The following is a 118,396-nucleotide window of genomic DNA, read 5'->3' as shown; positions in this document are numbered from 1 at the left end:
TCTCTCTCTCTCTCTCTCTCCTACTTTCTCTCCCTCCTTTCTTTTCTCTCTTAATCTCATGCTATCTCTCTCACACTCTCTCTGTCTCTCCTCTCTCTCTCTAGCTCTCTCTATCTCTCTTTTCAAATTTAGAACACAAATTTCAATAAGAAATTAATTGAAATAGAACTCAAAAACTTTAAAAAGAAACTAATTGAAAAAGAATTGTAAGTAAAGAAAAAGAATTACAAGACGAATTTTAAGAAATAGAACTCAAAAACTTTAACAAGAAACTAATTGAAAAAGAATTACAAGATGAATGAAAAAGAATGCAAGTACCTGGAAAAAGTGAAAAAAGTAAGGCTCCGCTTATCCTTTCTCTTCCGCTCTTGGTTGCTTCAATGAAATGAGGAGAGAATGAGAATGAATGAATGGAAAGAAGAGTATATATAAGAAAAACTAGCCCACTCCTCCCACGCATAAATTTGAATTTTTAAAAAAGAGAGGGAAATTTGTGTTCAACATTCTTCTTGATACTTTCTTCTCGTACGTTCCTTTTGAATTCAAATTTGTGTTCAACATTCTTCCTGATACTTTCTTCTCGTAAGTCCCTTTCATTCTTCTCGTAAGTCAAATCTTATTTGTCGCTCTTGCTCATGATAGTTCTACTCTTAGTTGTAAGAATTCAAATTTGTGTTCAACATTCTTCTTGATACTTTCTTCTCATAAGTCCCTTTCATTCTTTTCCTAAGTCAAATCTTATTTGTCGCTCTTGTAATAATTCGACCTCTCTCTCTACTCCTCTCCTCTTCTCTATGTAGTGGGCTCTCTCTCTCTCTAATGGAGCTCCCTCTCTAGTCGTATATCTCTCTCTCGCTAGTCCCATACCTTCCCAACCTTCCTCTAGTCGCATACCTTCCTCTCTCCCTCAAGTCTTCTCATCTCTCCTCTCTCTCTCACCCTCCCCTCCCTCCCCTCACTCCTCTCTCTCTCTCCCCTCCCTTTTCCTCCCTCTCTCTCTCTCTCCCTCCCCTTCCTCTCCTCACTCCTCTCACCCCCTCTCTCTCTCTCTCTCCCTCCCCTCCCTCTCACCCTGGCGGCCATGGCCGCCAAGACTCCCCCTCTCTCTCTCTCTCTCTCCCTCCCCTCCCTCTCACCTGGTGGCTGTGGCCGCCAGAACCCCCCCCTCTCTCTCCCTCCCCTCCCTCCTCTCCCCTCTCTCTCCCTCCCCTCCCTCCTCTCCCCTCCCTCTCACCCTAGCAGCCGCTGCCGCCAGGACCCCCCCCCTCACTCTCACTCTCGCTTTCTCTCTCCCTCCCCTCCCTCCTCTCTCTCTCCCCCCCTCTCTCTCTCTCTCCCTCCCCTCCCTCTCACCTCCCCTCCCTCTCATCCGGTGGCTGTGGCCGCCAGGAACCCCCCCTCTCTCTCTCTCTCTCCCTCCCCTCCCTCCTCTCCCCTCTCTCTCCCTCCCCTCCCTCCTCTCCCCTCCCTCTCACCCTGGCCGCCACGGCTGCCAGGACCCCCCCTCCCTCCCCTCTCTCTCTCCCTCCCTCCCGCCTCCCTCCCGTCCTTGTGCCTGCGGCTGCCAGGATCCCCCCTCCTCTCGCCCCGTCGCCCCCCCTCCTTCCCCCCTCCCTCCAGTCCTGGCGGCCGTGGCTGCCAGGACCCCCCCTCTCCCTCCCTCCCGTGCCTCCCCGCCGCCCCCTCTCGACCCCGCTACCCCCCCCTCTTGACCCTGCCCCCTCCTCTTGATGCCGCCCCCCCTCGCTGCCCCTGCCTCTCAACCCCCCCTCCTCTCGACGCCACCCCCCTCCCTCTAGTCCTAGCGACCGCGGCCGCCAGGACCCCCCCCCGCCCCCCCTCTCGATGCTGCCCTCCCTCTCGACCCTGCCCCCCCTCCTCTCGATGCCGCCCCCCCTCGACGCCCCCGCCTCTCGACCCTGCCCCCTCCTCTCGACGCCCCCCCTCCCTCCAGTCCTGGCGACCGTGGCCGCCAGGACCCCCCCTCCCTCCCGTCCTGGCGGTCGCGGCTGCCAGGACCCCCCCTTCCCTCCCTCCCATCCCTCCCCGCCGCCCCCCGCTCTCGACCCTGCCACCCCCCCTCTCAACCCCGCCCCCCCTCCTCTCGATGCCGCTCCCCTCACCGCCCTCGCCTCTTGATGCCGCCCCCCTCCTCTCGATGCCACCCCCCCTCTCGACGCCGCCCCCCTCCCTCCCATCCTGGCGGCCGCGGTTGCTAGGACCCCCCCTCCCTCCCTCCCGTCCCTCCCCGCCGCCCCCCCTCTCGACGCCGCCCCCCTCCTCTTGACCCCGCCGCCCTGCCTCTCGACGCCGCCCCCTCCTCTCGACGCCGCCCCCCCTCCCTCTAGTCCCCCGCTCCTCCCTCCCTCTTCCTCCCTCCTCCTACCTCCCTCCCTCTCTCCCCCTACCTTCGCTCCTCCTTCCCTCTCTCCCTCTTCCTCCCTCCCCTCTTCTCGCTCCTCCCTCCCTCCTTGGCTCCTCCCTCCCTCCTTTCCTCCCTCTCATCCCCCTCCACTTCCCTCTTCCTCCTGGAGGCCGCGGCCTCCAAGGCTTCTCTCCTTCTCTCTAAACTTTCTCTCTCTCTCTAGTTCCTCTCTCTCTTTCTTTCTTTCTCTCTCTTCAAATTTAAAAAAAAAATCTAGATAAAGAATTAATCAAAAAATTTTACAAGTACCTGGAAAAAGTTTGTAAGTTTGCTCTTTCTTGCTTTCTTGCTCTTCCTTCCTTGCTTTCTTGCTTTCTTGCTTCAATGAATGAAATGAGGGGAGAATGAATGAAGAAGGAAGACTATATATAAGAAAAATTAGGTTTTCCTCCTCCTCTCCTATTGGCTTTCCATTCCTCCCCTCTCTCCTATTGGCTTTTCATTTCTCCCCTCTCCCATTGGCTCCCATTACTCCCCCATCCCTCATCCCAATCTTCCATTGGCCCTCCCCCCATCCATTTCTTCTTCCTCCCCCATTGCCACCACTCCCATCCCACATTTCCACCACGTCCCATACTCCTCCCATTTCCCAAAATCCCATATTTCCCCATCTCACCCTCCTCTTTTTCATCCCCTATTAACTCCCCTCACTCATTTCACTCCCTTATTATCCTACTCCCCTATTACCTCCCCCTCTCCCATTCCATTCTTCCCTCCCCACTCTCACTTCCACTTCCCATTACTCACTTGCCATTTGAAAACTTTTAATATATCATTATACTATTTTTTATACTTATTATCATACACCCCTATTACTTCCCCTCTCCCATTCCACTCCTCCCTCCTCACTCCCACTTCCACTTCCCATTACTCACTTGCTATACACATTTGCAAACTATTAATATATTATTATATGATTTTTTATACTATTTGCAAACTTACATGTGGGCAAAATTACAGGTGTCAAAGCGATCCTATTGTGGTCATACAACAACTGTGCTTTTATTCAAGGGCGTATTTACAAGGGCGTATTTATCCTCATCAACAAGCTTATTTCAGCTTTTATTTTGACACAATACTCAAGGTATGAAGTGCATAATTTGTGCACTAGGTGTTTACTTTGTTGTATCAAAATTGTTTGCCACACACACACACATATACACATACCGAGAATTTTCTAATATTATCGCATCTACATTTCTCCGATGGGCACAAAACTTTGTACACGCCTCAACCTAGGTCGTATTGAATTGCATACAAAGTGGTGCACCCATCCCATAAGTACTTGTTCGGATAACACACCTACAAACGTATTTTATGACGATTGTGCATAACACTAGGAACAAAATGGTGTATAATGTGCGATCGACTATGCAAAGCATATCCAATGGACACAAGACTTTGCACATTCCTCAACCTAGGCAGTATTGACTTGTGTGCAAAGAGGCATCCCCATCCGATAAGTACTTGTTTGAAAAATACACCTAGGATCGTGTTTTTTGATGGTTCTACATGACACCAAGGCAAAAATGGTATTTAATACTCAATCTACCATGTAATGTAAATCATATTTGATGGGCACAATACTTTGCACGTGCCTCAAAAGCGGTGGTATGGTGTTCCATGCAAAGTGGAATTCCCATTCAATAAGTACTTGGTATGATAATACACCTAAGAGCGTGTTCTTTGACGGATGTGCATAACACTAGGGGAAAAACGGTGTATAATGTGTGATCTCCCATGCAAAGCATAACCGATAGACACAATACTATGCACGCACATCAACCTAGTTGAAATTGACTTTCTTGCAAAGTGGCTCCCCCATCTGACAAGTACTTTTTAGAATATCACATCTAGGACCATGTTTTTTATTGGTTGTTGTCCATGACACTAAGGCAAAAACGTTGTTTTATGCTTAATCGACAATGCAACGCACATCTGATCATCACAATACTTTGCACACATCTCAACCTAGGTATTATTGACTTACATGCAAAGCGGCGTGCCCATCCCATAAGTACTTAGTCAAATAACACATCTAGGACCGCGTTTTTTGACGGTTGTGCATGACACTAAGGCCAAAACAGTGTTTAATGCTTGTTCAACAATGCAAAGCATATCCGATGGGCACAATACTCTACATGAGTCTCAAAAATTGTGGTATTGCATTGCATGCCAAGTGGTACACCCATCTGATAAGCAGTTGGTCGGATAACACACCGAAAAGTGTGTTTTTTTATGATTGTGCATGACATTGAGGCACAAACGGAGTTTAATACATGATATACCATGAAAAGTACATCCGATGGGCACAATACTTTGCACACAGCTCAACCTAGGTGTTATTCAGTTGCATAAAAAGTGGCATGTCTATTAGATAAGTACTTGATCCGATAACACACCTAGGACCGTGTTTTTTTACAAATGTGCTTGACACAAAGGCAAAAACAGTGTTTTGTGCTTGATCGACAATGCAAAGCATATCAGATGGGCACAATAATTTGCACACACCTTCAACTAGGTGAAATTGACTTACATGCAAAGTGGCACGCCCATCCCATAAGTGCTTGATCGGATAACATACCTAGCAGCGTGTTTTTTTACGGATGTGCATGACACTGGAGCAAAAATAGTATTTAATGCTCGATCGACCATGCAAAGGATATCCGATGGACACAACACTTTTCCTACACCTTAACCTAGGTGGTATTGAAATGTTCTCAAAGAGGCACACCCATCCGATAAGTACGTGGTCAGATAATACTCCTAAGGGCGTGTTTTTTTGCGGATGTGCATATCACTACGAAAAAAACGGTGTATAATGCATGAGTGACCATGCAAAGCATATCCGATGGTGACCATACTTTGCACACACCTCAATGTAGTTGAAACAAACTTGTGTGCAAAGTGGAGCTCCCATTTGATAAGTACTTGATGGAATAACACACCTAGGGCCGTGTTTTTATATGGTTGTGCATGAAACTAAGGCAAAAACGGTGTTTTATGCTTGATCAACAATGCAAAGCATATCCGATGGGCACAATACTTTGCACACACCTTCAACTAGGTGGAATTGACTTACATGCAAAGTGGCATTCCCATCTCATAAGTACTTGATCGGATAACACACCTAGTAGCGTGTTTTTTTAAGGATGTGCATGACACTAAGGCAAAAATGGTATTTAATGCCTGATCGACCATGCAAAACATATCCGATGGGCACAATACTTTTCCTACACCTTAACCTAGCTGATATTGAAATGTTCTCAAAGAGGCACACCCATCCGATAAGTACTTGGTCAGATAACATACCTAAGGGTGTGTTCTTTTGCCGATGTGCATATCACTACCAGAAAAATGTTGTATACTACGTAATCGACCATGCAGAGCATATCCGATGGTGACAATACTTTGCACGCATCTCAACCTAGTTGAAACGGAATTTTGTACAAACTGGAGCCCCCATCCGCCGATAAGTACTTGTTTGATTAACACACCTAGGACCATGTTTTTTCATGGTTGTGCATGACACTAAGGCAAAAACGGTGTTTTATGCTTGATCGACAATGCAAAGCATATCCAATGGGCACAATACTTCGCACACACCTTCAACTAGGAGGAATTGACTTACATGCAAAGTGGCACGCCCATCCCATAAGTGTTTAATCAGATAACATACCGAGCAACGTGTTTTTTGACGGATGTGCATGACACGAGTAAAAATAGTATTTAATGCTCGATCGACCAAGCAAAGGATATCCGATGGGCACAACACTTTTCCTATGCCTCAACCTAGGTGGTATTGAAATGTTTTCAAAGAGGCACACCCATCCGATAAGTACTTGAGTCAGATAACACACCTAGGGGCATGTTTTTTTGCGGATGTGCATATCACTAGGGGGAAAACGATGTATAATGCGTGATCGGCCATGCAAAGCATATTTGATGGTCACAATACTTTGCACGCACCTCAACCTAGTTGAAAGATACTTGCGTGCAAAGTGGGGCCCCCATCTGATAAGTACTTATTTGATTAACACACATAGGACCGTGTTTTTTTATGGTTGTGCATGACACTAAGGCAAAAACGGTGTTTTATGCTTGATCGACAATGCAAAGCATATCCGATGGGCACAATACTTTGCACACACCTTCAACTAGGTGGAATTAACTTACATGCAAAGTGGCACGCCCATCCCATAAGTGCTTGATCAGATAACATACCTAGAAGCGTGTTTTTTTCGGATATGCATGACACTAGAGCAAAAATAGTATTTAATGCTCGATCGACCATGCAAAGGATATCCGATGGGCATAACACTTTTCCTACGCCTCAACCTAGGTGGTATTGAAATGTTCTAAAATAATCACACCCATTCGATAAGTACTTGGTCAGATAACACACCTAAGGGCGTGTTTTTTTGCAGATGTGCATATCACTAGGGGAAAAATGGTGTATAATGCATGATCGGCCATGCAAAGCATATTTGATGGTGACAATACTTTGCATGCATCTCAACCTAGTTGAAACAGACTTGCGTGCAAAGTGGAGCTCCCATCCGATTAGGAGTTGTTTGATTAACACACCTAGGACCGTGTTTTTTAATGGTTGTGCATGACACTAAGGCAAAAACGGTGTTTTATGCTTGATCGACAATGCAAAGCATATCCAATGGGCACAATACTTTGCACACACCTTCAACTAGGTGGAATTTAATTACATGCAAAGTGGCATTCCCATCGCATTAGTACTTGTTCGGATAACACACCTAGCATTGTGTTTATTTACGGATGTGCATGACACTAAGGCAAAAATGGTGTTTAATGCTCGATCGACCATGCAAAGCATATCCGATGGGCACAATACTTTTCCTACACCTTAACCTAGGTGGTATTGAAATGTTCTCAAAGGGGCACACCCATGCGATAAGTACTTGGTCAAAGAACATACCTAAGGGTGTCTTTTTTTGCGGATGTGCATATCACTACGGGAAAAACGTTGTATAATGCATGATCGACCATGCAAAGCATATTCGATGGTGAAAATACTTTGCAAGCATCTCAACCTAGTTGAAAAGGACTTGCATACAAAGTGGAGCCCCCATCCGATAAGTACTTGTTTGAATAACACACCTAGGACCGTGTTTTTTTATGGTTGTGCATGACACAAAGGGCAAAACGGTGTTTTATGCTGATCGACAATGCAAGCATATCTGATGGGCACAATACTTTGCACACACTTTAAACTAGGAGGAATTTACTTACATGCAAAGTGGCATTCCCATCGCATAAGTACTTGATCGGATAACATACCTAGCAGCGTGTTTTTTTACGGATGTGCATGACACTAAGGCAAAAATGGTAATTAACACTCGATCGACCATGCAAAGCATATCCGATGGGCATAATACTTTTCCTACACCTTAACCTAGGTGGTATTGAAATGTTCCAAAAGAGGCACACCCATCCAATAAGTACTTGATCAGATAACATACGTAAGGTCGTGTTTTTTTACGGATGTGCATATCACTATCGGAAAAACGTTGTATAATGTGTGATCGACAATGCAAGGCATATCCGATGGTGACAATACTTTGCACGCATCTCAACCTAGTTGAATTGGACTTGCGTGCAAAGTGGAGCCCCCATCCGATAAGTACTTGTTTGAATAACACACCGAGGACCATGTTTTTTTATGGTTGTGCATGACACTAAGGCAAAAACAGTGTTTTATGCTTAATCGACAATGCAAGCATATCTGATGGGCACAATACTTTGCACACACCTTCAACTAGGTGGAATTGACTTACATGCAAAGTGGCATTCCCATCGCATAAGTACCTGATCGGATAACACACCTAGCAGCGTGTTTTTTTATGGATGTGCAAGACACTAAGGCAAAAATGGTATTTAATGCTCAATCGACCATGCAAAGGATATCCGATGGGCAAAAAAATTTTCCTATGCCTCAGCCTAGGTGGTATTGAAATTTTTTCAAAGAGGCACACCCATCCGATAAGTACTTGGTCAGATAACACACCTAAGGGTGTGTTTTTTTGCGAATGTGCATATCACTAGGGGAAAAACGGTGTATAATGCATGATCGGCCATGCAAAGCATATCCGATGGTCATAATACTTTGCATGCACCTCAACCTAGTTGAACGATACTTGCGTGCAAAGTGGAGCCCCTATCTGATAAGTACTTGTTTGAATAACACACCTAGGACTGTGTTTTTTTCTGGTTGTGCATTACACTAAGGTAAAAACGGTGTTTTATGCTTGATCCACAATGCAAATCATATCCGATGGGCACAATACTTTGCACACACCTTCAACTAGGTGGAATTTCCTTACATGCAAAGTGGCATTCCCATCGCATAAGTACTTGATCGGATAACACACCTAGTAGCGTGTTTTTTTACAGATGTGCATGACACTAAGGCAAAAATGGTATTTAATGCTCGATCGACCATGCAAAGCATATCCGATGGGTATAATACTTTGCCAACGCCTTAACCTAGGTGGTATTGAAATGTTCTCAAAGAGGCACACCTATGCGATAAGTACATGGACAGATAACATACCTAAGGACATGTTTTTTTGCCGATGTGCATATCACTACCATAAAAACGTTGTATAATGCGTAATCGACCATGCAGAGCATATCCGATGGTGACAATACTTTGCACCCATCTCAACCTAGTTGAAATGCACTTGGTTGTAAACTGGAGCCCCCATCCGATAAGTACTTGTTTGATTAACACACCTAGGACCGTGTTTTTTTATGGTTGTGCATGACACTAAGGGAAAAACGGTGTTTTATGCTTGATCCACAATGCAAAGCATATCCGATTGGCACAACACTTTGCACACACCTTCAACTAGGTGAAATTTACTTACATGCAAAGTGGCATGCCCATCCCATAAGTGCTTCATCGGATATTATACCTAGCAACGTGTTTTTTTACGGATGTGCATTACACAGGCAAAAATGGTATTTAATGCTCGATCGACCATGCAAAGGATATCCGATGGGCACAACAATATACCTATGCCTCAACCTAGGTGGTATTGAAATTTTCTCAAAGAGGCACACCTATCCGATAAGTACCTTGTCAGATAACACACCTAAGGGCGTGTTTTTTTGCGGATGTACATATCACTAGGGGGAAAACGGTGTATAATGCATGATCGGCCATGCAGAGCATATCCGATGGTCACAATACTTTGCACGCATCTCAACCTGGTTGAAAGATACTTGCGTGCAAAGTGGAGCCCCCATCCGATAAGTACTTGTTTGAATAACACACCTAGGATCGTGTTTTTTTATGGTTGTGCATGACACAAAGGCAAAAATGGTGTTTTATGCTTGATCGACAATGCAAGCATATCGTATGGGCACAATACTTTGCACACACCTTCAACTAGGTGGAATTGCCTCACATGCAAAGTGGCATTCCCATCGCATAAGTACTTGATCGGATAACATACCTAGCAGTGTGCTTTTTTACGGATGTGCATGACACTAAGGCAAAAATGGTATTTAATGCTCGATCGACCATGCAAAGCATATACGATGGGCACAATACTTTTCCTGTGCCTTAACCTAGGTGGTATTGAAATGTTCCAAAAGAGGCACACCCATCCGATAAGTACTTGGTCAGATAACATATGTAAAGGCGTGTTTTTTTTGTGGATGTGGATATCACTACCGAAAAAACATTGTATAATGTGTGATCGACCATGCAAAGCATATCCTATGGTGAAAATACTTTGCACTCATCTCAAAATAGTTTAAAAGGACTTACGTGCAAAGTGAAGCCCCCATCCAATAAGTACTTGTTTGAATAACTTACCTAGGACCGTGTTTTTTTATGGTTGTGCATGACACTAAGGAAAAAACGGTGTTTTATGCTTGATCAACAATGCAAAGCATATACGATAGGCACTATACTTTGCACACACCTTCAACTAGGTAGAATTGACTTACATGCAAAGTGGCACACCCATCGCATAAGTCCTTGATCGGATAACATACCTAGCAGCGTGTTTCTTTACGGATGTGCATGACACTAAGGCAAAAATGGTATAAAGCATATCCGATGGGCACAATACTTTTCCTACGCCTTAAACTAGGTGGTATTAAAATTTTATCAAAGAGGCACACCCGTCCGATAAGTACTTGGTAAGATAACATACCTAAGGGCGTGTTTTTTTGCAGATGTGCATATCACTACAGGAAAAATGTTGTATAATGCGTAATCGACCATGCAGAGCATATTCGATGGTGAAAATACTTTGCACGCATCTCAACATAGTGTAAATGGACTTGGGTGCAAACTAGAGCCCCCATCTTATAAGTACTTGTTTGATTAACACACCTAGGACTGTGTATTTTTATGGTTGTGCATGACACTAAGGCAAAAACGGTGTTTTATGCTTGATCCACAATGCAAAGCATATCTGATGGGCACAATACTTTGCACACACCTTGAACTAGGTGGAATTGACTTACATGCAAAGTGGCACACCCATCCCATAAGTGCTTGATCGGATAACATACCTAGCAGCGTGGTTTTTTACGGATGTGCATGACACTAAGGCAAAAATGGTATTTAATGCTTGATCGACCATGCAAAGGATATCTGATGGGCACAAAAATTTTCCTACGCTTCAACCTAGGTGGTATTAAAATTTTCTCAAAGAGGCACACCCATCCGATAAGTACTTGGTCAGATAACACACCTAAGGGCGTGTTTTTTTGCGGATGTGCATATCACTAGGGGAAAAACGGTGTATAATGCGTGATCGGCCATGCATAGCATATCCGATGGTCACAATACTTTGCGCGCACCTCAACCTGGTTGAAAGATACTTGCGTGCAAAGTGGATCCCCCATCTGATAAGTACTTGTTTGAATAACACACCTAGGACCGTGTTTTTTTATGGTTGTGCATTACACTAAGGCAAAAATGGTGTTTTATGCTTGATCCACAATGCAAAGGATATCCAATGGGCACAATACTTTGCACACACCTTCAACTAGGTGGAATTGAATTACATGCAAAGTGGCATTCCCATCGCATAAGTACTTGATCGGATAACACACCTAGCAGTGTGTTTTTTTACGGATGTGCATGACACTAAGGCAAAAATGGTATTTAATGCTTGGTCGACCATGCAAAGCATATCTGATGGGCAAAATACTTTTCCTGCACCTTCACCTAGGTGGTATTGAAATGTTCTCAAAGAGGCACACCCATTCGATAAGTACTTGGTCAGATATATACCTAAGGGCGTGTTTTTTTGCAGATGTGCATATCACTACGGGAAAAACGTTGTATAATGCGTAATCGACCATGCAAAGCATATCTGATGGTGAAAATACTTTGCACGCATGTCAACCTAGTTGAAACTTGCATGCAAAGTGGAGCCCCCATCCAATAAGTACTTGTTTGATTAACACACCTAGGACCGTGTTTTTTTATGGTTGTGCATGACACTAAAGCAAAAACGGTGTTTTATGCTTGATAGACAATGCAAAGCATATCCCATAGGCAATACTTTGCACACACCTTAAACTAGGTGGAATTAACTTACATGCAAAGTTTCATTCCCATTGCATAAGTACTTGATCGGATAACACACCTAGCAGCGTGTTTTTTTACGGATGTGCATGACACTAAGGCAAAAATGGTATTTAATGCTCGATCGACCATGCAAGGCATATCCGATGGGCACAATACTTTTCCTATGCCTTAACCTAGGTTGTATTGAAATGTTCTCAAAGAGGCACACCCATGCGATAAGTACTTGGTCAGATAACATACCTAAGGGCATGCTTTTTTGCGGATGTGCATATCACTACCGCAAAAACGTTGTATAATGTGTAATTGACCATGCAGAGCATATCCGATGGTGACAATACTTTGCAGATATTTCAAACTAGTTGAAGGATACTTGCATGAAAAATGGAGCCCCCATCTGATAAGTACTTGTTTGAATAACACACTTAGGATCGTGTTTTTTTATGGTTGTGCATTACACTAGAGCAAAAATGGTGTTTTATGCTTCATCGACAATGCAAAGCATATCCGATGCGCATAATACTTTGCACACACCTTAAACGCGGTGTAAGTGACTTACATGCAAAGTGGCATGCCCGTCCGATAAGTACCTGATCAGAGAACATACCTAGCAGCGTGTTTTTTCACGGATGTACATGACACCAAGGCAAAAATGGTATTTAATGCTCGATCAACCATGCAAAGCATATCCGATGGGCATAATACTTTTCCTACACCTCAACCTAGGTGGCATTGACATTTTTTCTAATAGGCACACCCATCCGATAAGTACTTGGTCAGATAACACACCTAAGGCCGTGTTTTTTTGCGGATGTGCATATCACTAGGGAAAAAACGGTGTATAATGCGTGATCGACCATGCAAAGCATATCCGATGGTCACAATACTTTGAACTAACCTCAACCTAGTTGAAACTGACTTGTGTGCAAAGTTGAGCCCCCATCTGAGAAGTACTTGTTTAAATAACACACCTAGGACGTGTTTTTTTATGGTTGTGCATGACACTAAAGCAAAAACGGTGTTTTATGCTTGATCGACAATGCAAAGCATATCCGATGGGCACAATACTTTGCACACACCTTCAAATAGGTGGAATTGAATTACATGCAAATTGGTGCACCCATCCCATAAGTACTTGATCGGATAACATACCTAGCATCGTGTTTTTTTATGGATGTGCATGACACTAAGGCAAAAATGGTATTTAATGCCGGATCGACCATGCAAAGCATATCCGATGGGCACAATACTTTTCCTATGCCTTAACCTAGGTGGTTTTGAAATGTTCTCAAAGAGGCACACCCATCCGATAAGTACTTGGTCAGATAACATACCTAAAGGCGTGTTTTTTTGCGGATGTGCATATCACTACTGAGAAAACGTTGTATAATGCGTTATCGACCTTGCAAAGCGTATCCGATGGTGACAATACTTTGCACGCACCTCTACCTAGTTGAAACGGACTTGCGTGCAAAGTGGATCCCTTGTACTATAAGTACTTGTTTGAATAACACACCTAGGACCGTGTTCTTTTATGATTGTGTGTGACACTAAGGCAAAAATGGTGTTTTATGCTTGATCGACAATTCAAAGCATATTTGATGGGCACAATACTTTGCACACACCTTCAACTAGGAGGAATTGACTTACATGCAAAGTGGCACACCCATCCCATAAGTGCTTGATCGGATAACATACCTAGCAGCGTGTTTTTTTACGGATGTGCATGACACTAGAGCAAAAAATAGTATTTAATGCTCGATCGACCATGCAAAGGATATCCGATGGGCACAAAACTTTTCCTATGCCTCAAACTAGGTGGTATTGAAATGTTCTCAAAGAGGCACACCCATCCGATAAGTACTTGGTCAGATAACACACCTAAGGGCGTGTTTTTTTGCAGATGTGCATATTAGTAGGGACAAAATGGTGTATAATGTGTGATCGACCATGCAAAGCATATCCGATGGTGACAATACTTTGCACGCACCTCAATGTAGTTGAAACAAACTTGCGTGCAAAGTGGAGCCCCCATCCGATAAGTACTTGTTTGAATAACACACCTAGGGCCGTGTTTTTATATGGTTGTGCATGACACTAAGGCAAAAACGGTGTTTTATGCTTGATCGACAATGCAAAGCATATCCGATGGACACAATACTTTGCACACACCTTCAACTAGGTGGAATTGACTTACATGAAACGTGGCCTTCCCATCGCATAAGTACTTGATCGGATTACATACCTAGCAGCGTGTTTTTTTACGGATGTACATGACACTAAGGCAAAAATGGTATTTAATGCCCGATCGACCATGCAAAGCATATCCGATGGGCAAAATACTTTTCCTACACCTTAACCTAGGTAATATTGAAATGTTCTAAAAGAGGCACACCCATCCGATAAGTACTTGGTCAGATAACATACCCAAGGGCGTGTTTTTTTTGCTGATGTGCATATCACTACCGGAAAAACGTTGTATAATGCGTAATCGACCTAGGTAATATTGAAATGTTCTCAAAGAGGGACACCCATCCGATAAGTGCTTGGTTAGATACCATACCTAAGGGCATGTTTTTTTGCCGATGTGCATAGCACTACTGGAAAAACATCGTATAATGCATAATCGACCATGCAGAGCATATCCAATGGTGACAATACTTTGAACGCATCTCAACATAGCTGAAACAGACTTGGGTGCAAACTGGAGCCCCCATCCGATAAGTACTTGTTTGATTAACACACCTAGGACCATGTTTTTTCATGGTTGTGCATGACACTAAGGCAGAAACGGTGTTTTATGCTTGATCGACAATGCAAAGCATATCTGATGGGCACAATACTTCGCACACACCTTTAACTAGGTGGAATTGACTTACATGCAAAGTGGAATGCCCATCCCATAAGTGCTTGATCGGATAACATACCTAGCAGCGTGTTTTTTTATGGATGTGCATGACACTAGAGCAAAAATAGTATTTAATGCTCGATCGACCAAGCAAAGGATATCCGATGGGCACAACACTTTTCCTACGCCTCAACCTAGGTGGTATTGAAATGTTCTCAAAGAGGTATTGAAACACACCTAGGGGCGAGTTTTTTTGCGGATGTGCATATCACTAGGGGAAAAACGATGTATAATGCGTGATCGGCCATGCAAAGCATATCGGATGGTCACAATACTTTGCACGCACCTCAACCTAGTTGAAAGATACTTGCGTGCAAAGTGAAGCCCCCATCTGATAAGTACTTGTTTGATTAACACACCTAGGACAGTGTTTTTTTATGGTTGTGCATGACACTAAGGCAAGAACGGTGCTTTATGCTTGATTGACAATGCAAAGCATATCCGATGGGCACAATACTTTGCACACACCTTCAACTAGGTGGAATTAACTTACATGCAAAGTGGCACGCCCATCCCATAAGTGCTTGATCAGATAACATACCTAGAAGCGTGTTTTTTCCGGATGTGCTTGACACTAGAGCAAAAATAGTATTTAATGCTCGATCGACCATGCAAAGGATATCTAATGGGCAAAACACTTCTCCTACGCCTCAACCTAGGTGGTATTGAAATGTTCTAAAAGATGCACACCCATCCGATAAGTACTTGGTCAGATAACACACCTAAGGGCGTGTTTTTTTATCGATGTGCATATCACTAGGGAAAAAACGGTGTATAATGTGTGATCGGCCATGCAAAGCATATCTGATGGTGACAATACTTCACACGCATCTCAACCTAGCTGAAACAGACTTGTGTGCGAAGTGGAGCCCCCATCCGATAAGTACTTGTTTGATTAACACACCTAGGACCGTGTTTTTTTATGGTTGTGCATGACACTAAGGCAAAAACGGTGTTTTATGCTTGATCGACAATGCAAAGCATTTCCTATAGGCACAATACTTTGCACACACCTTCAACTAGGTGGAATTGAATTACATGCGAAGTGGCATTCCCATCGCATTAGTACTTGTTCGGATAACACACCTAGCAGTGTGTTTTTTAATGGATGTGCATGACACTAAGGCAAAAATGGTGTGTTTAATGCTCGATCGACCATGCAAAGCATATCCGATGGTCACAATACTTTTCCTATGCCTTAATCTAGATGGTATTGAAATGTTCTCAAAGGGGCACACCCATCGGATAAGTACTTGGCCAAATAACATACCTAAGGGTGTGTTTTTTTGCGGATGTGCATATCACTACAGGAAAAAAGTTGTATAATGCCTGATGGACCATGCAAAGCGTATTCGATGGTGAAAATACTTTGCACGCACCTCAACCTAGTTGAAAAGGACTTACACTGAAAGTGTAGCCCCCATCCGATACGTACTTGTTTGAATAACACACCTAGGACTGTGTTTTTTTATGGTTGTGCATGACACAAAGGCAAAAACGGTGTTTTATGCTTGATCGACAATGCAAGCATATATGATGGGCGCAATACTTTGCACACACCTTTAACTAGGTGGAATTGACTTACATGCAAAGTGGCATTCCCATCGCATAAGTACTTGATCGGATAACACACCTAGCAGCGTGTTTTTTTACGGATGTGCATGACACTAAGGCAAAAATGGTATGTAATGCTCGATCGACCATGCAAGGCATATCTGATGGGCACAATACTTTTCCTCTGCCTTAACCTAGGTGGATTTCAAATGTTCCAAAAGAGGCACACCCATCCGATAAGTACTTGGTCAGATATCATACGTAAGGGCGTGTTTTTTTACGGATGTGCATATCACTACCAGAAAAATGTTGTATAATGCGTGATCGACCATGCAAAGCATATCCGATGGTGACAACACTTTGCACGCATCTCAACCTAGTTGAAACGGACTTGTGTGCAAAGTGGAGCCCCCATCCGATAAGTACTTGTTTGAATAACACACCTAGCACTGTGTTTTTATATGGTGTTTTTATATGGTTGTGCATGACACCAAGGCAAAAAAATTGTTTTATGCTTGATCGACAATGCAAAGCATATCCGATGGGCACAATAATTTGCACACACCTTCAACTAGGTGGAATTGACTTACATGCAAAGTGGCATTCCCATCGCATAAGTACCTGATCGGATAACACACCTAGCAGCGTGTTTTTTTACGGATGTGCATGACACTAAGGCAAAAATGGTATTTAATGCTCGATTGACCATGCAAAGGATATCCGATGGGCACAACAACTTTCCTACACTGCAACCGAGGTGGTATTGAAATTCTCTCAAAGAGGCACACCCATCCGATAAGTACTTGGTCAGATAACACACCTAAGGGCGTGTTTTTTTGCAGATGTGCATATCACTAGGGGAAAAATGATGTACAATGCGTGATCGGCCATGCAAAGCATATATGATGGTCACAATACTTTGCATGCACCTCAACCTAGTTGAAAGATACTTGGGTGCAAAGTGAAGCCCCCATCTGATAAGTACTTGTTTGAATAACACACCTAGGACCGTGTTTTTTTATGGTTGTGCATTACACTAAGGCAAAAACGGAGTTTTATGCTTGATCCACAATGCAAACCATATCCGATCGGCACAATACTTTGCACACACCTTCAAATAAGTGGAATTGAATTACAAGCAAAGTGGCATTCCCATCGCATAAGTACTTGATCAGATAACACACCTAGTATCGTGTTTTTTTTGGATGTGCATGACACTAAGGAAAAAAGGGAATTTAATGCTCAATCGACCATGCAAAGCATATCCGATGGGAAGAATACTTTTCCGACGCCTTAAACTAGGTGGTATTGATATGTTCTCAAAGAGGCGCACCCATCCGATAAGTACTTGGTCAGATAACAAACCTAAGGGCGTGTTTTTTGGTCGATGTGCATATCACTCCTCGAAAAACGTTGTATAATGCATAATCGACCATGCAGAGCATATCCGATGGTGACAATACTTTGCACGCATCTCAACCTAGTTGAATCGAACTTGGGTGCAAATTGGAGCCCCCATCCGATAAGTACTTGTTTGATTAACACATCTAGGACCGTGTTTTTTCATGGTTGTGCATGAGACTAAGGGAAAAACGGTGTTTTATGCTTGATCGACAATGCAAAGCATATTCGAATGGCACAATACTTTGCACACACCTTTAACTAGGTGGAATTGACTTACATGCAAAGTGGCACGCCCATCCCATAAGTGCTTGATTGGATAACATACCTAGCAGCATGTTTTTTGACGGATGTGCATGACACTAGAGCAAAAATAGTATTTAATGCTCGATCGACCATGCAAAGGATATCTGATGGGCACAACACTTTTCCTATGCCTCAACCTAGGTGGTATTGAAATGTTCTCAAAGAGGCACACCCATCGGATAAGTACTTGGTCAGATAACACCTCTAAGGGCGTGTTTTTTTGCGGATGTGCATATCACTAGGGGAAAAACGGTGTATAATGCGTGATCGGCCATTCAAAGCATATCCGATGATGACACTACTTTGCATGCATGTCAACCTAGTTGAAACGGATTTGCGTGAAAAGTGGAGCCCCCATCCGATAAGTACTTGTTTGAATAACACACCTAGGACTGTGTTTTTATATGGTTGTGCATGACACAAGGAAAAAATGGTGTTTTATGCTTGATCGACAATGCAAGCATATCTGATGGGCACAATACTTTGCACACACGTTCAACTAGGTGGAATTGCCTTACATGCAAAGTGGCATTCCCATCGCATAAATACTTGATTGGATAACATACCTAGCAGTGTGTTTTTTTATGGATGTGCATGACACTAAGGCAAAAATGGTATTTAATGCTCGATCGACCATGCAAAGCATATCCGAAGGGCACAATCCTATGCCTTAACCTAGGTGTTATTGAAATGTTCCAAAAGAGGCACACCTATCCGATAACTACTTGGTCAGATAACATACGTAATGGCGTGTTTTTTTGCGAATGTGGATATCACTACCGAAAAAACATTGTATAATGCGTGATCGACCATGCAAAGCATATCCTATGGTGACAATACTTTGCACGCATCTCAAAATAGTTGAAAAGGACTTGCGTGCAAAGTGGAGCCCCCATCCGATAAGTACTTGTTTGAATAACACACCTAGGACCGTGTTTTTTTATGGTTGTGCATGACACTAAGGAAAAAATGGTGTTTTATGCTTGATCAACAATGCAAAGCATATCCGATGGGCACTATACTTTGCACACACCTTCAACTAGGTGGAATTGACTTACATGCAAAGTGGTATGCCCATCCCATAAGGGCTTGATCGGATAACATACCTAGCAGCGTGTTTTTTTACAAATGTGCATGACACTAAGGCAAAAATGGTATTTAATGCTCGATCGACCATGCAAAGGGTATCCGATGGGCACAACAATTTTATTATGCCTCAACCTAGGTGGTATTGAAATTTTCTCAAAGAGGCACACCCATCCGATAAGTACTTGGTCAGATAACACACCTAAGGGCGTGTTTTTTTGCGGATGTGCATATCACTAGGGGAAAAATGGTGTATAATGCGTGATCGGCCATGCAAAGCATATCCAATGGTCACAATACTTTGCACGCACCTCAACCTGGTTGAAAGATACTTGCATGCAAAGTGGAGCCCCCATCTGATAAGTACTTGTTTGAATAACACACCTAGGACCGTGTTTTTTTATGGTTGTGCATTACACTAAGGCAAAAACGGTGTTTTATGCTTGATCCACAATGCAAAGCATATCCGATGGGCACAATACTTTGCACACACCTTCAACTAGGTGGAATTGAATTACATGCAAAGTGGCATTCCCATCGCATAAGTACTTGATCGGATAACACACCTAGCAGTGTGTTTTTTTACGAATGTGCATGACACTAAGGAAAAAATGGTATTTAATGCTCGATGGACCATGCAAAGCATATCCGATGGGCACAATACTTTTCCTACACCTTAACCTAGGTGGTATTGAAATGTTCTCAAAGAGGCACACCCATCCGATAAGTACTTGGTAAGATAACATAACTAAGGGCGTGTTTTTTTTCGGATGTGCATATCACTACAGGAAAAACGTTGTATAATGCGTAATCGACCAGGCAGAGCATATTCGATGGTGACAATACTTTGCACACATCTCAACCTAGTTGAAACTTGTGTGCAAAGTGGAGCCCCATCCGATAAGTACTTGTTTGATTAACACACCTAGGACCGTGTTTTTTTATGGTTGTGCATGACACTGAAGCAAAAACGGTGTTTTATGCTTGATCCACAATGCAAAGCATATCTGATGGGCACAATACTTTGCACACACCTTCAACTAGGTGGAATTAACTTACATGCAAAGTGGCATTCCCATGGCATAAGTACTTGGTCGGATAACACACGTAGCAACGTGTTTTTTTACGGATGTGCAACATTTTTCAAAGACATTAAACTTTGGCAATCATAGTGCTTTTATTCAACAACGTCTTCATTTCCTCAATAGGTCACATTGCCACGTCCTCATTTACATTGAAACTATGCAGTTTTGTTAAAATTGCTCCCATGGAAGGTCGCTCCTTTGGATCAATATTGCAAAGCACGTTCCCACAATCATGTGTTTGCAACGTCGCCCTTCACAGAAGTGTCATTGACAACATCTGTAGAATCTATGTTGGCAATTTGCTGAAATAGCCATCCAACGGCAAAGCAATCTGACTCCGATGCCCATGCACCCTTTGAATTTTCCTAGGTAGTAGTATTGGCATATAATTCTAGTGCTAACCATGGAAATGCCCTAGGAGGAGCAAAAGCTGGGTCTTGTGGATATCGACTTTTAGTCCAGTGGAGGCTTCTTCCCCAATCAATAATCCCCACTCAGACAGACCTGTTATTCATCGTGAAGTCCAGCATGTAGTTGGTTGCTTGCAGATCAGTGTGTGCATATCTTTGTTCATGAACTATTTTCAAACCACTAGCAATAATAGCACAAATGGGCAATGCATGACAACAAAATAGCCTTGCTTGCAACCTGGTGAGTGGAGATTTCGAGCCAAAGTGAGGTTCTTCTCTAGGATGTGTGGTCTTAACCCATTGCACATATGTCCCACATCGTTGTGGGAGACACATCAGCATGTCGTGCACACTTCCACCATTAAAAAAGGGAGTGAAGACCCATAACTCTTGGGTGTGTGAGTACCCCAATACTCAACAGATAGCTCTATGGACAACTGTCATCGCTTGCTCATTCTTTAGTGCTAGATGAGCATGGGCATTGTCTTTATTGCTCCTCTTGCCATCATACCACTCTGTTGGCCTAAGACCTGGGACACCGTGCACCTATATCCTAAATACCTTCCCTTCTCCTCCCTTGCCCACCGACTTGTGCATGATCAATGCTTCCAATGGAAAGTGTATTGTGTGGGAGCACATGTCAGGCAAATGCAGTACAAAGTTCTATCTGTGCTCTCCCTTCAACTTGGCCTAGGTCAGCATTTGCTTCTAGACCACTAGTCATCTTAGTCATATGGACCAGGGCACTGGCTACTGCCTTTCCGATGTTTGGACCCTTTCTCCTTCTGGTTTTTACTAAATTTAGATATCTGCGATGCCTTCCATTCAATTGTCCAAAGTGCAAGCTTCACCTCTCCATTGTCGGGCAAGGCTACATTGCTCCCCTTCTTGTATAATATCCATTGTCCTACTGGATCTCCAAATACTCGAGGGATAAATTGTTCAAGTATCTGCCTCACCTCCGACTGTGTCATTCGATCGTGACCGGGCTAGCTCGCATAAATAAGGTCAAGTATTCGGGATATCATTTGATTGTGAAGAAATTTAGAGCTTGCATGGGCTTGAATTTCTTCGTCACTGATTCCTATCAAGTGCTCGATCATTGTCTTATGGGCAAGCATCTAAATCTAAGTCTTTAACTGCTCTTGCATTGCCATCAGAGATGGGTGTGTAGATAATGGACTGATCTAGTGCATGCAACAATTGTTTTGTAAGTGCTCAAACTTAAAAATAAAGAGCATTCAGAATACACTTGCAAAATAAAGAACATTCAAAATACACAATGCGGGTGTCGACTAAATTTCACTCAAAAGCAACATGCAACATCATGAACGTTTCTTGCAGCATGATCTACTACTATAGCAATCACTATGAGCAAATTCTGTAAAGTCACTATCAAAAGTCACTATCAAGTGTCAATCTATCAACTAGTGGATGTAAGAACAAAAAACATATAACAACATCACATAATCTATATGATCTAGATCAGCTTTGACAATCACACATCCGGTTGGGAAGAGTTTTATCGGGAGGAACCGGCTGGCTGGTGAAAGCGGGCCATCATCGAGATAAAACTCGTCTCTACTGACACCTATGTACATAAATAGATATGATATACAAGAAGATCGAAGCGGGGGGAAAATAGTTGGCAAATGCGAGACATCATCTACCGGCTTCGATCTTTACTATTATTATACACATTAGTCGAGGCAAGGAGAGTACGATCGGCCGAAACGGATCATATCTTGGCCTGGACTGAGACATAAACAAACATCTCTTCCTCTCTCTCTTTTGCTCTCCCTCTCTCTATTTTTCTCTCTCCCTTTGCTCTCCCTCTCTTTTCTCTCTCTCTTTTACTCTCCCTCCCTCTCTTTCCTCTCTCTCTTTTACTCTCCCTCCCTCTCTTTCCTCTCTCTCTCTCTCTTTCAATCGCTCTCTTTCCCTCTCTCAAATAGCCTACTCATAGTCAGCTAGGTGAGGTGAGTTCAACCGACCGAGGTAGGTCATCACTTGGCCCGACTGATTGACTCTAAACGCTCTAGCAGCTCACCGAAAGCTGAAGGTGGGAGTTGCGGTGGGAAAGCGACAGGTTTGCAGGGCGGTAGTGGCGGGAGTGGGGTCCTTTTATAGATTTTGTCATAGACACCACTAGTACCCTTCCTGTACTATGCGGTGTCTCAACGTACATGATTTCATATCCTTCCCAATCAAATGATCCAGGATATCACACATGCCGATTGGACATGTATCGCACGGTACAGGAAATTTGTTACCAGTGGTGTTTACTGATGCCCTAATAATTACCGTTGGTATAGACCATAGACTGTGCAGGGCAACTGATACCACTTGGTATGGCTAGACACCGCATGGTATTTTTCATAACAGTACCATGCGGTAAGAGCGTGTACCACGCAGTGGTCTTCTAGTGTAAAGAACTACATTTTTTTGCATTTAGGGCATTAGGACGCAATTTTTAGTCTAAAAGCACGCATTTTTATATTAAAAAGCGTACTTTTTAAATCCCTGGGCATGGGTGGTAAGTATATATTTATCTTCTACTGAATTTCTAACATGTTCAATCGTTCAAATGCCTTTTCATTCATATCTAACTAATTGAATTTGGATCCATAGGAATCTGTGATTGGAAGGCCTCCAGACAATGAGGAGTATAGAAGGGCATTAAGGATTGGAGCCAAAGAATGGTTTAAGGAGAAGGAGAGAGGAGGAGGCCACTTCAACTGGGAAAAATTGGTGGTGCATCATGTGAGTATACCCTATTCCTCTTCGTTAGCATTTGACACCAACCCCCCTGTCGAACCCCTCCTACAGTGCCACCCCGCCGCTCGTGCTCGCAGCCGTTGCCCGTCGCCCTGCCCTGCCCCATCAGCCACGCCTGCACTCTCCCGCCACCCCCTTCCCCTCCACCCTCCCCACTCACTCCCGCTCCTCTCCCCATGCACCCCCTATGCCCGCGTCGCCCCCATCCCCTCTCCCCTCCCCTCCCCTGCACCCCTCCTGCGCCCCCATCCCCTCTCCCCTCTTCTAGCAGAAGAGGAGGGCAAGACATCGGGCATGCATAGAGAGACCCAGGGCGAGGAGGGCAAGGAGGGCAAGGAGGATGAGGAGGAGCAATAGTAGGATAGGACATTTAGTCGTTCAATATTTCGACACTTCTGGCCTTTTGTAGTGGATTACCTCGATGGATTTGCCATTTTGGAGTTCAGCACTTTTGCCATTTTGTAACACATTAGCACATTACTTCGATGGATTTTCCATTTTGTAGCACATTGCTTCAGCACATTTGCCATTACTTTGTAGACTTTCTTTGCAAATTTGTAATGTACACCTTCGCATTTGTAACATTTAATCGTGATTTTAATGGAAAAATATTGGGTAGGATGGGACTGAAAGAAGTCCCATCCTGCCCCATAAAACTTCTTTTATTTTTTGTAAAAACGACGGTATATACCAATGCCTGTACCGACACTATAGTGTCCATACCAAAGCCTACACTATTGCCCATACCGACACTCTCGGACATATTTTACCAATGGTGATACGGACTCCCGCACCGATGGTTTCTTTGCAACGTCCCAACCGATGGAATTTCCAACACTTTTCCCTTGTTTGAAAAAACAAAATCCTTTGTACTTAGCAACGGTATCCATGTTGTAAAGTAGGCTATGTCTTGTAGTGCTCTACTAACCTCGAGGGGGTCACCTCCAAAAAATGTTAGTATACCATGTGCATTTAAAAGGAGGGATATTTTAAACCCACTTTTGGAAAAAAATTAACAAGATTACAATAACAGAAGGGGATTTTTAATTCAATATTTTTTAAAAATGCGTTAGTCCATAGGTAAAGTCCATAGGTAAAGAGGGGTACTTTTACTGGGGGAAATTTTAGTTGAGGGGTTTTTTAAATACCCCTTAAATGCAGGTGATATGAAGGGTTTCTAATTAGTCGTGCATCCCTGGAGGCTCTAGCAACCATACTCTTTGCGCATTACCATTTTGTGCATCTACATCATCAATCACATTTACTGGTTTATACCAGCTGCTCATCTCATAAAAAACAACATCTTTGCTCACTGTAAACTTACGAGTAGAAGGGTTATAGCATCTATACCCGCTGCAGAGAATAACCAATAAAGATGCACTTCTTAGCTTTTGGATCCAACTTGGATCTCAACTCATCTGGCACATGAACATAGGCAATGCATTAAAAAACTTTCAAATGAGAAATATCTGGTTTCCTACCAGTATACCTCTCCTCTGGCATCATGCCATGTATTGCTGCAGTGGGAGTCCTATTCATTATGCTGCTTCATCCCAATAATAATTTGGTAGGTCTTTTTCGTTGAGCATAGCACGAGATACCTCTCCAATATGCCTATTTTTCGTTTCTGCAAGTCCTTTTTGCTATGGGGTATGACTGCATGAATATTGCTGCTTTATGTCATGCTCCTGCAAGAACCTTGCAAACTCATTTGAGAGGTACTCTCCCCCTCCATCTGACCTTAGACATTTTATTTACAGGCCTGTTTCTTTCTCAACCATAGCTTTAAAAGCTTTGAAATGTCCAAACACTTCACCTTTCTTTTTCATAAAATACACCCAAACTTTTCTATTGTAGTCATCAATAAAAGTGACAAAATAATGACAGCCTCCAATAGATGTAGCTTTAGTAGTCCACACATCAGAGTGGATTAATTCCAATGTTCTATTACTCTCTTGAACATGTCTAGAAAATGGTTTCCTTTCCTGTTTTCCAAATTGACAGGCTTCACATACCTGATGCATTTGTGCAACCTTGAACTTAGGCAATCCTGCAACAATATTTTGGCCCTGCATTAATTTAAGTTGCTGTACATTAACATGACCAATGCATTTATGCCAGATATCAATATCTGCAACTACACTGGTCCCATGTGCAACCATTGCTGCACTCAATTTAAGCATGTCCGCATCCAACGTAAACATCCTATCGTTCTTCTTCCCTTTTGCTATCAAGCGAGCGTTATTTTTCATAATCTCAACAAAGCATCCATGAGGATTAAATCTGACCTACAAGCCTTGTTCAACCATTTGACCAACAGAAACCAGGTTCTTGGTGATATTCGAGATATGAAATACATCAGACAGGTATTTCTTTTTCCCATCCTACATAGACAAAGGAATTTTACCAATCTGCACAATAGGATGTGCAGTATCATCACCAGTCTCCACAAATACTGGTCTTTCCATTTTCCTTGCATCCTACATCCATTCTGCATGACCTGTCATGTGGTTTGATGCACCTGAGTCAACATACCACACATCATTGCTTTCTTCTGCACTTGTCATAGAATTGGTCATGTCTACACCATCATGTCTGCACCATAAATAAATGCTCATTTATGTCATCACCCTGTCTACTAGAGGATGCATAATTGCCTTGCTGCAATTTTCCATTCATGATGTCATTCTACCTTTTATAGCAGCCTTTAGCCATATGACCCATTTTACCACAATAGTAGCATTCAACATTGCTGTTTGCATTTTGGCCTCTCTGCCATCCACCACGATCTCTTTGGATCCCCCTGCCTCTAAAGTTACCACGTCCTCCTCTATAGGACTGGTTTTCTTGAATTTGCTGCATATGAATTCTGATTTCTGCCACAGCCTACAGATCGACCTGCTCTACCTCTTCCAACATTTGAGTAGAAGACAGTTTCTTTTGGAGTTCCTCTTGAAGAAGATGCACCACCATTTCTCTGCTCTTCAAAAATTAGAAGAGCAATCAACTCCTCAAAATCAGAAAATTTTTCACAGACGGCAATGGATGTCCGGAATTGTGCATAATCCTTTCCTAGACCATTCAAGGTCACAGAAACTAAATCGTCATCTTCCACTAGTGACCCAATGGAAGCAAGTGCATCTGCAATCTTCTTCACCTTCATGTGGTAGTCATTGATGCTCATATTTTCTCTCTGCACATTATGCAACTCCTGCTTGAGTTGCATTTTCCTGGCTTGCATATTTATGCTGTACATTTTTGTCAAAGTATCCCATGCCTCCTTCGGCATGCTTGCATCTTGAATATGCACAATCATAGAATCTGAAATACTGATAGACAGCCAGTACATAACTTTTCTAGCTCTCTCATGCCATCCTTTAAATGCCTGCAACTCCTGTTGATTGGGAACATTAGGAATAACTAGTTCTTGTTCAACTCCAGTAATGAACTCCCAATAGCCTTTTCCCTTAAGGAAATTCGTCATTCTAAACTTCCATGCTTGGAAGTTGTTCTTGTCAAGCTTTTCAGTGACTATCTATGAAAGAGCATCAGATGCCATTATAGAACACTGCAAAAATATTCTGTCACTACAAAAAACACAACTTCTGCCTCACAAGGGCAAATCTGCAAAACTGACAAAAGTGGTATTTGACCACACAGTCACTAATTCCTAGTGATGATTTTGCATCAACAGGCAATAAAAATGATTCAGTCACTTCCAATATCTCTGCGCACAAGCATACGATGCAATTTCTATGGTAATTTTTCACTGACCTACGGAACAGTGGTCGCACAGCAAAAAACAGGGCACTTTTCTAAGTGTCTGCGAAAAACTTCCTCCCTTTGCACCATGCATGGTTTTTAATATTGGATCAAGCATTAGTTATGAAATTTTAATATAAATGACACCAAAAGCCCATATTGATTTAAAAAGGACTATAGAGCAATAAATTGTGCACAATATGATGTGAGATAAAATGAAATGTAAAAGCCAAAAGCATCTTGAAAGTTGTAAGGAGGGTTTTGCATGCGGAGGAAACTACTTTGAACAAAGTGGCTACATGATATCGTTGCATAAAGTGAATCGAGATGCAACCGTATAGAGCTTTTGTGTTGTGCAAGGTAAGAACATCAGAGTGATGGCCGAATCAGTTGAAAGACTCACATCCCATGCCATGCATGCTAGGCATTGGAAAATGCTACATTTCCATTCCTTCTTCTTATGCTGCTTGCACTTGTAACCCTTTGTGAACTGCATATCATTGCCTCAACCAGGGTGTTAAAAATCTGATCCACTCACCATACAACATTGAGAGGTATCGATTTTCGAAATCGATGGTTTTCTCTGCTGCTCGACCGTGCCGCAGTGGAACTCGTTGCAGTCATTGCAATAACGATGCACGAGCTGAGATTGCCTAAGGGAACTGTATTGAATTGGAAGATATTGATAATTGATATATCTGAGCGGCAACGAGCTAGTTGTTTCGATAAATGCAACCATCATCTTAAGACTGCACGTGTCGCTGCTAGATAACCACGACTAGCAGGGACCGTCGTTGCCATGGATACTGAGAAGTGCCTTTCGGCTGCTGGAACTCGAACGATCGCTGAGCATGTTTGTTTCAAGGGAAGGCAGGTAAAGTAATGTACACCATAGATGCTGACTGTTTGATGAGGCATGTTGCTTCAATAATTACTAGAGAAGAAGAAGGCAATAGCTGAACGAGGACAAGAGACCAATTTCCATGCGCCATGGGTGATGACGAATATCTGATATCGTCTCGATGAGGAGGGAATATGGGAGATCTAAGGTCGCCACGGATCCTGGCCGGAAGCGCCGCTTGTGATTCCGGCTTTACTTGCTGCTAAATTCCTCCCAGTTGAAACCAGTGAGCTTCTGTTAAAGGGCATGCAGGCAGATATAATCAGGTACGTCTTGTTTATATGAAGCAACAAATACAACAGACATCATAGATGTTGCCATACAAGGATGACGAAGATAAAGCTCTGAATATGCTTACAAAGACAAAGGAACATCACCACCATGGACGCTGGCCGGAAGGGCAAGCGATTCCTGCTTCGGTTTCTGCTGCTGAATTCGTCGCACTTGAAACCTGCACCGCCTCCGTACATACTCCACCCCGAACCTCGAATTGTCCTCGCGCCTCAGCACCCCCACTCTCACCCTCAGTCTGCCTCCCACCCGCTGCACTATCGCCACCCGTATCCTAAACTTTTCCCCGTGCTCATTCGCTACCACCCTCACCCGGAACTCGCGCTTCCTGTCGTGGGTCACGCCCACTTTCAGCTGCGACGCGCCTTCCTTGCAGAGGAGTCCCACCCTCACTTGGATCTTCCTCGCCTGCCTTATGATCATTACCCTGACTCGGAGACTTCTGCGTAGCGGCCCATGTTGCCCTGTTGGTAAAACCTTATCATGTTAGATTCAGCCCGTCCGAGGGAGGCTATTCCAAAATTTTTTCGGATTGTGAGTAAGTACTGAATACTAGAAACTGCAAGTCTTTCGACTTTATTCAGTATCGTTGCAGTGTGACTGCATATACACAGATTTGCGACTACAGTAAGGTGCAACACGCAAATTTCCATCACCGAATATTCTTTTTGCGGCACTCGCTGCATCCCAAACCAATCAAAATCCCCTTCTTGACTCTTACAACGGACGAGGAATGGAAATTTTCAACAATGTAGCAGATTAATTCGTTCAACTCTTCTTACCGTACTTCTCGGGAGCGAAAAGCTGCATTCTTTACATCTGTAACTCGACACCATCGAAGCACGAGGCTCCAGTGTCCAGCCAAACCTTGGAACGAGCACCTCGAAGGAAATAAAAACTTATGAAAGGCCTAGTACGAATGATAATATTTCGAGTTGCCTCCGGTGAGTTTGGGAACGAATTAACGAAACTAGCGCGCCTGTGATGGACATCTGTGGCGATGCATCATAGATAAGACAGAGAAAAGGAAAGTCTCACAGCTGAAGAGTAAGAGAGGATCAGGCGGGAAGGACGAATTGAGAGGCTCCATTGATACTCGTAGGAAAGGGAGCAGATGATCGCGCGGCATGACAGGTCCGCCGGCGGTTTCGGCTGGTGGTTGACCGTTGGTGGTTGCCCGTCACGTGAACCGGACTTTCTTGTTGGCTTTCACGAGAACCCCAATTCCTCCTTTCACATGAAAGGCATTGCCTCTCTAAATTTTGTGTTCAAAATGCTCACATTAAGAGAGCATTCCCACGATGCTTGAAAGCTTTGTGGAGAGTTTCATAGCTAGAAAACACGAGCATGCCTTGTGGCAACAAGATCCTCCTTGAGCTCTCGCCATCTCACGTGGTAGCCTTGACTGCATAGTCCACGTGTCCCAGGTGCAGATGATGCGAAAATCCTGCAACTCGTATTATCACAGCTAACATTTCCAAATGCTTGATGTTAGCCTTGAAGATGGGGAATCCTTCAATCATTATGCCGATTGGTGTGGAGTCCTTATAGAAAGGTAAACAAATCTCCTATTTGAGAGAGAAGGATTATAGCTGCACAGGAATGCTCTCTAGTAAGTTCAATCTTGAGTCCAAATTATGAAAGCATATGCCAATGCGAAAATATTTTCCCATGTAGAGCTATGAGTATCAACCCTCTACCATTTTAGGACGAATTTATATTAATTGAATCTCTATAAATTAGCCTGTATATTTTTGGGTGAATTTATTAAATTTGGAGCTCTAAGAGATTCGCCCAAACAACCTCTAAAAGCCTCTTAATTCTCCCATGGGCTGAAATTCGTCCCACATCTTGGTCCTCAAACAACCTTTGATGGCCCCATGTCTCATGCCATGCGCAAAACAACCCCTCTTGGCCCCAAGTCGCATGCCATGCAAAAAACATCGACCTCATAAATCACACTAGTGCAATTCAATGGCTAATCACAACTCACTCATTCCTAGCCATAGGGATGATATCCTGGCATATTTTCTTAACCCACCTTCTAATCTTTACATCATTTGAATAATGGCATAACTTTCCCTCTAGTCAAGGACGTATGAGGGTGAGTAACTCTTAGATTTGAGGGTCGAATCATCCTCACGATTCTTTTGTGGATTGTCCACTTGTAACTTTTGTACTCTGAGCATATTGGTATACATCTCTCAGCAAGTTGGGGACACAATCGAGTTGCTCCTCTATAGGTCAATGATGAATAGATCACTACACATGCACATCTTCCCAATCAGCATAGACCTAGCTCACTCGACTAAACCCCAATTTGCTATTTTTCTAGAGTTTATTTTGGCATATGAATTGTTTTATGATGCCATGCATGTCCTTCCTGCAACATAGGATCATGATGAACCACTTCCTTGTCTCAAACTATCCCTATGCATCCGAGTCCTTTGGGTGAATGAGAAATCTCTCCTTGTGGCATAGGACGCAATGAACCTCTTTTGATTATTGCATTGTTGGAATTTGAAAGGCAAAAAGTGATGGTTCATCACATGTACACGACTCATGAGATGAGATTGGATCCCACAAATCAAGCAAGTCCTTTTCTTCAACATCATAACACTATATTGTTCTTTACGTTATATTATCATTTTTGCATTTTCACACTTTAGTTGTCCATTCTTCCAAGCTAGTAAACTTGTGTGTGTGTGTCTATGTGTGTGTGTGTGTGTGCGCACGCACGCATGCACGTGTGTGTGTGTACATGCATGCATGCGTGTGTGTGGAAATGATTTCCTTTGTGGTGATTTATTAATATTCCAAATTTCAAAGATAACATAACACATCAATCTAGGATGCCCACCATCGAATGCACCTCCTGGGCTGCTATGATTTCTGAATTACATGCAAGTCTGATATTTGGGTTTTGTCAAATCTTTGTCAAAAAGAATTTATGTTTAATCATAATGCATGCTCACAATATTGGGCACTCAATAGATGGTATTTGATTCATGTAGACTTAAATAATGATTTCTCATGTGACATGTGGGTGGACCACTCGCTTGTGCTCTTTGATCACTCATCACTTTGGATGGGTCTCTATTTTGGTATGCATACTCCTACTCCTGTGCTGCGCTTGCAAAGATTTATCATTGTAAATAAAAGTTATCTGGAGCATTGAAAGTGTATAGAAATGGTGAAACATGTAGTTCAACCTTTACTCATGCAAGCAAGTGAAGATATCAATGTAACTTGGCAATTGTTTTCCACAATGATACATTATGTCATCATGTAGCATGACTGCTAATATTTAGGTGATCAAAGACTAAATGTCACAATTTCAAAACATAAAATACAAGAATATGTGCCGAAATTGTTTCACATATTACAGCCATTGGAAAATGTTGAGATAGTTGATTTTCTTGGAGTGAGGAATTATATCAAACAAAATGCTCGGTGCAAGGTTCAAAAATTTTGTACTATCAACAAATTAGAAAGTACAAGAAGGGGGATCCTACTCCTTTACAAGAGATAATTAGCTTCTTTTCTTTAAAAGGAGGAACAAGGGTGGCATCGCACCCTTATTACTAGAACATATTTTAAATTAAAAAGAAAAATTGATTGAATCAAAGAATATTTTGCCAACAGGAAGAACATATATCTCATGTAGGAACACAAAATAGTTTAAGCAAAGAAATGATTGAATCGGAAGTTGGTAGTAGTGTTAAGATACTAGGCAAATTGAATAAATTTCATATGGTACCTATAAAAAAGACCCTACATAGGCACCTAAAATGAATTAAATTGAAAAGAGGAAACTACCAAGCAAATAATTAAGTAACATAAACTGAGCTATAGTCCATGAAGCCACGGTAATCAATGCTATTTTATTCAAATAAGCCATGGGGTGTATTCCAAGGCCACCATGTTAAAAAAAAATTGCTATAGAAAAGAGGTAAAGAACAAGGCCTAACCATGATATTCTTAGAAATTAAACCATTAGCTAAGGCACATGCTTTAATTTAAAATATTTCAATGTAAGAAGAATTTAAGTAACTAATTAAGAAATAGTTATTAATTTAAAAGAAAATAGACAAAAGAAAAGAAAAAAAGGGGGTAAAAAAGGACTAATTAAGGGAAAAAAGGGGGGTTTTTTCTTTAAAAGAACAAGGTAGATAGAAAAAGAGGGAGGAATTTTAGTAATTAAGGAATAAAGAAAGGGATAGATGGGCCAGGAGCCATGGGCCAAGAGCCGCCAGGGACTAGGGAGGGTGTGTAAGTAGAGGGTGGAAGAGGAGAGGGGATATGGGGGTGACATGTATGTTAGTTAAAATGAATAAGAAAGGGGGTTTGAAATTTGGATAAAGCTTAAAACCTGAGCATCCATGTAGGCCGAAAGTAGAAGCGACTTGGAGTCTTAGCGCAGTCATGAGCGGCAGTACTACAACGAGGTCATGTCAGATACTGAAGCGAGAGGTCACGAAGTTCAAAGTACGGGAGGGAGGCGATATGATCTGGGACGAGAGGTCACACAGGAGCAAGGAGTTGGGAGCATGGTTACGGGAGCATAGAGCATAGAACAGTGGGTAGAAATTTGTAGGCTTAGTCAATGCAGAGAGTTGGGAGTACGATCGTAGGAGCGTAGCGCAACGGGTAGTGAGTAACTAAAGGCTTAGTCAGTGGAGTGAGAGGAGGGTAGCATAGGTACTTTATAGGCTGAGTAGTCAGGTAGTCAGGCATGTAGTTAGGCTCTAGGGTAGTTAGGTGTGAAATCAATGTTTTAGGGAGGCGGGTAGGTAGGCGGCTCTAGGGAAGATATTAACGTGCGTGTGAAGTCGAGAAAAAAATGCGGTGGGTGGGGGGAATTTAATAAATGTTCTTGAGAGGCGGGTAGTTCAGGCGGCTCTAGGGAAAGCATTAATTTGAGTGCACTTGCAGCGTAAAGTTTTGAAGCATCTTTGATAAGTTTCACATATGAAGTTAAAACCTAGAGATCAAGTAGTCAAAAATAATCAGAAAGGACATTCTATGAACGTCTATGTCATCAGATTGGCAAAAATCATGTCGACTATTTCTCACAAACTAGCTAGAGCATAGCCAGAATCTTATACCACTGTAAACGAAAATTGAAATTAGACATGCTCACAAATTCATTATTTACCAAAACTATAGAAACAAAGAACGAGGAAAACGAGGATGATAGAAAAGAGACGATGCCTCATGAGATCCAATCTGCCGCTGTAGATGGTGGCTCTTGCTTCCCATCTAGAATATTTATAATTGCATATTCCAAAACACAAAGAGCCAAAAATAGTACATCCAAAAGCATCCCTTGTCCATAATTGGAGGGATTGCTCAACATAGCTTCACTAGATCAAGCTTAATATGCCATCATGGATCACAATTAATAACCCACAATTTAGTATACATTATTTTTACAACATTGGCCCATGGCCATATAGCATGCACCATACGACACCTCAATCAATACCCTTGCACTAACTCCAAGCCTCATAAGTAGTTCCATCACCTGTACTCAAGTGGTAGATTACATTAGTTATTAGCAATCAATTGAATGGATCATTGAATCAATCAATCCCAATATGATCATTGTTTGCTTGGGTGTAGCCAATTGTGAAACTTCATTCAGGGTCATTTTGGGGCCGTGACATGACGTGCTCTTGCTATAAAATTTCTAAGCATCATTGGCATAATAATGAGATGCAATCTATCATTCTAAACACTATAGAGCTCGACACACAGTAGCTCTACCACAAGTTGAGGGGGTCATAAATTTGTAATTACTTTGGAGACAACTGAAGGAAAAGGGACAAGTTTGCATAAAAGGTTCACCTCTCTACACAACAAACTTTGAGGGGGTGTATTCAATACTCTACAATTCAAAGCAACATTACCTTATATTGCATTAACAAAACATTCAAAATTTAACCATGACTGAATCAAAATTATTGCTTATGACATGGTATCTTGCAAGGAAGAGAATGTGATAAAATGAACATATTTGTATTAAATAGTCTCTCCATTCCAATACAAAGACTCTTCATAGCCCGTACCTCCTCTTTGCTCCCTCTAATACATAGAAAAAAGAGGCTTTTGAAATCCCCAAGTAAGATCTTAATACAAATACCATTAAGGCTCTTCTCTCAGGGTAGCCAAGCACAAAGTTTTAACACCATTACCAATTGGTGGATACAATGAAATAGGGGAAGCCATGTGATGTGGATAAAAATGATCAAGCTATCAATACTTTGATGCACTTCAGTAGTTAAGTAGGCCATCCTAAAAATTGGATGTGGAAGACCACAATGTATTGTGACATGAAGTTGGGGGTAATAAAATTCACGCACCTCCTCACTTCCTGCTGCTTTTGAACTCAATGACAAAGATATTTATCATTGAGAAAGGGACATTAAAAAGAAGCTTTTATGTTAAGATATCACACCATACTTTCCTCCCTTAGATGAGAATGAAGATGGTAACATCCCAAGTGATGTTGTACTCAAGCATAGGGAGAAGGAAAGTATTAGCGAAGGCCATAATCTCAGCAAGCTGATAGAGATGCTCCTTGAGATGGGCTTCACACTGATATACATTTTGTTAACAAACAGAGAAGCCGCCAGAAAGTTATGGCCGGTTTCCTAGATGGGGGTAAAAACTATCATGAAAACAGACTATCAAATACAAAGACTCATAACTTTTTACAGTAGTGTCTGATTCAAGGTCTAATCACATAGAGACATGCATCTTGAAGAGATCTTCATGCTGATATAAGTTTCGTAAGAAACAAATAAGCGGCTAGAAAGTTACGAGTGGTTTTTTAGACGGGGGTCAAAACTGTCATGAAAACAGACTATCAAACAGAGAGACTCATAACTTTTTGTAGAAGTATTTGATTCCAAATTGAATCACATAAAGACACATGTGCATCTTGAAGAGAGCTTCGCGCTGATATAAGTTTCATCAAAATCAGACTAACGAGTGAAAAGTTATGAGCAAAACACTAACAAGGGGTCAAACTGTCCTCCACCCATGCTAATTTCGCCTGAGCAAGATGCTCCCTCAAGACGCCACTTTCATCAACGATCCACCACTCATAGATTTTGCCTAAAAGAGAGTAAGTAACTCCCTTGGTGGCTCGAGAAATGGATGGACCATGTGTGTGCAATGAGCGGCCGAATAGAAAGAACTTTTAAGGCTTTGAAAGAAAGAAAAGGGAAGAGAGACTCAAGAGAGGGAATATGAAGTGATCTTCATTGTCAATAGAGTGAGACTCCACTCCAATGCAACTCAAAATACTATAAACACAAGGGAGAAGAAGAGGTTTCATACATACAAGAGGGAGCGGAAGCTCCAAGACTACTCATAGAGAGAGAATGAACTAGAGAAAGATGGACTCAAGAGTCTACATAAGAGAATGTCTACAAGAGGGAGAGAAAGCTCATGGAAGAGGCTTGAGGAGACTAGAGCTACAGCAACATGAGGCCTAATGGTAGAGAGATTATGAACAAGGGAGAGGAGGGCTCCTTTTATAGAGATTTTATCACACTCCTTCACCCATTTACAATTGCTGCCTGTAGATTCTTTTCCCCATCAATCACATAAGCCCGTATGTCACCATCCATGTCCTTTTTGGCTACTCTTGCCATGTATCCCATCAAAAGATTCTCAAGACTCTTAAAGTATTGAGAAAGTCAAGAGTCTCACCACATGGAGCCCATAGGGATCCTCTCTTTTCCATGTGTCCACATTCTCCTTATTCCACATAGGAATTCTAGAAGTATTCCTCTTGACTCCACACTCCTCCACATGCCTTCCACACGCTTGGCATGTGATCTCTCTTATATTATCGGAACAGATGGACATGAGCCCACCTCTTTATATGACTCACTCTTCCTATTTTCTAAAAACCCCATAATATCCCATACACAAATAACTCTCACCCCATACCAAGGTATTTATAATTCATACCTATGGTATTTACAATGATCCATTCCACTCATCCTCTCAATCCCATACAATATCTTAGAAAATAGAAATAAGTGAGAGCTGCTAGGCTATCACTTGATACTCAAACTCTTATCAAACATAGAAGAAAACAATACCAATGCCGAATCAAAAATATCAATTTTTGGCATCACAGCTTTCCCCCCCCAGTAGATCCTCTCTAGTGATGACAGAGAGGGTCTGCTAGCCCTCAAGGTGGTCGAGCATAGAAGAATTTAAGGTGATACTCATTGGTGCATCTGGGTATCACCATGCCATCAACAACCTCAAGCTGATAGGTTCCATTGGTGACATTCATATACATCCTTATGGAGGCATGGCCAAAAGTAACCAATCTATGCTTTTGTTGTGGAGTTAACCCTTGAGGAAACATGCCTTCTTCCACATATTGCTGAACATCTTGTAGTTCTGGCCATCCAGTGTCTACCAAAGAAACCACCCCCCGGTCTTGTACTACAATGGCTTGAGTAGCTAACTCATCTGCCCTTTGATTTTCTTTTTTATTTATATGAACAAACTTGCAAAAATCAAATTGACTACATAGTGCCATAGCCTTTTGATTAAGCTCCTTCAAATGAGGACTTCTTGTCTTGTAATGCCCTTGCATTTGCTTTATAATAAGTTGAGAATCTCCTCTTACTTCCAATTCTTTAACTTGACTTTGAAGACAACCCTCCAAACCACAAATCAAAGCATTATACTCAGCTGCATTGTTAGTTGTGATACTTGGAAGCTCTTGTCCTCTTGCCCACACCTCTTGACCTTCAGAATTCATCAAGACTATCCCCTCGGCTCCTTGTTGGCATGAAGGACTAAAAGCCCCATAAAAATACAAGACAAAAGCTATTGGTGGTGTCTCCCTTTCATCATTAATGTCCTCTTTATATTTCTTTTCTTCTCTTAGATCCTGCCATCCTGTGAGCAAATTTGCCATAGTGGACCTAGTGGTATTTTCAGTAACAAAAGAGAAAGAGAACTCTTGAAGATCTGACAAAACCATTTTGCAAATCTTCCCCCAAGATTAGGCTTGCGAACTAGATATGCTAATACAGACTGCAAGGTAAGGAAGAAAAATGGCCGAGGTAATAAATAGGAGCGAAACTTTTGACTAAAAACACCAAAGAGAGGGCTTGCTGCTCCATTTCTTCATACCTTGTTTCCACCTCTGTAAGCTGTCAGCTGGCATAATAGATGGGTTGCATTCTACCTGCCTCTTCCTTTTGTAGCAATACAACACCAACTAAATGCAAAGATACACTTGGATTTACATAAAAGTCTTGAGACCAATCAGGGGGCTTCAATATTGGGCCCTTACTTATGGCCTCCTTAAGTTGCTGAAAAGACTCTTGTTGCTCCACACCCCATTGGAAAGAAACTCCTTTTCTTGTCAAGAAGTTCATGGGATGCACTATCTCTGTGAAATCATCACAAAAGCATTGATAATTCTTACTTTTTCCTAGAATTCTGCGAACACCAGTGACACTCTTAGGACTTGGCAATGCCATGATTGCTCGAACCTTGTCAGGATCCATTTGCAGGCCTTCTTTAGACACAATATGCCCCAACAAGACTACTTTTGTTTGAGACAAATGACACTTGCTAGAATTTAGACACCCTTTTGCTTCATCAATCCTAGATAAGGCCATCTTTAACTTCTCCATGTGATCTATGCACTGATAATAAATGCAAAAATCATCCAAAAACACCCTTATGAACTTTCCCAAGTAAGGCTCGAGCACTTGACTCATGAACCTTTGAAATGTAGCTGGTGCATTGGTCAACCCAAAAGACATCACTCTGTAAGCAAAACTCCCCAAGGTGTGACAAATGATGTTTTATTTTGATCTTCCTCACGAATACGAATTTGAAAGTACCATGAATACCCATCACATATAAAATACATCTCATGCCATGCTACTTGGTCTAGTATTTCATCTTGGAATGGCAAAGGAAAATGATCCCTCTTAGTGGATGCATTCAAAGGATGAAAGTCCACACAAGCCCGCCACTTATTTCCTTTCTTTGGTGTGACAACTACAAGAGATATCCATTCTAAATCATCAATAGGAAAGATGAATCCCGCCTCAAGTAGTTGTGTTACCTCTTTCTTTAGTGCCTCAGCTTGGATCACCCCCAATCACCTTAACCATTGCACAACTGGTGGGAGGTAGCAAGCTAAGGGTATCCACTTCCGGACCACTTGCGAGGGAGTGTGACACCCCCTCGAGTGAAAATACAAAGATTTTGCTTCGGTGTGAAATACCTTGATCGAGGTATCATCTCCAATGAAATTGGCACACGAGGACAACCGAACCAAGCCAATACCTTGATCGAGGTCTTCCATTTTAATCCACCAAACCGAGCCTATACCTCGATCGAGGTATCATGGCAAGACACCTATACCTCAATCGAGGTATTGTGGCAAGTCTACATATCTTGATCGAGGTATCGTGGATAGATGACATGGGTCGTGTCAAATACCACGATCGAGGTATGTGGCATCCGACATGGCAGCTGACATACCTTGATCGAGGTACCATGGAAATTCCACATACCTCGATCGTGGTATGCTCGACCGATGACATGGTCGCATGTCAAATACCACGATCGAGGTATGTGTCATCCGACATGTACTGTGTTGGTAGCTGACATACCTCGATCAAGGTATCGTGGCATGTCCATACCTCGATCAAGGTATGCTGGACCGATGGGTATATGGCATGTCAAATACCACGATCGAGGTATGGCGCATTGCAAGTGGTATGCTAGACTGATGATGTATGTGGCACGTCAAATACCACGATCGAGATACGTGGCATCGGCATACCTCGATTGTGGTATTGAAACCCTAAATTTTTGTATATAAAGAGAGGGACCCCCTCATTCTTCAAACCTCGATCGAGCTCCTCCTCATCGAAATCGACGAAATTGCTAGAGCGATGGAGAAGGATCAACGAAGAACGATGGAGCGATGGAGATGGATGGAGCGGGAGATTCCAGGTAAGGTTATTTAAGTGTAGCATTTTTTTTTTGCAAAAATTTATTTAAATTTTAGTTTATAGGAATATCTAATTTAATTATAAAATATTTCAAAATTTAAAATGCATTTTAAAGTTTTTTAAAATTATTTTTTTAGTTACTTAAGTTTTTATTCAAATGTCAAAACGTATATATTTTGTTTTTTAAAATCATCTATTTAAAAAAAGAGAGATTAAAGTATTTTTTATGTTATTTTTTAAATTAGTGAAGTTTTTAATTAAATATAAAAACCTTTAAATTTTGTTTCTAGAAATCATCTATAAAAAAAAAGAAAACAAGATTTTAAAGTAGTTTTTATCTTATTTTTGCAGTTAGTGAAATTTTAAATTAAATGTCAAAACGTATATATTTTGTATTTTAAAATCATCTTTTTTTAATTAAAAAAGTAGATCTATGTATGGATATAGTTACATAGACAAATACAAAGACTTATGTGATTCCATGAAACCTTGTCATGAGTTTTTGCAAAAATTCAATCAAAATTGGCTAGCTAAAAGTTTTCATTACCCAAATAGATTATTAAGTCCCATTGAATAGAATATTAATTTTCATTACCTAAATAGAATATTAATTTCCATGTGTTTTTTTGTGCATGCGCCAGCCAATGTGCAAGTTCTGGCACCACTGTTCATATGCAAATAGCGATTTTGAGAGCTGAGATGAGGGCACTACAGGATGGTGGGGCACCCCCTCACTTAGTTGCGAGTCTCGATTCAATCATTGATGCTCTAGGTCGATTAGACGCAATTGAGGACATTTTGGATACCTTTCAGGCATAGGCTGAGGCAAAGATCGGTGGTATGGCTTGGATTGGAGAGCCATTCGAGAGTTGTTTGAGCATGAGTCGCCTCACAGGCAGGCCTTAGAGGATATGTTTTGGAGTGGTCACATTGAGGCGATGCGACCACGATTAGGACAGCCCTTTTATATTTTACGTTGTAGGCACCCCGTCATAGCAATACACATTTATCCGAGATATGTCACTGCGAATGGTGGTCGATTGCCTCACAACTGTCAGATAGCCAGGTCATTTGCCATGCAGCTATACGCCGAGTTTGTGCTTGGTCATCATCAGGTAGACTACATTAGTACCCGTCCAGGATCAGGAGCGGGACATGGTAGGATGGGGCATCAGGAGCATCAAATTGCAGGTGTTTGGCATCGACGCGAGGCACCAGAGCTGCACACTATCCCTACACCGGCATTGCGAGCTATTGGAGGACGGATTAGGGGGGATGTTAATTCAGTGGCGTCATCCTTGCACGACATGGTCTCTGCCCTATCAAGATCACTTTTGATTCCACCTCCCACATCTATGGAGCCTTCCACATCTACACCGCCTCAGCATGAGTTGGATACTCGAGACAGAGGATTGCAAAGTTGGAGGCATTGTTGGCTGAGCCTAGGGTCGAGGTTAGTTATTTTGATTATTTTAGTTTATTTTTTTGTTGCGTGTTTTGAACTGAAGATTTTTTGTTCATTCTCACCATGTACGCGACATGTTTGCTTGGCAGGCACATCTATTGTGATAGGATATAGAGTCTTGTCTACGACAGTTGGAGGTAGATTTGGAGGAGCAGAGGATTCGGACATGCATAGCCTACCATCGAGCGGAGCACTATATTTTGCAATTGAGACATATTAGTCGTGATCCATCTCGCCATAGGATCCACCCGAGTGTGGCCTTGTACCCTGCTCCTCCTATAGATGTGCCGACTAAGACACCCATAGATGCACCAATCATAGCTAGGCTTCCTACCATCACTTGCATCCTTTGCCACGAGGATTTTGACACTATAGGGTGGTTTGGACTAGGGTGTGGCCACATCGCACATCTCCATTGCATGACCCACCACATGGTGGCATGATCAGTGTGCCCTGTATGCTTTGCTGACATTGATGTGGCCACATACAGACGACTAGGCATGGATGATCTGTATCCTGGTCATCGTCAGGCCATTGATCCATTTTCCCGCGTGGTCTTGACAGAGCACTACAGGCAGGAGGCACAGAGAGCTTTGCTGCAGCAGGAGGGTGCTGATACTTCAGTGGTTGCAACGTGTGTTTTGCGACGCTTCTCATATGGTGATTTGATGCTAGGTGACAAGGCATGAGCAGAGGAGGCACGTCATATTGAGTGAGAGGCAGAGCTTCATATATCATTGCAGCAATGGGTGGAGCAATAGCTTGTTGGGCGGGGTGGAGACCAGCGTCTTCTACATGTAGAGACGATTACTTGAGCTAGATTTGCGGCATGAGTATTCATAGATGCATGACTTTGGGAGCTGAGATGTGCATACATAGAGGAGGCGAGGGAGGCAGAGATGGCAGCGGTGGCTTGTGCAGCATGCCCTCCTCTTCATCAGGATGAGGCTGGCCCATTTGACCCAAGAGATGACTAGGCTGGCCCATCTGATCCGGCCTTGCCCGAGGGCACACAGCGGAGAACTAGTTGGGCAGCGGGTCATACAAGAGCCACGTCAGAGGATGACTAGAGGATCATACGTGGAGTTATCAGATTCTGATTCAGGATGATTGTTTAGGCTTCACACATATCTTGTTTAGGAATGCACTTCTGCACGATGATGATGATGATGTACACATTCATTTTGGTACTTTCATGATGTTGTTCTTACTTTTACGATGTATGAGCATTTTGGTACTTTCATGATGTTGTTCTTACTTTGTTTATCTCAGTTTATAGTTTGTTCAAATCTAACATAAACATTTAAAATAAAGAGTATCATTTTGAATTTCAGATATCTCAATTCACTTATCTAATACATAAGGTATTTTAAAAATAATGCAGTGTGAAGTAATTGTAAACATTAAGCATTGAAAAGGTGTTCAAGTATAAGGTCTCTCTCTCTCTCTTGTGCTATGAACTTCATTATTTTGAATATCATATTGAATTTCTTTATATCAATGCTTGCAATTATTACGCTAATATTGTCACTAATTTTTGTAAATTGTAGATTAAGAAAAAAAATGTCAATGTTTAGCATGGAATGGTGCTCATTGGTAGTAACATGTGTCAAACATTAATACATGATTATGTACGATTGGTCCAAAATCATATAATACATATATAATTTTTCATAGGTAGTCACTAGTAGTGGGTGCATACAAAAATGTACGCATTATACCTTCTACCTAGCACATACTAAATTAGTTGGAGACCAAATCTTGCATGGATGTATGTCTAGGGTAGCCTAAGAGCTGTGCAAAGTTTCATGGACAACAGATAAGTCCACCGGCGTATTTGGTTAGTATGTTCGCCATTTTTCATACGTAGTCACTAGTAAGGAGTGAATGTAAAAAGGTATGCATTATACCTTCCACACGGCACATACGAAATCGATTGACAACCAAATCTTGCATGGATGTATGTCTAGGGTAGCCTAAGAGCCGTGCAAATTTTCATCCCCAACAGATAAGTCCACATGCATATTTGGTTAGTACGTGCACCATTTTAAATACGTAGTCATCACTAGTAGTGAGTGCATGCAAAAATGTACGCATTATACCTTCCACGTGGCACATACCAAATCATTTTGAGACCAAATCTTGCATGGATGTAGGTCTAGGGTAGCCTAAGAGCTTTACAAAGTTTCATTCCCAATAGATAAGTCCACATGCATATTTGGTTAGTACGTGTGCCATTTTTCATACGTAGTCACTAGTAGGGATTGTAAAAATGTATGCATTATACATTCCACATGGCACATACCAAATCAGTTGGAGACCAAATCTTGCATGGATGTAGATCTAGGGTAGCCTAAGAGCCGTGCAAAGTTTCATCCCCAACAAATAAGTCCACATGCGTATTTGGTTAGTACATGCACCATTTTTCATATGTAATCACTAGTAGGGAGTGCATGCAAAAATGTACGCATTATACCTTCCACGTGGCACATACCAAATCAGTTGGAGACCAAATCTTGCATGGATGTAGGTATAGGGTAGCCTAAGAGCTGTGCAAAGTTTCATCCCCAACAGATAAGTCCGCATGCATATTTGGTTAGTATGTGCGCCATTTTTCATACGTAGTCACTAGTAGGGATTGTAAAAATGTATGCATTATACCTTCCACGTGGCACATACCAAATCAATTGGAGACAAAATCTTGCATGGATGTAGGTCTAGGGTAGCCTAAGAGCCATGCAAAGTTTCATCCCCAACAGATTAGTCCACATGCGTATTTGGTTAGTACGTGCGCCATTTTTCATACGTAGTCACTAGTAGGGATTGTAAAAATGTACGCATTATACCTTCCACATGGCACATACCAAATCAAATGGAGACCAAATCTTGCATGGATGTAGTCTAGGGTAGCCTAAGAGCCATGCAAAGTTTCATCCCCAACAGACAAGTCCACATGCGTATTTGGTTAGTATGTGCGCCATTTTTCAAACGTAGTCACTAGTAGGGATTGTAAAAATGTACACATTATACCTTCCACATGGCACATACCAAATCAATTGGAGACCAAATCTTGCATGGATGTAGGTCTAGGGTAGCCTAAGAGCCGTGCAAAGTTTCATCCCCAACAGATAAGTCCACATGCGTATTTGGTTAGTACGTGCGCCATTTTTCATACGTAGTCACTAGTAGGGAGTGCATGCAAAAATGTACGCATTATACCTTCCACGTGGTACATACCAAATCATTTGGAGACCAAATCTTTCATGGATGTAGGTCTAGCACAGCCTTAGAGCTGTGCAAAGTTTCATCCCCAACAGATAAGTCCACATATGTATTTGGTTTATACGTGCGCCATTTTCCATACGTAGTCACTAGTAGGGAGTGCTTGCAAAAATGTACACATTATACCTTCCACTGGCACATATTGGAGACAAAATCTTGTATGGATGTAGGTCTAGGGTAGCCTAAGAACCGTGCAAAGTTTCATCCCCAATAGATAAGTCCACATGCGTATTTGGTTAGTATGTGCGCCATTTTTCATACATAGTAACTAGTAGGGATTGTAAAAATGTACGCATTATACCTTCCACATGGCACATACCAAGTCAATTGGAGACCAAATCTTGCGTGGATGTAGGGGTGTGCAAAGTTTCATCCCTAACAGATAAGCCCACATGCGTATTTGGTTAGTACATGCACCATTTTTAATACGTAGTCACTAGTAGGAATTGTAAAAATGTACGCATTATACCTTCCATGTGGCACATACCAAATCAGTTGGAGACCAAATCTTGAATGGATGTAGGTCTAAGGAGCCTAAGAGCAATGCAAAGTTTCATCCCCAACAGATAAGTCCACACGCATATTTGGTTAGTACGTGCGCCATTTTCCATACGTATTCACTAGTAGGGAGTGCATGCAAAAATGTATGCATTATACCTTCCACGTGGCACATACCAAATCAATTGGAGACCAAATCTTGCATGGATGTAGGTCTAAGGTAGCCTAAGATCGGTGCAAAGTTACATCCCCAACAGATAAGTCCACATGTGTATTTGGTTAGTACGTGTGCCATTTTCCATATGTAGTCACTAGTAGGGAGTGCATGCAAAAATGTACGCATTATACCTTGCACGTGGCAATACCAAATCAGTCGGAGACCAAATCTTGCATGGATGTAGGTCTATGGTAGCCCAAGAGCTGTGCAAAGTTTCATCCCCAACAGATAAGTCCACATGCATATTTGGTTAGTACTTGTGCCATTTTTTATACGGTCACTAGTAGGGAGTGCTTGCAAAAATGTATACATTATACCTTCCACATGGCACATACCAAATCAGTTGGAGACCAAATCTTGCATGGATGTATCTGCGTCTATCGAGCTGTCTCACACTGTGGTGGGGGATGCAGTCTCCTCGCTCTCTGGACTCTATGGCTTATAGGGTGCCGTCTCGTCTCTGTCAGTCTCCCCTGAGGAAAGCTATGATAGGTCGGACCTCAATAGAGTGTACTCTGGGAGCTCTCTGTTGCATGTAAGAGAGAGAGAGAGAGAGAGAGAGAGAGAGAGAGAGAGAGAGGGACAAGGTACACACAAAAAACGTTTCAAATACTTCCAAGTATCCAGAAAAAAGAAAGAAAGAAATTTTATCAAAGTCTTCGGAATACTGATGGGTCTATGAGACTATGAAAAACCAGATACAATGAGATGTGGTAGTGGAGCTACTAAATGAGCATCCACACCAATGCAAAATGCAAGAAAATGCAAAATGGCAGTACTAAGTCCTAAGTACAACATAGTCATATCCCAACTCAATCTCAACATCATCGTCGACATCATCATAACCATCATCATCATCATCATCATCATCATTGCCAGCAACAGGACATCAGGATGAATGGGGCTATGGAAGTGGAGGCATGAGGTCAGCAATAGAACGTTGTCGCCCCCTCAAGGGTGTAGTCCTGGTACGTGTCCTGGTCATAGCTCTGCGTCTAACCGAGGCCATTGTGACCCCTGTCGGTCGGGCTCTGACCTAAACAAGGAGGGGATGTCCCCAAGTATGATCTATGAGTCAACCCTCTATCTGAGCTGTCGGGTCACAAGCTCTGGGTCACGGTCATGTCAAGGTCTCACCTCGTGGGGGTCTATGTGATCTTACTGAAAGAACTCTTTGATAGAGCTCTGAAAGGTATTTGTCAAGGGAGAAGTCTGCTCTTGTCTCCATGCTCAGACTATCCTATCGTGGTGTTTGAGCACCTCATGAATGAAACCAGTCAAACATCGCTGGTCTAGGTAGGAGAGGAAATGGGCCAACATCCCATAACTATCTCTGAAGAGGTAGTAGAAATGCTCTCGGATCTCATAGTAAACAGGGCACCTGAAGTTGAAATTCTCCTCCGTCTCAACCTCCTGCATGTCACACAATGTGCATATGCACCTCTCCCTAGGTAACCGCTCTGCTCTGCCGCTCTCGATATGAAGTTTGTGTGAAGAGACTCGAAATTGCCCAAGGGAGATCCTCAGTGAGTGGGGTAGATGAATCTTTGTGTATCCTTGCGGATCAATGAAACTCTCCGCTGTGATATGTAAGAAGTGATCTCTGTAGAAGCCCAACTTCACTGGGAGATCACTTGGACCCCAACCAAGTTTGGAATGTGTGTAGCTGTAGTAGATCTTCACGGATAACCTGGTTGACCTCGTGTGATAGGAGAGAAGAGAAAGGAGCATCCATGCTGTATTGGAAAGGAGGTAGTCTGTCCATGTGGAGCCCTAGTCTTGCAAACCATCTCTCTGTTTGTGCATACCAGCACCTCTGATCTCCCCCTTCCATAAGTGCCATAGAAGAGGACAGTGCTAGCCATGGTATCCTGCTATGCCCAGATGTGTAATCCCCATACTCCCTAATTCGGTACAGATATGTAATGACCTCAAATACAGTATCTAGCTATAATGGGGTTGACCCAAACTCTACCTGAATGATCTGGTGAGGGACGGATGGCTTACCCTGGATCATCCGTGATAACATGAGAACCTGTAGCCGCTCCACCTTGGCCCACTCTGTATCCGACAAGTCTGGCCCCTAGCATGGACTACCATACATCCCTGTCGGGTGGAACAAGGAGTCAAAAGGCAACCCTTTGGTCCGTGGATCCTGAAAGTGAGAGTGGAAGCACTGTCTCTCTAGTCTAGCCAGAGACTTGAGAGAGTTGATAGAGTTGAGAGAAAGAAAGAAAGAAAGAAAGTTTATTAAAGTCTTCGAAAGACCGATGGGTCTATGAGACTGTGAAAAACCTGATACAATGAGCTGTGGTAGTGGAGCTACTAAACTAGCATCCACACCAATGTAGAATGCAAAAAAATGCAAAATGGCAGTACTAAGTCCTAAGTACAACATAGTCATATCTCAACTATATATATCAATCTCAGCATCATTGTCGGCATCATCATAACCATCATCAGTAGCAGGACATCAGGATGGATGAGGCTGTGGAAGTGAAGGCATGAGGTCAGCAATAGAGCGTTGTCGCCCCCTCAAGGGTGCAATCCTGGTACGTCTCTTGGTCGTAGCTCTGCATCTAACCAGGGCCACTGTGACCCCCATCGGTCGGGCTTCGACCCTAAACAAGGAGGGGATGTCCCCAAGTATGATCTGTGAGTCAACCCTTTGTTTGAGCTATCGGGTCATAGGCTCCGGGTCATGGTCATGTCGAGGTCTTGCCTTGTGGGGTCTATGTGATCTGGCTGAAAGAACTCCGTGATAGAGATCTGAGAGGTATCAGTCGAGGGAGAAGTTTGCTCTTGTCTCCGTGCTTGGAGTAGAGAGAAAGAGAGAAAGGGAGAGAGAGATGTAATAATGTCTGTGAGAGGCCTCGCGGGCCTCTTAGACAAATGCAAAGCCAAAAGGTAACTTATACAAGCCACTAACAGCTGAAGCAAAGGGCTCACTAAGGCCCTTGCTGGAAACTGAAAGCTAAAGTGCTAAGCTAGTGAACAAAGTAGTAGTAGTAGAGAGAGAGAGAGAGAGAGAGTTTTTTACTTCATAGGAACAATCCCAAGATGCACACAGTATGTGTATCCTTGTGGTCGAACACACACACACAACGACATGAACCAGAGCCTCAACCACCAAGACCCACGTGGGTTTTACAAAACTTGATGGGGAAGGATGGCTTATACACGATGAGAGAGAGAGAGTTTTTTACTTCGTAGGAACAATCCCAAGATGCACACAGTAGGCGTATCCGAAGTCGACCACAAGGATCAAACACACACACACAATGACATGAACCAGAGCCTCAACCACCAAGACCCACGTGGGTTTTACAAAACTTGATGGGGAAGAAGAGAGAGAGAGAGAGAGAGAGAGAGAGAGAGAGAAGCCTAAGAGTAGTGCAAAGTTTCATCCCCAATAGATAAGTCCACATGCGTATTTGGTTAGTACGTGTGCCATTTTCCATACGTAGTCACTAGTAGGGAGTGCTTGCAAAAATGTACGCATTATACCTTCCATGTGGCACATACCAAATCAGTTGGAGACCGAATCTTGCATGGATATAGGTCTAGGGTAGCCTAAGAGTCGTGCGAAGTTTCATCCCCAACAGATAAGTCCACATGCGTATTTGGTTAGTACATGCACCATTTTCCATACGTAGTCACTAGTAGGGAGTGCTTGCAAAAATGTACGCATTATACCTTTCACGTGGCACATACCAAATCATTTGGAGACCAAATCTTGCATGGATGTAGGTCTAGGGTAGCCTAAGAGCCGTGCAGAGTTTCATCCCCAATAGATAAGTCCACATGCATATTTGGTTAGTACATGCACTAATTTTCTTAGTCACATTTTTGAAATGTCCTAAATCACAAAACACAATTACAACATTACTACTAATAAACAATTTTTTGTTTTACAGAAACAACAAATCCCATTGAGAAGACAACGGACATCATGTATAAAATGATGTGCGTGAACGTGTATAAAACCATCATAGTGAAATACAAAATATGAGCATGAAAATTACAATGGTACGGTCACACATTGAGCCTATGCATATCGAATACAAAAATATGTAATCAACTGGTGATACCCAATAAAAATCTATCTGATCAACTGATGATCCCAAAACTATGATATGTAATGTGCTACTCCTCAGGATCGGCTCTCATGCCAATAGTTGCAAGTATGCTCTCGTGATCCTCCACTGCAAGGTGCCATCGTGGAGTGGACGTCGCCTTGCGAGTGCGAACATGACTCAAAGTAATCTTGATCGCAACAACAAGATGAGAATACATGTATGCCTCCTGATCCACCATGTACTCCTGGAACTCAATATAACGACCATGCCTCTGTATCTGCTAAAAATAGTGGCCACCTATGATTATGCTATGAGCATCAAAGTGCATCCCATGCCCATCCATTGTATCCTCATTTAGTACACTCTTTGCCATAGAGAATCGCAACAAGTAATAATCCACACCCTCCTCATTGCCCTCCGAAGCAATGACTGTGAAGATATTACCAATACGCAACATATCTGTAAGCTAGTCATAATCTCTAGAGGAACGAGAGAGGAACTGAGATCCGCATCCTGATCATCATGTACCTCCTCCCAAGGTTGGAAGGGAGAAAGCACTTGCCGTGCCCATGGATCGGCCCATGGTATCATGGAGCACCCTCCCCAATCATCATCAATGCATGCAGAGCAAAAACATGCAAACCATCAAGAAAAGATCACGGGGTGAGACTCACCTATGCTCCTGATGGAATGGAAATCAAGAGTGCCAAACACTAAACGACAATCAAAAGGCCTAGACCGATCAAGACTCCCAATGTCCATGCACCAAAAATACCGGCTCACCACCCTATCATCATGCGACTGAAACGAGGAGATAGCACAAGTGGATAAGTGTTGGCTGCACCATCGCACCACATCATGTGCATCCTTGAAGTGATCGGCACTATGACACAACTGGTATCGACGCAAAGCACGCTTCATGCAAGCACCTACACCATTGTGCTCTCCCTTACCGTGGCCTGTCTTGAAGTAGCTCTGTCTGATCAGAATGCCTGTCTCATGGTGCCATTTGTAGAACCACTAAAATTGTCTAGCAGATTTGAACTGACCAGCACAACTGTCGTCTGACCAGATCCAGCGCCACTGCCATGTGACACCATGATCCCTCAAGAAACTATCATGCAAAGTGAAGCAATGCTGCACAAAATGGGCATCATGCAATTGATCATCACTAATGTAGAAGTGATACTCTCGCATAATGACGCGTGAGTCCATGGTGCTATCAATGCCATCCACATGAGCCTGTGCATGATGATAGCTAATGTGCACAAATATAGCAACCTGCAATATGGCATTGAAAAAAAATATGACTATTGAAATAATTCAATATAATGAGGCCATAAAAAAACCAATAACTCAATCACACATCACATGTTCAGAAAAATAATACTCCGATTAGATCTCATGCTGTGGTGCAAAGGTATAATTCTCCGCAAAGTCCACCACTGAGACAACCACCCCTATAGGAAATGTCCTTAAACATGCACGAAACTGATGATCCTCCCACTTTGCACTGTGTGAGTGGTGTATGTAGTAGTACAACTTTCCTTAAAAACTATCAATGAATACAACACGTGGTGTCTCCTTCCCCACAAGCTGCAACCTCCTTGACTATGCACCACCATCTAATGTCAGGGTACTGTACTTAAAGTGCTGCCAACGAACCATCTTCATGTCACAAGTATCTAGTCCAACTCGTGGCACTCTAACAAAGTCACCACACAAAGTACACCTACCTTCCACACAATCAAGGGAGTGGAATAAAGCATCGCGATCTCGCGTACACAATATGGAATGAATGAAGTCACGAGGGCTAGTAGGAACCACTCCCCTATGACCATCAAGGGAACAGAATACGTCATACATCAATCCAAAATCCACATGGTATCAACAACAGCACGTGTCACGCTCCTGAGAGCATCGCACAAACCATGGCCTGCATCGCTCAAATGACCTCTGCCCAATCCTGAACTCCGGGTGTGCCTCTACAAACTAAGTATACAACTCACTCTGGGTACACTCCAAAAAACATGCACCATGCTCAATGTACACACCGCGTGACACCCTCTTCCGCAATGCCTTCTTGAACACCGAGGATGCTCTGCAATGCTCCTCCCAAAACTGTTGTATGAAGGACCTAGTGAAATCATCCAACAATTGATCGCTGCGAGGTGCACGGCCACTCGAAGCCCAAAGAGCATCAGTCTCATTATCCTCTAGACTCAGCTTCCTAATCATGCCTGCTTGCAATGTGCGTGGTGCAATCTGAAGAAGACGTGAAGCGGTATGCACATGGCCTATCATATGAGGTCTACTAATGGCAGCCACAATAGCATGACGTGCTACCAAGGCATCAATGGAGTTCCTATGCTTAATAGAAGCATAGGAACGTCGAACACTACTAAGGACCTCGCTACATACAACCCTATCTCTACGTGCACCAAGACCAGCAAGCCTCCTACACTCTACCAAGTCAAGGTGATCAATCAGGGACATGAGAAGAGTAGACTATGAAGCTGGCGTAAGGTCACTAAAAAAAGCTGGCGAATCAATGGAAGATGGTAGGGTGGAGGGGGGAAGGGAGGCGCCAAGGGGAAGGGGGGAAACGGGAGGGGGAGGGGGGAGGGTGGAGGGGGAAGAGGTAGAGGTGGAGGGCAAAATGTAGGTGGCTAGGGGAAGGGCGAAGGCTGGAGGTAGGGGAGCGGATGAGGATGTGGAGGGGGGGACAATGGAGGTGGGGGTGGGGGTGGGGGTGGGGGTGGAGGTGGAGGTGGGATGTAGAGGTGAGGTGGATCGGTGGTGGCAGTGTGAGCTCTAGCTCTAGAGGCTCTCTTGCGCTCGCGAGGCTTCTGCTTGCGCTCCTCGTTAATGAGATTTTGGGGGGGGTTCCTACATCTTTCACGTCTACTAGCTCTATGGCTTTGAGAACTTATTCTCAATGAAAGTAGGATGGAAGGTGTGACAAAGTGATGGGGAGGCAAGAATGGCTAAGAATGGGTGAAATGAACCAAAACGTGGTGTCTTATAGAGAGCCTGAACTCATCCACTAGATTGCTCTTGATTATTATTGGTGGAGAAGGTGCTAAGATTGAAAATAATTGGCTACTAAAATTCCGTTTGATTTTGTTTGAAACTAATTTTTGTGGTCTACTCAAATAAGTTGATTTTAATCATATTATATATACATGGAATCCAATGTTAATTTTGGATATTTACATCGTTTGATTTTATTTCAGTTTAATATTCACATAACATATGTGCATATCTTGATTAATATATTTTCGTTAATGCAATTTGAGAATAACCTATGTGATAAACCATGATAATTTGATTATTTTGCCACTTCCAAATATCTCCAAATACCTCGATCGTGGTCATAAACCATGACAATTTGATTATTTTGCCACTTTTGGATACCTCCAAATACCTCGATCGTGGTCATAAACCATGACAATTTGATTATTTTGCCACTTCCAAATACCTCGATCGTGGTATTCTATGCCTCATGCACTCAAATCACATGCATGTTTAACTTACATGCAGATCATGGTCATAAACCTCAATCGTGGTATTCTATGCCTCACGCACTCAAATCACATGCATGTATAACTTACCATGCATGTTGATGATGTGGCTCACCATCATCATGATGTGTATACATGTGGCTGATGTGGCACCATGCATGGTGATGATGTGGCAATATGGTGTGGAATATATGAGTCTCTTCCATGATGTGGAAATGTGATGTGGCATGATGAGTTGGCATTCATGAGGTGGTAGATTGACATTGCAAATTGAGGTGGAGGGATTGGTGGTGGCAATGTTGACGAGGTATGCCAAGGTGGCAAGGTGTGATGACATGGCTCCAAGAGTTCCTATGATGTGGAATGATGAGATGGCACATGTGGCTGATGTGGCAGCACGTGTGGCAATCTAAGGTGACATGGCAAGGAGTGATGTCACATCTCCTTGATGACATGGCACCATGCGGTCTAACAACGTGTCTAACAACGTGGCATGGTGGCAAGGCAAAAATAGATGACTCAGCCTTCCACATGGGCAGCATGCACACTCCAAAGGCTTGCCACTAGGGTCGGTGATGCTCCTAGCCTACCTCACCAAGCCTAATACCAAGCCTACCTTGTCTTTGTATTAGGCTTGTGTGGCCCTTTTTCCCCCACAAAAGGGAGATTTCACTCTTGGAGGCCATATTGTACGTTTCCCTACTCAAATTTAACCAAAATTTTTTCCTCTTATTCATCATGCAGAGAACTAAAAATATTGACATTTTTGAAACGTTTTGTCATGTTTGAGAATTACTAGATTTATTTTTAATATTATTTATTGATCCTCTAAGGAGTAAAAGTAAAAATTAAACTTCAATCTTCCTAAATCTAACCGTTGGATTTGGGATTTGATGATTGAACCACACACCCTTATGTGCTACTAACCTTCCACCGAATTGGATTTGCTTAATTATTCAAAATACTAAAAAAATGTGATGTGCTACTAAAATGCATGTATTTTATGACTTTATTTATTATAAATAATTATTTATAATTAGATAAGCCATTCAAATAATTACCAATAAATCAAGTTAAGCTCTACATAATGTAAAGAGACTACCTACAAAGTTTCAATAACATTTGATCTAAAATGAGTGAAAAATTTAGAATTTAATATGACACTCTCTGTTCGTGACAAAGGTGTGATCGCCCTGGAACCATGCCGTGTGACACAAAGAAATTTTTTGTGTGTGCATTGAATTTTCGATCAGACTATACCATTGTGTGCAGAATAGCATGTGTGATGTTGTTCTGAAGACTTCAAAGACTAGATCCATAGGGAAGTAGGTGAGATTTGCATTTTTGTGTGCTAAAAAGCTTGTTTTTCCACCTCCTAAGGATTGGGGAGTGAACAAAAAGTGGGCACCCTTAGCTTGCTACTTCCCTAGCTTGCTTTTTGCCTTCAACTCAATCTTGTGCTCCACAAGAGAGACTGGTCAAACCTGTGAATAGCTTGTTGCAAAGAGACATGGAAAATCATCTAACATATCCAAGTACTGGAGCTTCTCACTACCTAATAGAGAATCACCAAGAAGCTCTTCATTGTGTTGGCGTCGTTTAGTGTGCTCCACATCCTCCACATGAAGTGTCTCTACAGGATCTTCTTGCACCACCACCTTGTTCCTTCCTGACTCATCCCGATCAGCACCAAGACAAAGACCAAAGGCCACTCCTTCCACCTCACTCTCTGAGCTGGACTCCTCGGAGCTACACCCTATCTCTTCTTCTTCATCGATTAAGTCAAAGCTCTAACTGTGTGATGTTGAAGGCTCCTCCTTGACAACTTCCTTTTTGCACCTTTTGATGTTGTAGTGCACCCTTTTATCATTTCCCTGCAAAATCAATTCTCCAGTATCCCACTTTTGAATAGCCTTCACCTTGCGTAGCCAAGGCCTTCCCAAAATCAATGAATAGGCATGTGCATCTGGCTTAGTAGGGATCACCTGAAAAGTAGTCGGCACAGAAATTCCACATACATCCACTTCTAGATCTTCACAACTCCCAAGGTCTTTACCCTAGTGTTGTCATCAAATTTGATGCGATAAAGAGAGGTAGTACTAGAGTATTTTAAATCAGCATCTATCATGGTCTTCTCACTCATGACATTAATCGATGCACCTCCATCAATGTACACATTAGAAATCACTTGGCCATTAATGATCACATCAACCACAGGTACATCATCACCAACATCTATATCTACCTTTTGAACAATAGGAATGGCACTTTTCTTCTTTTTCTTCTTTGACACTCTTGTCCTTGTTGCTAGCTTTCCCCATTCTTTCCGTAGTTTTGGAGACAAAGCAAGTAATTGACCAAAGGTGATATGAGCTTCCTTTTCTTTAAGGTCAGACAACAAGTCATAGCTTCCAATGCCTTGTCCTAAAGGAAAGTCTGACTAACTAATTCTCCTTCTAGATGCCTTCTTTTTCTTACTACGGTGTTCCTCTTCCTGATGTTCCTCATCTACTTCTTCTTTTGCTTTACCATGCCAATCTAGGACACTCGAGACAATAGTGACCTTTTTCATTACATTCATAGCAAGTGACCCCACTCTTATCTCAAGGCCTATCCTCACTCTTTGGTGCTCTAGGTTGTCGTGAACTAACCAAATGCAATTTCAAATCAGCAAAGTCTTCCATAAATTGGGAGATATTATGATCTAACTCAAAGGAGTGCCCATTACCTCCACCTTAGGAGTTGAAGCTGTTGAAGACACAAAAGAGGATTCAATCTTTAGAGAAGCTTCTTTCTTGGTCGCAATGAGAAGTGCCTCCATGTATGTTATTGGATCTTTACTCATTACTTTTGAGCAAAGACAAGGCTCCAAAGCCATAACAAATTTGCTCATCTTTAAGTGCTCCATCCCTGAGAGACTTTGAGGGGCCGATGATGCAGATGCCACAGCTTGCAAAGCTGCCCTTTCATACTTTGTCTATAAAATTTCATATCGGATTGCCAATGCAAAGACCATCTCACCCTCTCCTTGATAGAACCGGTCCAACTACAACATCAAAGCATTTGGTGACTCCACTACCCCAAATCTCTACTTCATTGCTACCACCACTTGGTCCCAGTCCTCCTTGGTAGAGTCTGACAAGGCCTCATGCCAACTCAAGGCTACACCTTTAAGAAAATTAGGCAAAATCTCCGTCCGATCCTTCATGGACCATCCAGAAAGCCGGCATCCTCGAACAAAATCCCGAATATAAGACTCTGGGTCTTCCCCTTGGGTCCCTCAAAACACTGGAATCTTCACCATGATGAAACACAAAAAGGAAACACCAAGATCCAACTAATATCACAAATAAGATCCAAACAAGATCCCACAAAGCCTTAGTATACCAAGACCAACTTATTATGCATAACCACTTGTTGAAAACCCTCCACAATGTGATCCTCAACAAAATCTTCAAAAATAAGTGACCAACCAGCACCATGAAAACATTGTGTATACATGCATTCAAGAATCGCCCTTCTCACAATTGGAAGTGCACATAACAGCTTCAAGATATTGTACTCTTCATCATTTTCATAGCAAAAGAAGTTGAAAGCATTGAGAATCACCACTCCATTATTATAGTCAAAAACTACCCAAAGACTCAACTCTTCTTCACACCAAGCTACTAGTGCATGAAACAACCCCCAGTCTATCATTGTGCTTGCTGCTGGCATTCTCTATTCACCAACATATTCAAGAGTGCAAACATAAAGGATATGATCATAATGACCATGCGAATAGCTTGAGCATCACCTTCACAATCTTCTAGTTCTCTTAAACGGTCTGCAATCTCTTCTAATAGAGTTCTTCTAGGCATCACATCAGAAAACACTTGCCTATACTAGGCATAACATGCAATCAAGTACACCGGAGACCATTTAGTAAGGTGGGATGAATCCAATACCAAACGTACTCGATGTCTCCACCAAAAAGATATGACATGAAGTTGGGGGTAATAAACTTCACACACCTCTTCACTTCCTACTGCTTTTGAACTGAGTGACAAAGATATTTATCATTAAGAAAGGGACATTAAAAAGAAGCTTTTATGCCAAGATACCACACCATACTTTCCTCATATGAGAATGAAGATGGTAACATCCCAAGTGATGTTATACTCAAGCATAGGGAGAAGGAAAGGATCAGCAGAGGCCATAATCTTAGCAAGCCAATAGAGATGCGCCTTCAGATGGGCTTCGCACTGATATATGTTTTGTAAGAAATAGAGAAGTGGCCAGAAAGTTGTGGGTAGTTTCCTAGACGGGGGTAAAAACTATCATGAAAACAAACTGTCAGATACCGAGACTCATAACTTTTTACAATAGTGTTTGATTCAAGGTCTAATCACATAGAGACATGTCTTGAAGAGAGCTTCGCATGATATAAGTTTCATAAGAAAAAAATAAGCTGCTAGACAGCTACGGGCGGTTTCCTAGACGGGCGTAAAAACTGTCATAAAAACAGACTGTCAAACAAAGAGACTCATAACTTTTTGTAGTGATATTTGTGTGAAGATTGTGGGAGAGAGGGAAGGAGTCTCACTTGAGGCTTTCTCACAATCACAATGGGGGAATACACACAAAGGTGGAGGCTAAAAACAGTTTTCCTCTTCTTAGTTGTGAAAGCCAAAAGAACTCTAGTACAAAGAAATAGAAGAACCCTATATGTGGGTCTCAAACCAAACTCAACTAACTAAGGTGGCATACTAACTGAGCCACGAACTAGTGTAGATAAGGATAGCTGTCATCCAGCTATTATTCATGGGCAGTGTACCAACCGCATCTCCAGCTAACAAGTCGGTGACATAAATGCACAACAGTCACCCTGGCATATCGCGAGTGGAGCTCGATATCTCAACACTCCCCCTCGAGCTCAATCCCAATTCCTGCACACCAAGCAGGTCTCTGAACTTGCGCAGCTTCTCTGCGCCCAATGCTTTCGTGAATATGTCAGCTACCTGATCCTCTGTGCTGACATAAACTAGATCAATAAGACCTAGTAAAACCTTCTCCCGCACATAGTGATAATGCACCTCAATGTGCTTTGTTCTAGCATGAAAGACTGGGTTCTTTGCCAAATGTATACTGCTCATGTTGTCACAATAAATGACAACCGGCCCATCTGTAGACCGATGCATATCATAGAGTAGCTTATGCAACCAAGCTACCTCACATGCAGCCATTGCTGCACCCCTGTACTCAGCCTCTGTGCTCGACAAGGCAACTGTAGGCTGTTTCTTGCTGCTCCAAGTGACTGCAGCACTCCCAAAAGAGAACACATATCCACTGGTAGATCGTCTATCTGAAATGCTACCAGCCCAATCAGCATCAGTGTATCCATGCAACTGTATCTAAACCCCAGCCTCATAAAATAGTCCATACTGCAATGTGGACTTCACATACCTGAGTATGCGTCTAGCCGCATCCAAATGCGGTTTCCTTGGAGCCTGCATAAACTGACTTACCAACCCAACAGCATAGCTCAAATCTGGCCTGGTAATAGTCATGTAAATCAAACTTCCTACTATGCGTCTGTACATAGTAGGGTCCTCCAGAGGCTCACCTGCATCTGCGCTCAGCTTCACATTTTGCTCCAAAGGAACTGAAATAGGCTTACAGCCTGTCATCCCATATTTGGACAGCATGTCCAATCCATACTGCCTCTGCAAGAGCTGTATCCCACTTGGTGATCTAATCACCTCAATGCCCAAGAAATAACGTAGCTCTCCCAAATCCTTCATCTCAAACTTCTGCCTCAATAGCATTTTCACATGAAGGATATCTTCATCACTATCACCTGTGATGATCAAATCATCAACATAAATGACTAGCAGCATAATCCCTTTCTCTGTTTTTCTCACATAAAGTGAGAAATCTGCCTTGGAAATCTAAAAGCCAATAGTGACAAGATACTGTCCTATCTTGTCAGACCATGCTCTAGGTGCTTGCTTCAAGCCATACAAGGCTTTCTTCAACGTGCAAACAAACTCAGGATGAATAGCATGAACATAACCTACTGGCTACTCCATAAAGACCTCTTCTTGCAAATCACCATGCAAGAAGGCATTCTTTACATCCATCTGATGTAGAGACCATCCCTTTGATGCAGCCATAGCAATGGCTGCTCTTACGGTTGCCATCCTTGCAATCGGGCTAAAAGTTTCTTCATAATCAATGCCATATGTCTGTGCATACCCCTTGACAACTAATCTTGCCTTGTATCTATTCACAGAACCATCTGCATTGTGCTTGATCTTATAAACCCACTTACAACCAATTACATTCTTGCCTTTAGGCAAAGGCACCAATTCCCATGTAGCATTAGCATCCAAGGCATCCATTTCTTCATCCATGGCTTTCTCCCATTTTTCATTTCCCATGGCTTGCTCAAAAGAAGTGGGTTCTGGTTCCTGTATCACTTTGACCATATAGGCATAGTGGATGGCTGTAAATCCATCATATTTCAGCCTATCCATAGGATACCTAACCCTGGTAGACCTGCGCAAAATAGGCTCACTTCCAGGTGCTCTCAAAACATCCCTGGTCTTCCTTACTCCAGGTGTAACAACAAAAGGAATACCCAACTCATCATCAATGCTCTGTTCTGAGCCACTGGATTCACCATCCACACAAGAGTGACCTGCATTCACATCAAACATGGGCTGATCTACCTTCTCTTTTCCTTTTCGTGATACCTGCGTACCACTCTCTGCATTGCTTTGAGGGGATTCTCCTGATCTCAATCTGCCTGTCCATGGTGAAGTATGTGAACCACTGGTAGAGGACACTCCAGGTCCACTGATATTTTGTGATTGCTGCTGTGCATTCTGTGTAGCATTACCATTTTGTGCATCTACATCAATCATCAGATTTACTGGTTTATACCAGCTGCTCATCTCATCAAAAACAACATCTCTGCTCACTGTGAACTTACGTGTAGAAGGGTTATAGCATCTATACCCTTTCTGCTGCAGAGAATAACCAATAAAGATGCACTTCTCAGCTTTTGGATCCAACTTGGACCTCAACTCATCTAGCACATGGACATAGGCAATGCAACCAAAAATCTTCAGATGAGAAATATCTGGTTTCCTACCAGTATACATCTCCTCTGGCGTCATGCCATGTATTGCTGCAGTGGGAGTCCTGTTCATTATATAGACTGCTGTAGCAACTGCTTCAGCCCAATAATAATCTGGTAGATCTTTTTCATTTAGCATAGCCCGAGATACCTCTCCAATATGCCTGTTTTTTCTTTCTGCAATTCCATTTTGCTGTGGGGTATGGCTGCATGAATATTGCTCCTTTATACCATGCTCCTGCAAGAACCTTGCAAACTCATTTGAGAGGTACTCTCCCCCTCCATCTGACCTTAGGCATTTTATTTGCAGGGCTGTTTCTTTTTCAACCATAGCTTTGAAAGCTTTGAAGTGCCCAAACACTTCACTTTTCTTTTTCATAAAATACACCCACAGTTTTCTGCTAAAGTCATCAATAAATGTGACAAAATAGTGACAGCCTCCAATAGATGCAGCTTTTGTAGTCCACACATCAGAGTGGATTAATTCCAATGTCTTTTTACTCTCTTGAACATGCCTAGGAAAAGGTTTCCTTACCTGTTTCCCAAATTGACAGGCTTTACAAACCTTGTGCATTTCTGCAACCTTGAATTTAGGCAATCCTGCAACAATATTTTGGGCTTGCATTGATTTAAGTCGCTGTATATTAACATGACCAATGCGTTTGTGCCAGATATCAATATCTGCAACTACACCGGTCCCATGTGCAAACATTGCTGCACTCAATTCAGGCATGTCCGCATCCAACGTAAACATCCTGCCCTTCTTCTTTCCTTTTGCTATCAAGCGACCATTATTTTTCATATCCTCAACAAAGCATCCATGAGGATTAAATCTGACCTGCAAGCCCTGTCAACCATCTGACCAACAGAAACCAAGTTCTTGGTGATGTTCGGGACATGAAATACATCAGACAAGTATTTCTTTTTCCCATCCTGCATAGACAAAGGAATTTTGCCAATCTGCACAATAGGATGTGCAATATCATCACCAGTCTCCACAAATCCTGGCTTTTCCATTTTCCTTGCATCTTGCATCCATTCTGCATGACCTGTCATGTGGTTTGACGCACCTGAGTCAACATACCACACATCATTTTGTTCTTCTGCACTTGTCATAGAATTGGTCATATGCTGCACCATAAATAGATGCTCATTTCTGTCATCACCCTGCCTGCTAGAAGATGCATAATTGCCTTGCTGCAATTTTCCATTCATAATGTCATTCTGCTTTTTGTAGCAGTCCTTAGCCATATGACCCATTTTGCCACAATAGTAGCATTCAACATTGCTGTTTGCATTTTGGCTTCTCTGCCATCCACCACGGCCTCTTTGGCTCCCCCTGCCTCTAGAGTTACCACGTCCTCCTGCATAGGACTGGTTTTCTTGCGTTTGCTGCATATTCTAATTTCTACCACGGCCTGCAGATCGGCCTCCTCTACCTCTGCCTCTACCTCTGCCAGCATTTGAGTAGAAGACAGTTTCTTTTGAAGTTCCTGCTGAAGAAGATGCACCCCCATTTCTCTGCTCTTCAGAAATTAGAAGAGCAATCAGCTCCTCAAAATCAGGAAATTTTTCACGGACGGCAATGGATGTCCGGAACTGTGCATAATCCTTTCCTAGACCATTCAAGGTCACAGAAACCAAATCATCATCATCCACTGGCGACCCAATGGAAGCAAGTGCATCTGCAATTTTCTTCACTTTCATGTGGTAGTCATTTATGCTCAAATTTTCTCTCTGCACATTGTGCAATTCCTGTTTGAGTTGCATTTTCCTGGCTTGCATATTTGTGCTATACATTTTTGCCAAAGTATCCCATGCGTCCTTTGGCGTATTTGCATCCTGAATATGCACAATCATGGAGTCCGAAATACTGATAGACAGCCAGTACATAACTTTCCTGGCTCTCTCATGCCATCCTTTGAATGCCTGCATTTCCTGTTGACTGGGAACATTAGGAAGAACAAGTTCTTCTTCATTTCCTATAATGAACTCCCAATAGCCTTTTCCCATCAAGAAATTCGTCATTCTAAACTTCCATGCCTGGAAGTTGTTCTTGTCAAGCTTTTCAGTGACAATCTGTGAAAGAGAATCAGATGCCATTACAGAACACTGCAAAATATTCTGTCACTGCAAAAAACACAGCTTTTGCCTCACACGGGCAGAACTACAAAACTGACGAAAGTGGTATTTCACCACACAGTCACTTCCTAGTGACGATTTTGCATCAACAGGCAACAAGCATGAATCTGCAACTCCCAATATCTCTGCACACAGGCATACGATGCAATTTCTGCGGCACCTTTCCACCGACTAGCCGCGCAGTGGTCGCATAGCAAAAAACAGGGCCTTTTTCTGAGTGCCTGCGAAGAACTTCCGCCTTCAAAACGGGCCCCGAAACGGCCTCAAATCAGAAAAATAAAGTCACTGACCGCAGCATATACTGCGCTCTCGCCACACCGCGAAGGGCGTCTCAATCTGAAACAGTGCACTCCTGCACTTCTGGCTGTGCTACCTACAGAGATTTGCTCCCAAACTCGAAATAGGAAAGCAACACTGGTCCTCTTACCAGGACACCACGAACTTGGCTTGCTTTCTTGAGCTCCTTACCACGAACAAGGCTCTGATACCATGTGAAGATTGTGGGAGAGAGGGAAGGAGTCTCACTTGAGGCTTTCTCACAATCACAATGGGGGAATACACACAAAGGTGGAGGCTGAAAACAGTTTTCCTCTTCTTAGTTGTGAAAGCCAAAAGAACTCTAGTACAAAGAAATAGAAGAACCCTATATGTGGGTCTCAAACCAAACTCAACTAACTAAGGTGGCATACTAACTGAGCCACGAACTAGTGTAGATAAGGATAGCTTTCATCCAGCTATTATTCGTAACTACATCTCCAGCTAACAAGTCGGTGACATAAATGCACAACAGTCACCCTGGCATATCGCGAGTGGAGCTCGATATCTCGACAATTTGATCCAAATCTAATCACATATAGACATGCGTCTTGAAGAGAGCTTCGCACTGATATGAGTCTCATCGAAATCAAACTAACGAGTGGAAAGTTATGAGCAAAACACTAATAGGGGGTCAAACTATCATGAAAACTGCCCTCCACCATGCTAATTTTTCCTGAGCAAGATGCTCCCTCAAGAATCCACCTTCATCAACTATCCACCACTCATAGATTTTGCTAAAAGAAAGTAAGCAACTCCCTTGGTGGCTCGAGAAATGGATGGACCATGTGTGTGCAATGAGCGGCCAAATAGAAAGAACTTTTAAGGCTTTGAAAGAAAGAAAAGGGAAGAGAGACTCAAGAGAGGGAATACGAAGTGATCTTCATTGTCAATAGAGTGAGAATCCACTCCAATGCAACTCAAAATACTACAAACACAAGGGAGAAGAAGAGGTTTCATACATACAAGAGAGTGAAATCTCCAAGACTACTCATAGAGAGAGAATGAACTAGAGAGAGATGGACTCAAGTGTCTACATAAGAGAATATCTACAAGAGGGAGAGAAGGCTCATGGAAGAGTCTTGAGGAGACTAGAGCTACAGCAACATGAGGCCTAATGGTGGAGAGATGATGATCAAGGGAGAGGAGGGCTCCTTTTATAGAGATTTTGTCACCCTTCTTCACCCATTTACAATTGCTGCCTGTAAAATCTTTTCCCCATCAATCACATAAGCCCGTATGTCACCATCCATGTCCTTTTTGGCTACTCTTGCCATGTGAAGACTCTCAAGACTCTTAAAATATTGAGAAAGTCAAAGGTCTCCCCACATGGAGCCCATAGGGATTCTCTCTTTTCCATATGTCCACATCGTCCTTATTCCACATAGGAATTCTAAAAGTATTCCTCTTGACTCCACACTCCTCCACATGCCTTCCACATGCTTGGCATGTGATCGCTCTTATATTATTGGAACACATGGACATGAGTCCACCTCTTTATATGACTCACTCTTCCTTTTTCTAAAAACCCCATAATATCCCATACACAAATAACTCTCACCCCATACCAAGGTATTTATAATTCATACCTATGGTATTTTCAATGATCCATTCCACTCATCCTCTCAATCCCATACAATATATTAGAAAATAGAAATAAGTGAGAGCCGCTAGGCTATCACTTGATACTCAAACTCTTATCAAACATAGAAGAAAACAATACCAATGCCAAATAAAAAATATCAATTTTTGGCGTCACAGTATCCTCCTGCTCGACTAATATAGTGCACCAATGAGTGATTTCAACCAAATGTGCTATGAAAGTTGGCATGTCGAGGAGATAACTCCTTAATCTCAAATGCCTTCTGCATCAATTCAACAACCATTACATTAGCAGACCTAACAAAGCACATTATATTAAAAGACCATAAAATAGGAAGCAATACATGGGATTCTTACCATCATAGCATTGTCTCCTTGAATCATGATTATTCTCTAAAACTTTTCCTTTCTTCCAATGTTTATTGACCTTTGCATGATGCAAGCAAGGCAAATAGGTATAAACTATAAACTTTAGACATGAAAACTTTAGGCATGAAACTTTATACATTTTACTTGAAAACTTAAGACACTAAACCACACAGTAAAACCATCAAAATAAAATGCATTTATGTTTTTAATGTCCTCCAAGCCATGAAGAAAACTTATGCAAAGGCCAAAATGCCCGATCTACAATTTACGAACAGCTTGTACTCATCAAACACATTGTTTAATGTTGCATGAGGGATAAAATGGACGTTTTTCATGCAATTCTCTAGATTCTTGCCTACCATTTCACCATTTCATGTAAAGTTGAAGGACTATACATTCTTTTATCCATGACTAAAAGGTATTCTTGCAGATAACTTAAAGAGAGTCCATTGTCAGTTATATCAACAATTTCACTACTTCCCACTCCTATGTTAAAATAAGCTCTTGACACCCACACTTGTAAAGAAGATAGGCAAGGAAGGTACATAGAAATACATCCTTCCTCTTGAGAAGCTTATGTGGACCCTTGGCAAAACCTTTCATGACTATCTAGTTAGTCAAACTATAAGTTCAAGTCATCCAATGCATTTTTTGTGTTCTAAAACACAACACTCTAGAGCTCACAATATTGTCAACTTCTATCACTTTCTTCTTGACCATGCCTCTAGAACACACTAGAGCTCACAATATTGCCAGCTTTGGTCACTTTGGTCACTTTGTTCTTGACCATGCCTCTACAACACACTGGATCTCACAATATTGCTAACTTGTGTCACTTTCTTCATGACCATGCCTCCAGAACACACTAGAGCTCACAGCATTGCCATCTTGTGTCACTGTGATCCAAACCATGCATGTTCGGAAAAAAATAACTATAGGAGGGGAAAGAGCAATTGCATCCTATATGAGAGGAAAAAGCAAGAGGGAGAAAGTACCTATGGGAGGGCAAACAGTTGTTGTAGTAGAAGGAAAAAGTCCCTGTAGGAGAGAAAAGAGCACCTGTACCAGAAGGAAAAGCGGCTATAGAAGGGAAAGAGAACTTGTAGGAGAGAGCTGAGTAAGAGGCCATAGAGAAAGAGAGGGCAGATCAAAAGAGTGTTGAGAGTTCATGCTCAACATCATGTGTGCATAGCACTATCATGTGATCATATGTGCATAGCACTAACCCAATAGAGTGCTATAAAGGAAAGGGTTAGATGCCCTAACCCTAACCCTAAATGGGTTTGTATATATTCTACATTTTCAACTAAATCTAGTTTACAGTTAGTCATTTGTGTTGTGCTCTCTAACTATGCCCTCTCTCCTCATATCCACTCTTCTCCTCTCCCCTGTTCATATTTTGTCATGGTATCAAAGCATGGTTCTGCCTTCCACTGAGGCACCATCCTTCTTGCAAGAGAGATCGAGAGAGATCGAGTGTTTCCATCCTTTCAATTCTGTAGAGTGATAGAGAAAATTTCATCCATTTGAGAGATATTTCCATCCGTGTGAGATTGAAAGGTTTCCTTCTTTGAGAGACATATTGTGTGTGTGAGAGAGAGTATTTCTTCTTCACTTCTTGAGTGTTTGTGAGATATAACATTCTTCGAGCTTGAAAGATTCATGAGAGATCTATGCTCAGAGATTTGAGAGAGAGAGACAAAGAGAGAGAGAGAGAGAGAGAGTGGTTAATGCTCTTACATTAAGAAAGAGAGAGGTGTGAGAGTCTAGTTTCAAGAAGAGAACTTTAGCTTGTTGGCTACTTCTCCAACACAAGCTGCACTAGCACTTCTTCTTCTAGTATGGGTTGCTACATGACTCCAACAACTTCTGTATCCATCTACATGCTCCAATGACTTCAAGTTTCCTGGTTCTACCGTTTAGAGCTCTCCTTGACCGCCTTCATGCCAACGACGGACTTGTAGCAAATGGCCTCAACAACAACGAGCTCCAACCCTCTCTAAAGCCCTAGCCAATAACTCGGGCACTCCAAAGGTCCTCCTGATCTCCAAGCATAGCAAAGCCATAGCCTCCAGCATGGCTCCAAGCGACTGGTGGGTGCTCCAGCATAGCCGTGACTCACCTCTAGTTTGAGGTCTCCTTAGCCTCTCCAACAAAGCGCAACTATTAAGGTATAGCCTCTCCAGTGACATCCTTCCTTACACTTAGCTAGCAATGAAGCCTTCAAGCAAGGCTCCAAAGGTGCCAACACTCACCTCTCCAATGACTGATTGCTCCATATATGGTTTGTGAGCTCTAATTTAAAAGCTCCTTGCTCACGAGCACCTCTCCATATTCTGCTAAAGTCCAAGAGCCCGATCTGCAGCGTCTACCTATTGTTGCCATACCAACAAGCAAGGCTCCATCTCTTGCTCCTCTAGAGTTGCCTCTAGCACCACCTTGCTATTCCACGCCCTCGCAATGCGCAGTCTTCAAAGCCTCACCACCTGAAGCTTCAACGGCTGCTCCAACTCTCCTTGCAACCCATCCTTGCAACTCTCCATTCAATGCCATGGGCTACTCCATAGTGCCACTCCCAATGACTTCTACATAACTCTACAAGGGTAGACCTTGATGCCCTCCAAGCTCCCATGCACGGCTGCTCCACACGATGCCTCATAGATCGCCAAAACCCCTCTGATGGAATCGACATCTCCAAAAGATTTTGATAAAGCATCATCCCACACATGGTAGATAGCCACTCCACATGTGGCACCCCCCTTATCTAGAAACCTCACCTCTAGTGAAGTTAACCTGGGTACCATAATCCTGGTTAATCAAGGATAAGCTTGGGTCAAGTTAACTCAGGTCTCGTAACCTTGGTTACAAAGTGGATAAGGTTGGTTAGTTGAACCCTAGGTCATGTTAACCCATGGTTGGGTCACCACAGAGAAGTGTGGTTAAGAATTTGACATGTGGCACTCTTATCCTCACCTGCCCAATCATTTTAGCCACCTCATCAATCAATAATTGACCAGTCAACAATTGACCAATCAATAATTGACTAGTCAAAGCTGAGTCATCACTGCCACCTCATCACTGTGGGGGTTAAAGGTCACTGTGCCTTTACCCCGGTTATGTACAATACTCAAACACATATATAAATGAATGAAAAAGAAGATTAGGGTGTTCTGCACCCACCAAAAACTTGTCTGGCTCTGTGTTTGTCTCTCTCCCTCTTCTGTTCTGCTTCCGTTGAGAGAACTCTCAACTGGTATCAGAGCCTGAGTGATCTAGCTGAGCGTGCGTGAATGCCTGGAAGCTCAGCAGCTCTATGGGAGAAAGGAGAAGCTCTGTGGGAAGCTTTTTGGGTGATTTTACTTGCATTCAAGTGTGCAGAGACCTTGAAGGAACCTTTGAAAAAGTCACTTTGGTTTTGCAAAGTGGTTTTGAGAGCCTGTTAAGTGTTTTCAAAGAAAAAGTCATTTTTTTAGCTTTTCCCTATTTCGTTCGATGACAGAGACTCCATATTGACTTGTAGAGGAAACCATTTCCTGCTTTTGGTATCCATTTCACTTCACAAGCTTGGAAACACCTTCATTCTTGAATTTGGGATCATTTCGTTGGATTTCTGACTCACTATGTCAGTTTCAACGTTTTTCTGCCCAGGTGTTGGAACTCAAGTTTGGAGTAACCATTTGCAGATTTGTCAATTCCAGCGGACTCAAGAGGTCCTAAAACTTCTATGTTGCTCATCATTTGCACTCCAGTGGAGTTTACAAATAGTTCAGTTTCCACAAACATTTTTTAGTCCGCGTGTTGGACCCAGTGATTGGGACCACAGTTTCCAAAACCGTCTATCTCATTGCATTCCAGATGCCTAAAAACCCCTACCTATCAGTTCTTGCATGATTCGGTGGAGTATTTTTAGAGTTATAGATCTCTGTGTATTTGATTTCGTCTCTCTGTTATGCATTTTTCATTCTAAGGTTTTGAAACCTTAGATTTATGCCACATGGCAGTGGATAAGTGTTGATTCCCATTTCTCACTCATCGGTTGGGATTTTGGAGTTCCAACAAAAGAGAGATATTTGCAAATTGTCTTTCTGAGTCCAATTATGCAATGGCACCCATGTTTTGAGGCATCTCAGGTTCTATTTTCAGTAGTGGTCATTACTGTGGGACCATGATTTCTTGAGCATACCTTATGCAGATCACTCTGGTTTTTTAGTTTGAGCCATGTGCGCTCATTCATGGTGTGCATTGGGTTGTAGTGGATGATTTATAGGCCATTTGGATGCATTGTGATCCTTATTGGATGCGCTGATAGGCCCAGATTGCCTTGTGGGATGCTATTTTTTATGGATGCTATTTTATGCTAAGGGACAGCTTTGACACATTGTAGTTGATGCACTGATAGTGTTATGCTCTCTTGGATGATATATTGTTGATGCATATGCCCATGGATGGTGTTTATGCTTGAGCCATTTGGCACTTATTGCCATTTTGGATTGCCATTGTAGTTGGCATTTTCTTTTGGGCGAGATTTGCTCATATGGATGCATAGTACATGCACATGAGTCAGCTATATCTCTTGATTCTTTGAGCTTTGAGTTTTGGTGATATTTCACTCTATTGTGGCATACACATTTGGGTGCACCTAGTATTTGGTGTGATTCTCTCTTGCAGGCACTAGCATTTGGGATTTTGCTTTATTTGCATCATGGCATCCTCTTCCGTGCCTGAAAAGGAGTTTTTTAGCATTAAAAAGTTGATGGGACAAACTTTCCTTTGTGGAAAGAACAGATAAGGGATGTGCTTATACAAAAGAAGCAGATAAAACCCTTGCAAGGGATTGTAGCTAAGCTTGCAACTATGTCCACAGATGAATGGAATGAGTTGGATGCATTGGCAAAGTCTACCATTAGACTTCATCTTGAGGAGATAGTTTATTTCATAGTAGTCACTAAAAAGACTATGGAAGCTTTATGGAAAAAGCTGTGTGCTACATATGAGAAAGATACTACCTCAAACAAAGTCTATCTCATGAAGAGATTGTTTGAGTTTCACATGAAGGAGGGAGTATCCATAGCTTTGCACTTGAATGAATTTAATATCATTTTCAGTTAGCTTCAAGCTCAAAAGCTGAATTTTAATGCGGAAATGAGGGCAATATTTCTCTTATGCTCATTACCATCCTCATGGGATACTTTCCATACTGCTATCAGTAACTTTGCACCTGGTGGAGTATTGAACTTTGATGATGTGGTTGGTAGCTTGTTGGCCGAGGAGATTAGATGGAAGTCAATGGAAGGCAACAAGCAGGATGCAGCCTTAAATGTGCAAAGGGGTAGATCGCAGTCCAGGGGGAAGTTTCAAGAAAGAGGGAAGTCTCGTAGCAAGTCTAGGGCACAGAACATTGAGTGTCACTATTGTGGCAAGAAGGGCCACATGAAAAAGGATTGCTACAATCTTAAAAGAGAGCAAAAGGATAAGAAAAAGAATGCAAATTGGGGTGCAAATCAAAAGGAAGAGAGTCCAAGGGAGGACAAAGGAAAAGTGAAGATCGAGGAGATCAATGCAGTCACACATGATAGTGACAATGACACTCTCTTCATGTCTAGTTTATCTGCAGAGTTGCTTACCACTTCAAATGATGCGTATTCTCAGGATTGGATTTTGGATTCTGGTGCTTCATTCCATGTTACTCCCCATAGGGAATGGTTCTCCACTTATGACAGTGGAAAGACAGGTTGTGTACATCTTGGAAATGACTATGCATGTGACATAGTGGGAGTAGGTGACATCAAGTTTTCTTTTGCAAATGGGTCTGCATTTATTTTGAAAAATGTGAGACATGTGCCTAAGCTAACCAGGAGTCTCATTTCAACGGGTTAGCTAGATGATGCTAGTTTTCAGACCATCTTTGGTTCAGGGAGTTGGAAAATACATAAGGGCTCTATACTTTTGGCCAGGGGTGCCAAGTGTGGGACTTTGTATCCCTTACATGTATTAGGGGTGTTTGATCATGTTGTTGCAATAATCGAGTAGCCAAGCACTTCTTTATGGCATTGCCAGTTGGGCCATATGAGCCAAAATGGGATGAAACTCTTATGTCGTTTGGGTTATGTACCGCATTTAAGTTTCTCTGAATTTGAATTTTGTGAGCACTGTCTCTATGGGAAGCAGACTAAATCAGCCCATAAAAGAAGGGGAAAGAAATAGTTTGAAAACCTTGATTTAGTGCATTCAAACGTATGTGGTCCCATGCCTACACGGTCATTAGGCAGGCATGAATACTATGTGACATCCATTGATGATGCAACTAGGAAAGTGTGGGCTTATGCTATAGCTCGAAAGAGTGATGTGTTCCAGGTATTTCAAAAATCACTGGCCTTGGTTGAGAATCAGTCAAGTAGAATGCTTTAATGCTCCAGAGCAATATCTAGTTGCAGAAAAGATGAACCATATCATTCAAGAAAGGTTGCAATGCATGCTTTCCAATGCAAGACTTTTTGGTGGTTTTTGGGCTGAGGCAATGAAGACTGCAATGCACATGATCAATAGATCACCTAGTAAGAGTTTGGATGGTGGTATTCCTAAAGAGGTATGGAGTGGCAAGAAGCCCTCTTACTCTCATTTGCGTATATTTGGGTGTGAGGCATATGCACATGTGCCAAAAGAGCTTCGAAAGAAGCTAGATCCCAAGTCTAGGAAATGCATCTTTCTGGGTTATGGTGAAAGTGGAGAGATGGGCTATTGTCTCTGGGATCCAAAAGCAAAGAAGATCATACGCACCCATGATGTAGCCTTCTATGAGAAGAAGATGCATAAGGCACCCATGAGGGATGTGGAAATGAGGAGAATCACTTTCCAAGACATGAATCCACTTGCATATGTTGATAGACAGCAAGCTGTGCATGCATGAAATGTGCAAGAAATGGTACCATCAAGTACTCCCACAGGTATACAATCAAGGGTAGATGATGGATCATCTATTGCCAAATGTGGCTGATATGTAGGTGGGACAACAAGCTGAAATGCCCTTGAGAAGATCATCTAGAGTGTTTAGACCGCTTGATAGGTTTGTTCCAGGGGTAGACTATGTGATGCTTACTGATTGCGGGGAGACTCCTTGCTACAGAAAGGCTATGATGCACGAGGATCAATGCAAGTGGGAGTATGCTATGCAATCAGAGATGTGTTCACTTATGAAGAATAAGATTTGGGACTTGGTTTCTTTGCCACATGGAAAGAAAGCATTGCCATGTAAATGGGTCTACAAGATGGTCACAGGTGATGATGTGCCTAGGTACAAGGCCCATTTGGTTGCTAAAGGGTTCAAGCAAGAGAAGGGTGTGGACTTTGATGAGATATTCTCTCTGGTTTTGAAGATGACCACACTTAGATGCATGCTTGGACTAGTGGTAGCAGAGGATATGGAGCTTATGCGGATGGATGTCAAGACAGCTTTCTTGCATGGGGATCTACATGAGGAAATTTACATGGTGCAGCCAGAAGGCTTTGAAGAAAAGGGCAAAGAGCATTTAGTGTGCAAGCTGAAGAAGAGTCTCTATGGTCTTAAGCAAGCGCCTAGAGAATGGTATCAGAAGTTTGATGCTTTCATTCGGTTCTAGGTTTTAGGAGTGAAATTGATCACTGCCTCTACACTAAAAGGGCTAAGGATAATAGCCTGATACTCCTAGCACTATATGTGGATGATATGATATTGGCTAACAAGAATACTTATGAGCTAGATGCATTAAAGGCCAAGTTGCATGAGGCCTTTGATATGAAGGATTTGGGACTTGCAGGTCATATTCTTGGTATCACATCATGCATGATTGGAGTAGGAAAATCCTTTGGCTTTCACAGAAGGAGTATGTTATAAAAGTATTGCAACATTTCAATATGGAGGGGGGGAAGGCAGTGAGTACTCCATTGCCTCCGTATGTGAAACTGAGTCACAATAGTCCCAAATCAGATGAGGAGAGGGCCATGATGGCCAAAGTTCCTTATGCATTAGCAGTTGGGAGTCTTATGTATGTTATGATACCTACTATTTAGGGTACCAAGGAGATGTGCATCTACTTTGGTAGAGGAGACATGCATGTACTTGGGTACACAGATTCAGACTTTGCAAGGCATGTGGATAGTAGAAGATCCACTTCTGGTTATGTGTTCACCTTTGCAGGTGGTGCAGTGTCGTGGATGTCTTGTGCACAGAAGTGTGTTGCTTTGTCTACCACAGAGGCTGAGTATGTTGCAGTCACAGAGGGTTGCAAGGAGGCTATATGGCTTGATCAGCTATTGGGAGATTTGGGGATTCATACAGGTGTACCGACATTGCGTAGTGATTCCATGAGAGCTATTCAGCTAGCACAAAATTCGATCTTTCATGCAAAGACCAAACACATTGAGGTCAGGTACCATTTCATCAGGGAGGTACTTAAGGACAAGCGCATAGAGCTTGTCAAGGTTCATATAGATGATAACCCTACAGATATGCTGACGAAGAGTCTACCTAGTCAGCGGTTTGAGTATTGTCATGTATTGATGGACATTGGATAGTATGCTCAGTATCGTTCTCCCTTAAAGGCACATTGTCCTTTAAGTGGGAGGTTGTTGGTCATCTGATTAAGCAAAATGTGCAAGATGTCATGCTAGGACAGCTCAACACAGTCAAGACATCGAAAGAAGCATGGGATATGCTCGTAGCTCTCTACGAGTCCAAGAACACATCTAGGATTCTCACACTGAGAAACCAGATCAACCAGAGTTTCCACAATAGCAGCGAAACCGGTCATGCTTATGTACTCCGGTTAAAAGACTACAATAATCAACTTGAAGTAGCAGGAGAGACCATGAACCAGCAGAAATGGTTCAAGTCATCCTGAATGGACTAAGAGAGGGATATGAGAATATAGTCTAGAGTATTGCCATCCAATGGCAAATTCCAACACTAGAAGAGCTCCAGTCAATCCTACTTGGTAAAGAACTCTAGACACAAGCCATTCAAGCACGAAAAGTTCATTCTAATGATCAGGCATTCACAGCTTTTGACAGAAGTAGAGGCAGAAGTAGATCATATCAAAAAATGGTCATCATCAGCAAAGTCAAAATCAGCATTAGCATCATCCTCAGCAACAATAGAATCAGCAAAGAGAAAATCATTCCAACCGCGAAAGATTCCAAGGATGAGGGAATGCTTCCACCAACATGTCAAACATCTAGTGCAACTACTGTCATAAGTTTGGACACTATGAAAGAGATCTCTACAAGAAGCAGTACGACCAAGGTGGTCAATCCCCAGCAGTAATTAAGGGAATTTCCGTGGTAGAGGAAATCATCATGGTGGACATTCTAGTTACAGTCATTTTGCAAATGAACATGGGAATATATTTCTTGCAAATGAGGAAATTCAATAGACTGATACAGTGTACCCAAACACTGATTACAATCCCAAAGAAGATTTCATCTATCAAGTTGACCAAGCGGAATAGGATCCTTGGTATATCGACAGCGGTGCATCATCTCACATGACAAATCATTAGGAATGGTTCACAAAGATGAAACCATTAGAAGGTCAAAAGAATGTCATCTACATAGCAGATAATACACCAAATCTAGTTCAAGGGACAAGTGTTATCCCTACCAGTGAACAATTTCAGTGGTACGAAAGGATTGGTGAAAGATGTACTCTACGTTCCAAAGCTCAACAAGAACCTTTTGTCACAGTAGGTCAAATGACGGAACACAACTACAAAGTCATCTTCGACAGAGATGAATGCACTATCAAAGACAAATCTAGAAGATGTCAGCTAGTAGCAAAAGGTGTCAAGGAAGGATGCTTGTACAAAATGCTAGCTACAGTGCCAGAGAAGCATGCCATGTCAACTCAATCACAACATATGCCACTATCTGTAAAATGGCACAAGAGATATGGTCATGTCAATTTCAAGTACCTGTTAGATCTCAGGAATCAGAATATGGCAATGAGGAAAGGTTTGCGAAGCATGCTCTTTTGGCAAAAAAAAGCGAACCAAATTCGGCAGAAGTACCTCTTATGCACGAGGTATTCTTGATTTGATTCATATAGATGTATAGGGTTATGCCCAGACCCACATCATCAATGGTTCACTTTACTACTTGACTTTCATCGACGACTATAATAGATATTGTTGGGTCTACTTTCTAAAAGAGAAATTTGAAGGTAGAAAACCATATAGACAGAAAGATCAAAGTCATGAGATCGGATAGAGGAGGTGAATACATATGTTCATCATTCATGAACTTTTGTAGAATTCATGGTATTTGAAGACAATTCACTTGTGTAGATACTCCTCAGCAAAATGCAAGAGCTAAAAGGAAGAATGGGACTTTAGCAAAGAGTGCTAGAGCAATGCTTAGTGAAAAGCATCTTCCAAATTAGTATTGGGCAGAAGCAATAGCCACTGCAAACTATTTGCTTAATCAGCTTCCTACCGAACCGATACAAGGTATGACTCCTTATGAAGAATTCACTAGACATAAGCCACACATTGGGCATCTCCACATATTTGGTTGCATAGCATATGCCCACATACATGATAATCATCTCGCAAGAAATTGGATGCAAAGTCACACAAATGCATCATGATTGGATACAGTCAAGAAAGCAAAGCATACAAGTTGTATGATCCCAAAACCACAAGGTCATTATCTCTAGAGATGTGATCTTTGATGAGAAATTAGAATGGAAAACCTCACATACACAGGATATGGAAGCATTGACTTCATAGTCATCTACAGAACAGGTTGATGAATAAGAGCAAGAATTTCCAAAAACACCCTAGGCAGAGCCACAACTTCTTAGATAGTCTACTAGGGAAAGCAGACCACTAGCCACATTGACATATGCTCAGAAAGGAAAACCGATTCAGGTTGAAATGACCAACTATGCTCTTATGACTACTATCATGGCTACAGAAGAGCCAGTGTACTTTGAAGATGTAGTAGACAAGCTAGAATGGCAAACTGCTATGAATGAAGAAATGGATGCTTTGTATAAGAATAATACTTGGGAATTATGCGACCTTCCATGACCTTCCACTAGGAAAGAAAGCCATAGCAAACAAATGGGTATACAAAGTGAAGTACAATCCAAATGGAAGTATTCAAAGATACAAAGCCAGACTAGTTGCAAAAGTATTTGCACAACAATATGGTCAGGATTATGATGAGACTTATGCTCCAGTAGCAAAGATGGATTCCATATGGTTCTTGATATCACTAGTGACACTCAGCAGATGGAATGTATATCAGCTCGATGTCAAGAATACATTTCGCAATGGTTATCTAGACTAGGAAGTCTATATGCAACAACCAATAAGTTATGTTAAACCAGGAAAGGAGAATAAGGTTTACCATGTCAAAAAGAGTCTCTATGGCTTAAAGCAAGCACCCAGAAGTTGGTATAGTAGAATCGACAAATATTTTATTGATCTAGGATACATGAAATCCAATGCAAATCATACTCTCTACTACAAAGTTTAAGGGGAAGACATTACTATTGCACTTTTGTATGTAGATGATCTGATTGTGACTAGAAGCAAGGATAGCTTCATTAGAAAACTAAAACAAGACTTATCTGTAGAGTTCGACATGAAAGATCTTGGACTTATGCACTATTGTCTTGGAATTGAGTTCTAGAGAGACATTCATGAGTTAGCTCAAGTATGTTGACAATCTCTTGAAAAAGTTTCATATGGCAGATTTCAAGATTGTAACCACTCCCATGGAACAGAGTTTGAAACTTACTAAAGATTCAGAAAAGCCTACAGTCAATGACAGGTACTACAAGTAGCTCATTGGATCTCTTATATATCTGACTATCACATGGCCAGATATTTGTTATGTAGTAAGCTCACTAGCACAGTTTATGGCAAATCCAAAATAGTCTCACTGGAATGCAGCCAAAAGAGTCTTGAGATACATCAGAGGTACAAGATAGTTTGGGATAGAATATAGAGGAAGTCATCCACAGTTGCATGAGATACTATGATAGTGACTATGTTGGAGATCATGAGACTAGGAGATCAACATAGGGATATGCATTTTTCCTTAGTCAAGGTGCTATATCATGGTTGTCAAACAAACAACCAACTGTTTCTTTGTCTTTGACTAAAGCAGAATATAGAGCACTCACTATAGGTGCATGTGAGGCTATATAGCTCAGAAGACTATTGTCAAAAATAGATTACTTTGATGAGTCAAATCCAACAACAATATACTGTGATAATCAATCGGCTCAAGCATTGGCCAAGAATCTAGTATATCCCTCCAGGACAAAGCACATTGATGTCAGAGAGCACTTCATCAAACAAAGAGTGTTACTTGGTGACATCACACTGTAGCATTGTGATAGCAAAGAGAATGTTGCAAACATCTTTACCAAACCACTCGGTAAAGAGTTTTTCTAGAAACACCGACCAGGTCTTTGTTAGGAAGAACATTCCCATTAAAGGGGTGTGATGGAATATAATGCTCAGTCCTTCTTCAATTCCTTGAATCATTATCTTGAGGGAAGGCCTACTTCATGATGTTGATCTTGAGGGAAGGTGTTGAGGGTTCACGCTCAACATCATGTGATCATGTGTGCATAGCACCATCATGTGATCATATGTGCATAGCACTAATCCAATAGAGTGCTATAAAGGAAAGGGTTAGATGCCCTAACCCTAACCCTAAATGGGTTTGTATATATTGTACATTTTCAACTAAATCTAGTGTACAATTAGTCATTTGTGGTGTGCTCTCTAGATGTGCCCTCTCTCCTCATCTCCACTCTTCTCCTCTCCCCTCTTCATATTTTGTCAGAGAGAAAAGAGAAGGCAGAGGTAGAGCATGAGGAGATATGGCAAGAGGAGGCATAGAAACAATGAGAAGAGTAGGAGAGAAGACCAGCAGTCGGAGGTGCTGCAACCCAAATTTTAAAAAATGGAGGGAGAGAGCAATTGGACTAGAGTTGAGGAGAAGAGAGAGAGGGGGTAGGCCTGTAGTAGGCTAGAGGACAAAAGAAATTCGTCCAAAAGGTCCCACAATGGAGGGAGAGGGCAGTTGGACTAGAGTAGAGGAGAAGAGAGCAGAGAAAGGGGGCAGGCCTACATCAGTAGGCTAAAGGACAAAAGAAATTTGTCCAAAAGGTCCTACAAAGGAGGGAGAGGGTAGCTGGACTAGAGCAGAGGAGCAAAGAAAGAAGGGGAAGACCTGCAATACACCTAAGGAGAAGAGAAATTTGCCCACAAGGGCCCACAAAGACTTAAATGAGATTTGGGGCTAGGGTGGGTGCACATGGGAGGGTGGTCAAGCATGGGTTAAGGGGGGGGAGGATGGTTTGGGTGGTCCCCAATGTAAGAGGAATAGCCAATAGGGGATCTCTGCATGCTTGCCATCCCTCCACCTCAACATACCATTTCCCTACACAAAGGAGCACTCTCATTGGTACACCTCAAATCCCTCTCTAATCCCTTGAAATTAGGAAACACTAGTTAGAGGCCCTTTTGAGACCCCATTTCTCCCCTAATGTCTTCTATCCCTCTCGACTATTTCTTTCTACCTTACTGTAAACTAAAGCCTCCACCATTTCTTTCTTTCTACCTTACTGTAAACTAAAGCCTCCACCATTCCACTTCATTCACTTTTTCGTCTTCTATCCCTATCAACCTTTCTCCCTTGCACTCTTCCTACAACTTCTATCCCCTCTCATAATGGATACCCTGGACATAGTGAGCTACAAAATGTGTCTACACAGTTTGAAAGCTCCTCACATAATCTTTCCTCCCCCTTTGCATAGTTTGGGATCTCCTTACATAATCTTTTCTCCCCCTATATAGCACAATGTCAGAGCCTCTCCTCCCCTAATTTTGAAATTATGACATATGGGAGCTCCTCACTCACTCTTCAAAATCCCGGTTCAAATTCTCTCACCAACTTCACCAGGTTGGTACAGGAGGTGAACGTGAAGGAGGGACACATAGTCTATCAAGGTCAGAAGATTAACATCATTGAAACCATGATTGAAAAGGCGCTAGGCATTCCTCGAGGCAAATAAGAAGATTTCTCCAAAGATGACTTTTCTATAAGAGGAAGCTGCCATCGATGTAGCAAAGGCAGTGCTACATGAGAAAATGCTCAGGGAGGGTGCAAAAGCAAAGGTGAGGAGGAAGAAGTGAGGGCCTTTCATGAATGAAAGCAAGCTAAGTCCGTTGAAGAAATGGTCGACATGGAAAGGCATAGAAGAGAAGAAGTAAAAAAGCACATCAAGGAGCTTTGAGATAGGCTTGAAGAAGTCAAAATGGATGGGGACATCACTCGCAATGATGCAAATGAATCTTGAAGAGGGAGTCTCTTTACAAAAGGCTCTGTAACATATAAAACACACTGAACATTAAAAAAGGCAAGATGATGGAGGAACTGAAAAGGGAGAATGAAGAAACTAGAGCAGTGATGTAGGAGCTACGAGAGAGCTTTAAGACTGGGAAGGATGGGCCAGAGAGCAACCATGGTGGAGAAGACAATGAGGCAGCTCTATAAGTTAGGAAGGATGCAAAGAGTAGTCATAGTGCAGCAAGTTGTAGTAGCCCACAGTGGTACTTGTTTTCAAGAACCACTTTTGAAATTTTGGAAATTTAGGCACAAGACCTTACAAGATTATGATAAGATTGTGCACAAGCTTGCAGTGGCTTTCTAAAGTTTTGAAAAGCAGTCCATCATCATGAGAGATTTTCAAACTAGAGTGGAAGTATTAAAAATGGCCCATCTCGATGTTGTTGATCAATTTAAGCAGAGATGCTGAGGGAATAAAATGAAGTTATTGCATGGAGTGAGAAAAGAGTGGAGGAGCTGAAGGAGAGCATCTACAGCCTTAGGATGAGGGATGAAGGAATCAAGAAGCAACTTCTTCATGTCTAGAAGACCCACATCATAGATGACTGCATGATTTGATGGCCTTCAAGCTACCACCCTGTGCATGTTTTTTTCTTTGTGGATGCAAGATCGGCATGTAGACTATGTAAGGTGCCCACTATCGAGGTCATGGAGAGATCAAATGTGCCTGCCTGCTATAGCTATAAGAAGAAAGAAAGTAAGTGATGTAGCTCAATTTTCCATTTGTGAAAAATTTGCAAAAGACAATGATCTTGAATTGAAGAATCCCAAGTGTGAGCCTGACTATGAAGAAAAGGATCCTAAAGGGAGGAACTTACCCCTTCAGGAAAGGAGCAAGAAGGGCTGAGCCTACAACCAGGGATCTAAAGCAAGGAGGAGGTAAAAAAGGAGACCTGCTCAAAGCAATGCGAAACTAGCCCCTTGTGTAGTCTCGACTCTCAACGGTGACTCACATGTCAATGTGGGGATCTTGAAGGAATTCCTATGGATCCTCCACTCCAAGCTACTCCTCGTGTGAGCAATGCAAGCACAGGCCATCCTCAAGTGTCACTCGAGTGGCTCCCGGATTTTTGCAGTGTGTTTCCATGAGAGAAACACGGAAGGGGGAGAGGGGGAGATGGGCAAGTAGAGGGAGAGGAAGAGGGGGAGGGGGAGGGGTGATTGAAAGGGGATGGAGTGGCAAACACAAAGCCACAACAAAGGAAACAAGAGGACACCCAAATACACTCTTGGAAGAGATGAGGAAGCTTGTATTCCAAACTTGTTCATACAACAAAGTCAACCATTTGGCCTTTAATACACATCACCTTATGGAGGGCCAACCCTTTTCCTTATACCACTCTCTCTCATCTCTCTTTTGTTACAACCAGTTGGGCCCATATGGTGCCAAGGCATTCTCTCAACCTCCTCTTCTCTTCAAATGGCTCTTGTGTTATCCATATATGGGATCCAAATGGCTCGTGTTATCCTTCCCAATTGGATAATCCCAGTGCCTACTTCTGTCCTAAGCCATTTGAGGCTCAAAACCCACAAGACTAAATCAATGTTGAGCCATTTGCGGCTCAAAACCCATAGGGCCAAATTGGTATTGAGCCACTTGCAGCTCAAAACCCATAGGACCAAATTCATCACGGTGCTCCATGGTTGTGGCTATTAACATGTCCCCCTTCCTGTTGTTGACAAATAAGCCGTGCTAGAGTAGGTGTGTGGATAGCACTCTGTGGAGGACTACGTAGTGGTCCAATTGGTAGGGGTGATGATCTGCATGAAATAAGAGCAGAACTTCCAAAAGTGGGTGGCATGCATGTCCTCGAAGGTGCGAATGTGATGGCCATGGAGGTTGCAGACCCAAAGGTAGAGATGTAGGCCCTAAGACTGAGAGGAGCTGATGTCAAGGTTGAAGACAATCTAGTTGTTGAGATTATGGAGCTTGTCGTCAATGGGCCGGCAAACTACGGGCGGAGATCATGGAGTAGCAAGAGGATGAGGTAATTAAGTGCACCACTGCAACCACCACGGTGTCTCGAGCAAAGCCGTAGGTGTCATTGAATGACTGGAGGTGGAAGCAAAATCCCTCTCGAGATATTTCCTTGGGAAATTTGTACTTTGAGAAGTTATAAAATAATATCTAGATCCTTTTGTTGTAGCTCTCGAAAGTGAGCATAGGTCCATCATTGTTCCATGGGCGGGCATGTACAGGGGATGGATCCACCACTCGAGGTATGCACTGCAATAGTAGTGCCAAAATTGCTCCTTCAAAAGGGGAATGCACCAATGGGGTTGGAGGCTGGCATCTGAGTCGATGAGGGGAACAGGCATGTTGGGGGCTAAGTGGTAACCGCCACATGTGCACCTCGGATGGGTTCATTGGCAGTCATTGAAGGATTGGGTAATGAATTGAGTGAGGGGGGAACTTCCATAATCTCGTACAGGTGAAGGTGAGAGCCTTCTAGCTGAGCCTTCCAGTGATGCATGAGGGCACTCTTGAGTAAGTCTTGGAAGGACTATAAATTAGGCTACCATTGGATATCTTTAGGCGGGGATGAGGGGGGTGCTAGAGGGACATCATCGTCATCATTTGGCATAGGTTCATCCTCAACAATCCCTATAGGCAATGAATCGATGGGCGTAGGTACTAAATGTGCTGGCTTTAGGAGTGTGTTGAGCGCCTCATTCAGAAGTCGACATGAGCATTACAAGAAATGTAATGGAAGATCACGTGCTGTGCAGAGCTAGTGTTGGAGGTGTTAAAGGAGTATTCCAAGAGGTTTGTGGGGGGGAGAGGGGGCGGGACGGGATTGGTGGGTCATGGGGGGAGAGAGGCCAACCATGTAAATGAAGAGGTATCGGGGGCTAGCTATTTGGTTTCTCATGTATATATAACGTGGACTTAGTATTTACACTCAAGTCTTCTAAAGGGATGATACCGGTGTGGGAGATGGTGGATTTGATTGCAAAATAGGTCTCCTAATTGTCTCACGTGTTTCTAAGTAATGGGCATAATAGCAAAGCTAGTAAGAGATTTGAGAGCAAGCTCCAAAAGGTTTCTATTCGGGAAGTTGGATTGTGGAATCTGTAGCGGGTGGCTACAAAATTTTGATGAGGGGGCTGATAGAGTTGAAGAGTGCTATGGCTTCCTGCCCTTCCTCCTCAGTGACATCTTTGGGGTAGGCTACATGAATTGTTTCAAAATACTTGACCAGGGACTCTGACCAGGGACTCAAGGGAGTCCTGGAGAGCCTGTAGCACCTGATTATACAAAATAATGATTCTGAGGGGATCAGGGATGATTTTTTTGCATTAGTTTCATTAATAAATGAAATTTTTATATGGCTTGTGAAAGTTTATATGCTTTTATAAAAGTAAAAGCTCAGTATATTTGCCACAATTTGAAACTAAAATTAAATAAGAGCTAGGTTTAGCCTTTAATGTTATAAAATTATAAATAAATTCCATGCAAATTTGCCAAAGTTTTATATAATAAATAAATATATTTGGAAATTTTTGCTAGCATAAATAAATTTAAAATTTAAAATTTTGGCTCGATCAATAGAATAAATCGCCAAAAGAAGACTTGTGCAATCAAGTGCAATGTAGTGTTAACATATGTTTGTTAGAATGATAATAATGTGGAGGTTTTATCTATTTGAACATAAAATGGTTTGATATTGCATAAAATGTAAATGCAATGTACCTTTGTCACCAATATATCCGAGATAGTACAAATTGAATTCAGTACTGAATCAATACCTTGATTGGACCAATGTGTGGCCTTCTATCCAACATATATATGGATAACTTAAGCCTATGGTAGGCCCATCACTAGCACTATGTCTACAACCCCTCATCAAGTCATATAGTAGGGTTGTATGTCTTCATGCTTCTATCTTCAACAAGGACATGGAAGGACACTACATACATAGGTAAACATAAGCAACAAGTAGATTCTTAGCAAGAAGAATCAAATTATTTAATTGACACAAAATTAAAGAATAACATATTCTATGTGGACTTTTTGGGTGACATTTTCTATGTAGACTTTGTTAATATGGATCCATATGGTGGCATACGAGATAAAAAGATGTGTACGTGGAGTGTACATGTGTGATGTGTGGTTGTTTCTTTGCTATGTATACATGTGTATTAAACTATATTACACACACACACACACACACACACACAACTCAAGGTCGAAATTGAATAGAGTCATTTGTGGTGTTAGTCATAAATTGGTTTGAGTGTCCCATGTTAGTTAATTTGTAATGATTGGTGATGGATTAGACAAGGCTATTATAAACTAAACATCTTGATTCGTCTTAAATGGATTCTTTTTCTATATGTTGCATGCCAATCTACTCCTGTAGATCTTGTTATGTATTACATCCCATGCTTATTGTCCTACTTATGCTCATATGAGAGAGTGTGGATACTCATGTGAGAGAGTGTGGGTGAGTTCGATGTGCTTATTTTGGAGTGTTGATGTCAGATGTGTAGCTAAGTACGATGTTCTATTAAAGATGGGAGTAACCTTTTCCCTTACTTTCATTTTAAATTTTAATGTCCTTGTCTGGCTGGTTATTAAAAGGAGAAATAATTAAATAGAGTCCTTCTCTAGCTCCATGTTGGTTTTGGTATGGACTTTTGCTACAAGAAAGACAAGTCTTGATGATATCTCAAGTCTTCCTTTGGGGTTGATAATTTGTATCCCAAAAGAAGATAGAGGATATGCCCTCTTTTTCTTAGTATATTAGGGTTTCTCTTTGAAAGGTTAGCCTATAAGTACCTGATAGAGGATGATGAGTTTGTGAGTACTATTATGCGGTCTTAATTTATGTGCCCACTGCCAAAGTCAATAGGTTTCATTTCAAATTGGTAATAGGAATTAGCATAGACTACTTACTTTTGACAATGAGAGTTCCTAATATTTTTAATTCATAAGTATAAAGTTTGTTCTTAGCCAAATGGGCAAGAGTATGATGAAAGGGAAAGATATGCCAAAGACTTTCTGGGCTGAAGCATGTAACATGGCAGTTTACATTTTGAATCATAGCTACACGAAGGTTGTGAATGGGATGACTCCACTACACGCCTTTTTTGGTAAGAAACCTTCAGCTGCACATTTCAGAGTTTTTGGATGTGACTGTTTTCTGCATGTCCCTGATGCTAACAGGACCAAATGGGAATCGAAGAGTCGGAAGTGTATTTTCTTGGGCTACAGTGAAGAGGCGAAGGGTTACCGTCTCTATAACCCTGTTACCAAGAAGGTAATTATAAGTCGCAATGTGGTCTTCTCAAAACAGCCGCATCAATTGGAGGAGGATGCTTCCTTCCCAAACAACCAGGACCAAGATATCCATCCAGTACAACCACCAACAGCAGACCGAACTCCCCCAACTATGCTTGGGAGGATTCAAGATAAAGAAGAGGAAGAAGAGCCTGTAGAACCACAATGGCAATGGCCATTCCCGAAGTGGGTAAAGCAGCTTTTGGATGGCAAAGAACCTCCAGCCATTGAGGAGGAACCATCCGAACACCACTGGTCCAAGAGATTTGAGGAGCAAAGAAAGGCACATGAACACTTGGTCAACTACGCTTTGATGACAGAGGTGATCCATGCTTATGAACCCAAGTGTCTTGAAGAGGCACAGGGTGATGATAGGTGGATGGAGGCTATGCACTTGGAGTATGGCTCCATAATGAAGAATAACACTTGGAACCTTGTGGATCGACCACCAAAACGCAAGGTAATCGGCACCAAGTGGGTGTACAAGACCAAGTACAAGTCCGACGGCATGTTGGATAAGTACAAGGCTCGGCTCATGGCAAAAGGATTCACACAGGTACATGGTTTTGATTATCAAGATACTTTTGCTCCCACAGCTCGACTAACCACAATTCGCAGTGTTTTGGCTTTAGCTGCCCAGGGAAGTTGGCCCGTGTTTTAGATGGATGTAAAATCCACCTTTCTGAATGGAGATCTCAAGGAGGAGGTATACGTGGAACAACCACCAGGTTTTGAGATCCCTGATTCAGAAGGTAAAATCTGTAAACTAAAGAAGGCACTTTACGGGTTGAAACAAGCCCCACGAGCGTGGTACCAGTGAATTGATGCCTACTTTCAGCAAATTTGTATATCTTCAAAGAAGGAGGCAGGTGTATGATCATGGTCCTTTATGTGGATGACCTTGTCATAATAGGGAACCATGAAGAGAAGATCTTGCAGACAAAGCATTTGCTAGGAAGAGAGTTTGAAATGACAGAGACCTCGAACTGATGCATTTCTGTTTGGGGATTGAAGTTTGGCAAGAGCCAAAACAGATCTTCATTTCATAGCTGAAGTATGCTGGAGAGATACTGAAGGCATTGGCATGGCTGAGTGTAAGACAATTGGTACCCCTATGGAAGTTGATGTGAAGCTCTCAAACGAGGATTCATCACCACTGGTGGATGAAGCGAAGTACAGAAGGCTTGTGGGCAGCTTGATTTACTTGTGCAACACGTGGCCGGACATCAGTTTTGTGACTGGTGTACTAAGCAGGTTTTCCAATAAGCCCCGGGAGAACCATTGGAGGGCAAGGATGCGGGTGCTAAAATACATCAAAGGCACACATTGATTATGGCATCACCTATACCAAGGGCAACATCTTGACCAGATTCTATGACTCAGATTGGGCAAGAGACGTGGACAGTAGGAGATCAGTGACAGGTTATTGTTTCTCACTTGGATCTGGAGCTGTGTCATGGGTCAGTAAGAAGCAACCAACAGTTGCTCTTTCTTCTACCGAGGCCGAGTACAAATCAGCATTCTTTGCTTCTTGCGAGGCAGTGTGATTGAGATGGATTTTAGGGGACATGGGTGCAGTGCAGAACAACAAGCCTACACAGTTATCATGTGACAATCAGAGTTGCATGGCAATTGCAAAGAACCCTGTGTTCCACGCTCGCACAAACACATTGAGATCCAATATCACTTTGTATGCGAGCTCATCATGGATGGAGAGGTTGACTTGGTGTACTATTTGACTACAGAGAATGCTACAGACATCTTCACGAAGGCTCTTGGAAGAGACTTGCTGGAGAGGCATCTTCATCGACTTGGCATTGGGCCGAAAAAGTAAGTTCACTTGTGGGTGGACATTGACGGGGGGTGTTAGATATCAATGCTCCACTCTCGTGTAACTATCCAGGAACTAGCTAACTCTACTTATAAGCCCCCCATATGAGGAGAAGGCATTTGAGTAGCTCAGTTATCCGGTAGGTCCTGGTTTGGACACCAAATGGGGGCCATGTGTGGCCTGATCGCTGGACGACTTCATATAGAGTTAGCACACCGCCAACTAGGCTACATGCAAGTGTGGGAAGGCATCCCATGACTAACCGTACTGAGGGTAGATGGAGCATTTCTCGAGGCAGCCCACTCTCGAGTTGCGGGGCCCATTTGGAGCCCCAGATGATCCCAGATGGCTCTGGGCCGAACGCTGACCATAGGTCAGTTGCTCTATTTTGTGCACCGGTTCTATCGTGTGGTCGGTGGCCTATTTCAGGACCGTCGACCATTTTGGGCAGATTGGGTCGGTCACCCAATTGGGTCTAACCGACTACGACTGGTGGCTATATAAGAGCAAGCTCATGAGGCAACGCACGGTTGGGAGGCAGCGCCATCTATTGTATCAGTTCTACAGTAATCAAATTTTTTGATTCTCCATACTATCTGCTTTTCTCTCTTGAGTACGAGATCCTGTTATCTGTTGAGCACAGACGTTGTATTATTTTCTTACAATGATATCATCAACCAAACACGTGCCAGGTCGATGATATCATTCTTAGTCGATGATATCATCAACCAAATGCGTGTTAGGTTGATGATATCATTGATTGAGAGCTGGGTGCATGCTTTACCATCTGGGATTTTTTTAACATTGTCAGAAGGTATCCATGTTTACAATCATTTTTAGGGTTTTAGGTCCTTCTGAGATGATTTCTAATGTCAAAAGTACCAAAATATGAATCTACAAAAACTTTACTTTTTTTTTTTGCAAATAATCTAAAGGTTTTTGCTCACTCCAATAAAAGTTTTCCATTCTTTCTATATGTGATTTAAAAAGTGGGTGAAAAGTCTCATTTGAACAATAATGAGTAGAACATGCTATTAGGTGCAACAAGTTAAGATAATAAAAGTTATTTTTTAATAAAAATACAAAGGGCACGGGAAGGTAAAATCTTTAAGACTTTGAGAATATAGAAAATCGAAAGATATTTTGCGATATAGGGGAGGCCCTTCTCCTCCATCTTCCACGAGTGTAGGTCTTCTTCGCACTCCTTGGCCAGACTTGCTTATCAGGAATTCTTTTTTGGCACTAGCAGATTGGGTGACTTTCATGGATGATGAGGAGTTGTGCCCTCCACCTTAGGGGTCCCGGTCATTAGGATTCCTTCTGATAGGGCCTCCCTTTCAGTAGGTGTGGGGATCCTTTCACCTGTTGAGTTTCCTGCCCTCAGTAGGAGTGTTTCAGCCCAGGGGAAGCTAGTCTCCTCTACTAGGTCAGTTAAGCCTTTCCATCCAGCATCCTCCTGTCAATGAGGATAGTCAGCTGGAACATACAGGGCCTAGGCAAAGTTCCACACCGTCGTCGTAGGCAGCTGATTCGGAACCATCTCGAACCAACTTCATCCAAGTGTCACTGGAGGTGCTATTGATATCCTTTTTATCTATGAACACAAGCTAGATGCCAGTGATTGCTCTAAGTCTGGCAAACTGCTTTCAGGACATACCTTCTGGTCGCCTGCTATGGGCAAAAGGGGAGGTACTTGCATATTGGTCTCTCTTTCTATTCTCCCCTTGGTTGCTGGTCATGGTATTATCTCCCCTTCTAGAGCTCAATGGATCATTATTTTGATTGGAGGGCATAAGATTGGTCTTCTCAATATTTATGCTCCCAACAACAAAGGGGAGTGGATCTCCTTTTGGAAGGAGTTACTCTCTTGGGCCCCCATTGTAGATTCTTGGATCATTGGTGGTGACTTCAACATGGAGTTGCCGTCAGACAAAAAGGGAGGCAGACAAGGTGGAATTCTTTCTTTGGAGAGGGTAGCCTAGGATGCCTTCCTCTTTCAATTTAGTGGCAGGTACACTTGGTTGGATGATGCCTTTCATATTATGCCACAGTCACTCCTATACTCTTGGTCAAACAGGAGAATACACATGCCCATTCATGCATGGACTGACAGATTTTATGTAGACGATTGGGCACTTGATAGAGGAGGATCTGTATGTATTTCTACTAGGGTTTCCACCTCAGATCATTTTCTAGTGGTGTTGCAGATTCTTGAGCTTCATCGGAGAGGACGCTCTGCTAGTGTCAGGATTCTAGATGCTTTTTATGCAGAGGAGAGCCTCACAGAGGATATTTTACAGATTTGTGTTTCTCACTTACAGGGTGGAGCTATCCACCCATCTCAGGTAGCTGCAACCTTATCCGAAATTAGTGACATTATCATACAATCGTTGATTCGAGGAGACGTGAGATTCTCATATGTGAGATTGGTATATGCCAGTAGTTAGCGTCCCTTCAGAGGGAAGAGCAAAAGAGGCCCACAGATGCTTGGATTCAGGAGCGCCTTGCTGCAGCAAGGGCTCATTTGTAGACATTGTTGGACTAGAGAGCAAAATATGCCTTTCATGCATGGGAATCCTTTTGGATTTAGATGGGTGGCAGGGTCAACAAAGACTTTTTCTCTACCCAATAGTAGATAGTGCTTCGCAGCTTGTTGACTCAAATGGAGTGTTACAGTCAGATCCTGATGCTGTCATGCATGTAGCTTTAGATTTTTTTGCATCCCTTCTTACTGCAGATCCAGGCACATAGGCCATTGATGATGCCAGAGAGGTTATTTGGCAGTGTATCCCTATATTGGTGAAGGATGAGATGTATGTTTCTCTGGATGCACCTTTCACCAATGCAGAATTCAAGACTGCATTACGTGCCCTTCAAAGGGCAAGTGCCCAAGTTCAGATGGACTTACCCCCTCCTTTTTTATTACTTTTTGGGAGCAAATTGGTGATCACATTACATCAGCCCTGCAGGGCGTGTGGGACTCTGGTGAGATGCTGGACTCACTTACAGATGGTCTCATTCATCTCATCCCAAAGGGGGGTAATAGGAATCTTGTGTCTCAATGGAGACCCATCACTCTATTGGGCACTTTTTACAAGATTCTGGCGAAAGCCATCAGTTTACGACTCCAGGTTTTTCTTCCAGATTTGATTCATGACACACAGATAGGGTTTGTACATGGCAGAAGTATTTTTGATAATATTTTCTCATTTTGGGAGGCCTCAGAATGGTGGGCCATGCAGAGCCACTAGAGATTGGCCATTCTACTCTTGGACTTTGAGAAAGCTTACGATAGAGTAGACTAGGATTTTTTAGAGGGTACTCTATCTCGCTTTGGTTTTTCAGATGCATGGATTAGAGGAGTATCCTCTCTCTACAGATCAGCCCATGGCCAGTGGGGGGGTAAGAGGGGACAGGTTTCAAATTTCTAGATCCGTTCGCCAGGGATGTCCTCTTGCCCCATTTCTTTTTCTGTTTGTGGGGGAAGCTATGAGTATCTATGTTAGATCTCAAGCTAATATTTATGGGCTGAGGCTTCCTATCCGTCGGGAAGAAGAGCTCCTGGATAGTGAGTTGGCAGATGACACGGCTGTTTTTTTTTATGCCTCCCCCAGAACACTCACTTCCTTTTGAACAGCCTTGGATTTGTTTTGCACGGCTGCATGTGCACACATTAATTGACATAAATCCAGTGGTTTTTGGATTTGCGAGGATGACACCCCGAATTGGGGTAATGATATTGGCTTCACTTGGATACAGACGGCGGACGTCTCCATCAGATATTTGGGCTGCCAGGTTGGGGTGGGCATCTTGTTAGATATCAATGCTCCACTCTCATGTAACTACGCGGGAACCAGCTAACTCTAGTTGTAAGCCCCCCATATGAGGAGAAGGCATTTGAGTAGCTCGGTTATCTGTGTTGAGATATTGAGCTCCACTCGTGATATGCCAGGGTGACCGTTGTGCATTTATGTCACTGACTTGTTAGCTGCAGATGCGGTTGGTACACCGTGTTGGAAAGCTGAAAGGAAAGCAAAGAGTGGAGACAAACTCAGAATACTTGCTTTACTTGCTTGTAGAATGAAGAAGAGTGAGGTCCTTAAGTAGGCACCTCATACATGCTCACTGACATCACTGATGACTTCAGAGCTCCATAATCATCTCCTCAATCTACTCCTAGATTCTCTCAATCATCCTATGTGGCTCTTCCACCACCTAACTGTGATTGTGGGCACCTAACTGTGCCTCTAGCACTCACACATAGAAACATAAGTGTTCCTGAGGCATACACCTTGAGATATCCCATCAAACCCCCCCTCAAGGGAATGCCTCAGGCTATGTCAAGGATACATCTAGTCTCATAGTTTCTCATGCCATCTCATGGTGGTCAAGGATAAATCTATGGCTAGGTTCTCATGCTAGCAAGGGTTCCCTTGGGTGTAAGGTAAACAAAAGGGATACAAAAAGATCTTCCAATGGTTATCTCCCCTGCATGTACATGCACACAATGTCTGCAGGAGGTACCATGGAACAAAACATACACATGGCCTACATCATAAGGTGACCAGAGGTGTTTACAAAACACACAAAACACAATAGTTTATTTTCATTCATTTTGGAGGACTATCCAGGCTGAGTACCTTGACATAAAAAGAGAGATCTGGAGCATACATAGAGATGTGTTTAAAATGCATAATCTTTAAAGGATGCCTCATCTTGTGGAGGCTCATTAACTGTAAGTAGATTTGCATTTTCTGTCTTTGCTTTGGCTCTGCAAAACTTCTCATTATGGTTGTTCTTGCCACAGTGCTTGCATGGATTAATTTTGCAGCAGTCCTTTGAAAGGTGATTTGTCTTTCCACAGTGATTGCAAGGGGTATACTTGCCCTTCTGGACCTTTACAGCATAAGCAGTGTCATTGCCTTTCCTGAGCTCCATATGCCTTTCTTCTTCTTGGAGATCAGAGGTAATACCTTCAAGATTAGGATTAGGAAGATTTTTCAAAGTGGTAACTATGTGATCATAATCTTCAGGCATGCTCTTAAGTAACACTGCCATAGCATCATCTGGAGAAATAGGAGAGTTGATAGAAGCTAATTGAGTCATAAGACTCCGCATATAGTTGACATGAGCTGCTAAAGTAGTACCACTAGTCATCTTCAATTCAAAGAAAGAGATTTTAAGTGATAGTTTAGAGATGTGAGAGCTAGTACCAAAAATCATGTCAAGCTTCTGCCAAGCTTCCGAAGGAGACTCCAAGTCAGAGATATGGTGTATATAATCATCTCCTAAAGCAAGAGCAATAATACCGTATGCTTTTTCTTCTCTAGCTGGATCCCTTGCCGGTCATGTCGGAGTTGAGGATTCTCCAGCATTGGAGGCCGTAGAAGAAGCGGTAGGAGTCGGTTTGACAAGTCCCCATAAGTTCTCCCTCATCAATGCAAATTTCACCTTCATCTGCCATGTGTGGAAGCCCTTTCCATTGAACTTCTTGAGATTAAATGGGGTAGCCATGAGAGGGCCTAACCCAGATATTGGGCAGTGTCTATCTCTCTTACAAGGAAAAAATAACTGAAAGACTTCCAAAATATGAGCACTTGATGTAGCAAAGACTAGTGACCAATATTCAAACAATGATGCTTCTTCTTACATGCTTCATAGAAGTGGGTGAAATAAATACTTTCCAATCAAAACCAGGTCTAGTAATTCAAAACAAAACTGAAGCCACACTTGTACTGAAGTTATTGAAAGCTTCAAAAAACCAGAAATGCTAGAGTAGCATTTTATGTAGCATCATCTTCAAAAACTTGTCCAAAACTGTCAAAACTAAAAAGTTGAACTTGGAGGGCTTGTAGCTCACTCTTCAAAGCAAGGAAAAGAGGGCTTTTTGATGCAAAAGAAAGCTCATATACCAGAGAGGGTCCAGCACAGAGGTTGGATGAAATGGTGCGCACTTTTGCCCGAGAGAGTTGCTACAGGCTGAAACTGAGTTTTGACGATTTGTCCCTCGTTACTAAACCAAATGACCTGAAAAATGGCTCAAAATCTTTGTCTTGAGGTTGTCCATCTACTCCTAAGAGGGCTCAGGCAATGGCGGAGCAGGCAGGGAGTATTGAGCAACAGAAGAAATTCACTTTTTGGAGAATGGCAGCCACCACAGACGTTTTTTCTTCAATTGCTTGTAGGGAAGTTTGCCCATAGTAGAGGAGTTTCCAGCTCAGAGGGTTTGGGCAATGGTCATTTGTAGGTGGAGAACCAATCTCTCAAAAATTTTGGGAAGAAAGAGGAAAATGGAGAAGAAGAAGATGAAGAAGAAGATGATGATGTGGCAGAAATGGGCTCAAGGGGGATCAAAGGGCTCTGATACCATGTTGGAAAGCTGAAAGGAAAGCAAAGAGTGGACACAAACTCAGAATACTTGCTTTACTTGCTTGTAGAATGAAGAAGAGTGAGGTCCTTAAGTAGGCACCTCATACATGCTCACTGACATCGCTGATGACTTCAGAGCTCCACAATCATCTCCTCAATCTACTCCTAGATTCTCTCAATCATCCTATGAGGCTCTTCCACCACCTAACTATGCTTGTGGGCACCTAACTGTGCCTCTAGCACTCACACATAGAAACATAAGGTGTGCCTGAGGCATACACCTTGAGATATGCCATCACACCGCCCATGAATAATAGCTGGATGATAGCTATCCTTATGTACTCTAGTTCGTGGCTCAGTTAGTATGCCACCTTAGTTAGCTGAGTTTGGTTTGAGACCCACATATAGGGTTCTTCTATTTCTTTGTACTAGAGTTCTTTTGGCTTTCACAACTAAGAAGAGAAAAACTATTTTCAACCTCCACCTTTGTGTCTATTCCCCCATTGTGTATGTGAGAAAGCCACAAGTGAGACTCCTTCCTTCTCTCCCACTATCTTCACATCTTATCAGAGCCTGGTTCATGTAAGGAGCTCAAGAAAGCAAACCAAGTTCACGGTGTCCTGATAAGAGGACCAGTGTTGCTTTCCTTTTTCGAGTTTGGGAGCAAATCTCTGTAGGTAGCACAGCCAAAAAGTGCAAGAGTGCATTGTCTCAGATTGAGACGCCCTTTGCGGTGTGGCAAGAGGGCATTTTGGGGCCCGTTTTGGTGGCGGAAGATTTCCGCAGGCACTGAGAAAAAGGCCCTGTTTTTGCTATGTGACCACTGCTTTGCAGGTTGGTGAAAAGTTGCCGCAGAAATTGCATCGTATGCCTGTGCGCAAAGATATTGGGAGTTATAGAATCATCCTTATTGCCTGTTGATGCAAAATCGTCACTAGGAAGTGACTGTGTGGTCAAATACCACTTTTGTCAGTTTTGTAGATTTGCCCTTGTGAGGCAGAAGCTGTGTTTTTTGTAGTGACAGAATATTTCACAATGTTTTGTAATGGCGTCTGATTCTCTTTCACAGATTGTCACTGAAAAGCTTGACAAGAACAACTTCCAAGCATGGAAGTTTAGAATGATGAATTTCCTTATGGGAAAAGGATATTGGGAGTTCATTACAGGAAATGAAGAAGAACCAGTTCTTCACTAACTGCAGATGAGATTCTCGCGTGGACAAGAAGAAATGCAGATGCACTGTGTTCTGTTATCTATAGTGTTAGTGATTCTGTCATCGCGTTAATTCAACATGTCACCACAGCGGAGGAGGCATGGACGGTCTTGAAAAATCAGTATGAGACCACAAATCAGACGTGGATTCAGAATCTGGAGACTCAACTCGTGAACGAGTTGTCTGAGTCTGAAGCGGCAAAGAAGTTCATCACCAGGGTGAAGAATCTGCGCGATCAGATGACTGCGATTGGCATCACCATCACCAGCGAGAATCTAGCACGAAGGTGCATACGGATTCTCCCACCAAAGTATGATGGTCTTGTTACGGCGCTTAATATGCAGAACAGAAATCCGCCCCTCAACTTTGAGGATTTCAGCGCGATGCTTCTAGAGGAGGAGATGCATCAAAAGATGAGGACTGGAGAAGATTCGGCTTTCTGGACCGGATCAAAGAAAGATAAGGGTAAGGACTCTAGTAACCCATCTTCTTCTGATGATAAAAAGAGAAAGAAGAAGATCAAGTGCTTCTATTGCAACAAGGCAGGGCACAAGCAGAATGAGTGCCGAAAGAAGATTGCAGATGAGAAGAACGGAGTAAAGAATGAGTCCAGCAACAACATGCAGGCAGCACCTATAGAGCTGTTCGTAGCAATTGAGGAGATTTGCACGGAGGCAGTTCATGTACCTGTGGATGAACCTTGGATCATTGACAGTGGTGCATCGTGCCACATGACTAGTCGAAAGGATTGGTATACCTCTCTATAGCTAGTAGGGAATGACATCCTGGTAGCAGTCGGCAATGACGCAAAATGTCCAGCAAAAGGAAAAGGTGCAATTGCTCTCAAGTCAGATGGAGTTGTAAAACAGTTGTCCGATGTTCTTTATGTGCCAGATATCAAGAGGAACTTGTTATCCATTTCTGCGATCACGGATCGGGACCTCAAAGTTCAATTTAATAAGAATGGTGCACAGATCCTGGATCTTCAAGGGAAGCTCGTTGATAAAGGTACACAGTGCAACAACATTTATGAACTCTCAGCTTTCAGTGCTCGAGCGGATGTGAAGAACACTAAGCTATGGCATGAGAGGTTTGGTCATCTAAACCTTAGTTCTTTGAAGGAGATGCATAAAAGTGGAATGATTGCAGATCTACCAGAAATGTAAAATCTTCCCGATGTATGTGAAGCTTGCATGATGGGCAAGCAGCACCGGCAGCCCTTTCCTAAAGAGGCCAGTAGGGCAAAGGCTCCTCTAGAGCTCGTTCACACGGACCTCTGCAGAAAGATGGAGACAGAAGCTTTGGGTGGTTCCTACTACTTCATGATGCTAATCGACGACTACAATAGAAGGATATGGATATACTTCTTGAAGATGAAAGACGAGGCTTTCAGTAGGTTCAAGGAATGGCATGTAATGGTCGAGAAAGAATCGGGGAGGAAGGTGAAGAAGTTGAGATCAGACAGAGGTGGAGAGCTCACATCGACTGAATTCGAAAGTTACTGCAAAAGTCACGGGATCAAGAGGTAGAAACCCCCGCCACATACATCACAGCAAAATGGAGTAGCAGAATGCAAGATGCACGTCATCTGGGAAATGGGCCGGAGTATGATAAAAGGGAAAGATTGCCAAAGACTTTCTGGGTTAAAGCATGTAACACGGCAGTTTACATCTTGAATCATAGCTACGCGAAGGCTATGAATGGGATGACTCCACTGCAAGCCTTTTTTGGCAAGAAACCTTCAAGTGCACATTTCAGAGTTTTTGGATGTGACTGTTTTGTGCATGTCCCTGATGCTACCAGGACCAAATGGGAACCGAAGAGCTTGAAGTGTATTTTCTTGGGCTATAGTGAAGAGGCAAAGGGTTACCGTCTCTATAACCCTGTTACCAAGAAGGTAATTGTAAGTTGTGATGCAGTCTTCTCAGAACAGCCGCATCAATTGGAGGAGGATGCTTCCTTCCCAGACAACTAGGACCAAGATATCCATCCAGTACAATCACCAATAGCAGACCGAATTCCCCCAATGGTGCTTGGGAGGATTCAAGACAAAGAAGATGAAGAAGAGCCTGCAGAACCACAATGGCAACGGCCATTCCCAAAGTGGGTAAAGCAACTTTTGGACGGTAGAGAACCTCCAGCCATTGAGGAGGAACCATCCGAACACCGCCGGTCCAAGAGATTAGAGGAGCAAAGAAGGGCGCAAGAAGACTTGGTCAACTATGCTTTGATGACAGAAGTGATCCGTGCTGATGAACCCAAGTGTCTTGAAGAGGCACAGGGCGATGATAGGTGGATGGAGGCTATGCAATCGGAGTATGGCTCCATAATGAAGAACAACACTTGGGACCTTGTGGATCGACCACCAAAATGCAAGGTAATCGGAACCAAGTGGGTGTACAAGACCAAGTACAAGTCCGACGGCATGTTGGATAAGTACAAGGCTCGGCTCATGGCAAAAGGATTTGCACAGGTACATGGTTTCGATTATCGAGATACTTTTGCTCCCACAGCTCAACTAACCACAATTCGTAGTGTTTTGGCTTTAGCTGCCTAGGGACGTTGGCTCGTGTTTCAAATGGATGTGAAATCTGCCTTTTTGAATGGAGATCTCAAGGAGGTGTACGTGGAACAACCACCATGTTTTGAGATTCCCGGTTCAGAAAGTAAAGTCTGCAAAGTGAAGAAGGCACTTTACGGGCTAAAACAGGCCCCACGAGCGTGGTACCAGTGAATTGATGCCTACTTTTTGCAAAACGGGTTCAAGAGGAGACCATCTGATGCAAATTTGTATATCTTCAAAGAAGGAGGCAGGTGTATGATCGTGGTCCTTTATGTGGACAACCTTGTCATAACAGGGAACCATGAAGAGAAGAAGCATTTGCTAGGAAGAGAGTTTGAAATGACAAACCTCAGATTGATGCATTTTTGTTTGGGGATTGAAGTTTGGCAGGAGACAAAACAGATCTTCATTTCACAGCTGAAGTATGCTGGAGAGATACTGAAGGCATTTGGCATGGATGAGTGCAAGACAATTGATACCCCTATGGAGGTTGACGCAAAGCTCTCAAACGAGGATTCATCACCACTGGTGAATGAACCGAAGTATACAAATCTTGTGGGCAGCTTGATTTACCTGTGCAACACATGACCGGACATTAATTTTGCGACTGGTGTACTAAGCAGGTTTTCCAATAAGCCTCGGGAGAACCATTTGAGGGCAGGGATGTGGGTCATCACCTATACCAAGGGCAACATCTTGACCGGATTCTGTGACTCGGATTGCGCAGGAGGAGACGTGGACAGCAGGAGGTCAGTGACAGGGTATTGTTTCTCACTTGGATCTGGAGTTGTGTCATGGGTCAGCAACAAGCAACCCATAGTTGCTCTTTCTTCTACCGAGGCCGAGTACAAATCTGCATGCTTTGCTTCTTGCGAGGCAGTGTGGTTGAGGAGGATTTTGGGGGACATGGGTGTAGTGTAGAACAAGCCTATGCAGTTATCATGTGACAATCAGAGTTGCATGGCGATTGCAAAGAACCCGGTGTTCCACGCTCGCACAAAACACATTGAGATTCAATATCACTTTGTACGCAAGCTCATCATGGATGGAGAGGTCGACTTGGTGTACTGTCCGTCTACAGAGAATGCTGCGGACATCTTCACGAAGGCTCTTGGAAGAGACTTGCTGGAGAGGCATCTTCATCGACTTGGCATTGGGCCGAAAAAGTAAGTTCACTTGCGGGTGGACATTGAGGGTGTAAAGATAGTGGAAGAGAAGGAAGGAGTCTCACTTGCGGCTTTCTCACATACACAATGGGGGAATACACACAAAGCTGGAGGCTGAAAACTATTTTCCTCTTCTTAGTTGTGAAAGCCAAAAGAACTCTAGTACAAAGAAATAGAAGAACCCTATATGTGGGTTTCAAACCAAACTCAGCTAACTAAGGTGGCATACTAACTAAGCCACGAACTAGAGTAGATAAGGATAGCTGTCATCCCCAGCTATTACTCATGGGCGGTGTACCAACCGCATCTGCAACTAACAAGTCGATGACATAAATGCACAACGGTCACCCTGGCATATCACGAGTGGAGCTCGATACCTTAACACTCCCCCTCGAGCTCAATCCCAATTCCTGCACACCAAGCAGGTCTCTGAACTTGCACAGCTTCTCTGCGCCCAATGCCTTTGTGAATAGTCAGCTACCTAATCCTCTGTGCTGACATAAACTAGATCAATAAGACCTAGTAAAACCTTCTCCCGCACATAGTGATAATGCACCTCAATGTCCTTTGTTCTAGCATGATAGACTGGGTTATTTGCCAAGTGTATACTGCTCATGTTGCCACAATAAATGATAACTGGCCCCTCTGTAGACTGATGCATATCATAGAGTAGCTTATGCAACCAAGCTACCTCACATGTAGCCATTGTTGCACCCCTGTGCTCAGCATCTGTGCTCGACAAGGCAATTGTAGGTTGTTTCTTGCTTCTCCAAGTGACTGCAGCACTCCCAAAAGAGAACACATATCCACTGGTAGATCGTCTATCAGAAATACTACCAGCCCAATCAGCATCAGTGTATCCATGCAACTGTATCTGAACCCCAGCCTCATAAAATAGTCCATACTGCAATGTGGACTTCACATACCTGAGTATGCATCTAGCCGCATCCAAATGCGGTTTCCTTGGAGCCTGCATAAAATGACTTACCAATCCAATAGCATAGCTCAAATTTGGCCTAGTAATAGTCATATAAATCAAACTTCCTACTATGCGTCTGTACATAGTAGGGTCTTCCAGAAGCTCACCTACATCTGTGCTCAGTTTCACATTCTGCTCCAAAGGAACTTGAGAGTGCTCTCAACGGAAGCAAGAATGGAAGAAGGAGAGAGAGAGACAGAGAGCCACACAAGTTTTGGTGGGTGCAGAACCACCCTAATCTTCTTTTTCATTCATTTATATATGTGTTTGAGTATTGTACATAACCGGGGTTAAGGCACAGTGACCTTTAACCCCCACAACCTCCCACTTAAAGGACAATGTGCCTTTAAGGGAGAACAACCAGTGAGCATACTATCCAATGCCCATCAATACACGACAATACTCAAACCGCTGACTAGGTAGACTCTTCGTCAGCATATCTGCAGGGTTATCATCTGTATGAACCTTGACAAGCTCTATGCGCTTGTCCTCAAGTACCTCCCTGATGAAATGATACCTGACCTCAATGTGTTTGGTCTTTGCATGAAAGACCGGATTCCGTGCTAGCTGAATAGCACTCATGGAATCACTATGCAATGTCGGTACACCTGTATGAATCCCCAAATCTCCCACTAGCCGATCAAGCCATATAGCCTCCTTGCAACCCTCTGTGACTGCAACATACTCAGCCTCTGTGGTAGACAAAGCAACACACTTCTGTGCATGAGACATCCACGACACTGCACCACCTGCAAAGGTGAACACATAACCAGAAGTGGATCTCCTACTATCCACATGCCCTGCATAGTCTGAATCTGTGTACCCAAGTACATGCATGTCTCCTTTACCAAAGCAAATGCACATCTCCTTGGTACCCTTCATGTACCTCATGATGCACTTAACTGCCTCCCAATGCCTCTTTCCTGGATTAGCCATATACCGGCTAACAACTCCCACTGCAAATGCAATGTCTGGTCTAGTAGCTATCATAGCATACATAAGACTCCCAACTGCTGATGCATAAGGAACCTTGGCCATCATGGCCCTCTCCTCATCTGATTTGGGACTATCTGTATGACTCAGTTTCACATATGGAGGCAATGGAGTACTCACTGTACTTTTGTAACATACTCTTTTTGTGAAAGCCAAAGGAGTTTCCTACTCCGATCACGCCTGATGCGCATACCAAGAATATGACCTGCAAATCCCAAATCCTTCATATCAAAGGCCTCATGCAACTTGGCCTTTAATGCATCTAGCTCATAAGTATTCTTGCTAGCCAATAGCATATCATCCACATATAGTGCCAGGATTATTAGGCTATTATCCTTAGCCCTTTTAGTGTAGAGGCAGTGATCAATTTCACTCCTTCTAAATCCCTGGGACCGAATGAAAGCATCAAACTTCTGATACCATTCTCTAGGTGCTTGCTTAAGACCATAGAGACTCTTCTTCAGCTTGCAAACTAAATGCTCTTTGCCCTTTTCTTCAAAGCCTTCCGGCTGCACCATGTAAATTTCCTCATGCAAATCCCCATGCAAGAAAGCTGTCTTGACATCCATTTGCATAAGCTCCATATCCTCTACTGCCACTAGTCCAAGCATGCATCTAAGTGTGGTCATCTTCACAACCGGAGAGAATATCTCATCAAAGTCCACACCCTTCTCTTGCTTGAACCCTTTAGCAACCAAACGGGCCTTGTACCTAGGCACATCATCACCTGTGACCTTCATTTTGTAGACCCATTTACATGGCAATGCTTTCTTTCCATGTGGCAAAGAAACCAAGTCCCAAGTCTTATTCTTCATAAGTGAACTCATCTCTGATTGCATAGCATACTCCCACTTGCGTTGATCCTCACGCATCCTAGCCTCTCTATAGCAAGAAGGCTCCCCGCAATCAGTAAGCATCACATAGTCTACCCCTGGAACAAACCTATCAGGCGGTCTAGACACTCTAGATGATCTTCTCAAGGGCATTTCAGCTTGCTGTCCCACTTGCATATCAGCCACATTTGGCTCATCATTTCCACCAATAGATGATCCATCATCTACCCTTGATTGTATACCTGTGGGAGTACTTGGTTGTACCATTTCTTGCACATTTGGTGCATGGACAGCTTGCTGTCTATCAACATAGGCAGGTGGATTCACATCCTGGAAAGTGATTCTCCTCATTTCCACATCCCTCATGGGTGCCTTATGCATCTTCTTCTCATTGAAGACCACATCATGGCTGCGTATGATCTTCTTTGCTTCTGGATCCCAGAGACGATAGCCGATCTCTCCACTTTCACCATAACCTAGAAAGATGCATTTCCTAGACTTAGGATCTAGCTTCTTTCGAAGCTCTTTTGGCACATGTGCATATGCCTCACACCCAAATATACGCAAATGAGAGTAAGAGGGCTTCTTGCCACTCCATGCCTCTTCAGGAATACCACCATCCAAACTCTTACTAGGTGATCTATTGATCACATGCACTGCAGTCTTCATTGCCTCAGCCCAAAAACCACCAGAAAGACTTGCATTGGAAAGCATGCATTGCATCCTTTCTTGAATGGTACGATTCATCTTTTCTGCAACTGGATTTTGCTCTGGAGTATGAGGGGATGTGAGCTCCCTCTTAATCCCACGTGTATCACAGAAATGCTGAAAGTCATGAGAGAGATACTCTCCACCATTGTCAGTCCGTAGGCATTTAAGCGTTCTACCTGACTGATTTTCAACCAAGGCCAACCATTTCTGAAATACTTGGAACACATCACTCTTCCGAGCTATAGCATAAGCCCACACTTTCCTAGTTGCATCATCAATGAATGTCACATAGTATTTAGCCCCGCCTAATGACCGTGTAGGCATGGGACCGCATACATCTGAATGCACCAAATCAAGCTTTTCAAACTCTTTCTTTCCCCTTCTTTTATGGGCTGATTTAGTCTGCTTCCCATAGAGACAATGCTCACAAAATTCAAAATCAGAGAAACTCAAATGCGGTACATAACCCAAACGGCATAAGAGTTTCATTCCATTTTGGCTCATGTGCCCCAACCTGCAATGCCACAAAGAAGTGCTTGGCTGCTCGGTTATTGCAACAACATGATCAAATACCCCTGATACATGTAGGGGATACAAAGTCCCACACTTGGCACCCCTCGCCAAAAGCATAGAGCCCTTTTGAATTTTCCAACTGTGAAAGCCAAAAGTGGTGTGAAAACCAGCATCATCTAGTTGACCCACTGAAATAAGACTCTTGGTCAACTTAGGCACATGTCTCACATGTTTCAAAACAAATGCAGACCCATTTGCAAAAGAAAACTTTATGTCACCTGCTCCCACTATGTCACATGCATAGTCATTTCCAAGATGCACACAACCTGTCTTTCCACCATCATAAGTGGAGAACCATTCCCTATGGGGAGTAACATGGAATGAAGCACCAGAATCCAAAATCCAATCCTGGGAATATGCATCATCTGAAGTGGTAAGCAACTCTGCAAATAAACTAGACATGAAGAGAACATCATTGTCACTATCACGTGTGACTGCATTGATCTCCTCGATCTTCACTTTTCCTTTGTCCTCCCTTGGACTCTCTTCCTTTTGATTTGCACCCCAATTTGCATTCTTTTTCTTATCCTTTTGCTCTCTTTTCAGCTTGTAGCAATCCTTTTTCATATGGCCCTTCTTGCCACAATGGTAACACTCAGTGTTCCGTGCCCTGGATTTGCTACGAGACTTCCCTCTTTCTTGGGACTTTCCCCTGAACTGTGATCTGCCCCTTTGCACATTTAAGGCTGCATCCTGCTTGTTGCCATCCATAGACTTCCGTCTAATCTCCTCGGCCAACAAGCTACCCACAACATCATCAAATTTCAGTACTCCACCAGGTGCAGAGTTACTGACAGCTGTACGGAAGGTATCCCATGAGGATGGCAATGAACATAAGAGAAATATTGCCTTAGTCTCCGCATCAAAATTCATTTTCTGAGCCTGAAGCTGGCTGAAAATAATATTGAATTCATTCAAATGAGAAGCAATGGAGACCCCTTCCTTCATCTGCAGCTCAAACAACCTCTTCATGAGGTAAACTTTATTAGAGGCAGTTTCCTTCTCATAAGTGGCACACAGTTTCTTCCACAAATCTTCAGTAGTCTGCTCATTTACTACTGTGAAATAAACTGACTCTGCAAGATGAAGTCTAATAGTAGACTTTGCTAATGCATCCAACTCATTCCAATCATCCTCAGACATATTTGCAGGCTTAGCTTCAATCCCTGCCAAGGGTTTAATCTGCTTCTTTTGAATAAGCACATCCCTTATTTGTTCTTTCCACAAAGAAAAGTTTGTCCCATCAAACTTTTTAATGCTGAAAAACTCCTTTTCAGGCATGGAAGAGGATGCCATGATGCAAATAAAGCAAAATCCCAAATGCTAGTGCCTGCAAGAGAGAATCACACCAAATACCAGGTGCACCCAAATGTGTATGCCACAATAGAGTGAAATATCACCAAAACTCAAAACTCAAAGCATCTGACTCATGTGCATATACTATGCATCCATATGAGCAAATCTGGCCCAAAAGAAAATGCCAATAAGTGCCAAATGACTCAAGCATAAACACTGTCCACTGGCATATGCATCAATAATGTCTCATCCAAGAGAGCATAGCACTATCAGTGCATCACCTGCAATGTTTCAAAGCTGTCCCTCAGCATAAAATAGCATCCATGTGCAAAGCGTCCATAAAAATAGCATCCCACAAGGCAATTTGGGCCTATCAGCGCATCCAACAAGGACCGCAATGCATCCAAATGGCCTATAAATCATCCACTGCAACCCAATGCATACCACGAATGAGCGCACACTGCTCAAACTGCAACCAGAGTGATCTGCATAAGGTATGCTCAAAAAATCATAGTCCCACGGTAATGAGCGCTACTGAAAATAGAACCTGAGATGCTTCAAAACATGGGCGCCATTGCATAATCGGACTCAGCAAGAAAATCTGCAAATATCTCTCTTCTGCCAGAACTCCAAAATCCCAACCGATGAGTGAGAAATGGGAGTCAACACTTATCCACTGCCATGTGGCATAAATCTAAGGTTTCAAAACCTTAGTATGAAAAATACATAACAGAGAGACGAAATCGAATACACAGAGATTTATAACTCTGAAAATCCTCCACCGAATCACGCAAGAACTGATAGGTAGGGGTTTTTGGGCGTCCGGAACGCAATGGGATAGACGGTTTTGGAAACCGTGGTCTCAATCACTGGGTCCAACACACGGACTGAAAAACGTTTTTGGAAACAGAGCTATCTGTAAACTCTACCGGAGTGCGAATGATGAGCAACATAGAAGTTTTAGGACCTCCTGAGTCCACCGGAACTGACAGATCTGCAAATGGTTACTCCAAACTTGAGTTCCAACACCCGGGCAAAAAACGCAGGAACTGACACAGTGAGTTAGAAATCCAATGAAATGATCCCAGATTCAAGAATGAAGGTGTTTCCAAGCTCCTGAAGTAATGTGGATACCAAAAGCAAGCAATAGTTGCCTCTACAAGTCAATATGGAGTCTCTGTCATCGAACGGAACAGGGAAAAGCTCAAAAAACGACTTTTTTTTTTGAAAGCTCTTAACAGGCTCTCAAAACCACTTCGTAAAGCCAAAGTGACTTTTCCAAAGGTTCCTCCAAGGTCTCTGCACACTCGGATGCAAGTAAAGTCACCCACAAAGCTTCCCACAAAGCTTCTCCTTCCTCCCACAGAGCTGCTGAGCTTCCAAGCATTCACGCACGCTCAGCTAGATCACTCGGGCTCTGATACCAGTTGAGAGTGCTCTCAATGGAAGCAAGAATGGAAGAAGGAGAGAGAGAGACAGAGAGCCACACAAGTTTTGCTGGGTGCAGAACCACTCTAATCTTCTTTTTCATTCATTTATATATGTGTTTGAGTATTGTACATAACCGAGGTTAAGGCACAGTGACCTTTAACCCCCACAGAACTGAAATAGGCTTACAGCCTGTCATCCCATATTTGGACAGCATGTCCAATCCATACTGCCTCTGCAAGAGCTGTATCCCACTTGGTGATCTAATCACCTCAATGCCCAAGAAATAACGCAGCTCTCCCAAATCCTTCATCTCAAACTTCTGCTTCAATAGCATTTTCACATGAAGGATATCTTCATCACTATCACCTATGATGATCAAATCATCAACATAGATGACAAGCAGCATAATACCTTTCTCTGTTTTTCTCACATAAAGTGAGAAATCTGCCTTGGAAATCTGAAAGCCAATAGTGACAAGATACTGTCCTATCTTGTCAGACCATGCTCCAGGTGCTTGCTTCAAGCCATACAAGGCTTTCTTCAACCTGCAAACAAACTTAGGATGAACAACATGAACATAACCTGGTGGCTGCTCCATAAAGACCTCTTCTTGCAAATCACCATGCAAGAAGGCATTCTTTACATCCATCTGATGTAAAGACCATCGCTTTGATGCAGCCATAGAAATGACTGCTCTTACAGTTGCCATCCTTGCAACCGGACTGAATGTTTCTTCATAATCAATGCCATATGTCTGTGCATACCCCTTGACAACTAATCTTGCCTTGTATCTATTCATAGAACCATCTGCATTGTGCTTCACCTTATAAACCCACTTACAGCCAATTGCATTCTTATCTTTAGGCAAAGGCACCAATTCCCATGTAGCAATTGCTTCCAAGGCATCCATTTCTTCATCCATGGCTTTCTCCCATTTTTCTTTTCCCATGGCTTGCTCAAAAGAAGTGGGTTCTGGTTCTTGTATCACTTTGACCATATAGGCATAGTGAATGGCTGTAAATCCATCATATTTCAACCTATCCATAGGATATCTAGCTCTGGTAGACCTGTGCAAAATAGGCTCACTTCCAGGTGCTCTCAAAACATCCCTGGTCTTCCTTACTCCAGGTGTAACAACAGAAGGAATACCCAACTCATCATCAATGCTCTGTTCTGAGCCATTGGATTCACCATCCACATAAGAGTGACCTGCATTCACATCAAACATGGGCTGATCTGCCTTCTCTTTTCCTTTTCGTTATACCTACGTACCACTAACTAAATTGCTTTGAGGAGATTCTCCTGATCTCAATCTGCCTATCCATGGCGAAGTATGTGAACCACTGCTAGAGGACACTACACGTCCACTAATATTTGGTGATTGTTGCTGTGAATTCTGTGCAGCATTACCATTTTGTGCATCTATATCATCAATCACATTTACTGGTTTATACCAGCTGCTCATCTCATCAAAAATGACATCTTTGCTCACTGTAAACTTACGAGTAGAAGGGTTATAGCATCTATACTCTTTCTACTACAAAGAATAACCAATAAAGATGCACTTCTCAGCTTTTGGATCCAACTTGGACCTCAACTCATCTGGCACATGAACATAGGCAATGCAACCAAAAATTTTCAAATGAGAAATATCTGGTTTCCTACCAGTATACATCTCCTCTGGCATCATGCCATGTATTGCTGTAGTGGGAGTCCTGTTCATTATGTAAACTATAGTAGCAACTGCTTCAGTCCAATAATAATCTAGAAGATGTTTTTCATTTAGCATGGCCCGAGATACCTCTCCAATATGCCTATTTTTCCTTTCTGCAAGTCCATTTTGCTGTGGGGTATGACTACATGAATATTGTTGCTTTATGCCATGCTCCTGCAGGAACCTTGCAAACTCATTTGAGAGGTACTCTCCCCCTCCATCTGACCTTAGGCATTTTATTTGCAGGCCTGTTTCTTTTTCAGCCATAGCTTTAAAAGCTTTGAAATGCCCAAACACTTCACTTTTCTTTTTCATAAAATGCACCCAAACTTTTCTGCTGTAGTCATCAATAAAAGTGACAAAATAATGACAGCCTCCAATAGATGCAGCTTTAGTAGTCCACACATCAGAGTGGATTAATTCCAATGGCTTCTTACTCTCTTGAACATGCCTAGGAAATGGTTTTCTTGCCTGTTTTCCAAATTGACAGGCTTCACATACCTTATGCATTTCTGCAACCTTGAATTTAGGCAATCCTGCAACATTATTTTGGGCCTGATTGATTGAAGTCACTGTACATTAACATGACCAATGCGTTTATGCCAGATATCAATATCTGCAACTACACCGGTCCCATGTGCAAACATTGCTGCACTTAATTCAGGCATGTGCGCATCCAACGTAAACATCCTGCCCTTCTTCTTTCCTTTTGCTATCAAGCGATTGTTATTTTTCATATCCTCAACAAAGCATCCATGAGGATTAAATCTGACCTACAAGCCTTGCTCAACCATTTGACCTACAGAAACTAGGTTCTTGGTGATGTTTGGGACATGAAATACATCAGACAGGTATTTCTTTTTCCCATCCTACATAGACAAAGGAATTTTACCAATCTGCACAATAGGATGTGCAGTATCATCACCAGTCTCCACAAATCCTGGTCTTTCCATTTTCCTTGCATCCTGCATCCATTCTACATGACCTGTCATGTGGTTTGATGCACCTGAGTCAACATACCACACCTCATTGCTTTCTTCTACACTTGTCACAGAATTGGTCATGTGCCGCACCATAAACAGATGCTCATTTCTGTCATCACCCTGTCTACTAGAAGATGCATAATTCCCTTGCTACAATTTTCCATTCATGATGTCATTTTGCTTTTTGTAGCAGTCTTTAGCCATATGACCCATTTTACCACAATAGTAGCATTCAACATTGCTGTTTGCATTTTGACCTCTCTTCCATCCACCACGGCCTCTTTGGCTCCCCTTGCCTCTAGAGTTACCACGTCCTCCTCCATAGGACTAGTTTTCTTGAGTTTGCTGCATATTCTGATTTCTACCACAGCCTCCAGATCGGCCTCCTCTACCTCTGCCTCTACCTCTTCCAGCATTTGAGTAGAAGACAGTTTCTTTTGAAGTTTCTCCTGAAGAAGATGCACCACCATTTCTCTACTCTTTGGAAATTAGAAGAGCAAACAACTCCTCAAACCAAGAAATTTTTCACGGACGGAAATGGATGTCCGAAACTGTGCATAATCCTTTCCCAGACCATTCAAGGTCACAGAAACCAAATCATCATCTTCCACTGGCGACCCAATGGAAGCAAGTGCATCTGCAATTTTCTTCACCTTCATGTGGTAGTCATTGATGCTCATATTTTCTCTCTGCACATTGTGTAACTCCTGCTTGAGCTGCATTTTCTTGTCTTGCATATTTGTGCTGTACATTTTTGCCAAAGTATCCCATGCCTCCTTTGGCGTACTTGCATCCTGAATATGCACAATCATAGAATCTGAAATACTGATAGACAGCCAGTACATAACTTTTTTGGCTCTCTCATGCCATACTTTAAATGCCTGCGTTTCTTGTTGATTGGGAACATTAGGAAGAACTGGTTCTTCTTCATTTCCTATAATGAACTCCCAATAGCCTTTTCGCATAAGGAAATTCGTCATTCTAAACTTCCATGCTTGGAAGTTGTTCTTGTCAAGCTTTTCAGTGACAATCTGTGAAAGAGAATCAGACGCCATTATAGAACACTACGAAAAATTTTGTCACTCCAGAAAACACAGCTTCTGCCTCACACAGGCAAATCTGCAAAACTGACAAAAGTGGTATTTGACCACACAGTCATTTCCTAGTGATGATTTTGCATCAACAGGAAATAAGGATGATTTTGTAACTCCCAGTATCTCTGCGCACATGCATACGATGCAATTTCTGTGGCAACTTTTCACCGACCTGCAGAGCAGTGGTCGCACAGCAACAACAGGGCCTTTTTCTCAGTGCATGCGGAAATCTTCCGCCACCAAAACGGGCCCTGAAATGGCCTCGAATCAGAAAAATAAAGTCACACCAAAATAGGCCCCGAAATGGCCCGCAGCATATATTGCCCTCTCGCCATACCGCAAAGGGTGTCTCAATCTGAGACAATGCACTCTTGCACTTTCTGGTTGTGCTACCTGCAGAGATTTGCTCCCAAACTTGAAGAAGGAAAGCAACACTGGTCCTCTTACCAGGACACCGTGAACTTGGTTTGCTTTCTTGAGCTCCTTACCATGAACTAGGCTCTGATACCATGTAAAGATAGTGGGAGAGAAGGAAGGAGTCTCACTTGCGGCTTTCTCACATACACAATGGGGGAATACACACAAAGGTGGAGGCTGAAAACTGTTTTCCTCTTCTTAGTTGTGAAAGCCAAAAGAACTCTAGTACAAAGAAATAGAAGAACCCTATATGTGGGTCTCAAACCAAACTCAGATAACTAAGGTGGCATACTAACTGAGCCACGAACTAGAGTAGATAAGGATAGCTGTCATCTAGCTATTATTCATGGGCAGTGTACCAACCGCATCTATAGCTAACAAGTCGATGACATAAATGTACGACGGTCACCCTGGCATATCACGAGTGGAGCTCAATATCTCAACAGAGGGGAGGTGTTAGATATCAATGCTCCACTCTCGTGTAACTACATGGGAACCACCAGTTAACTCTACTTGTAAGCCCCCCATATGATGAGAAGGCATTTGAGTAGCTCGGTTATCCGGTAGGTCTTGGGGTTTGGACACCAGATGGGGGCCATGTCTGGCTTGATGGCTGGACGGCTTCAGATACAGTTGGCACACTGCCAACTAGGCTACATGCAAGTGCGGGAAGGCATCCCTTGACTAACCGCACTAAGGGTAGACGGATCAATTCTCGAGGAAACCCACTCTCGGGTTGTGGGGCCCGTTTGGAGCCTCAGATGATCCCGGATGGCTCTGGGTAGAATGCAGACTGTAGGTTAGTTGCTTTGTTTTGCGCACCGATTCTATCGTATGGTCAGTGGCCTATTTTGGTACCGACCGTTTTGGGCAGATTGGGTCGGTCACCCAATTGAGCCTAACTGACTACGACTGGTGGCTATATAAGAGCAAGCCCGTGAAGCCCATTTCATTACTAGCTATAGCAACCCTGATTCCTTAGCATCCAGCCTCCATCTTCTACTGTTTCCAGCACACCATCAAAGCTTCTTTCACAAGAGCGCATGGTTGGGAGGCAGCGCCATCTATTGTATCAATTCTACAATAATCAAATTTTTTGATTCTCCATACTATCTTGTTTTCTCTCTTGCATACAAGATCTTGTTATCTGTTGAGCACAGACGTTGTATTATTTTCTTACACATCTCTCCTTCACAACAATTTGCTCCGGTGTTGGAAAGCATCAGAAGAAAGCTCCTTTTCTGGAGCTCAGCCATACTTGACTTGGCCTCCATGGTGGTGGTGGTTAACCAGGTTCTTCTAGCCACAGCATGGTTTGTATGCTCTTGTTGGTGCCACTCTAGGGATTGTATCACTCAGCCTAAGAGGCCTATACAAAACTTTTTATGGAGTGGTCTAGATGGCACAACTGATGTTACAGCCAGGGTGGCTTGGGAGACCTTGATTCTTCCTACAAGAGAAGGGGGTTTGAATACCATCGACCCAGACCTATAGTGTAGAGCTTTACTCTGCAAGTTCGTTGTGAGAGGGCTTATGCCATGGCAAGAGCCTTGGAAGGATTTTTTTATCAGATGCATACAGTCTCGCATGCCCACTTTAGGACAGGATTGGACACATAGTACTAGATGGGTTTTCACCACAGCCCACCGCAGGTCTCCCTCTTCCCCTCTTATGGTTGCTATCCTGAAAGCATGGGCCAGTTTGAGGAGTACTCTTTGCAAGATTCTGCCATCCACCTGTGAAGAGATTGAAAGGTAGCCTATCATGTGGAATGATAGGACTTTGGATGAGCTTGGCAGACCACTTGGAGCTTCTCCAGATGCACTGAGGCTTTGGAGGGTTCTCAGGTTCACCCTTCTCAGATCTTGGTCAGTACTTGGATAGATACGATACACACTCTAATGGCCATTTGGGCGACCATGCAGGGATCATCTCAAGTAGCCTCCTCTAGGAGAGTTACTTTTCTCAGAGATTGGAGAGACTCTCCCTTCTTTGCTAAGACTTCTATAGGGTTGAGATGGCATTTTCAGCCTCAGCCTTGGTTTCTTTCTACCTCATTCCTCTGAGGTGTTTTTTATTACATGCTTAGCATGGTGTATTTTTGCACAGAGCTTGCTCTAGCGGGTTTCTTTCTTACTTAATAGAAGTCTTTTTTTTGGGGAAAAAAAAATATATGAATTCTGTAAGTTTTTAGTTTTTGATATGCAAAATATAGCTTTTTCCAAAAAAATTATAATTTTAATGAATTTTTTAGGGAATCTTAAAACGGGTACCAATGTTACATACCTGAAATAGATGTTACACTATTATGGTATCAAAACTCTTTTGACTTCCACTGAGGCATTGCAATCCATGTGCATGATAGAGATTGAGAGATTGAGAGTTCTCTTGAGTGTTCTCCGTGAGAGTCCACTTCCAATGAGAGATATTCATCCATTCTTTGGGAGAAAATTTTCGTTCAAAACTTAGATTTATAGGGAGAGTTCTATACATTGAGAGAGACATAGAGACAAGGATCTACATTATTAGAAGCTTAAGGTGGCTCCTCTGTGCACGTTAAGCTTAACATAGTGCTCCAAATCATTTGCTGTAATAATAGATCTGTTACTAGTGTGCCAATGTTTTGCACTATGGCTCTAACACCTCCCATGGTCCACGGGCTCCTACACAGCTACCTCCATCCTTCATGCCAATTGCACCATGGCCAACTTCATCAAGATTTGCACCATGCCAACTTCATCAAGACACAGTCTTCAATGCCATTAATGTCCACCTCTAACTAAGGTAGCGACTCATAGCTCCTACAATGCTCAACGGACGGACTCTGCAAGATGCATGCGAGGAAGAAGCTAGGAATGGATGGATTGTCCATTTGTGCATCCTAGCGAGATGGTTCGGAGGAGTACACGTCCATCACTGGCCAAGAATCCACTAGCCATACCAATTCATTGTCATCATTGTCTGAAGGTAGAAACTTTTACAATCCCGTGATCACATGAGTTAGAACCGAAGAGCCAACCATCAAGCCACTACTCGAGTTTTTGCTGCCGCCATAGTTACTACTACCATTTGGTATGCCATTCTGGGAACTTGGAGTGTGCCTACCATCTGATTGGCATCACGAGGTCCCTAGCTTCAGCAACACCCATGCACCTTCCCTAGAATCTCTACTCTCAATGCCTATCTACTGCAAACTTGCTCATAGACGATGATGACTCCTCTACAGTCTGGCTTGCTAAGTTTAACAAAGGCTCCTTCGACCAACATCTACTTGAACACATCTACTTGAACACCAACCGACCAAGCCTGGATCTACAACTTTAAGTGACCACATGCTTGAAACTTCCCTTATTATAGCACAACGAGCCATCGGAAACCATCTTTAATGGGATCAGCACGACTCCTCCACAGTGCCATAGAACGCCCATGATGGAAGTTTGTCAGAATCTCCTAGGATTTTGATAGAATCTTTTTTATCGCGATGCCCCTACAATGGACACGTGGTACTACACCAACCTTATCCTAAGCCCTATCTACACCTTGAGGCTAGGTCAAGAGACTGCCATGTGGTAGTCAAAGTCAAAGGCCATGTCATCTTATCCTGACACATCAACTTGCCACATCACCTCTACCATATCAACAGGCTTATCTTCCACATCATCCATCCACAACAGCACGGCCATGTCACCATGACATCTCACCTGACACATGCATCCATGTCATCACTGCCACCTCAATAGGCGCAGTCACCTGTGGACCCCTAAGTGCCACATTATCATTGAACACATTTGCACCCTTTTGTCCCTCCACCTAGATCAAGCCATATCTCTTCATCCATAAAGAATTTGAGGGTGCTCCAAAATGGAAAAATGCTTAATTTTTTGTGCTCTACATGCTCATTACATCATGCACACATTTTGGTGCAAGTATCACTCAATTTTGAGCCTCTCCAAAAAATCCACTTCCTTCATGCACATTAGCCTCTGCATCGACGCATCTGACCCAGCACATAAAAAGAACCAAATAAAAATAAATTATTTGTTGTTCTTTTTTGCGATCGATGGTTGGTCTAGATCTTGGTCAGAGTAGACTAGATTGCCATAGTGGAGATGATTTTAATTTCTCCGAGTTGCCAATATAAGCCATGCCCCAAATTCTCAAGTAGTTTCTACTCGGAGTCAGTCCCTACGCTCACATGTGCTTTTACACTCATTACATTTTCTAAAACCCTACCATCTTCGAATTAGTGAGCAGTCTTTAGTGGTATTGGCACATTGTATCAGTGGGTAGATTGCAGTCTATTGCACATTTTCACTTCACATTCCCACCATTGTAAAGCCTTTAATCAGGCTATTTTTTGGCATTTGTGCACATCATTTTGAGCCTTGTAAAGCCTCCATTAGGGGAGAAATGAGGTTTGAAAAGGGCCTCATAAGGAATGGATTATGGGAGGATTATGAAACTTGATCTCATCCTATGTGAAGGGGTCATAATGGAGGGTCAAGTGGTTTTGGTAAGCTGGAGGTGGTTTTGCAAAGCAATAAAGATGTAGGAGTCAAAAAAACGTTCATGAATTTATAACTATATACAAGTAGTCAACCTGAAATTACACATGATTGGTGGTTGGCTTGGTGGGGCAAGGGCCCAAGGGTGGGGACAAAGTGGTCACGGGTTCAATTCCTGTCAAGAGCATTAATGTTTTGGATGGAGGTAGCGAGTTTGGTGGGCACCTAAGGTGGCGGCTGCATGGCTACTTGTCCACATGGCAAGCCCGCATGCTGCTCTGTCCACTATACCACCTTCTCACTCATGGGGGGCAGCCCACTTGCATGCCCCCCTTTTTGACTTTGTGGGCAAGCCATAAATGCACCCTCTTCCCATATTTTGAATTTTGGGGACACATGGCAGCACACAGTTCTCCCTCCCTATCCTTGGTGGTTTTCTTCCCCAAATCCATGGTATTCCTTCCCCTTTTTTCAAATCAAAATCAATTTTTTCAAATTGAAACCACTTGTGACCTAAGCATAGTAAATGCCACATGCCACCTCCACATACCATTGCCCTACACCTTCTAGCACTCTCATTGGTACACCTCAAATCCCTCTCTAATCCCTTGAAATTACGAAACACTAATTGGAGGCCCTTAATTTGAGACCCCAAATCTCCCCTAATGTTAGCTATTTCCGACATCATTTGCCACAAGCCTTGTAATTCAAATGGGATTATATATTACAGTTCTACCCTCATTGACAATTCAAATTTCACTTGCTATAGTGAGTGTTTTTGCAGTTGATACAGACAGTGATTTGACAGACAGTTTGAGTTCATTTCTTGCACCATGTCTATGAATAGCAAACTCAATCTGGAGGCATCTGCTAAGCTAGACAACTCCAATTACGGCACATGCAAATACCGAATGGAGACTATTCTTGTACTTCAAGACAAATGGGAGTATGTCAATGTATCTACACCTAGACCATTGGATGATTCAGCTACCAATAGTATCTCTACTCCACCTATTGGCACCAGTAGCAGTGGGATCTCCACCAACACAAATAGTTTCCGCACATGTAGCAGATCCTGCCATTGCTCGAGCACAAGTAGAATGGGAGAAGAAAGACAAGTATGCATATCATTTGATCAAGCAGAATGTGCAAGATGTCATGCTAGTATAACTCAACATAGTCAAGACATCGAAAGAAGCATGGGATATGTTTGAAGCTCTCTATGAGTCCAAGAACACTTCTAGGATTCTCACATTAAGAGACCAAATCAACCAGATTTTTTGCAAGAGCAACAAAACTGATCATGCTTATGTACTCAGGATCCCGGGGGGTCCACTAGGGTTTATTGTATGGTACCATGTGAGTGTAAGGGAGGGGGGTTATATAAGGGAAGGAAGGTACATTTTATAAGGTAAGGTCTCGTAAATAGGAGGTAGATAAGGGGAATTCTCATATATTTATTGCACGCAGGTGACGTCTCCTTATTACTACTAGTGAATCCCCCATGCTCAGGATCAAGGATTACAACAATCAACTCATAGCACTAGGAGAGACTATGAATCCCATAGAAATGGCTCAAGTCATTTTGAATGGACTAGGACAGGGATATGAGAATCTAGTCTAGAATATTGCTATTCAATGCCAAATTCAGACACTGGAAGCGCTCCAGTCAGTTTTACTTAGTGAAGAATTCAGGACTCAGGCCATTCATGCACGCAAAGGTCATTCAAATGATCAAGCTATCACAACTTCTGAAAAGCAGAGGCAGAGGCAAAGGTAGATCATTCTAGCAAAGTGGTCATCATCAGTAAGAAAATCAGCATCAAAGTCAGAATCATCATCAGCATCAGCATCATCCTCAACAACATCAGAATCAACAAAGAGGAAATCATTCCAACCAAGGAATATCCCAAGGATGAGGGAATGCATCCACCAACGTGTCAAACATCCAATGCAACTACTATCATAAGTTTGGACACTATGAAAGAGATTGCCGCAAGAAGTAGTACGACCAAGGCAGTCAATCCAGCAACAATCGAGGGAACTCCTGCGGGAGAGTAAATCATTGTGGTGGACATTCTAGTCATAGTCATTATGCAAATGAAGAAATGAAGACTGATACAGTGTATCTCGACACTTATTGCATTTTAAAAGAGGATTTGAGCTACTATCAAGTCGACCAAGCAGATTGATCAGGATCCTTGGTACATTGACAGTGGTTCATCATCTCATTAGAAGGTCACAAGAATGTCATCTGCATAGTAGATAATACACCAAAAAGGGACATGCATTGTCCGAGCATTGTCCCTATGAACAATTTCACTAGTACGAAAGGATTGGTGAAAGATGTACTCCATGTTCCAAAGCTCAATAAGAACCTCTTGTCAGTAGGTCAAATGACGGAACACAACTATTGAGTCATCTTCGACTGTGATGAATGCATATCAGAGACAAATCCAAAGGATTTCAGCTAGTAGGAAAAGCAGTCAAAGAAGGACGCTTGTTTAGAATGCTAGCTACAATATCAAATTTGCATGCCATGTACAAATACTCCTCAGCAGAATGCAAGAGCTAAAAGGAAGAATGGTACTTTAGCAGATAGTGCTAGAGCAATGCTTAGTAAGAAGCATCTTCCAAATCAGTATTGGGCAAAAGCAATAGCCACTACAAACTACTTGCTTTATTGGCTTTTTACTAAACTAATACATGGTATGACACCTTATAAAGCATTCACTGGACACAAGCCATGCATTGGGCATCTCCACATATTTGGTTGCATAGCATATGCCAACATACATGACGACCATCGTAGAAAATTAGATGTGAAGTCACACAAATGCATCATGGTTGGCTATAGTGAAGACATCAAAGCATACAAGTTGTATGATCCCATCAACCGAAAGGTCATTATCTCTAGAGATGTAATCTCATTACAAAAAAATTGGACTAAAAAAGGGCCCTCTAAGGGAGCCCTTGGGCTGATGACATGGAAGAATAAGGTGAAGAAAACCCAATAGAATATTGGATGGCGGAGGGCAATAGAATATTGGAAGTGGCCTGACTTCTCTATTTCTTTATTCAATGGCCCAAACAATGATGTGGAGCACCCACTTGCTACCTCAACTCTCCCATGACGTTTTCTAACTGTAACCAAATTGAGAGACCTAGTTTCTCAACCAAACTTGTACCATTTTGCCACTTCCTCTCTCATCTGAGATTCTCCCATGATCCGAAATCATTTTATTCAGGAAGACAAGGCAATCAATGTTCTAAGCAAGCCATGAATGATGCAAGGTGTTTGGAGCTTAGAAGGAGCTACTAGATGAGATTCTTTGAGAAAGGATCAAAGAGGATTGACTTTTAGGCATTGCAATTGTTGATGCATGAAAACAAATCTTTCTTTTGCCCATCTCTCAATACTAGTAACTTTCCTTGCTGCAATCTCTAAGGGTGCATGATTTCGAACCATTTGTGAAGGTTTGGAGAGAGCTTGTATAGAGGTTCAAGTGAGATAATCTTTGGAACAATGCAACATAGTCTGTTTGTTAATGATGTAACTCTGAAGAAACAATTAGTTCATAGTTCATTTTGTGTAGTTGTGTTGTTTTGTTTTATTACATGGTTCGAAAATGTTGAAAATTTTGTTTGTTTTATAAGAAATTCCATGAGAAATGAGTCTGGTATCAGCCTCTTTTCAATATAATAAAATGTCTTTTTTTGAATTGTCTTTGTATATGAAATCTCATATTAATTTTCATTGTATTTGCAATCTATTAATTTACTTACATGCAATCTCAATTTACTTACAGAAGACTTTTTGATGACGTATACAACAGCAAAATGAAATAATAAACATCAAATCTCAATAGAACATGCAAAAGGAAATAATACTCAAATTTACTTAACATGGAAAAGGAAACAATGTTTCGTAGCGAGAAGAGAAAATAATTTGAAAATGGTATTCTTTATTGACATAGAGTACTATTACAAAAAGTACCCACTTGAATGCACAAGCTACTCTAGTCTATGCTTCTTCTTGCTTGGCTCAAATCCCTTTTTTGCTTGCTGAAGCAGAGAGAGTTGCACAATTTCATTCTCTATAGCCTGGGGATCTGTAATGCTAGCTAGCCCTGCAATAGCTATGATACTATGGAGAGGACTGGATTGTGTGTTTGAGAACAAAAATAAAGCTACACTACGCCTAACCAAAATAGCACGACAGTAGGACTGATGGGCCTCATCTTCACCATTCGACTGAGGACCCTGAACTTCATGATATTCAGCTTTCCATCCGGCGATAATTGTCTATGGAACACCAAAATGTGTTGAGCCACTCTATTGATGTAGTGGTTAATCGAAGACATACCCCCACCAGAAGACCCTCTAGTTTCTAAGTATGCTTGCATGGATGGGGAAGTCTTTTGATATGGTGGCTAATTTGTTGGGGCGGATACTGATGGATCCTCCATCTGCTCAAATAGTGTTTGGATAGAGGAGGGCATGGATATTATGGAATCAATGTAACTAAACCATCCCAAATGATGTTTTGGTGCATTTATTGGAGGAGTCGGTGGTCATTACAAAATCATATTTTAGTCCTTTCCTGGACGCGTCTCATCTATGTAAGTAGACGAGACACTATGCATGCAGCTGTCCCACTAGGGATGATAATATGAGCCTTGCAAGAAATGATAATATTGAGAATAAGACAAGACATTTGAGTGAACACCCTCAGTTTAGAGAACCAATGATGCAAGAGCATGGGGTAGTCTAAAGGAATCCAAGGTTAAGAAGCAGTTAGATGTTACAAATCAAGTCGTCTCTGACTACTGCAAAGCTCCCAGACATGAATCTTGCTCAAAAGAAGTACATGCAAGAGCGGATGGAGGATTCTGGAGGACGATCAACACTTAATTCATCTCATGAAATGGTTTCCCAAAATTATAATTCGATAACCTCAAAGGGGGCATCGATTAAAGTTGACAATGAAGGTATTCAGGAGTCCTCAAAGCTGGTGGGTTTTAAAGGCAAGACCAGGATTGAAGATCAATGTATGGCTCTAAAGATTCTCCTGATCCTCTGAACAAGGGGTGCACTCTATGGGGGAAGTTGGGGAAGCAATGAGGATCAAGAGGAATTACCAAAACCTAGCACAAAGAAAAGATTTTTGGAATAGAGGTCTCAGACAAGTAAAAATGCAGACCAGGCTTTGCAAGATAGGTTGCAGTCGAAACGTGTCTCACAAAGAATTAAGAATATGGCAAGAACTACTACGGGGAAGGAAAATGGGTTTAACTTCCTCAAGAATGCATACAAGGCCATTGCTCAAATAGAGAGGTAAGGATCCCTTGACTCAAGTCTTGGCGGTGTCATGGAATGTGCAGGGATGTTGTGATAAGCCAAAAAGAAGGGATGCATTATGGCTATTAGGAGGTGGAACCCAAATATTGTTCTTCTTTAGGAGATCAAATGTGGACACTGGACAAGATGATGGTGTTTGGCTTGCATTTCAAAATCTAGGCTTTGAAACATTTGTGAACTCACCAATGCAAGGTAAGGGAGGTGTTGTTGTTCTATATAGATCCAAGTTAGGAGGTGAGAGGTTTTAAGGGATCCAACGGGTTAGTTGTCTCTCCGGTTGTCGTTCATTCAATGTTCTGGGGGTTTATGCCCCAAGTGAGGAATCTTATAAGCACCAAGTGAGGAATCTTCTAAAATTGAGAGTTGAATTTCATTAAACAGGGTGATCAGTGGGGGAAAGTGAATCCTCACGAGGGATTGGAATATGACCCTCTCTATACTGAAGATAGATCCTAGTCATTAGGGGGCTTATCTGGCTTGGAATTAGATTCATGCAAAGAGCTTTGCTTAGATAAGGGTTTAGTAGATGCCATAGATATAG

General features: G+C 42.6%; 1 pseudogene; it reads right to left on the bottom strand.

Annotated features, from left to right (window-relative positions):
- Window positions 1-28,788: 28,788 nt before the first annotated feature.
- On the bottom strand, window positions 28,789-111,672 carry LOC147892810 (uncharacterized; annotated as a pseudogene).
- Between the last annotated feature and the right edge of the window lie 6,724 nt (window positions 111,673-118,396).

This window comes from Dipteris shenzhenensis, chromosome 16, assembly GCF_047967505.1.
Source record: "Dipteris shenzhenensis isolate YYH24624 ecotype China chromosome 16, Dip_SZ_1.0, whole genome shotgun sequence".
Lineage (NCBI taxonomy): Eukaryota > Viridiplantae > Streptophyta > Polypodiopsida > Gleicheniales > Dipteridaceae > Dipteris > Dipteris shenzhenensis.
This window is presented reverse-complemented; position numbering and strand designations above follow the sequence as displayed.